This window comes from Mauremys mutica, chromosome 4 (genome assembly GCF_020497125.1).
Source record: "Mauremys mutica isolate MM-2020 ecotype Southern chromosome 4, ASM2049712v1, whole genome shotgun sequence".
Classification (NCBI taxonomy): Eukaryota; Metazoa; Chordata; order Testudines; family Geoemydidae; genus Mauremys; species Mauremys mutica.
Window position 1 is genome coordinate 145,009,506 of NC_059075.1, and position 144,179 is coordinate 145,153,684.

At 49.4% G+C, this 144,179-nt stretch overlaps 1 protein-coding gene across 9 annotated transcripts; it reads right to left on the minus strand.

Annotated features, from left to right (window-relative positions):
• Window positions 1-5,955: 5,955 nt before the first annotated feature.
• SYT6 (synaptotagmin 6) lies at window positions 5,956-92,245 on the minus strand. 9 transcript variants are annotated; one of them, XM_045012125.1, is made up of 10 exons: window positions 91,933-92,245; window positions 90,513-90,704; window positions 69,077-69,129; window positions 61,579-61,654; window positions 52,999-53,329; window positions 47,913-48,471; window positions 17,486-17,606; window positions 14,847-15,018; window positions 13,980-14,130; window positions 5,956-6,529 (listed from the first exon to the last, which is right to left on the minus strand). In XM_045012125.1, the coding sequence occupies exons 2-10, from the start codon at window positions 90,664-90,666 to the stop codon at window positions 6,449-6,451; spliced, it is 1,698 nt and encodes a 565-aa protein (XP_044868060.1). In that variant the 5' UTR covers window positions 90,667-90,704; window positions 91,933-92,245; the 3' UTR covers window positions 5,956-6,448. The 9 variants fall into 9 exon arrangements, 8 of the variants coding, with proteins under 8 accessions (XP_044868060.1, XP_044868061.1, XP_044868064.1 ...); XR_006578631.1 differs by lacking the exon at window positions 91,933-92,245 and adding an exon at window positions 7,026-7,218 and having other exon boundaries at window positions 90,513-90,967; XM_045012126.1 differs by lacking the exon at window positions 91,933-92,245 and having other exon boundaries at window positions 5,956-7,218; window positions 90,513-90,967.
• Between the last annotated feature and the right edge of the window lie 51,934 nt (window positions 92,246-144,179).

A 144,179-nucleotide genomic window follows, 5' to 3' on the forward strand; every position in this document is an offset into this window, starting at 1 on the left:
ATTACTTAGGGATGTTGTGGAATCTCCGTCATTGGGAACCGGTTGGACAAACACCTGTCAGGGATGGTAGATAATACTTAGTCCTGCCTCAGTGCAGGGGACTGGACTAGATGACCTAGCACAGTCCCGTTCCGTCCTGCATGTCTCACACCAGTTAATTTAATGAAGCTCACTAGGGTTACTTCAGAGTTGCAGCCATGTATGAGATCCGGGCCTGATTCTCATTTACCCTGTGGCCCCTTTATACAGCTCTAGCATAGATGCGGGGTCAGGCTTGTAAAACACAGTCTGGAACGACAAGGGATGTTTCTTACTCTGGCTGTTATCTGCTTTTAACCGAGATGAACAAAATCAGCTGTATTCATTTGAAATGTTTCCTTCCACAAAGCACTGGGAAATCGATGCTATAACCCCGGGCCTGTCTACACTGGCACTTTGCAGCGCTGCCACTTTCTTGCTCAGAGTATGAAAAAACAAGCAAGTTTCAGCACTGTAAAGTGGCAGTGTAGACAGTGCACCTGCGCTGGGAGCTGTTCCCGTCGTGGAGGTGGGTTTTTAATAGTGCTGGGAGAACTCTCTGCCGTGACTACACAGGCCATGTTAAAGTGCTGCCCCAGCAGCACTTTAATGTTGCTTGTGAAGACATGCCCCCAGTGAGGGATGCACAGAGATCTTTCTCTCCCACATGTGTCTGAACTCTAAAGTGCCTGTATATGGTGCAAAATAAAGGCAGGGTTGATGGCAGACCATGACGAGCGTGTCATGCAAAAACATATTTGCAGGCCAAGTATTCAGATACACCCAGTGTGTCATAATGTCTTCTAGCCTCATTTCAGACAGTCCCACAGGAGCAGCTGGTAATTACGCTGCACCTCAGGCAATACCACTTCAGCGGTTTTTCTGCCCTTAAGCATGGCTCTGAAAAAACAGGAGCCATGTGAGGCTGTAACAAAGAGAAGAGTGAGGCTGAGGTCAGGCCCAGGGCTTGGGAACGTTTGGCAGAGTTTGGTTAGCTTGTTTCCCTTACACTGAGTAAAATTAACCACTTGTGGCTACTGTTCCAATTTTGCAAAGTTGCCAGTAACTGGTACGGGCCCTATAAAGAGTTACATGTCTCTGTTGTGTGGAGGGTGTACGCAATCAGGGGCTGGAGCCTGAGGGGCTGAAGGGGCAATGCATACTTTGAGGAGTACTTAGGAGAGCCTTGATCCAGCTCCCGTTGGAAAGACTGTCAGTGACTTGGCTGGATCTGGCCCAGGAGCTGACCCACTGATTTTAATGGGCCATTGGCATGAGTCAGTACCAGAGAGTGAAATTCACCCTTGTGCAGCGGGTGACCATTGGCCAATGTAGCACTGACGTCCCGCCTAAGCCCAAGGCTTACGTGGTGCATGGCCCTGGCCTGCTCCTCTGCACGAGGAAAGAAAGAAATGGTTCTGCATTCCACATGTGCTGGCCCAAGCTGCTCTCAGAGCTAAAAGAACAGGGTTTCCATTGGGACGAAGGGAAATAGTTTGTACTTGGACAATCTGTGCATTTGCTCATTAGTGTGGTCAGCTTGTGGCCTAGCTGAGGTCAGGCGCTGAGGAACATACAGGGGGTTCATTATTCCCTCACCAAGCGTCATAGCTCAGCTGCGGCGTTTCCAGTCTAACTGTGGGTTTCGTAGCACGCCGGGCTGGGGGTGTTAGTCAGTGAGAGGGTGGCAGCATTTCAGCAACGCCGCTGACAATCAATAGCGAGAGGAAATTGATTATCTGTGTGAAGCAGGGATTAAAAATAGAAGCTTGATGCCAACCCCACGTCTGTTTTGACTAAGTCCCAGCTAATGAGAAACGTGACGGAAAGGCAGTGATTTGTACAGCAGCACAAAGCCCGAGAGCGAGGCTTAAGGAAGCAAGGGACCGAGTGAGAGAGTGATTAATACATGTTTAGATGACAACATCTTACCATCCAGCTGAAACTGGACATGCAGCTTCCAGGGGGTAAATCTTCCCTGCAACCGTAACTCCCACAATGGGCACCTGAGTCTGAGCCCCGCGTTAGCCTAGGTGGGGTGTGAGCTGCCCTGCTGCAAGGCCCTGTCTGCATTGCTGTGACCTCCCTGGGGCTGCGCTCACTGGGACAGCTGGGAGCACAGACCTGGCTTCTTTGGGCAGTGAGCTGAGCCGCTCCTGATTCCTGCCCAGGGAATTGTGGGAGAACTGCTCTGGGGCTGGAGGTGGGCTAGCGGGAAGCACTGGGGGGCTCGGAGCACTCGCCTGCGTTCTGACTGCAGAGGGAGCAGGTTACCAGCCTGCATGAAAGCAGAACCTGGGCTCCGCCAGTTAACGTGGCCTGGGTCAAAGTCTATAATACTGAGCAGTTTAAAAAACACCAGTAGGCGTCGGTGGGAGCCACGTGGACACAGAGGCGATGGCTGGCTAGCACAGGGTAGACTCACACCCCCAGTGTGCCACAAACAAAGTGGTCTTGCAGCCGCGCTCTTGGGGAACTTGACTAACGTGACTGTCATTCCTGTGCTGGCTGATGAGCAGCTGAGTGTTCGGGGGGAGACTGTAACGGGGCGGGGGCAAGCTGTGCACCTCGCTCAGTCCCCGAAGAGACTGAGGAATGGACCCAGGCCAGCTCTGAAAGGAGTGAGTGGAGCAGGGGTCTGCATTGGATCTAAGTTACAGCACGTTGACGCCGGAGTAATTATACCAGACAGAGCCAGTGACCCTGGTGTACTGGGGAGCAGAATCCGACCATAGGACTCAAGACAATCAGGGAGCGTCTATGCAGCCTTGTGAGCACAGCTCTGCGGGAACCGGCCTGCGGACTCAGCGTTTCCACGCCGGTACTTGCGCATCCCCACTTCATTGTACCCCGGCGTGGCCAATGCTGGCCCTGGGTCTCACAGCTGTGCTGACATGGCCAGACTGTGTCCTGCAGAGCTGCTGATGGGGCTGTGGCTTGAGCTGCAGCCACGCTGCAAACATGCCAGGGCTTGGGTCCGGGGCTCAGTGTGTGTCCAGTGGGGCCACAGCTACACTGCAAAGCAATAGGGCATGAACCTTGGGCTTGACTCAGATTTGGCCCCTCAAGCCCTGTGGGGAGGGGGGGCTAGAACGATCTCTGTGTAGACAGCAGGGGGTTGGGCTTGAACCCTGGACTCACATTGCAATGTAGACCGGGGTGCCGGAACGGAGGGTGTGGGGGGGGTAGGGGCATAGCCCTGCCACTTTTTACCGGCCCTAAAGGCAAGCAGGGGGGGGGGAGAGAGGAGCATGCAGGGACAGAGTCAGGCGGGAAGAGGCAGGCAGGAATGGGGTCTTGGGGGAGGGGGAAGGGCAGGAGCTCAGGGAGAAGGGGGGGTGGCATGGGGCAGGGCCTTAGGGGGAAAGGGTGGCATGGGAGGTGGGCCCACAGTTCAGGTACCAGTGACCTCCCACTTTTAGGAAGCTTTCACCACTCCTGGAGTAGACGCACCCTCAGTGGCCCCAGAAGGCCCAGCAGGAGATAATAGCATGCAGGCATTGCTGAAGATTAATATGATCCTCTGAAAGCAGTGTGAGGCACTTTTTAACTTATGATAGCGACCCTCAACAGCTTAAATTCAGCTCAGATCATGGTTTAGAACATAAGAACGGTCACACTGGGTCAGACCAATGATCCATCTATTCCAGTATCCCGTCTTCCGACAGTGGCTGGTGCCAGATGAGCTAGGAGGAATGAACAGAGCAAGGCAATGTATCAAGTGAGCCATCCCCCATTGTCCCATCCCAGTTTCTGGCAATTGGTGGTTTAGGGACAGTCAGAGCATGGGGTTGTGTCTGTGACCATCTTGGCTAATAGCCATTGATGGACCTGTCCTCCATGAACTTATCTAGTTCTTTTTTAACCCAGATATAGTTTTGGCCTTTACAACATCTCCTGGCAATGAGTTGCATAGGTTGACTGTGTGTTGTGATGTAGGACTTCCTTATGTTTGTTTAAAACCTGCTGTCTCAGCATTTAATTATGTGACCTTTAGTTTTTGTGTGATGTCAGTGGTTCTCAAACTTTTGCACTGGGGACGCCTTTCACTTAGCAAGCCTCTGAGTGTGACGACCCCCCCTTATGAATTAAAAACACATTTTTATATATTTAACACCATTATAAATGCTGGAGGCAAAGCAGGGTCTGGGGTGGAGGCTGACAGCTTGTGACCCCCATGTAATAACTTTGTGACCCCCTGAGGGGTCCCGACCCCCAGTTTGAGAAGCCCTGTATTATGTGACATGGTAAACAACACTCCCCTATTCCCTTTCTCCACCTCATTCATGATTTTATAGACCTCTATTATACTCCCCCCTTAAGTGTCTCTTTTCTAGACTAAGGGCTAGGTCAGTCTTTGTGCTGTTTGCAGGGGTTCGGCTTGCCCTGCCAGTGAGTCAATATTTGAACTATTAAAGCTTTTTCCTACTAGAAGACACAGGACACAGTCGGAAAGGACTACTGCCTGGAAGGTGTTTGCAGGATACCACCTGGGCCGTATAGTCTATAGTACCAACCACCACACGTAATTCTGCACCATTACTGCAGTTTCACTGCTTCTCTTTTTAAAACAAATTGTAAATAGCAGTGGACTGCAAAGTAGTATGTTTTATTGGGTCAAGGTCTGTTGGTGAAAGAGACAAGTTTTCAAGCTCTTCTTTCACCATTAGATGTTGGGCTAATAAAAGATCTGACCTCACCCCCCTTGTCTCTCTCACATCCTGGGACCAACACGGCTACACCACCACTGCCAATATCATTGGATTGTCTCATTTTCAGCAGGGTGTCTCCACTCGAGTTTAATTCACATAGGGGGTCTTTTTGGGTGTGCTCTGATTGGCTGAACATCTGGAAATGGATAGACACTGTCACTGCTTTCCCAAGAGAAACAAGCATTGGGGCCAGTAAAACAGGCATTACAAATCAAATCTTTTATTGAGTTTCTGCTCCTTTAGCATGTGGCACACAGAGAATTAAGATCCAAAGTCTGGTGAGAAGTTAGGTATTTGTGCTTCACTGAACAACGGCTCCCTCTCACCCAGCAAAGACATACACACAAAAGTCTAGAACATTCAGATCAGTCAATCATAATGCACAGTATAAACTAATGCATGGTATAACATTTAGGGAAAATGAGGCTGAGCTGGAAATTGTGATTGCTCGCTCAGGTGCTTGCTAACCTGAGTCACCATCCATGTACATTGGTGATTGGAGAGGAAGGGGATGGCTGCCCAAAATTGTTTAATATCAGTGAAACAAACACTAATGTATTTAGCAATTTAGAGAACAGACGTCCAAGATGAAAAGTCTCAGAAAGTCTATTTGCTGATAAATACCAGTCAAAAACATGGTACTGAGATGTGGTAACATTTTCTAGATCTTGCAGCCAATGGCATTAGCCACCATTCATTATTCACAACATAAACCCAGGTAAAAGTCTGAGATTTTAGACACTTTTCTTATTAAATAGCTGCTTACAACTGACGGAAAATTTAAAGTAGGGCTGTCAATTAGTCAGTTAAATCAAGAGATTAACACAAAACAAATTAACTACATTAAAAAACTTGTAATTAATCGCAGTTTTAATTACACTGTTAAATTGATATCTATTGTTTAAATTTATTATAAATATTTTGGATTTTTTCTACATTTTCAAATATATTGATATCAATTACAACACAGAATACAAAGTGTACAGTGCTCATTTTATATTACATTACTAATATTCGCCATGTAAAATGAAACAACAGTATTTTTCAGTTCACCCCATACAAGTACTGTATTGTAATCTTTTGTGAAAGTGCAACTTACAAATATAGAAATTTATTTTACATAACTGCCTTCAAAAACAAAACAATGTATAACTTCAGAGCCTACAAATCCACCCAGTCCTACTTCTTGTTCAGCCAATTGCTAAAACAAACAAGCTCATTTACATTTACAGGAGAGATTGTAAATAAGAAGCAAGCAGCATTGTCACCAGAAAGTGAGAACAGGGATTCACATGGCACTGTTGTAGGTAACATTGCAAGATATTTACGTGCCCGATATGCTACACATTTGTATACCTGTTTGTGCTTCACCACCATTCCAGAGGACATGCTTCCATACTGAATTTCAATTGGCATTCTAGTATTGTTTAACAGTGCAATTAAAATTGCAGTTATTCACAACTTTTTTTTTAAACTCATGATGAATTGTGATTTTTTTTAAATTGTTTGACAGCCCTAGTTTAAAAGCTTTAAAAAATTTTTTTAACCCCCCCTCCCCCACTTGTTTATATGTTTTGTGCTCCCCTGTATTCTCTCACGCTGTACTACTAGGACTATTTATAAAATAAAGATCTAGTGTTCATGCAAGACTTTCACCTGCTCCTATAACCCATTTCCCACCTCACATCGGAACCCTGCTTGTGTCAATACAGTCCTCTTCACTCCATATCAGACAAGTGATGCCACAGAGGAATGAGCAGCAGGTGCAGACAGGATCGTAACTGTTCATGCAAATAGCCCTAGGGAGAATACAGATACAGAGAATGGATCATTTTCCCTGAGGAATCAACAAATCTTTAATACGTCACAGAAGGAAGTTTGGGGTACACACGGCACAAACTTTGAAAGGCTCATGAACATTTCTACATGAATAAGAAACCTGTAAACATGTGGCTGAATTCAGATTGATCACAATAATAAAGAACTGGTCACATGAAGTCTAATCAAGGCTTCTATTTATACAGTTCCAATCAGAGGCAGAAAATGCAGCCGCATGCTTCTCCCCATGCCTCTTCCCCGGGGCATGTCATCGGTGTTCAGAGAGGCTGAGAAGGTCTCTGCTACTGGTCCAGCATTTTACAGGTTATTTTACAGACCAGCCTTCCAGCTCATGTTTTGTTCCATCTTCTTCCTCTGACAGCAGATCCATAAAATGAAAGCCACAAACATCACCTTGGGAGACGTAACAAACCAAGACAAATTTGACCACAAAGCGTTTCTTCTGCCTTTACCTACATTGGAACAACTAGGCCTGGAGTGCCTCGCTGGTGCCACTCAGCAATAAGTTGTTCAGACTGTGTAGGACAAGTGCAAAAGAACTTTGTTTAGTCCCATTCTAGTCCACGGCTTCGGTGGCTCATGGTGTGGGAGGTGGCTTAGGAGATGGACACGAGCCTTGGCTGTCGAAGCTTGCTGCTCGGCCTTGCCACTGATGGGAGAGAAAAGCAGCACGTTATTCTCCCCACATTCCCTTGTCAAAACCATTGTCCTACTTTCCACAGTCTCATCTGCTGCAGAATTGGGTTTAGCTTATGATTGTCTACTTCCATCATTTGGTCATTAACACCTCATTGGTGGCAGCCATACCTGCCTGACACCACCTATGGGGGGTTGCCAGTGCATTTTATTACTTTTGTAATCCTGAACCCCGGTGCCGAGACTGAGCATCAGATAAATCATGTTCATGCACCTTAGCTGGAGAAAATTTGCCCTCTCCTTGTTTCCCATTTTAGCATGCAACTTTTTTTTTATATTGAACTATAGCAAAGTTAATTCAATCATTGCAGTAAAGAGAGATGATGATACTCCACAGGACCCAGTGCCAGAGCCATTTTTCAAATTGAAAATCACATCAGACTGGGGATGGATGGATAGGTTAGTATGTCGTAAACACTTCATTGTCAGGGACTTCAGACCATAAATTATTAGCAATTTGTCTTGGAGCTATTAGCGTATTTTAAAACCAATATCACTCAAGTTTTTGAGGTCTTGCCAGTCTCTTTCTCTCTCATTTTATTGAATGCAAATGACAAACTACATGCATCTCCCAAAGACTGCAGGGAATATGATATTTCACTTTGCACCTGCTCCTGGCTCCTGTTGCAGCGCTGTCCACCCCAAACCAATTCTCTCCTCTCCTGAGCCAGCAAAAATCTTTGCATGTAAGTATTAGTGCTCAAAGTGCATGAAGTTCACATAACAGACAAAATTCACCAGCTGATTTGCACCAAATCACTGCAAATGAATAAATCCAGGCAAAAGTCACACCACTGACTGGCTTTGCCACAGGGTTTCTCTGTTCCAGTCCAAACAAGCAACATGAATGTTACACTGTTTAGGAGGACCAATGCGCTCGACTATCACCCATGCACGTGAATCACCCTGTGCCATGGAAAGCATGCACAAGACAGGACCCTGGGGAATCAACCTGCCTTGTAGGATCTGAAAGGTGCAGTTACTCACTTAAACTCTCAGAATAATTGTAAGAAGTTCCAGAGGAATTGCTCCCCTGACCCAGTGTAAACCTTGCAAGTGGCTGGGTTTACTGCCACTGAGAAACAAATGTGGTTCAATACCTGGCTGTGGATCTCATGTCCGCATGATGTCATTGCAGCTCTGGCCCCTAACTGGCTAGTAATTCATTCCTTGCCAAGTGTGGGGGAAATGCCATGAGAAGTGTGTATGGGTGGAGAATTCGGATTCAGTTTCATTGAACACCCACTTTGCACAGATATAAATGGTGCTCCGAGGTGCAGAGCCGTGGCCAATCAGGCCTTGCACACATCGCTTGCTACCCTGGAGACACTGTCCCTTCCATGTGCAGTTCTCTCCCGTACTCTGCTATGCCACCAGCTCAGGATGGCAGATCAGAGCTATGGAATCCCTTTGTGTAGGATGGCTGGCTCCAAAGATCCTGTTTAAGACACGCCACCTGAACACACTCGCTGGCCTGCAAGAGTTCATTCATTCTTTCCCTGTTTTTCTCTTCAGAAAATAAATGCTTGCTTCGGCCCAGGCCCATCAGTGAGACGATTGAGTCAGTCTAGAGGAAGGGCATGATGGTGGGAACATGATAGTGACCAATCAGAGAGAGAGAAATGCTCAAAAATCCTGCTTCCATGTAAGGGTCATGAACACTAAAAACCAGAGGGCTGCAAGGGGGACATCAGGGTTGCATAGGCCTTGGGATGGCTCCTTGCATGGGGGGGAATTTCCTAGGACTCCCCATGTGCTTTGCAATGGGCACAGTCCATCTGCCCGAGTGGATCGGATGTGCTAACACACAGCTATGCCTGGCTGGATTGTGAGGTCTCCAGTCAGGGCTGAGCAGGTCACAGGGGAAGGTGTGCTGGCCGTTGCCCATCTTGGCTCAGCTCTGCCTTTTCAGGGTACACTCAACACTCAGATTAATGTAAAGCTAGCATTATGCCAGCAGCAGACGACCTGCTTTCATGACTTATCTGTACAAATACTCATTCTGGGGAGGCAGGGGCAGAATTGGGGGGTTAAGGGTTGGCATTTATTCCTTCTCCTCAAAGAGACCAGACATTTTTCATTTCCAAAGCAACCCACTATACAGCACAGTGGGTATTTAATTAAAAGTCAGCAGAAAGTACTGTGTTAAGAACCAAGAATTGTCTCTCAGACATAGGGTACCTTCAGGTAAAGTCATTCTGCAGTACTGCTGCCAGGCTGTTCACTACAACCTAAAGCTCCAGAGGAACGCATGACGCAGATGTAATCTCAATGGTAGAATTACCTCCAAAAAAGATGGGCCATCAGAAATTACTCCAGAAATAAGCTCTTGGTAGAGTTTAGGATGTGCCATTGCAGCATTTCTCCTGCTTTTTCAATGATAATGTTATCTATTCTTCACAGTGAAGGAAGCTCTAGTGAGACCAGGGTCAAGTGACCTATGCGTCTTGAGAAACCTCAGGATATTTTCCCTTCTCTTAATTAGAGAAGTGAGTCATTCTTTCTGTAACAGCAGACAGGGAAGTGTCAGTTCTTGGAAGGCCAGATGGACTCAAAGGACTAGAGGAGATTGGCTTTGCATATCTTTAAAGATGAGCAGTTGTCCTTCATTATGGACTTGATCCTGCTCCCGGTGAAGTTAAATTATTTCTCCAGAAAAAAAAAAGTTTTAAAACAAATAGATGCCCAAGTGCTGACTGTCAAAACTGCCTTGTAACATTGGAGATGCACTGGAGACAAGATAGAGCTTTCTTCTTTCCTCTGTAACAGAGACAAATCTCCACTTTTCACTGTTCCCTTTAATGTTCATAAAAATACTCTGATTTTTTAAAATCTCTTCCTGTAAACATGGCACCTAAAGATCCTGACTGATGTCAGGAAGTATTTTGAGGGAGACAGCAAGGCATGAGAAAGGAATTGGAATGGCTGAAGCACACCTAGTACTGCAAGGGGAAACTCATCAGATGCTGAACTGTCCTGGCAGAAATGGATCAGCGTGTTGGTTCTTTAGCCATGTGCTGATGATTGTAGGAAGCGTGTGTTAGGTACTGATTAGTGCAAGGCGCTGGAAAGCAAGATTCCTGGGTTCCATGACCAGCTCTGTTGAAGTTGATGTGTGAATGTGGACAAGACCCTTAATCAGTCTGTGCTCATCCAGAGAAAGGGGTATAACACTTCCTTACCCAAAAGGGGCCTGTAATTAATGACTTGAAAGTGCTTTGAGATCCTTCAATTAATGTCACCAGAGATGTGCAAGCTTCTCACTTACTGGCAGCAAAACAAGCGTGAACAGAGCTGTGGCTATTGACAATGGTTCATTGCAGATCATCTCCATGAAAGAGAGAAAGGGAGAGCAAGATCTTGGCTCATGCACACTCAGGCCTGATTCACCATTCTACTACTCCAGTGCAATTCCTGCAGGGAGCCATCTGTGTAAGACTGGTGCAATGGCTGGGGGAACCAGGCCAAACGGCACACAGGTTCCTCTCGTTGAATAGTCAGGAAATACCAACGGAAAGGCAGGAGGTCCCTGGAAGAGGACTCCAGGATTTACACTATACTGCAAGAGTTTCCCTGAGAAGCCATAGAGCAGTTTTGTGTCTGGAACAGACACCAGCAGCTGGAACTGTACAAGGATGGGCAGCAGCAGCCTTTGAGGAGAGGAAACCTGGGGGAGGGACTAATTCATTTCATTAAAGAAAGAGTCCTTCCTGGCAAGGAAAGTCTCTTTTTCTGATTATTTATTTGAGGCCTGTGATCTTATTCTAAGTCCAAAGTGTGACAGGAGCACCTTTTAGACAGATTTCTGCCCCTCCCCCTAAAACAGGCACCAGTTGAGTGCAGATTAGAGAATGTATAACAATTAGCAAGGAATTCTACATTGCCCAGAAGAAAGTGACCTCTTCAGTTTGCACATGTGCAGTCGAATTGGGAAAGGCAGGAGCTTTATCTGAGAGGAGGGGAGGAAAGACATACAGCACGGAATGGTATAAATAACTTCAAATTCACCCCGGCTGACACAATTTTCTGTTTTGCAATTCAGATCACTTTAAAAAAAGAATTCAAATTGGTTTCCTTGCTTTTGACTTAAAATCCAGGTCTGAAATTAGAAAGGAACTGTCACATGACAGATTGTTCCATTTCTTTCTAAAGTTGTTGATATTCCTCGTCATTAGAGGGAACACACCTGGGGGACGGAGAGAAGAGAATCCAGAACTTGCATATTCTAATGGAAGCTTCCTAATAGTGACATTTCCCCGAATAGCCTGGTCATTACTGTTCCCCACAATAATGCAAAGTAAGCTCACCCAACGAGGGCAGGAAGGGGAAGACAGCAGCTGCTTTATTGTCACAATTTACACTGCCTAGGTGTTTTCACCAAAGGATCTTATGACACAGGTGACGCGTATCAAGTTCACTGCATAGTGACATCTCAAACAAGTGCCTCCATCTTGAGAAGTGTGGCCAGAGATCTGAGTCATCAGCTTTGCTAAGACTGTACATTATGAGAACCGAGTCGATTAGCTCCCTTGTTGGAAAGCTCAGCTGCCCACGCAAGATCTGAAAAGGCACACTTGCTGGCAAGCTCTGGGAACAGGGTACCCGCCAGTTATAGGAAAAACCTTTCATTTGCCACCCACCTCGTTTTCTGTGAATTGACGTATGCGAACATGACAGTGGGTGATGCCCAACACCACACAACAGCCCATTAAGGAGTGGGAGGAGGGGGATGTGCAGGGATGAAGCAGCTAAGGATAACAACTTCCCACCAAAATTCATCAAGGCATTTTCTAGAGTTTAATACCCTTACCCCTGTGTTTTACGCAAGGATCGTGTCCTGACCTCCCGAGAATCCTCGGTAGGAAAGTGATTGGTGGATCCAGCACGGGGGCAGCAGAGCTATTTTTATGCTCAGAGGGAGATTAAATCAAAGACACCTTGACCCTAAACTCTCTTACAAGACTGTCTATATTTACTGTAATAGAAAAACCATTTCCCCAGTAACTGTGGCTTGGGACTCTGGTGGGTTTTTCGTTGTGTTTTGTTATTTGGTTTTTAGACGCGCTCCTGTACAAAAGAGTTGCACACAGGCGAGCTAAAAAATAGGCCAATAAAAGGGACCATTTGCTTGCTGGCTGTGTGCAGTGGGTTGTGGCAAGAATACAGGACTCAATGATGCTGGGCTTTTGTAATTGAACCCCTGATCTGCCCAGCATTAGGGTGAAATGATGCATTTGATTTTTGTTTTCAACATTTGGGTGGCCCAGCAGTGGATTTTGATTTCCATTTTAAGTGGGTTTCATATTGTGCCTGTTTCTTTGACTTTCCCTGTAAATAACTGAATTTTTCCTTGTTTGTTACCAGAAATGTTATAGGAACTGAGCCTTGAAACTGCAACCCGGCCGGGTCTTAAATATAATGGAATAAAATCATGCAAACTACCAAATGGAGAAATGATTCTATCCTCCTGCGTCAGACATGACAGCTGGAACCAGGTGCTGTGCGGCTGCTACTGAGACTGCAGAGGTTAAGCTTCCTGGCTAATGGATCACTGAATACTGCATATTTATCCTGAAACTTAGTAGCCACTAAATCCCAGCCCAGACGACAGGAATAACTCCTATGTTCCTGCCAGAGGGGCTGCGAGACATACTGCAGTTTTCGTCTGAGTGGTATATTTCACAGCACAGCTCACCACCCAAAGTCACTGCTATTGTCAAAAAAATTCCATATCAGAGATGACTCTGGGTATGATTCTAGTCTGACTTGCACCAGTTTTACACTACTGACTTCATAGAGGTCACTCCTGATTTACGGGATTCTAAAGCGTCTTGGTGATAGGAGATCAGGTTTCAATGGACACACACTAGTTCAGGCCACTGCTGTGATCTATGGGGCCCAGCATCTGGCCTCCAGCAGAGCTTAATCCCTGACACTTCAGAGGACAACAAAATACTCCTTATACCACACCTAGCCATTGGGCAATGCTGCATAGGAGGGGAATGCTATCCTGGCCCGGCCAGGGATATTATCGTCTTTATTGTTTTAGATGGCATAGCTATGGATGGTGGCTTTGTCTATCATCACTAAAGTGCCACTGATGTGCCTGGCACTGTGCAGGTGGGCAACTGCACCTCTGCCCCCAGGGATTTACTATCCAAATTAGACATATAGCAAAGGAGACCAGGAGGCTGCATGAGAAAGGGGAGGAAATGGAGAACAACAGAAAGGGAAACCTTGTGGATGGTCAGGAAGTTGTCCAACCTTTTAAAGTCCAGTCACCATACTGAGTGATACAAAGATGCAATGAAATGCTCTCTGAATATGTTTACTGGAAAAGCTTGAGGATGAGTCAACAAAAATCTTTTAGGGGCACAAATGAAGAGTAGAAACATGGTATGCCTGGGCTATTTATTCTGGATCCCAGCAGTGTTCCTTTTCCTGTCTGTTCTCTCTCAGATATAAAAAGAAAACCATAAAAGAAAGCCAAGCTGATCTGTAAATTCCATCTCTTTCCACTCCTGCTTGCCAGCCCAAGGAACTATTTCAAGCCAGAAAAGAGATGCTAGTTCTCTGGGGTCCACCTCCAGCGAAAAGCTCCACTCAGCCCATCTCAGAAACTCCCCCAGTGAGAGTAGAAGCTTTTTGCAATCCTTGCACCAGCTCAGCCATGCGTGGCACACACAGTCAAAGGAAGTAAGTGACTTCACGCACCTCTTTGAAGGATTTCTTCACCTCCACTAATGGGTGCCAGTGTGCGATTGGTTTGCGAGGGTATGCCAACATCTCGTTCCAGTGGTCTCGGCCCAGTCCCTCGGCATTGATCCCCACACGGCAACCTCCAATGATCTCATTATGACCAACTCTGAAAGGCAATGGGAAAGTGGTGTCATTATCTTGACTAGAAAGGGCACGTGCACATTGCCTATACAGCCACACTGCCTACAAGTACTGGAAATTTCCTATGGACTGCCAAGACAATATCTTATTGTCTCTTGCAACATGTGTGCGGCTCCCAGCACAATGGGGCCCTGGCTGCAGCTGGGCCTCTGGGAGCTACCAAAATATAAATAAGAGTCATGCTGATGGTTTTATCCAAGCACAGGCCTTTTGGGATTCAGTATGTGGGCTGACCTCCAGACTAGGTCAATAGACAGGATCACAATGGACACGTGTTCTGATAACTGAGGCATGAGAATAGGTGCTTGGGACTCACTAATAAACGGATCCCTCAGACACTGACCACTCCACTTTGGGGGAAGCGGTTTGCCTTCTAACAGGGATGATGGCTCAGATGAAATGCACTCAACACTCTGCAGCTACGGGGCATATTGTACTCATTCAAGAAGAAAATGACTTAAAAGCTAAGGATCAGGTTTATTGTACTCATGTTTCTAGCAACATAATTACCCAGAGCATTAAATATACATGACAGTTTGCAATGCATCGTTATGGGACGCATATTGACACAAACCGGTTGTGTAATCCAGGGAGCAATACCAAGGCGATTTGGAATGGAGCAGGAAAACCAGGCCATATGGGATTTTCCCTTCTTTCTGCTCTCCAGAAACTCCCACCTACCTATCATAATCCATGACGGAGATAAGAAGGCTAACTTGATCCATGTTCTCTGGGGGAATGTCGAAGATTATCGCCTCATTGTAGGTAGGATTAAGAGTGTTTTTCTTAATGGTGGTTTTCTTCTTTTTCAGCCTCCGCCCATCACAAAGCAGAGACACCTTGACATATGGATCTGAGGAAGAGTGGAAGGGAAAAACCTACTGATTATGGAGGATCATTCTGTCCTATAGGAGGTAAATACAATGCATAACACCACCTCTGTGGGATGTTTATAAGAGGCCATTCCATTCAGCTAATTTATTTTAAAAACTCCACCCTCTCCTTCTACCTGCAAATATTCCAATTCCTGTCCCACAGCACTAGCTCAGGGCTCAGTAACATGAGTGAGCAGCAAACTGAGATTAAACAAGGGAGGTTATTTTTTCCTGGAAAAAGAAAATGTATTTAAACCCATGTTCTATACAATGCAGGAATGGCATGAACAAGAACCCCACTCGAATTTCCCTTACAGCAATGATTATTAGACATTTGACCTGACAGAAATCTATCCACTGTGACCAAGGGCCCCAAAAGAACTACTCTCTTCACCAATTCACTACTGGGAAATGAATGTGTAATAACTCAGCTCACATAGGTCATCAGCAGGGTTTGAAACTAGGATCTTCAGCACCAAAGTAAAGCCTTCTACCCCTTTAACTAAAACAGTAACTCCATGAAGCTGGTAGAAGTAGTAGACTATTATCCTGTAGTGGACCAACTAATAGAATGGGACCCAACATACATTTTGCCAATAAGCAGCAATGACTCATTTCTCTGCAACAATAAGATAGTTCAACTACCGTCTATATCAGTTCAGAATAACTCTGTCTCTTAAGGAGAATTTTTCAGGGAACAGAATCTTTCCTTGTACTTTTCCCCCCATTAGGTTTCATCATTGATACATCAGTGTCCAAGTTACCTCAGGAAGATGCCATGTGCCTACCATAGAATCCTTGCTGTATTTCAAAGTGGAAGGAATGTTCCACAGAACAAGCCTGCCGTGTGCCAGTTTTCACCTTCATCCCACTGCTTTCAATCCCTGTTTACTTTTTGTCATTTTACTTTGTCAGCTCTTTGGTGAAACAACCTGGTCTTCCTATGAGTTTGTACAGCTCCTAGTACAATGGAGCTGAACTGAATCTGCAAATGCATCTGACAATACAGCAACCCCAAAACATTTCCTGAAGCAAAACGACAACTTCAGCACTTGTAGAACAGAGTAAAAATGTAACACAGCCACCTTGAAGAGCAAAATATGGAGTGGAACTTAACTTACAGAGATATTTTGCTGTCATAGCTATGAGTGCCAATATGATGGGGGGGGGGAGTGAGAGAGACAGGGACAGAGAGACACCCAGGTACTCAGCATACAGTAATTAGATAAAGCAAAATGCCTTTGTATCTTAGCCAAAAATGTCCTATTTCTAGGACCATCCTCTAGGAAAGTTTCCATAATTTGCACATACAAGTTTATTGTCTAAGTGACATGTTTGCATGTTGAGGAAATAACTGGCCATCACATCAGGGGCCTGATAGCAAGAAGCGGCCTTTAAAAGCCCTTTTTCTCGGTGCGAAACGTCAGGGGGAGGAAAGAGGAGGTAGGGCAGCTGTACCTCACTTGCTTCACCAGTGGCTGGTTTTGGCAGAGTAAGTTATGAGCACAGCTTGGTTGCTATGTAGACTGCTGGGGAAATCTCAATGCATTTTGAAGTTGCAGTAAACAAACAGCATGTTATTGCAGAGCTACAAAGCCGCCTTCCCTCTGAAACTGGGATTCTCAGACATTTCACACTGCAGCAGGTTCCATCTGAGCAGATCTGAGTCTGGTCAGAGATCTCTTCAGTTAGCATTACTGTTTCTTAAAAGGTTTGTCAGAAGAATTCAGGTTCTTCTGTAGACCTCCAGGTAAGAAACTTGGCTGGCTTTCATGTTAAACACTAGTGTTTGTGCATGGTGAGTTCCCAGGCAAGATTTTGGTTTTTGGAACTAGGAACGCACAAAAACCTTGCTAGGTGATTAAACTCTCTCACACTGGAGCACTAGGGCAGTGCGTGTAGTGGAATTCCCAGTCACATGCCTGTACTCATCACAGGTCAGATTATTCAGGCAAAACGGCTAGATTCTGGCAGCAAGTGGCTAGCAGAAATTTCCCTTCGTGGGGGGGAATGCCCTTGCAGGAGCCAGTGCCTGCATCATTCCCCAGCCCCCAGTGTCCAGGAGTGCAGAGAGAAGCTGGAGGGACGTGTCCGAGCTCCAATCTGCCAGTACCGCACTGTTGTAACTGGTGATGCAGCATGGCACGCCCAGCAGAGAATTAGGAACCGTAACTGCCTCCTCACTTCCCCGGGCCAAGTGGAGCGTGGCTCCGGAGAGGGTCGTGCACCCCTGTCGCTCTCCTGGGGCTGGCTTTCCAAGTTAGTTTCATTGTTTAAAGTTTTGTGAGTACAGCTCCATATCTCTGTGCGCACACAAACACCTCACACCCTTTGTCAGGGCACCTCAGCAACACCACAGACTAGCACAGCATCAAAGCCAGCAAGCTGCCGGGTGGGGGAAGTAAAAGGGAATGACACTAACTCTTTGAGCAAATGCACACGTACCTGAGTAGCCAGTAATATCCATAGCTTTAAGATTCCTGCATTTAATTACTGTTAAGGTGAGGCGACCTGCAGTTGGCAAATAACAAAGGGAAAACATGATCTCTCCCAGGTCCACGCTTTCCTTTAATAAAAGAGAAGACAGAGCATTAGATGTCTGTAAGAACCAGCCAAGCACCAAGGTCCGTCCTTTGCATTTTCTGACTCTTTTATCCTTCTTTCCTTTTTCACTCTTCAGAACTGCTTCACTTCTCTCTCACCCCAGAAACCCACTTCTGGGGAATGCGTTTTGAATGCTAGTGGTGCACCTGAATTAGATACCATGGACTAAAAAGCCTCCTGTTTTCCTGAGTTAATATCTGTTGGGGAAGTCAGCTCTGTTTAAAAATCCTAGTTTTGCAAATATTCTCTGATCAACTGAGGTTTCTTGTGAAAAAGAAACCAGTCAGCTTCCTGCTCAAATTGCAACATATCCCAAGTTTCTCTATCTCACCAATATGTGAGGGGCAAGGCAGATACCATGATGTCCAACAATGCTTCAGGACACAGGCCTCTTTGGCTAGTGGGCAGAGACTTCATGAACAGTGAGGCTGAGCTGATAGTTGAGCCTTTGCCCAGGATTCAGACTTTCTTCATCTGAACCAGCTTGCCTCCCTCGTTCTGTTTTACTAACTGATACAAAGGGCTCAACATTCCCCCCACCCCCCTACCACCGCTGCTCAGACCCATACACTGGTTTTATTTTTAGTTTCTCAACAATGAGTCAACTCATCTTATTGTGATAAATGCTTTTCCACAGCCATTTGAACGAGGTTCACTAGACGTCCTCTAGGTGGCGATGGAACCCCTCCCTTTCTTCAGGCACATCCTTACACATCTGCCCTGCCAACTTAATTAAATCGTTTATGGAGTGTAATGAGCCAGGACCCCCACGTTTGGGAGGGGCGGTGGATGTACAGAGGTAACACTATTAGCTCAGCCTCACTGTTCATGAATCCTTGCAAATTGGATTGTATTTAAGTCAGCGGCTCCGAAATCTCATTTTAAACAGATGCTATATCTTTTCTGACTCCAACCGTTGTACAAAACCCCACGCTAAGCACCCGACATAAAGGGGCAGCCATTATACAGCCATTAAAAATCTCAGGCCAGGCCAAGCACAGCTTTAGTCGGCTAAAAAACCCTGTATTCTAACTGAGCTGAGATGCTGCCTGGGACCCTAGGCCGCAGCCTCGGACCCTATCCATACGCTGCATTACAGCGCCACCTGGAGGGCCCAGCCAAGATTAGAGCCCCATTGTGCTGGGCACTGCCCATGAATCTAGTCAGAACGGCACTTTCCCCACAGTTTTCAGTCTAAACAAACAAGATGGACACAGACTGGGAGGGGAAACTGAGGCCCGGGAAAAGGAAGTGATTTGCCCAAGGTCACCCAGCAGCTCGGTGGCAAAGCTGAGAACAAAACCCAGGTCTTCTGATGCCTCATCCAGTACCCTGTCCACACAGATGGGGAGATGCCTGTCACCATGACAGCGACCCTTGACACTACTTTTCTTGGGCAGGACTGCTGCACATTATGCTATTTGTCAATCTCATTAACTGATGTGACGCTGCATTGTGGACAGCCTGGAACAAAGCACAGACTACAGGCCATTATGAACATGCTTCACATACCACCCTCTGGATGTGATGCAAGGTGATTTTCATTTGCCTTCCTGATTCGGTTTCACTGGCCTGGTATATCATCTTGCCCTAGTGCTGTATCATTTGGAGAACTTCTTTGGGGTGTCATGAGCAAACTTGCTATTAGCTGGGAGATTGTTCCTCACAGAGCCACGGAACTGCCCCCATATCACTGTGGTGGTGGTTCCCACAGAACACCACTACTCCTCCTTGCTCAGCAAGGTGCCATCAGTTGCACATCACAGCATTACACTTAGCTTGGGTTTGATCTGAATGAGTGTATTAGTCTGCCTAATGCACAGTATTTCTACAATGGAGCCCAATTCCCAGCAGAGGGTTTTACCAGAATAGTTCGTCCTAATCAACTCTTGCAATCATGCTGCATTATTCATGGCTGCTAGTGGAAAGCCTATCCATTTGCAGATAGTGCTTCTAAAGGGCCTCAGGGAAGGGCTGCCAATGTGACAATCATCATTCAATCACAGATCTTCCCAGGCTTCTCTTCCATTTACTGGACTCTGCTCATTCCCTACGTCTAAACACCAAGACACCCAAATCTTGCTACCTGTATGCTCATGAAACAGGATGTGAACAGGTCCACAGACTACTTCTAGCTAACCCTCACCTGCACAGACAGACAGCTCATTAGTTGCTATAGGTATGGATGGGGTAAATGGGGTTTCTCAGCAAATACAAGGGATGGGGACTAAGAACTGAGCAAAGAGCCTGACAAGCCCTCATCTCTGAGTATTTAGCTTTTTAGAACTTTGCCTTTAAATTCCAACCTAATCTTCCTCTGCTGAGGAAATTGCCAGGCAGTAAATCTGCCAGTCGGCTCACCTTGTCTATCTGTAGAAGCAGCAAAGAGTCCTGTGGCACCTTATAGACTAACAGACGTTTTGCAGCATGAGCTTTCGTGGGTGAATACCCACTTCTTCAGATGCAAGTCTATCTGGTCTTTTGTAAAGGGCCACCATACGTTTTAGCCTCTTTTTTATCCCAACTAGAGAGGCTTTATGTGATTGGAGAGTAGTCGCCCTGGCAACTCCAGACAGCATGGCAATGTGTACTTCTGAAGAAGATTTGGGGAGAGGGGGAGAGAGAGATGTCCATATGTTGGGCATGAAGAGGAGCATGCACTTGATCAACAGCCTAATGCTTCTAATTTAATTTCTGAAGAGCATTGTGTTTGGAACTTCCAGATTGTAATTCGCTTTTCAAAGGCTCTTGCTCCTTAGTAATGATGATGGGGGAGCTGGCTCAGAATAGAGGCAGAAGGAAGCCTGCTGTCTTGGCTCCTTTCAGGAGAAGCACTGACTTGTTGGTAGAGTTGAAAAGAGCTCAGTTATCTTGAGAGGAGCAGTATAGAACTGGCAGAATGGCAACATCTCCCCTCTAGTGGCTGGGCCACTAGAAGGCAACAGTTTACTACTGCTACAACTTAAACACACCTTACAGGGTTAGACTCCAGGAGCTCAATCTATTTAGCTTAACAAAGAGGAGGTTAATGGCTGCCTTGATTATGGTCTATAAGTATCTACATGGGGAACAAATATTTAATAATGGGCTCTTCAATCTCGCAGACAGAGTCAGACTGGAAGTAAGGCGTGTGTTTCCCACAGTGCGGGTAATTATGCATGGAACAATTTACCAAGGGTTGTGGTGGATTCTCCATCACAGGCAATTTTAAAATCCAGAGTGGGCGTTTTTCTGAGAGCTCTGCTCTCAGAAGGATTGTGGGGCAGGTCTCTGGCCTGTGCGATACGGGGAGGTCAGACAGATGGTCAATGGTCCATGCTGGCCTTGGACTCTGAATGGAGCTGCTTCTCTAGCTGAAGCAGTGAGAAGTCTGGTACAGCTCTGAAGTTCCTGGTTTCCAGCCCTGCTGACAATCCATGCCAGGGGAGGAAGGCAATATGATACAAAGAGGATTCTGGTGGCTGAAAAACAGAGTTGCAACAATGACATGTGTTGTGTCCTATAGAGAATCAGAGACATCTCTGGATCCACTACATCCTTATTGTACAGTAATGTGTGAAACTGGAGCATACTAAATAACTCACAACTGAGGAGATGCTTTGCAAATTAAGACACCCAGGGAGCTGATGCAGACCTCCAAACATTGTTCTTTCCAGCCCGGCTTGCACTGCCAAAAGCATGCATTCTTTCCTCAGCATTGCTGGGTTTGCTGATGGGCCACCTGCCCCTATGTATCAAGCTAAGTGTCAGCAGTGCGGAAGCTGGCTACAAACAGAGCTACTGGGATGTGTTCATCAGACACTCAGACTCATTTGTAACCTCACCTAACCAAGCTTCTTTCGAGAAGAGACTTGAGCCAGCAGAGCTAAACAAAGCAGAAGAACACGTACCAGAGCCATTGCCTCCTATGACACCAGTATCCCCAAGACTTGGAGCCTGGCATTCAGAGGAGGCAGAGGCTGCAAGTCCGCATCCAAACCATAAATCAATATAGTATAAGTAAATCACCAAATCTGCAGGGGCTAGTTTAAAAGCGGGTGTGGACCCAACAGCCAGCCTCACATATTGGTAGTTCCTAGATGTAATTGAGACAGCGAGCACATCTGCTTCCCCATTAGTACAATAGGGACCCATCTCCCAGGGATGCTGAGGCTTAATAAAGTTATTGTCTGCAAAGTGCTGGGAAACCATGGTGTGAGGGGTGCGCAATAAAGGAAATCGCTGTTCTGAGTGTTTCCTTTGGCTTTTGGGATGCTGCTCTGGGCCAATGAACCTGGAAAGCTTTTCCTCGGGCTGACCTTCCCCTAGGCTGTGAGCTCCTTGAAGCAGGGACCATGTCTGGAGTGTTTGGAAAGTGTCTGGCACTCCATGCTTGGATTCTAAAAACAGTCTATAAATTACTGCCGATGTCCCCTCTCAACAGCACTGCATGCTGCACAGCTCACACTACATCCTGTGAGCAACAGGATTTCACCGCTTTATGTGAATGTTTAGGGTTAATAAATGCCTACAGAATGTGAATTTACCGCCTCCGTTACATTGTTTCTTTGCAGTACTTGTGGAAACACCTGATGCAAGACAGGGTATTTTCTGGAAGAGACGTGAAAATGGAAGGCCCTTTATTTTTGGCATTTGTTGGCACATGAATTCCTAGTTTACAGGGTTTGCTTCAGAGAACACAAACTGTCCAATATATGGCATCTGTTAAGACTCCCCAAAAAGCCCATTTCCTTCTTCCAGGGGGGAATGGGGGTGTTGACTGCAGGCCAGAACAGCATGCAAAGGATGAACAGAATGAGAGGAGGGTTTTTCTGAACACCTGGAGGCCTTCCTTGGAAGAGTCACTTTGATTTAGCATTTGAGATTGCACCAAACCCCCAATCCTCACAGAGGGCAAAATTCACCCTGTGCCAAGGGCCAGCACCAGGCTTCCGCACTGCTTCTTAGGTGGTTAGTCAGCATTTGGCCGTCCCTCAATGCCAGCAAACATTTCACCCTGGAGAAAGTGCCCTGCACAACCAGCTTCTCTTCTTCTTGCACAGTTTCTGTAACACCATCTTTCTCCATGTCCTGATTTGGATCTTCATAAGGAAGAGATGAGATTTTCTGCATCTGGATAGAAGGTAACCTGCAACCTTTCTTCTCAATCATGTAGAATGAGTTGTTGGAAGGATAGCATTTACGCAGCCTCACTTGGATAGCTCACATTAACCAGCGCAACTCACTTTAACTTACCTAATTCAATGTGCTAACAGCAAGTTGCAATTAAAGCTGACTTAATACTGTGCTTTTTCAGACAATAATCAGACACATTAATGTGCGCCTTCACATTAACACCTTTCATATCACTGGAAAAGCTGGCACTGTTTGTGGTAAGAGTCTAAATGAGACAAATTGATAGCGTCATATTGAATTGCAAATTGTGAAAGCATCAGTTTCTCGTTCACTCAGAATTCGGTGCTAGGATGCTGGCCTTGATGGCTCACTGCCCCTATTGATACCTGTTCAATGAGACCTAACACCCTGGGGGGGGGGGGGGGGCTTGGAAAGAATTATCAGGTCTGATGATCTTATTTCTGAAGAAGCAAAACAAAACCAAAGAGGAATTATTTCTGTTTCCATACAGACAGACAGATACACTTTCCTTAGGATGCTGAAAATCTTCTCCTTTGTTGTAGAAAGGCCCATCCCTACCTCTCACTTTCCCTGTAAGAAAAATATGGTTACTTATCATCTCGTAACTGTTGTTCTTCGAGATGTATTGCTCATGTCTATTCCAACAGGTGTGCGCACACCACATGCATAATCATCAGAAGGTTTTACCCTAGCGGCATAGGTGCCGACTCCATGGGTGGTCTGGGGCAGGAGCACCCCCAGAGAAAAATTAGTGGGTGGCAGCCAAGTTCCCCTCACCCCACATCCTCCTCCTCCCCCCCGACCGCGCCGCATCCCCACTCCTCCATCTACCTCCCAGCGCTTCCCCTGACCACCACCAAACAGCTGTTTGGTGGCATGCTGGGAGAGGGGGAGGAGGTGGGGCCAGGGATTTGGGGAAGGGGTTGGAATGGGGGCGTGGCAGGGGTGGGGCCACATAGATGCCTTCATGGCAGTGTATATAGGACACTGCTGACCCGCCCCCTGCTCAGTTCTTTCTTGCCAGAATACTCTGACAGAGGGGAGGTGGGCAGGATTTGGAATGGATATGAGCAACACATCTCGAACAACAGTTACAAGATGGTAACCAACCATTTTTTCTTTGAGTGTTTGCTCATGTCCATTCCAATAGGTGACTCCCAAGCAGTTTCCATGGAGGAGGGGTCGGAGTTCACTGATTGCAGGACTGCCCTGCCAAAGACTGCATCGTCCCTCGCCTGTTGGGTGATGGCATAGCGCGACGTGAAGGTGTGGATGGAAGACCATGTTGCTGCCTTGCATATATCCTGAATAGAGACTTGTGCGAGGAATGCAGCGGCTTGTGGAGTGTGCCGTCAATGCTGGGGCTGGAATCTTAGCACGTTCTGATGCAGGACGCGATCCACGATGAGATGCAGTGGGACAAGATGGGAAGCCCTTTCATCCTTTCGGTGATTGCAGTAAAGAGCTGTGGTGACTTACGAAATGGCTTTGTGGGTTCAATGTAGAAGGCTAGGGCACACCTGAACTCCAGAGAATGGGTCACTCACTCTCTGTTGCTGGCATGAGGTTTAGGAAAGAATACCGGTAGAAATATGTCCTGGTTTACATGAAAGTGTGAGACTACCTTGGGTAGGAATGCTGGGTGAGGGTGGAGCTGCACCTTGTGTTTATAAAAAAACATGTAGGGGGGCTCGGAAGTCAACGCTGTGAGTTCAGAGACCCTTCTGGCCGAGGTTATGGCCACGAGAAAAACCACCTTCCAGGACAGGTAGGATAGATGGCAGGTCGCCATAGGCTCAAAGGGGGCCCCCCATAAGTCTAAAGAGAACCAGGTTGAGATCCCACTGGGGAACAGGCTGCCGCACCTGCAGATAAAGCCTATCCAAGGCCTTGAGAAACCAACCAAAAATGTGATGTCCAAAGACCAAACTAACCACCATGCTTGGATGAAAGGCTGAGATGGCAGCCAGGTGCACTTTAACAGATGATCTCACTCACCAACCCCTGTTGTTTCAGGTACAGAAGGTAGTCTAGCACAAGAGGAATAGGGGCTTGCTGTGGGGAGGTACCTTTCTGTAGGGACCAAATGGAGAAACGCTTCCACTTCACCAGGTACGTTGTGCGAGTGGAGGGCTTCCTGCTCCCCAACAGAACTTCCCTAACAGAGTCTGAGCCAGGGGCAGCTCTAGGAATCCCACCGCCCCAAGCAGGGCAGCGCGCCGCGGGAGGCGCTCTGGCGGTCGCCAGTCCCGCGGCTCCGGGGGACCTCTTGCAGACGTGCCTGCGGAGGTTCCGCTGGTCCTGTGGCTCCGGTGGAGCATCCGCTGGCACGCCTGCGGGAGGTCCACCCGAGCCGCAGGACCAGCGAACCCTCCGCAGTCATGCCTGCGGGAGGTCCACTGGTCCCGTGGCTCCGGTGGACCTCCCGCAGGCATGACTGCGGAAGGTCCGCCAGAGCCGCCTGCCGCCCTGCCAGCAAAATGCCGCCCCAAGAGCGCGCTTGGCGTGCTGGGGTCTGGAGCCGGCCCTGGTCTGAGCACTGCAGTTCAAACGGGTTCAGCTAGGGAGTTTCTACACCAGGAGGTGGAGGGACTCCAGGTTGGGGTGCTGTAGTTGATCGTGGTCCGGCGCGATGAGGTCTGGGAGCACAGGAAGGACTACTGGCCTGTCCACTGATACTGTACGTTCAGCAATGTGGTGAACCAGTGCACCAGCATGGCCCTGCGAGCTATGAGGGACACTGAAGCCCTGTCCTGCTGGACCCTTGAGGAGGACCTCGTGTAGGAGAGGGAAGGGCGGGAATGCCTAGAACAGGTTACCCATCCTCAGGAGGTGAAAGGCGTCTCCTATGGAGCCGTGGCTGTGGTTCTGAAAAGAGCAGAACAGCTGGCACGTTCTGTTGCTCCGCATGGCAAACAGGTCCAGGTGGGGATAGCCCCACCTTTGGGGCATGGAAAGGGCATTCCCCGTGTTCAATCACTTGGGGTGGAGAACGTGAGTGGATGTTACCAGGCACCAACAGAACTTCATCCACCCTCCAAGTGGCTGTTCTTTGGCCCATTTTTATCCATTGTCATTTTAATTATGCCCCCGATGATCACAATGGGCCATCAAGTTTCCAGTTGGTTGTTGCACTGTAAGGATCCTAAGCAGGTCCAGCTGGAGCTGCCTTAGAGAAGATGCTGCTCTGGGGGGCTTGGTTTCTTATTTTAAAAATAAATGCTAACAGGGTGAAGGAGCTTCTTTAAAATTCCCAAAGGCAGGGAATGCAGAGACCAGAGCCTCATCTCTTCCCCAAACCCTCCCACACATGTACATGGGAGGATTTGGGGATTTAAAGAGTGGTCGTGGGGTAACCTGGCAAACAGGAGCTCAAACATGAAGCACTTTAGCCCTTAGTTCTCAATTTTATGGATTTCAAGGCCACAAGCCAGACTGATAAGTCTGGTAATTTTCCTCGTGTAGGCTCTAGGCTCCTTGCCTTTATGTTGCACCATATTGTAGATTCATCACCAGGAATTGACCTTATATAACACTGCACCAGACCTTCCCAGAAGGCAGAACTAGCTACTGGAATGGGGCTTGTGTCAGTCTAACAAAAGAGAAGAAATAGATCCAGATGCCACTCCAGGTAAGAGAATTGATGGAACATACCTAGACTTGCATTAGTACAAGACATTTTGAGTAAAACTAAAATACAAAAATCGACATGGCACACATTAAATGGATTAAAAACTGAACAGACATATAAATACATTTTGAGACCTATGGGGAATCATTATTACATGGGTGTGTTTTAGCAGGATCCCTCAGGGATTGGATCTCGGCCCTACACTATTTAACATTGATAACAATGACCTGGAAGAAAACACAAACACTCTCTGAAAGTTTGCAGATGGCAAAGACTGAGGATGTTGGAAATAACAAAAAGGTGAAGTCACTGATACAGAATGATCCGCATTGCTTGGGAAACTGACCAAAAGCAAACTATATGCATTTCAGTACAGCCGAATGTAAAGCTATACCTCACAGAACAAAGAATGCAGACCATACTTACAGGATGGATGACTATCCTGGGAAACAGGGACTCAAAGAGACTTGGGTTCATGGTGAATAATCAGCTGAACATGAGCTTCCGGTGCAATACTGTGGCTGAAAGGTCTAAGGTTATCCTTGGGATGTATAAATAGGGGAATAGTGAGTAGGAAAAGGGAGGCTATATTCTCTTGTATTTGGCACTGGTGCGACCATTACTGGAATGCGGTGTTCAGCTGTGATAGCCACAATTCAAGACAGATGTTGAAAAATTGCAGAGTTCAAGAGAGCCTACAAGACTACAGTAGAGTTGGAAAGCATGCCTGATAGTGAAAGGAGCTCACCAGGTTAAGGGTGACTGGAACACTGTCTACAGGTATCTACCTGGATAGCAGACATTTGAGAATAGAGGGTTCCTTAATGTAGCAGATGAAGGTATCACAAGATCCAGTGGATGGAGGTTGCAGTTAAACAAATTCAGACTGGAAATATGGTGCAAATGTTTACCAGTGAGGGTAATTAACCATTGGAACAATGTACCAAGGGTTGTGGTGGATTCACTATCACTGGAAGTCTGTATACCAAGATGAGATGGTTTTCTAACAGATCTGCTCCCATCAGGGAAGTCCTCTGGCCTGTGTTATACAAGTGGACACATTCGGTATCACATTGGCCCCTTTGAGTGAGGGCTCAGAACAGACAGTGAGAAGAACCCAGTCGAAGGGAGAGAAGGCACACAATCCCCCCCAACAGAGTGATGGGCAGGATTCACTCCAATGCAAGCCCACTGCAGCATGGGGGAAACGCTGATCTGTGACATGGGCCCAGAGCACTCAGAAGCCACTTGTTGTTGAATGTGAATTAATTCATTAACAGAATGAAGAGCTGAATTCAGAATGGACATTACCCTGGAAGGCTCTTTCAAAACAATTTGGTTTTGGCGCAATGATGGGGGTGGCAGAACTCCAGGCAAAGTCTCCAAGCAAAGAATTTTGCCTTGGTTTAGAAAGTACTCAAGAGTCTGCAGTATGTGTAGGAGTCAGACAAACCTTGTGACCTGACAGCCTGGCATTCTAACAATCTGCATCCAGCCAGCCATTTGCCTGGAACAAAAACAAACCTTTTTTTGTAATAAAGCTAATTTCTAAACTCAAATATTTTTGTTCCAGGATCAAGGTCTGAAGTGAGGGACACAGCTCTAATTGGTGTATGTTAAATGTTTTATTCTGGAAGAAAAGATAACATTGAAGGAGAAATTAGTTGATCATTAACCTGGCAGAATTTGGTTGAATGAATGATAAAAACTGATACACCCAGGAGTTTCACTAAGCTAGCCTATTATTCCCCCCACCTCTATAATTTTGCAGTGAAATGGCACTATATTATTATGGCTGGCATAATGGAATGTGTATCAGAGTGCCCCAGCCATGTATTTCCCCTTTCTAAAGCTGAATATTTTGAACAGACATAAAAAGTAGCCTGACTCCTATCCTACAGCTCCGAGCCACAGCTCAGGTTAACCCCTCTCTGCCTCCCAAGCAATATGTGAGTCCCTTCACAGTGCAACACTTCTCTTCGTTACAACCAATGCACTTGTCCTTTCCTTTGTTGCTGCTTATGCAGAAATGAAGTGACATGTAATGCCCAATGAAGACCATTAGGAAAATTATATGCTGTACAGTCAAGCTACGCCAGCTACTACTATATCTTCCCTTGCCAAGCATGTGACATTTGTTTCCTCTGCTCCAGGAATATAGAGCAGAGACAGGAAAAGACAATACAGAATGTGAGCACTTCAACTTAGGGAGCTGACTGCATCCCAGAAGTTTGGATTTGTGGCTGTCTAATGTGATAAACGAGGCAGAGCTCCTACTTAATTGTTCCACTCCATTGGCGCAGCCAGTAGGGTGACTGGACAGCAAGTGTAAAAAATTGGGATGGGGGTGGGGGTAATGGTAGCTTATATAAGAAAAAGACCCAAAAATCGGGACTGTCCCTATAAAATCAGGACATCTGGTCACCCTAGTAGCCAGAGCAAAACCCAGGCTGCCCTCAGGTAAGAGATGACTTTGGAGGGTGCAGCCGGGCAAAACTTTCAGTCAAAAAACACAGATTCAGGTCGACCAAAACAATTTGCGAATTTGGGTCTATTTTAGGAAACTGTTTTGGAAGTAAATTAAAAAAAACAAAAACGAGAATGTCAAAAAAGGTTCATTTTGGCATTTCCAAACCAAAAAACTTCTTGAATTTTCATTTTGGAACGATGTTTTGTTTTGAAATTTCCTCAATTTTATTTAAAAAACATTTTAACACATTATAAAAAGCTTGAAATCTAAATGAAGAATTTCATTTTGGGCTCAACCAAAACGTTCCCATCAATACGACAAACCTTTTTTCCAACATTTCTGTTCACTGAACACTTTGAAAAAATGTCCACTTTGAAACGTTTCCCCCCTGCCCCCAGTGTTTCGGACCCCACCCAAACCAAATACTCAATTAACCGCACAACCTTGCTGGAGGGTTTCTTAGTGGGTCACATTTATGGCCGGGGTTTTGTGAGGATAAATAGGTTAGTGATGATGATTGTTCTAAGATCTACTGATGAAAAGCGCTCTAAGAGCTAGGTATTGTTATAGAAAGGCCCCCCCAAAAAAAAACAACCCAAAAAATGTTGCCAAAAGACTGTGGCAGAAAATGCTTTAGGAGTTTTTTGTTACCGATTTTCACCTCATTAGTCTGGGCTTCTCCACTCTGGATTTTCCTCCTCTGCTCTCTGTACAGTCACCCTAGATGCTGTGGTTCACCTGCATGTACCATACCTACCGACTGCCCTCTATTATGCTATAGGCACTGGTGAGGTGTGAGATCTTGTAGGCTGGACTAGGTCCCATGCCATAGTCTGCCATTTGCCTGCACAGGACAATGCACCTCTGATGCGACAGAAAGAGAGACATCAAGGCAGCGGCGTATTATTGCCTAGGCCAACAAGGCCTAGGCCTAGGGCAGCAAATTTGCAGGGGTGGCAAATTTGCTCACCCCCCCTCCCCAACTCTGCCCCTTCCCCAAATCCCCAGCCCGCCTCCTCCCCCAGGCCCGCCGCACTTCCCTCCTTCCACCTCTCTCCTAGGCTTGCCGCGTGAAAGCACTGGGAGGGAGGGAGGAGAAGCGAGTAGCAGCAGACTCTGGGGATAGCAGAGGTGAGCTGGGGCCGGCAGGCGCGGGGAGTAACTCTTGGGGGTGGGGGGCAGGGAACTGCTCCCTGCCCCAGCTCACCTCCGCTCCACCACCGCCATCCCCCGAGCGTGCCACAACTCCCCTTCTCTCCCCTTCCTCCCAGGCTTGCCGCGAGGAAGTGGAGGTGAGCTGGCGCGCGGGGGAGTGGCAATTTTTTGAGGGTCTAGGGGCGACAGATTTGTTAATCCGCCACTGCATCAAGGTGACTGGGGTAGTAATTCATTCCCAGCGTCTTTCACTCCTAGGAAATACAGACTGACTTTGGCTCAACCCACATTGTTATACTGTGTTTTGGCTCTTTAATGTCACAAAGATTCCTGATTCCAGGCCAGTTGGGAAGGAAACAAACGCTCGTGTTTCAAAAACGCTGAGACTGTCAAGCTCTTGGGTTGCCATCATGCATGCTGGCAGACATTCAATAAACCACTCAGTCCTTCTTATGCTGTGGAATTGAAATCTAACCTAAAACTCCAGAAACTTTAATCCAGCTTTCTTTGGACCTACCTGAATATTAGCCTTCCAATCGGTTTTCTTTGGTCTCACCTACAGATGCCAGACAAACAATAATACTCAATGCAATGTACCGTGCCTGCAGGAAGGACTTCCCCTTCCTGTAAAATGCTTCTTCCTTGGGAGGAGACAAAGAGCAAAGTCTAGAAACAGCTCCTAAGTATTTAAAACAGCCAAGCCAACTGAAAGATTTGGAATTAGGGTTGCCAACCCTTCAAGGTTGTCCTGTAGTCCCCCGGAATTAAATTAAAGATTATGTCATGTGATGAAACCTCCAGGAATATGTCCAACTACAACTGGCAACTATTTGTAATGCATGGAACAATCTTGTTATTTTGCCTAATCGAAGCGAACATTCATCCTGAATATAAAGGTGAAGGAACGAGAGCTGTTACCAATGCACGACAAACGTATCATACAAACCATTTTAAAATGTCTCTAGTACACAGGCCGTTTGCGCCACGTTCTATTCCTCCCTTGGTCAGAGCAAATGCTTCTGCTCTGCATAGGGATGCTTAGAGCCCAGAGGAGAAAACCCTTGTAGACAAATGACAAAGTCAATAGGCAAAGCTTTTAATAGAAGCCGAAGGTTTTGTTTATCCAAGAATATTAAGCACCCAGATTCCCCTCAGGTTACAGCACACAAGTCAGTAAACTTTTAAGTTCTTCATACAGTTGAGTGGGGAGGAGAGGGAATGACAGAAACCTTCATATAGCATAACTGGCTCAGCTACTAGACGAACATGACAGCCTTGGCCTTGTGCTGCTGCTCAGAGAGGCTGTAGCTATGCTGAGCTTGACAGGGCCTGCAGGAGGGCCTGCCTCTGAGGGGCAGCAGGGCAGTAGCGTTGCTATGGAGTTCTGGGACCATTACATGCTTCCAACCCGACCTCTGCATAGGCCAGACACAAGCCCAGGGCTGCCCAGAGGGGGGGCAAGTGGGACAATTTGCCCCAGGCCCCCACAAGAATATAGTATTACAACTTTTTTTTATGGAAGGGGCCCCTGAAATTGCTTTGCCCCAGGCCCCCTGAATCCTCTGGGTGGCCCTACACAAGCTGCTTGGTGTTGACTTTGTACTGAACTTGTTACAGTGACTATTCAGGCTGTGGGCTGAGTGCCCTGCTGAAGGCAGTGTGGGCCAATGGGGCAGCCACAGAACTGGCAGTCAGGAGCTCTGGGTTCTAGTTCTCATGCTGCCCTTGGCCTGTTGTGTCACCCTGAGCAAATCACTCCCACTTTACACTTGGGAGGCTGTGTGACCTAGTGGATAAAGCACAGGACTGGGATTCAGGAGACCTAGGTTCTATTCTGTGTTTGCTGTAATGCTTTTCTCTTAAGGGAAAAAATGTGCTTGTTAGAAGGAGCTGTGTGGGGACTTGTAACTGCTGGCAACACACAGTTTGCAGCCCGTGGACATAAAGCAGAGCTCAGGTGCTGTCCTTTACACAGACTGGCTTGCTGGGGCTATCACCAGGGGCGGCTCTAGGAATTCCGCCGCCCCAAGCAGGGCGGCGCGCCGCAGGGGGCGCTTTGGCGGTCGCTGGTCCCGCGGCTCCGGGGGACCTCTTGCAGACGTGCCTGCGGAGGGTCCGCTGGTCCCGCGGCTCTGGTGGACCTCCCGCAGGCATGCCTGCGGATGCTCCACCGGAGCCGCGGGACCAGCGGACCCTCCGCAGGCATTTCTGCAGGAGGTCCACCGGAGCTGCAGGACCAGCGGACCCTCCACAGTCATGCCTGCGGGAGGTCCACCGGAGCCGCCTGCCACCCTCCCGGCAAAATGCCGCCCCAAGCGCGCGCTTGGCGTGCTGGGGTCTGGAGCCGGCCCTGGCTATCACAGTGTAAGGCAGGAAGCTGTGCAGCCTTGCAACCCCTCAGTCAGAAGAGAGAGGGGCAGGTGTCCCTGCCCAGTGCCCGGGCAGAGGATGGTTGGAGATCTGAGACTGCTTGGGAACTCGTGCAGTGAGCCATGGACGGGGGAATACAGGGGCAGTTACCCTGAAGTAGTGATAGAAAGGAGACTTAAGTTGCCACAGTACATTCAATTTTTAGTCTCTCCTCTGAGGCTGCCAGTAAGGAGGCCATTAGTGCCAGCTGTGCTTGTGGGTTTGTGAGGTTTAGTAAAATCTGGAGTGAGGCCCCCCAGACCAGAATCAAATGTAATCCTAGGGTTCTGCATCTGTTCCCTATCCCATCCCCAGGGCCCAAGGCATACTCTCAAAGGCACTTCCCCCTACAGATCTTGTGCATGTCTGAATGGAAAAGCCCTGCCCTTCATCTAATATTCCACACTCTGCTTTTTATCCTCAGCAAAAATAAAGTGCTACATAAATATTAACTGAATCTCACACAATCTTTGAGAGATAGGTAGGGGATATATCAACCACTACAAAATGCAGCCACTTCTGGGGCGGCACAGAGCAGCAGTTAAACAGAACACTACAAGACACATGCAAAACAAGAATCACTGTGGAAGCACGCTGCATTATTTTCAATTTTGTGTGCATGCTAGCTAGGAGGGGACCAAATTGTGCAGCTGCTAATATAACAAAAAAAATGTTCTTAGAGCAATGTGCTGCAAGTCATAGATAGGAGCTTGTCCATATGACATTGGGGACAGTTATTCATGTTTATTTCCCATTTCCACACAGTTTTATCCCATCAACAAAAGCATACTGGCTGTGTCCTGGAGCATCCTCAGCTTTGCCTTTTGCTTCAGGAAGTCAGCACGTACGCAAAGGGATTACATGCTGTCCTGCTGCATGCAAAAGCCCCAAGCCAGGGAACTTCTCTCCCTCTGAATCTTTATGATGTGAATTACCTTTGCCCAGCCCCCACTTTTATAAGCTCAGTGAGCACAGATTCATTAGCAACTCAGGTTCTCTCAGACCAGACCCATTTGCGGTAGAAGTTTTAAGTATAGAAACGGCTAGTAGCATGAGCACAATTACACCGCATGAGATTGCTGAACTAGTCGCAGAACCGGAACTTGTATGACCGTGTACACTGACCCGACGCACACACACTAGAGTAAATGGGGCTAGAGTAAATGGTAGGCACAGGAGGAGAAGAAAGTAACTAGCTGTAGTGGGACCAGTAGTTAACTGCGCAATTAGTAGCTACATTTTTGCATCAAATAATTAGTGAAAGCTACTTAAGGGCTGAAGCAAACTCTGGAGCTCCTCTGCCACCCCAGCTCCAAGGGAGCCAAACAGCTAGTCCCTGGAGGAAGCGGTCACTGTTTTGATAAATTACAGCCTCTCTCCCCCTGGTTTCCTCTGCCACCCAGTCATCTCTTATCTGCTTCAGCTCGGTCAGGAGTGGATTAATGGCTCACTGGCCCCTTGGTACTTGGTAAACAGAGAGAAGAATCACAACTAATTATTGTGTCATCTTGCTACTTCCTTCCCCGATATTCTACACCAACATTCCAGGGTACCCTGGAAATGCACATTGTGTGTCCTCCCGCCTTGCCAGATCAGCAGGGGTTGTAATTGTAAAGCCAAATGCTCAGGTGTCTCTGGGGCTAGCCCATAATCCCCTCTCCAGCCCTATTGCCTACGCTACCTTCTATATAAGAAGAGTTCTAGAAGCAGGGCACTCAAGCCAACAGAAGAGGCATGCGTGGCGACCAAACGCTCTGGAAAGAGCAGGCAAAGGAGACACATCCCAGATGGTGGTTTGCCATGACTGCCATTGCAGTGTGTTGACATTTCACAGTCACTGGACAAGACTAAAGGGGGCCAGAGACAGGTTAGCAAAGGAGAAAGCGTTCAGGAGGCATAACCCAAAGCATTATCATGAACAGGAATGTTACAGCTCCATAACGCGTAGTCAAGTGACGTTCAGAAAATCTAAGTGAACTGCGAATCAGGCCCAGCGTGTATTACCACAGCCCTGTTACACTGCTAGAGAGGTGTAAGTGAGACTCAGGAATAGGGCAGATGGAGAGCTGAAAGCTGTAGTAGCAACCTACCATCAGAGGGCCAGTCTGCTCCATCCCAGCATCGGGCAGCCAGGCCTCCACTTTTCCTCTGACTCTCCACTGACCTGCATGCAGCCTACTCACATTTCCTCCCCCCCTTAATTAGGACATAACACAAGGCTAATGTAATCAGTTTGCTCAGCCATGCCAGGTGCAAACTCTTCCTTTCCCAGCACAAATAATCCACTTTATTGCACTGAGGTTGCAGTCACAGGCTCCTCTCCCCCCACTCCTGACACTGCTTGGCTCTCCCTAAGCCAAACACAGTCCTCACTGCCAGAGAGCCACCCTCCAAACCTCTGCTGCTGTGGCAAAGGCTGCCTTTTATAATGGCTCTACCTTCAGGCTGCTGTCACATGACCCAGTCACCTCATCTAGCTGCCAGCTGCACTGGGGGTTTAATCCCTTGTTGTGAGTGCTCTATAAATGAGTGGAGCAAGTGTGAAAGTGTGAAAAATTGGGAGTGGGGGAATAATAGCATCCTATACAGGGGCGGCTCGAGGCCTCAGCACGCCAAGCACGTGCTTGGGGCGGCATGCCGTGGGGGGCGCTCTGCCGGTCGCCGGGAGGGTGGCAGGCAGGTTGCCTTCGGCGGCATGCCTGCGGAGGGTCCTCTGGTCCTGCAGCTCCGGTGGACCTCCCGCAGGCGTGCCTGCGGAGGGTCCTCTGGTCCTGCGGCTCCACCGAAGCCATGGGACCAGAGGACCCTCCGCAGGCACGCCTGCGGGAGGTCCACCGGAGCCGCGGGATCGGCGAGCGGCAGAGCGCCCCCGCGGCATGATGCCGTGCTTGGGGCGGCGAAATGTCTAGAGCCGCCCCTGATCCTATATAAGACAAAGCCCCTAATATTGGGCTGTCTGGTCACTCTATGATGGCTATATATGTAAATAGCTAGTTAACCGATACGGTGCCAGATATCTGGTGGGAAGATAGCTGGTGCTCAGGAACACGTAGCATAGCTCCTGGGGTTTCGAGGACCAATAATACATGTTGTTGTGCACAGCAAATGGATTCCTGTGTGCAGCTCTTTACACACAGCTCTTAACACCCTTTGCAGGCCCAGCCCACCCTGTGACACCTTCTAATAGCATAGCCTGGTGTGTATCGCTGTCTTGCTCATGGGAATTTAAAAAAAAAGTGAAGCCAAACTGAGTTTATAAACAGATTGGTATTGCTCAGGCTGCGGAAAAACATTATACTCTGAGCTAAGAAGAAATATCCCCAAATGTATACAGAGCATGGTTACAAGTTTGCTTATTTCATGCATAGGGCATACAATCCATTTGCCATTGCAGAAGGGGTATTTGGTTCCTTCCATTGTGATAAAATTATCTCTTGAAATTGCAGCTGTTAGTATCCAAGTGACAGAACTAGCAAGAGAAGTACCTGCACTGGGGAATGGTAAAATGCCCATGTGTTAGAGGACGAGGTCTTGTTGATGCATGTGATTTATGCCAAATGATTTCCCACTCTTTCTCTGGCAAAAGATTAGATATTTTTTCCACTTAGCGGTGCAGAATACTAATGAGCGATGTAGTAAAGTATTGGTTCTTGACACTAGACTTCTCCTGACTAGCAAATAAATCCCAAATCTTTTCAAACACGAAGAGAATGAAAGAAGCAGTGACAGCTAAATGCTTTCTGGATAGAGGGGATGTATGACTAGACTTGTAAGAATCTAAAGACACATTGTCACAAAAGATGCAAGTTGCTTGTAAAATGTTTGATATACCAGTCCAGTCAGAGCTCCCTCTAGAGTCTCTCTCCTCTTAAAATACCAACTCTCCTAAAGACCATTCCCTTCAAAATGACAAACACAGCTTAGTCTAATGGCATGACAAAAACATCGTAGTCCCAATCTCACTGTCAATGAGATACAACCCGGTAACTGTGTTTTCACCTATTATATTGCCCTGTCCTTAGCACCTACTGACAAGTCCACTGGGAGTTGAATTTCTAGCTTCCCAGAATATTAACAAGGGGCCTCATTAAAGCATCAGAGTTCCCTGCATATCATCTGCAGCTTTTAGAATCTCTGTGGCTTCAGGGTCTTGACTGCAGTCCAACTACTCCCAGCCAGAGAGATGAGGCAGGCAGATAGCTTGAAAATAATAGCTGCTTCTGAGCGAGGGTGCTGAGCTCAGAGAGAGAATACGAATGAACAATGCTGCCTAAGTGCTTAGACACTTGCAGAAATGTTGCTAGTTTCTATTCCCGTTATCCTGTGCGATATCATCTGCATTCAGTGAAGACTGAGGCTGTCCTGCTAGCAGCTTTACTCTCTCTCTCTCTGCAATGTAATGGTTTGGCTCTTAATTCCATTAGCTATGCTAATCATTGTTACAGTTGTATTAGTCATTAGTTCTTGGGAAGAGTCATTCTCTGCTTTAATGTTCCCAAGCTCACTAAGAGTTACATCTGATAATCTACTCCTCTTTTGTTTCCTTTTTCTTTTTTAATGAGGTGAGGAGACACAGGGTGGCTACACCATATGGTCTGTGGCTCTTCATCACAACAGTAAATCTATGGGGTGGAGTTTTTTTATTTTTTTCCACAGAGAGGCTATGAAATGATGTATTCAAGTACGGTGGGATTAAAATGAATGTCTTGAGGAGTTGCTCAGCTGTGTGATTTAGAGCAGATTCCCGCAAGTGGGTTTGAGGGGAAGGGACACTTCCAGAAAGAGGAGAAGAAAGGACAATAGTGTGTCTCTGTTATATTACAGAATGCAGTCAAGGTAATCCTACAAACATAAAACATGGCATTCTAAGCTAATGTAGAGCGTTTCTGTATTGCATCTCCAACTTGACAGGAATGAGAGCAGTATCAGGGCTGTGTATTCAGGTTCAGATATACATGCCTGCCCATCCGCAGTCTGCATACTGTGCTTCACATCGCCTTCTGCACTGAACATCCCTGGCTCCTGCAAACTATATAGCTCTTCAGTGTACCCTCAGATGGGATGTTTGGAACAGGATTCTGGTTAAAGTGTCAGTATTTCCTAGTCCACACATCCACTGAGTTCTTAGGACTGTATGATTAAGAGGGAGAACTGCTTAAGTCTGCTTTCACTTGTGGAAAACTTTCCTCGGTTTAATAAAAATTAAGTATTTTTGTTGAGGAACCCCAGTGGAGTTATGTGATTCTTTGATACTCAGCAAACCTCCCACTGAAGACTATGATTTTAATTATAGTCTCTGAGGCTAAGATACTTTCTAACCTGTAACAAGAGTGTCCAGCAAACTACCTCCACCGCTCTGCCCGCTCCTTGGCAGAGTCACTGATCCTGTGCTCCCTGAGGGATGTTCTATTAAGAATGTTATTCTGTTTTCCCCATTTAAACCAGGCAGTGTCATTTATTTCCCCTCTCACCCTGCACAGTCTGTTTGCTTCACTTGCTGCGTCCCACCCCCAGCTGCAGGGTAAGCTCCACAGGGTGTGTAGGGTTTATATGACTGCAAAGCTCATTGCACAGACTTTGGCCACTGCATGAATATAACAAAAGAGCATGTGCTGATGAACACATGCAAAGAGAAAGGCACAGGAGAAGGGCACTCATCAATACCATTGCTTTATAAGACCTACTCGCCACATATGTCCCCCTTAAGCACCCAGACATGTGCTGGCCCTCTGCCCAGGGATAACGTTTCATTCGTGTTAGCCCCAGTATTGTGCAAACAGTGGTCAGGCTGGGCAAGTATAAGGGTGTCTGCCTGCCCCTCCATCCAGCACCAGCCACGCCACAGGCAAGAGACTTTGCCTTCATTCATTGGCATTTTTATTAAACATCTGGTCCCTAGACCAGAAGCCAGTGGGCTCAGAGAGTAATACACAGCTGGGCACCCATAAACCCTGCTGCCCCAATACCGCCAGGGGCACGTCCCACCACCTCCCCATGACTAACGCACTGCAGCTGAGGTGCTACAGGCTGGGGACAGACAACATGGCCATGGGGTGTCTGAACCCTCTGGGGTGGCCCCTGCTAGAAGGGACCAGCCTTGGACAGGGAAGCGCCTGGGCACCTGCAAGGAGCTGGAGCTGCCCCAAGGTTGTGAGGGACAGAGGGCAAGAGGCCCTGGGAGAGACCCAGTGGGCGCTGCAATGGAACCATTGGCCCCTGCGCAGTGGGGGGAGGGGACATGGTCCCCTGGGGATTTCGCCACAGGATTTTCTATCTCTGGGCCCAGAGCTTCCTCTTGTCATTCATTCTCGCAATGCAGCAGGCTAACTCGGTGCTTCAGTTAGAATATTGTGCTAAGACGTCATTGAATGGAAGCTTCCCCACCCCTCCCTGCCGGGACAGTGGAACGCCCCAGCAGCTTCCCTCCGCACAGTGGGTGCTAGCGGGAGAGTTGTGCCTGCTCTGCTCTCGGGCTTTGCCCCGTGGCTTCCGTGTACCCAGCCCCAGGCGAGAGCTCAGGGGGCCCCATGCAGCTCCACGGCTCCTCTCTACTGGTTTATTTCAATCTGCGCCCGCGGAGCTTGGTGTAACGAGAGTAAGGAGCATGGATTGGAGAATGTCTAACTCAGCACATGGCACCGCTAGGAGTCGGACAGCTACGCAGACCCGTTCTTCCTGGGCACCGGTGGGCACAGGCCCAGCTGCTCCTTGCTGACAGCAAAGAGCTAGCCACACATTAAAGAGGTGCCCACTCAGGCTCTGACCCACCATGCAGCCGAGATGTGGGGGTGGGGGGGAATGGCTAGGAGCCAACCCAGCGAGTACAGGACAAAACATGAGCAAGGCTTTAAACCGTCCTCCTCCCAGGTAGTTCGGACAGGCTTTAGAGCTTGTGAATTTTAATGCACTGCACCAGCTCTGCTCCTGAAAGTGCTGAACTCCTCCTCAGAGAGCCCCGCTCGGCTCTACATCACAGCCTGGTGTCACTGCCATCGATTTTACCCCAAGGGATCTGGTGGAGTTGACTGACGGGATATTGCGCTGCCATCAGAAGTGTCAGATCAGATAGTATATTCCTGCACCAGATGTGGTGCCAGGAACCCCCAGCTGCACAAAGCAGCCCCCACGCATGTCGGGATTGCCAGGATAAATGTGGACTGTAATTGATAAATGTACTTGTAGAAGAGAACATGGAAAGGGCAGCTCGGTAATACCCGACCTGCAGCAGCACCCCCTAATTGTGCTGAGGAACGGGTCTATGACAGCAGCACCCATTCGATACATCACTTACATCCCTCAGAAACCCCTCACTGGGTCCCGGCTCCCTACACAGAGCTTAGCAATCGCGGCTTGTACTGATCCTCTGGCTCTGTGGCTCAAGTTAGCTCCCAAGCCCTCTTTCTGCATAGGTGTCAAAGCATTTGCTCTTGTCTATACAGATTAGTGAGACATTTGGCTGGAAGAATTCAACGGGGATGAGTTTTTTCTGTTATTGTTTTCCAAGGTAGAATTTCACACCCTTCTGAGAGCCAGTAGCTGCAGATGAAGGTTCTTACAGACTGCAGCTGAAGGCACCTATCAGAGACCACAGAACCCCACTGACACATCCAGGCATTACAAGACTTAGCAGGGCCTGCTTTCTGGGCAAATGGAGCTCTTGAAAGGGAAATTGCCAATTTGATTCCTGTAAAAGGACAACACTGTGTATTACTCCAGCTGCAGAGTCTGGATCCAGCTGTGATCCCAAGCTATGCCAAATGTCAGGGTGTGCTCTGGGGGAGGGAGAGGGGAGCATGCTCTGGCTCTGGTTTAGCCCCATCTCGCCTGCCGAGTCCAAGGAGTTTTCAGAATAAAATCTGGGCAAGAGTTCTGTGAAGATAGAGAGGAATGTTACTCAAAGACCAGCCCAGTCCTTCCCATGTGTGGCTGGGAATCAGCCCAGTCCATATGCTTTATGGTGCCCTATAACTAATTAATACTAACAAAGCTTCCCCAGGGCTCCTTGTAAGATCTGCCAAAGTGGTCATTGAGCAAGATTGTCACCTGCAACTGGTAATTATAATTCCTTAGCTTTGGGGGAGGCAGTGTGAGACCCTGAGGCAGGTGAAAATCAGGTTCCCTGAAGATGTCTCAAGCTGAGCTGCAAAAAAGTGAGATTCAGGAAATTATCCCGCCCTGTACCTTACAGATGCCAAAGAGCTCAGAAAAAGCCCTACTGCAGGAAAGTGCTCTGCACCACGTCCCTGGAACAGCCTCGCAAGCACTGACTGCGTCAGCCACTGCAGCTCCATCCATGCAGCGCACACCCGACCCCAGCAGGAGGTGGCAGGGGTTAGCAAAGAGTTTACACACGAATACTGGGGAACAGCCATTCTGGCTCGGACCATTTGTTATCATGCCCAAGCAGACAAATAATAAGTGGGAAAGCGTCTGTGCTTGGTTCTGGTTCTGTGCGCCTGACTGGGCTGTGCAGCACACCAGTGACTGCTCATTTGGGCAGGGCACAGTGCTGGCCTTGATTCATTCCATGCATTAGTCAGAGGGCTCACTTGGGAGCAGCCCTAGCAGGAGGCCATGAACACAGATGCTAGAAGAGATCTCCTTTAGACTGAGAGAGCATCCAAAAGGCACCTTCTTCTCCTCTCCTTGCCCTGCGAGAAGCTGCTCAGGGCACCGACCTGGCCCTACCAGCACTGACTGGGAGCATGGTCTGGAGGGTTTTACTCTGTTACCACAAATGAGATGAGTGAGAAGGGCCCTATTGGATGGGTGAGTTGCCTGCACATTTGAGACACTGGGCCATTTCCTAACTTCACGTCAGCAGCTCGGCGGAGTTAGCGGAAAGTCTGGATCAATAAGCTTTGCAAACACTGAGACCAGAATGGCTCACAGGTTCGTAAGCTACAGTTCATTCATTCAATAGCTGCTCAGCAGTGGCACTCTTTGAATGGCTGTACATCCTCCTTTGGGCACATTCTGCTTTTCCACCTACATGAACAAACTAACACATTCTTCACTGCTCAAGCCTTTGCTGGTACTATAGGATGAGAACCACATTTATCTTCCCACTTTCTGCTAAAACAGAAGTGTACCTGGGTAGTTACAACTGGCTACGGCAGACCAGTGCCTGCAGCACTCCCATGGAAATGAATGGGACCATGTATGTGATAGGGAGAGGATGGCAGGACAGAGCCAAGCAATTGTCCCATACTGTCCTGGGGGAGTTCTGTGAGGCTTGCTAGATGCTACTGTCTGTACATAGCCTGCTCTGCTCACCCCACAGCCAATATGACCCCTTCGCAGCCCGTCCTTTAATAATCCCTCTGTTTGGGATTCTCTGCTTGTTCGGTACCTGCCATTAGCTAACCCCATTCTCTCTCCCCTGAGAAAGCCCTTACCACTTCCTACACACCCAACCTTGAACTCTGCTCCAGAGTCAAATACAAACTACACACCTGGCATTGTCACAGACCCTCTCCACTGACGATGCCGTCCTTTCACTCCCCTCTGACACTTTTACAATAAAAAGGAAACTTGTTTTCCTCATTCTGGAGAAAAGGAAAGAAAAATACCTTTTCCCTCTGGGCTTTGATGTTCTTTAACTGTGTTGTATTTTTCAGATTTCACGCTGGAAGGCGCTATAAAAACCCCATATCATCTGCCTCAGCTCTGAAGTGCTGACCAGTGTGCTAGTGGATGCCTGTCCCAACTGGGGCTGGCTTTATTACCAAAGAAATGAACAACAGAGTTAGGTTTAAGCCTTCCTCCTCAACTGGGCTGCTCCTCAGCTTCCTAGCCCAGAATTGCTCAGCCCACACTCTATATCCTCTCACTCCAGGGAGCCACTCCCTAGTCCATTATGTCCAGGTCGGGTAAGGAGCCACCTGCCTCTGGTAGTCACAGCAGAGCCCTGTTAAATAACTTGCGCCTAGAACTGCAAGTGATCTATGGTACAGAAAGGTCTGTGAGCAACAACAGCCCAGCGCGACAGCCACTGAATATGCTTTTGGGAAAAGCTCTCTCAAGCAGTCTATACATATTACCTCTCTCTTCTAGGTGTCAGGAATGGCTTAAACATGGGTGCCATATTAACAGAAGCTAAGCCTGGCCTTGTTGTTTGCATCACAAAATGAGAATATTAAGAACTTCATTAAGGCCAAATGCTAGCATCCCCGGGGCTACTGCTGCCTGAGACCTGGTGCATATTTGTTATCCGGTTATGGCTACTATTCCTTACAATAAGCCAGCCTCAGTAAATTAGTAATGTGAGCTGTGGATTTTTAGCAATAACTACAGTGTTATGGAGATGTTTGCAACATGCACGACAGCTCTACCATTATAATGATAAATGTGGAGTTTCACACAGAAATAATGAGTCTTTGCTCCAGGGCTGTAGGAACTGCTATGGTCTTATCCAGTGCAAGTACAATAGGAAGGATTTCAAGGATGAAAGATAAAGCCTGCATGTGATGATCCTTAAAGATAACAGACACCCTTCCAAAGCAGCCCAGTACACAAAGGACTTCAGTCTCAAACAAGACAGTTAATCTGGCAAATTTCTTAACTATGTATTTCAGTGGTTTTGTTTAACTCCCTCTTATAAGGAACATTTCATAAGGAAGAGCCTTTCAAAGCCATTCGAAAATTAAATTCAATCCAGCCTCAAGCCAGCTTGCCCAGCCTGTGGGAAGTAAGGGCAGACTCTGGCTATGAAATGACCTAATCAACTCTTTTCATCCGGTAGGTAAAGATTAGCTAGAGAACCCCAGCTGAGGCCACAGAGAAATCGAAGCATGTTCTCACAGTGGGAAAAGCAAGCAATTTCATAGCAATGTCTGGAGTGCAAAGCTGGTATTAGGATTTCAAAGCAGGGAACTATTCCCTAGAAGTAATTTGAAGTTAGAAACATTAAATCAGCAAAAGAACTCTTCTGTGTCTTAAGTCTCCAACACACTAGTCATGTCAAATAACTGATGAGCAAGGGAGGTTTAGACTGCACACCCTGGGACCAGGAAATTCACCACAGAATCTACGCAAAACTGTATAGGCCTGAGCCAGGAGACTCTCAAACTGAACAAACTCTGGAGCAAGTCACTGGAGTAGCACTAAGAAGGGGGTTATGGGCAGGGGCGGCTCCAGGCACCAGCATGCCAAGCGTGTGCCTGGGGCGGCAAGCCATGGGGGGCGCTCTGCCGGTCACCGTGAGGGCGGCAGGCAGGTTGCCTTTGGCGGCATGCCTGCGGAGGGTCCGCTGGTCCCGCGGCTTCGGCGGACCTCCCACAGGTGTGCCGCTGAATCCGTGGGACCGGGGACCTCCCGCAGGCAAGCCGCCGAAGGCAGCCTGCCTGCCGTGCTTGGGGTGGCAAAATACCTAGAGCCGCCCCTGGTTATGGGGCAGTACTGCGAGTGTTGGGGGGCGGGAGTACTGAGTAAGTGCCGAAATCGAAGGACGATGGATGAAGATAAACAAAAAAGGGCTGGTGTTTTGGGTGGGCTGGGGAGCATCTGGCTCGACTGTTGCCTGTTGTTCATAGGATCAGATCCTCAACTGCTCAACAAAATATTCTTGTCAGAGAAACAGCCACCATAGGCATTGTTCTGAAAACGCCCCTGTTCGGAACCAAGTAGCAGGCAGCCCATTGACAGCTGTCAGTTATGAGCAACCACATCACCCCTGGAACAGTGAACAGAATCAGTGCGCTGCAATGCGCACACATGGACTCCACGCACAACACGCGCACACACACCAGGTTCCAAGTCCACGCTGAGGGTATGTCTGCACTACAGCTGCCACAAGCAGCACAGTCATGGTGCTGCAGCGGCGCAGATGTTGTGCTGTCGTGTAGATGCCTCCATCGACGTAGGTATCCACCTCTCCGAGAGGCTGGAGCTAGGTTACAGAAAAATCCTTCTGCCCACCTGGCCACATCCCCACCAGGGATTAGGTCGACCTAACTATGGCCGTCCAGATGGGACATTCTGCACAGCCCTGAGTGACATAGCGAGGCTGACCTCAGTTTTAGGTGAAGCCCAGGCCGCGGGACCGTTCAGGATTAGCACCAGCAGGGCAGTGCAGAAGGACCTGGTCCTGGATTCCTCTGAAACAGGCTGAACTGAAATCCAAGAGAAAGTGAGAACGAAGAGGATCCTGAAGAGCTCTGCCTAGTGAGTGTCCCAGCTGCAAACAGCAAGTGCAGAGGCCACCTGGGTGCACATACACCCAATCTCCACACAGACAATGTTGCTGGAGGCAGCCAGAGCATCAGGGTCTCCCAGTGGGGAGGCACTAGTGTAGGACTTGGAGATCTGGAGTCTCTGTTCTACCACAGACTCCTCGTGTGACCTTGGGCAAGTCACTCAGCCACTCTGTGCCTCAGCTCCCTCCCCGCACGTGAGCTGGTGTGAAGATAAACACACTACAGATTACCAGATGCTGCATCAGTACCTGAGACCCACAGCCCCACACTGGGAGTGCACATCAGTACCTGAGACCCACAGCCACACACCGGTTTGGTACGGCTACAGGCAGCCCTGGCTCCCAAGGGCTCTGTCTTTGGGAATCCAGACAAACAAGTCTGATGGAGTCCAGAGTCAAACAGGAACTGGAACGTCTCATCTATCCCTGGTCTCAGAAACACTTCAGGGGACTGACTGCTCAGTTCAGCTCACTCCATCCTTTCCTACACAGAACAGCCAAACTCCAGCTCTGGACACATGCTGGGCTGTCCGGCAATTGCATTAGCAACGTGCAGCTCTCTCCCTTCCCTCAGCACAGCACCTCCCCAGGCAGGGCACAGCTAGGGGAGGTCTCACCAGCCCTTGGTATCTGTGGCCAGCAGAAGGGCGGCACTTGTAGGTCAAGGAGAGCCCTAGCTTGAGGGGAATGCAAGGAAAGGTCAGAACTCAGTGCAATGATGGAGTGATATTGTTGGTACAAATGGAGTGGCAAGATGGGGGTGTGGCCAGCGAGTGAGAGCAATACTGCTAGAGGTCCTGGAGCAGTGCCAACAGGTGGCCTTTAATATTGCTGGCCCCTGTGGAATAACTATTGCTATGCAAGAGCTCAGTCCCCGGCAGAAAGCAAGAGAGCTGAGAGACCAAATAACCCTGCGGGATTACACACAGCATTCACTCCGTTTGCCAGACAGGTGAATATGCTCATCGCCAGGCAGGGTTGGCAGGGCCTTTGCTTTGGGCCACAGGAAATCCCATATACTGCAGCCTCAGAAATAAGGCTGTGACATGAGACAGAAAAAGAGCAAGTCACTTCCAGGCCTACAAAGCAGATTGGTTTGTTGTTAGCCCTCAGGACTAACTATCTCCAAACAGGCACTCCTGGAGGTGATATGGGAAGAGCAGAAATACAGCGATTTATGTGCACACTACTGAACTGAGCAGCTAGTGTGGGCAGGTGGCGCCCCCCGCTGGCCATAACCACAGTCTGACCAGTCACAATGGGTCAGAACTACCCTCCTTCATTCACTAAAGAAATTCAAAACACCCACCAAAACTCCAGTCTCCAGCCTCCGCTGCTCCTAAGGATCCTCCCTCCGGCCTGCTCAGCTCACACACTAGATCTTCTCTGCAGAGAACCACCTCTATGTCCTCTCATCCCCGAGGGGTAATAAGCAGGGCCGGCTCTAGACCCCAGCGCGCCAAGCAGGCGCGTGGGGCGGCCCTTTCCCTGGGGGGCGGCATTTGGCTCCGGCTGAGCTCCCGCAGGCGTGCCTGCGGCAGGTCAACTGGAGCCCGGGAGGAGCTGACCTGCCGCAGGCATGACTGCGGCGGGTCCCCTCTTCCCGCGGCTCCGGCTGAGCTCCCGCAGGCATGCCTGCGGCAGGTCCGCTGGTCCCGGGCTCCGGTTGACCTGCCGCAGGCATGCCTGCGGGAGCTCAACAGGTGCCGCGGGAAGAGGGGACCCGCCGCGGGACCGGGGAAGGGGCGGCGCTGCGCACGGCTGCTTGGGGCAGCCTATTTTCTAGAGCCGCCCCTGGTAATAAGCGTCCTTTTCAGTGAGCCAGCACAATAGGCTTTATTTCCCAGCAGGATCATCACCTGCTGACAGGGTGTGGGGCTAACACCGCAGCCTCTTACAGGCCATTGTTCATAATGTGCTGCCCTGTCTCACCATCACCGTGATTGCAGGTATTGTCCCCCGTGCAGCACAAGGGAGGGAGCTACTGCAACTGCTCCACTGCCAAAGAGCGAATGAGGGTAGCACTGCGTGAGTCATTGGTTAGCATCACCCACACTCCCAAAGCTCATGTGGCCAGCCCAGGCCCACCAATAGCCAGGGGGCAGTGAGGAGTGACACTGCCAGGCAGAGCTGATGGGCTACTGTCCCATCAGACAATCACAGCCCAACAAGACCCCGACTGTGCACTCGGGGCTAAGGGCAGTGTCTGAATGAGGAAGCTGCCACTATTTGTACATTTTATCCCCAGATTCACAGATTTTACAGCCATGAGGGATCATTACGATGCTCTAGTCTGTCCTGCACAACTCACGGAATAGAATTTTACCTAGTGATTAATCCCACAACTTCTGGCTGAACTTTAAAAGAGGTGAAATGATGATGCAACCCTCTAAACGAAAAGCAAACAAAAGTTATGCTTCCAGCTGATCCCTCTGGGCATAAATTTCTGAGGGGGTTCTGAAAAAGCCAGATTAATACTGAACAATAATAATGGCTTGAGCGTCTCTGTTTGAATTTTCCATGCAGGATCAGCTTGGAGGTTGGAGTTGTTTGCTAATTTGTTTTGTTTAGAGGACTTGAAAATGTTACTTTTCAAAAAGATAAAAAGAAAAACTCCAGGAAACCTAGCAATTCCTACATGCTTCCAAAATGATGTTTTCTGATACTGTGGAAACAGGTCACCCAGTAAATAAAGACAGTGTAACTTCTCAAAATGGAGGTAAGTGATCTGATGGACCAGGATGTTCCTCCAGAGTAATTTATTAATGTCCATCCTATGTACATGGTAGACATTGAGAGCTTTCAAGCTACCATGAACTGAGTACATGACTCACTACATGTAGGGCACAACACACAGTACTGAACAGGGAGATAACAGCAAGATGGGGCAGATGGAGCTAGAACGGGGTCTGCAATAAATGAGGACCCTGGTAGAGCTGACAGGCCTGTGCACGCAACAGCCTCCCTCCTCACTATGCTTGGGTCATCATCGGTGGAGTTTAAACCGTGGGTCTTCAGTGCTAAAAGTACGAGTGCTCTAACTTGTGCTAATGGAGAAACTCCATTAGCTGGCTACTCTAATTGACTCTTATTACTGGTGTGGAGCAGGCAGGGGGAGGAGAGGACAAAGACACACTCTCCTGGTGTGGATGGCTAGACATACTATCCAGTTTAATGTGCACAGGCAGTGCATACAACATTGATGCACAATATCTGCATAAATCTCAACCCATCTGAAAGCCAACTTGGCTCCTCTGCAGCAGATACTCACAGTTGTCGCGTACTGAATGTCCTTCCAGATGGAGGTTTCCCGGGAAATGTCCGAGGCCTCAAACAGGTTCTCCAAGATAACCTCCCCTATCATGTCATGCCTGGAGAACCTGTCGAAGTCGAAGACACTCAGGTGAAGTTTCCTGCTAGTCAGCTCCTCATAGGGCACAGGGAAGTGGAAGGACTCATCAAAGGTGGGGTTCAGAGTCTTCCTGTGGACTCGTGTCTGGAACTTGCGCTTCCTGTCGGGCAGGAGGTAGATCTTGACGTAGGGGTCTGAGCTGCCGCAGAAATCCTTGGCCGGCAGGTCAAAGGCCTTGAGGATCCGCACAATCAGCATCTCGTTCTCATAGTCATATTTGAGGGTGAAGTTTATTTTCCCACAGGTTTTTGCCGCCTCCTTCTTCGGGTCCTCAGAGTCCACAGACTTTTGCTTATAAAGCTCTGGTTTAATCCTGCCGATGCTGGTTGGCTGCTCAGCCTCAGGGGGTGGGTCTGTGCCATAGTCCATGCTGGACACGTGCATCTGCCGAGGCAGGTGCCTCTTGAAGGAAATGTGCCTGCAAGGGGAGAGGACAGTTGTACACTTTCCCTGGCACATTCCCACTGCTCCCTCCCTAGATGAGCCCAAGCAGAGCTGGGGATGGGAGAAGGAGGGGAACGAGTGCTTGTGCTGTCTGTGGGGAACCTCTGAGCTGGTTATGAGCTTGGGGCATTAGGCTCTCTTCCTGGATCTGCAATGGAAACATCCCAGCCTAGCTTGCAGAGGTGCCGCCTCCCCCCTCACACACAGAGCCGTGCCTGAACTGAGGAGCCCAGATAACAAGCAGAAGCCCAGGGTTCTTCCAGTTCTCATTTGTTCTCCTTCCATGCCCCTGTGACACAAATGAGAGCAAATACACTGTGTCCAAGCCAGAGCCCACAGGCCAGGGAGACTCTCCAGCTCTCTTGCCCTTTTCCATTGCCAGACGCTGGCACTAAACTTCCTTCCCCTCAGAATTCACAGGACTGTGAAAGCCAGGCAAGCGGAGGCAGGACTAGCTAAGATGTCTGCCTCCGGGCCCTGCTGCACCCAGACCTCCCCCAACAGATGCCAGCCGGGCAGTGGCACATGCAGACCTGGCAGGCTGTGTCCCCATCTCCCATGGAAGCAGCTCCAGTCCCAGGGGACCTCAGCATTAAAAGCATTTCATGCTACTTCAGATGCATTTTTCATGTTTCACTCTGAAGGGGAGGGGCTCAGAGAGGCCCTGCTGATTTCCCAGTACAGGTTCTCTGGGTTCTAGTGGGATCCTGCTGTTGTTATTCACTTTAATTGTCTCTGCAGGGCAGCAGAATCTGCCCCTGCGTGAGCTGGGTGACGCCCCTCAGTTCTTCCTTTTGCTCTGTAGCTAAAAACTGAGAACTCAAGGAGCCCCCACTCCCTGCCTGATCACCCATAACCTGCCTCACTCCCAAAGCTGGGCCTGCACGACAGAACGCTGAGCCTACCAGTTGCCTGGTGGGGTGTGAGAGGCCGTGTGACAGCACGGCAGGATCCCCTGGGGCAGCAGGCTAGGTACTGCCGAATCACTGGAGCTCATTAGACATTCCCCGAATACAAGGGGAGGGGGCAGCACCCCTCTGGCAGAGGACTTTAGGGCCTGGGGACCGTGGAGCACCCAAGACAGGGGAGAAGGCTGACACTGGGGGTCATGTAGTTTGGCTTTGGAATGACCCTTCGTTAATATAGCAGGCTCCAAGGAAGATGAACTCATACTGGAAGCGATACCGAGAAGGGCTACTAAGATGACAAGGAGAAGGGAGAGCTTGGCGGGTTTAGCCTAGCAACACAACGCTGACAGGGATGTGACTGCTGCCTGTAAGCACATCGGGGTAAACGCCAGGAAGGGAGAAGTGCTGTTTAAGTGAAGGACAGTGTGGGCACAAGAACCAATGGCAATGAACTGGCCATGAATAAATTTAGACTGGAAATGAGAAGATGGTTCCTAACCATCAAAGGAGAGAGGCTCTGGAACAGCCTCCAAATAGGAGCAGTGGGGCTAACCAGCTTTACGATAGCTCTCAGTGATACATTTATGAATAGGGTTATGTGGAGGGCTGCCTGTGACAGCAGGGGACTGGACTCAGGAGGGCCCTTCAGGTTGCTAGGGGGAGTTTTGACTCAGCAGTGAGTATGTCGTGGTTGTGTGGAGCCGGATGGAGATCCCACCAGGCCCCAGGAGGGCACAGAATGAAAAGGTGTGTGCCTGGCACAGGAAGGAGCGATTTGGAAATAAATCCAAGAACAATCCCTGCTCCAGCACTTGTCTCTACCCTACCTGCAGCCTCAGCACCCACAGCAGCTTGATCTGCAACAGAGACGGCTCATGTACCTGATTTGATCATTCACATGCATTTGTTAGGGATTCAAGAGGATACCCAGCTACGCAATACTCAGTACAGGAGGCAGCCACAGGGCAGCGAATCAAACAAAGGAGGGCAGGCTAGCAGCTTGATCTCTGGTTTTGATGTGGCACTCAGGGGCCAGAAATGATGTGACAGGATGATGATTAAAGTGCACAAAAGAAACAGGGCTGCTACCCAGGTGGCCTTCTCCACTACGCAAACCTTGGAGCCCGGGTGAGTTTTGAGTGTGTTACCAGAAAGGCCAACACGCTGCATTTCTTTCTTGGAGGTTTGTACATGATTTTTTCCATGCAGTTTTCTACCTCCGTACATCTGAGAAAGGTGCAAGAGGGAGATGAGTGACAGTAACACATCGGCACCATTATCCCAAACACCCCTCTGTAACTCAGGGTGCAGCGAGACGGTTGCCAGTGGAGTCTGACACAAATTCCTGTTTAATTTTTTTCTCTGTTACATCTTGGGGGGTGAATTAATGATGCAAATGACTATGAAAAACGAGCAGGGCTGGCATACTGTGAGCAGGCCCTGGCAAGCTGTCCCCACACATGCTCAGCTTGACCGAGCTTTTACCCTCTCTTGTGCATGAACAGTTCTGGAGAAGCAGAACATGCGTGTGTTTGTGTGTGCACAAAGCGGGGGTTCTGGGCATGTGTGCAGTATTGGTGTGTGAGCGTGCGCACATGCTGCATGTGTGTCATGTGTCCATGTGACTGAGCTGCCCGAAAAGCAATGCAATTCAGTCACAGACAATGCCTGGCATAATTCCAGCAGTCACAAGATGAGTTTTAGCTCCCCTTCAAACAGGAGACTGAGGTGTGTGTCTTGTATGCTGGGCGCTGGTACAAGCAGCGTTCTGAGCAACAGCTGCCTGCGCAGCGGTGCTGCCCACCTCACTGGGGCTGTGGCCAGCACTGCAGCCGGAAAGCAAGGACTCAGCTTCCTGCCCTAGTTTCACAGACTCTGGATTCTCCCCCAGACTAGCCCTCCAAGGCCCGTGCACCTCACCTCTAATGTTGATGACTCATGCACAGGCCTGTAGGCTGCGGCTGGGGCAGCAATGAGGCATTGATCGGGGCACTGGCATGCAGCTACTCCTATGCCTGGCCAGCAAGTGACACGTCAATTCTGTTTATCCAACGAGTCCTGCTGTGAGCCAGAGAAGCAAGAAGAGAGCAAAGGGGTCTAATTCTATCTGACAATATACCATGTCACCAATCCTTCCCTCGCCCTGTTGTGCTGTCACAAAATTAAAGTGGCCACAAGCATACTGACAGCTTGACACAATAAGGCCAAGTTACAGTAACACGGTTTGAATCCTTTACTTTTAATCAAGGGCCCACCTTAAGTTTGACTTAATACATCAGCTGGTTCAAAACCAAGCAAATCTTTGGCAAACACTCCAGCATGGGGATGGGTGTGTTTCCTTCAGCCCCACTGGGTCCATCTCCCCTCAGGCTCAATGACATAGTTCTTACATATCGAACAACAAATAATTATTAAGAACACACCCAAGGCAAGCCAGTTGCTGGAGACTAGAGATACGTGTTATCACACATTCTCGATAATCAAACAGTACTGAGCCCAGGGTATAACTACCCTGTTGGGTGTAAGTTAGAAACGTACACATATCTAGGGTCGTTAGTGTACAGTGATATAATATCTGATTCCTTGTGAGTTAGTAAATAGCCGTTTTGGAAAGTCTGACTTCCCATTGCTGAGCTCCAGGACGGATCAGATGGAATGAATCATCCAGGCTAAACTTGAACATGGAGAACACCCCTGTTACACAGCATGGGGATTCTTTCAGGGACCCATGGAGCCCCCCCGGTTTAGGCACAGGAGCCAAGAAGCTGCGGGCTGTGCTTAGTTTGCTGTTTTTAGGGCTTCTCTCTAGAGCCAGGCAGACACTAGAAACAATGGTTCACTTTTGCTGGCAGCTCAGTGCTGCTTACTACTGAACTTCCAGAGACAGCGTTTCTCCCCTACGGAAAGGCGCCATCTGGTAAATGTAGTCGAAGCTATTCCCAAGGAGTAGTGCAGTGGGACTGGTCTTGGGGGAACATGGGCTGGGACATACATGAGGGATAGATAATGTAACAGCCTCTGCCCACAGGCCATGTCAATGGATACCTACAGCATCTCTAATCCTCTCTTGGTTTGCTGGCCAGGCTCCACTCTTCTCCAGCCTGTGCTCAGGATTACTGTACCTTCTGTAAATTCAGGGCATGACATCACAGAATGGGCACTTACCCCACTTCTCCCTGAGAAACCCAACCTCCCCCCAACAGCTGCTAACTCCATCCTTGACCACCTACTGGGCAAACAGCCTTTGACCAATGGCCAACAACACAGGTCCACCTCCAGCCACCAGGAGATGTCATATTAACAAGGAGACCTACAGCTCTCCTATGTGTGGGGCAAAACTGTCCCTTCTTGAGGGCTCATGCTAGGAAGAATCCATCCCAAGCCTGAACTTACGCTTCTTGCTTTAAGTGCCAGCAATCTCCAAGGTACGGGGCATCTGGGAAGGCCTGCAGATCAGCCCAGGCACTGCGCAGCTTCTTAAATGGAAGGCTCTCAGAATTTAAATGGAAAAGCCATTTCAGCCACGTGCATGGTGCCGATCTGCACAGACCCACGCTGTCTCCATGCTGCACAGAGCACGGCGCAGCACTCACCTGGTGGACGATGCCGGCTCTGTCGTTTGCCTCTGTAGCCGTGCGTGCCGCATGATATGGTCTTTCATGGACATCTGGACCTCGGCTGGGATATCCGGCGAGGTGTGGCTGATCTTCACAGCTGCCTCCAGGAAGCCAAGTGCGCCGGTGTCCTTTAGCTTGTCTGCCATGGTCTCCTGGTTGCAGGCCGCCTCGCTCTGGGAGACGTTAGAAGAAATGGCCTTGTTCCTCCAGGGCACCCAGCACAGCTTCCAAAAGAGAAAGAGAAAAACTGCCACCAAGGCGAGGCCACACACAATAACTATCACTGCAAGGAGGCTGATGGAGAGCTCTAAGGGCAGGAGAGGGGACAGGGACACACAGGGAGCAGGAAGGGCAGGGAGGGAGAAGAGAAAAGAAAAGAAAAGATGGTTGTGAGAAAGCTGTAAGGTAAAATGAAAAGATGGTCCAAGCTGGCTTGTCTCGTCTCTACCCCGGGCCCCTGCGGTTCTGCGAATGATGGGTGAACACGCACAGTTCCCCTGCCAAGTGCTGGACTCAGACAAACTGCCTCAGCAGGAGAGGCAGGGATCAGAACGGGGTGTGTGTGTGGGGGGGGCTAACTGGCACGGTCAGAAATTGAGTTCGCACTTGGGTTTGTGTACCTAGCAGGCCGCTTTAGCCGCAAGCCTGAGTGCAGAACTGCTGTGGGACCGAGCTTTAATAAACTGCCCTGGAGATGCACCTTTCTGCTGGTATGGCAGAACTTGCCTTCCACTGCAAAACACGGGCTTTCCGATGTGCTGTTAAAAACCCACTGCCATGACTCTGAAAGGCAGGCTGGTTATTGGCCTATTAAAGTGCACCTTCCGTCCAGCTGTGCTCATGGAGAATACAAAACCACAGGCTGCTGACACAGTGAAATCAAATAGAGAGGGAGGTTTTATAGCAGGCATTACATGTTCTCCCCTGCATTAAATAAAACAGACAAACCCAAAGTGAAAGCTGACACTGTCCTCTGGGTGTTTGGTCACTTGCCCTTATATGTGGTGGGTTTCAGGTTTTAAATCTCTTCTCTGGAGAGGGAAGAGGGTTTATAGCAATGGTGGAAGAATCATGGAATAAATAAAGAGCATGCACATGACATAGGGTTTAATATGATCCACAATATCTCAGAACGGGATAGGACAGTTCATTTTTACATCACTTTTTGCAGCATATTAATGAACAAATCGCTGATATAACATTGTAGGAAGATTCCTCCCCATAGCCTAGATTCTGGCACTGTGGCATATACGAAGAAGAGACGGCCCACTCAGCATTGACGTGTGTCCTGGGACTTTGGAAGCTGAGGTAGGTCTGTGCACGGAGTTGCAAATAACAGTTTTGGTAGTTTTGGACACGAGTACACAACTGCAAATTTGTTCCCTTGCCTAGATGCGCAGCTTGTATTAGTGACGATTAAAGCTATATTCCAGGATCTAGCCAAGACTCTTGGGTGCAAAATGGGTAACAGGAAAACAGGCAAAAAGGGAAACATCTCAACGGTCCAAAATGTAGTCTGAAGTGAAACGTGCCCCCTGTTGTCCCGTGTCCATGCAGACACTCGGGCTGTGGGTTGACATGCAGAAAACAAAGCTCACGCTGACAGTACCCAAAGCTCTCAAGAACCCGGGCTACCACAGTATTGTTGAGGTATTTACAGAGCTAAAATTAATGCTCACTGAATACCACAAGCCCAACCATGCCATTGAGATACTCGAAGGAATATACCAGAAGCATCTGCTGGAAGTTCAAACCACCTGGTGTGAAGTGGAACTAACCAGCTCCCCTGGGTACCTGCCTATTTTCCCCACACTGCACTGCAGGGCGGGCTCTGAGCTCCTTGTCCAGTTCTCTCAAACCATACCTGTGTGAGGAGCACCAGGGCTCTGCTCTGCCGAAGAGGCCAGCATAGTGCAGATCAACCAGCTCCAGGAAGCAAAAAGACAGGGGCTTTCACTGGTCAGAACAGCCCTTGAGAGAGCAACCGTAACTGGCCGTCCCTGGGCAGGACTCTCCTGCTCTCCTAGGCCAGGTGTTGAGGGAAGAGCCGGAATGATGGAAAGAGGGAGAGACGGAGGGGGACGGGCAATGACAAGAACAGGTAAAGAGACGCCTAGGAGGAGGGAGGGTGGGTACAACGGCTCAGGGAAGGAGCAGAGTATACAAAGGTTGTGACAATAAACAGGAGAGTGGCACAGAATTAAGAGACGTGAGGACAGGACACAGAGAACAGCTGGAGGGGAGAGCTAGGGCTGATCAGAACCCTGCCTACAGCCCCAGTTTGGGGTGTTATTTTCTGCTACTGCTGGGCTTGTCACACAAAACGGAGAATCCGGAGAGTGTGCTGTTTCCGAACCAGCCTTTGCAATTCAAAGAGCTAATCCCACCAGGCCCACCACATCTCCCTGAAGTCAGAGAACGCACTGCTAACGAGGGGCACCCTGCCGAGTGGTGCTAAAGGGACAATGGATTTGCGGGACAAATCTTGGGCCCCATTCAGGACAGCATTGAAGTACGTGCTTGCTTTTAGGTCCATGCTGAAATCCCATTGATTTACAGTTCATCTTGGGTTTAGGTGTCACCCTGCCTTCGATGCTGGGGGTCTGCACAGTGGCCAGAAAGCAGATAGGAGTCCCCAGCTGCTCAATAGGCTGCTATGCCCCGCTGAAGGCCCTGGCATAGGAGGCAGACTAGGTGCGTGACTGGGCTCCACAGCCAATTGGCACAGGTCACAGCAACGCAAATCTGCACTGGAGCCAGAGCTGGCTCCTCACTCTGCAGTCCCTGGGGATCTCCGCAGCAAGCGGCCGAGGCTGACGGTCACTAGTGTGTGTAAATCCCATTAATAGCAACTGGAATTAGGACCCACGCTCACGGCCTGATTCACTCCCCTCGAAGTTAATGGAAGCCTCTCCATGGAGCTCAGCGGAAGTTTGGATCAGGCCCGTGTGAAGGAGAATGCACACCTCTTTGCCTTCTGCCCTCACTCCTGGCTTTTTGACTGCTTGAGTTAATCACAGGATTAGGACATGTAAAGAAACAGATGGTCTCTGTGCTGAAGGAAGCACATAGAAAAATGGTACCTTTGATAAAGAAGCCTGTTTATCGCTGGTTGAGATTGAAGTGCATTGGCAGAAATGTATTTATTTGCTATTTTTTATGATCGGCAGAAATGTGTATGAGTTTACAATACCTGTTTGCACTATGCCTGAATCTAATCACTTCTCACTTTCATGAGCTCTAAAAGGTTCTTAATTCACCCCAAAACTGCAGTTTAAAAATAAATCACTCAAAATCTGTTATTAGGCAGCTGAGCCTTTAATCAGACAATCCAGGCAGCTCGCATCTTTTCTTCATTGCAGCTGTTACAGAAATAAGCCTTGAAATATGTCTCACCATAAAATACAAGGTCTTTTCATGAGTTCTATTCCTTTGATTCTATGTTTTACTTTAGATCTAGCCATAATTAGATCTTTGATGTCAAAGCCTGGAAAAAAACCTATGAAACATAAAGGGGATTTAAATTTTCATCTTGACAAAACACCTGAATCTAAAAATGAAATAAAGAAAATCACTTTGTTGGCGTAATGAGGAAACCTGTTCATATTGTTAGCTGTCGCTGGCTTGCTGTTTGGGAACGCAACTGCTTTTGGAGCTATAGGATTTTTTAACATCAATTGAAATAAACAAACAACTCTCAAACAAGTGTCATATATACACAATGTGACGTCTGGATAGCAATAAGTTAGCGCCACTGAGATAAAGAAACCTCTTCAGGAGACACAGGTTTTTGTGGTTCCCAGTGTTCCGTGTATCTTAATTGTATTAACAGCTAGGAGCTGCATCCCAATGGTATTAACTATCTAGGTTGGCAGGGGAAAGCTTCTTAGCTGCCCACAGGTTAATTGCCTTGACGGAGGCATGTAAAAGCTGCCAGTGAGTGAAGGAGCAGGGCCTGGAGAGAATAAGCACCCACCTCACACCTCTGAATACTGGAAACCTCCTGCACTCAGCTGCTTTCCTTCAGCAGCCCCATGAACAGGCCGTGGCTGAGTCAGACTGTACAGTTTATCTTATTCAAGCCATTGCAACCAGAGCCTTGAGAGAAAGGGGGTGTCATGGGCTGGTGAATGAATGGGTTTAGTCTCATTTAATAATAGATAGAATTGCAAGACAGATGGCGGAGCTTCCTAGGAGACTTGGCTAATCGTGTTCTCAACATCGCAGGGTTCCGAGACACCTCTCTACTGTATTTTGAGCTAAGTCCTAGAATTCTTCTCAGGGTTCTCAGTGTCAAACACAGTTCTGTGCGAAAACATAAGGAGTTGGGTTGTTTGAAAATGTGTCTCTGTTGCTCCTTTTCTGGCACTTTCCTTTGCAAATGGTTTTTGAAATGAAGAAATGTTTTCCACTACAGTTCCTTCAAATCCTTGTCAGCAGTCTCTAGCCCTAAGCCTGGAGATATAAATATGAACCCACGGCATATTAGCATCAACGACAAGGAGTTACCATGTGGTGCATCCCCCGAAAGCATCTTTATCCTTATTATTATTCCTATAATTAGCAACAAAAATAAGGTTTGAAGGATAAATAATACAGGACATTTGTTGCTGGCCCTGAGCTAAACCCCTGGGGCTGAATCAGGAGTATCCATATCACCCTGCAAGGGGACAGCAGAAACGAGAGAGCAAATCCTCAGACAGCTTAGCTGTCAGACTTGATTTGTGAATATAGTGACAGGAAGTTTAAAAAGTAAAAGAGAGTTACAAAATCCAACAGCTCAGCCTGGCTGAATTCAGGACTGCTACTTTTTGGGTTTACCATCAGGAAACCCAAAATAATCATCATAATTCCTCCCCTTAATGTGCATTCCTCCTTTTGATTATTTAAACTACCTACAGAGCAGGATGCTATAAGGGAATAAGCAGAGCTGCAATGCAGAAGACATCACTGAGGAAGTGGCTGTGTTGCAGGAAACGTCTCCTAAGACATTTCTTTCATGCCATGGAATTATGTAGGACTCACAAATCTGCTAACACACCATAGCTGTTAATGAAAAGCTTCAGAAATAATGAATCATCAACCCTGAAAACTTGTTGCCTATTTGAGAGGGCTCCACATGTCTCCTTGCTGAGCTGGCATTCACAAGATATTGACAGGATTTAGGGATGCTTTTATGCATGAGCTCCAAAATCCTTCCTCTAGCAGTTCACCTAAAACAAAGGAGGATGGAACCAGGAGTTTACAGATGGTATTAAAAAAAGAGCCAGCCTCAGAAAAACATTGGCTTGTTTGAAGATGACATTGGATTATCTGAGAATAGATTTATCAAACAAATATTAATTTGATGGAGTTGGACCATAACTGAGTCCATGAGTCTTAAAACTGGGGCTGTGAAAAGTTCAGGTACTCTAAAAATGTTATTGGACCAACTTCTGCTGGTGAAAGAGAGAAGCTTCTGAGCTTACCCAGAGCTCCTCTTCCAATCACCTGAAGCAGGAGGAGCACTAGATGAAGAAGAGCTCTGGGTAAGCTCAAAAGCTTGTCTCTCTCACCAACAGAAGTTGTTCCAGTAAAAGGTATTATCTCCCCCACCTTGTCTCTCTAATAGCCTGAGATCAGCACGGCTACAACAACACTGCAAGTTACTTAAAAGACATTTAGTGTTCAACAAGGTATGTCTTCGATGTCCTTTCATTTACAATGAAAAATCAGAAATTCACCTTTTCCCATTAGAAATGACAGTGAATTATTAAATATATGGAGATATACCTGTCTCATAGAACTGGAAGGAACCCCAAAAGGTCATTAAGTCCAGCCCCCTGCCTTCACTAGCAGGACCAACTACTGATTTTTCCCCAGATCCCTAAGTGGCCCCCTCAATGACTGAACTCACAACCCTGGGTTTAGCAGCCCCATGCTCAAACCACTGAGCTGTCCCTCCCCCTTAATTATGAACTAAGGCAAACTACTTATCTGCCGTATTAACACTTCATTACTGGGGAAGCAGGATGTACAATTCCAGAGCAGCTTCAGCAATGTATCACGAGGCTCTTGTGACCCTGTGGTGGGACGGTTGTCATAATCAGGCCTACAGATGTATACAATGTCCCAGTAACCAATCACAACAGATGTTGATGGGGAAAAGTGCATAAGAGAGACGGACTGGATCACTCCAAAGCAGAAGGCCTCCTGTTCGCAGGGCCTTACCCCACTGGAACACGGAGAGCTCTCTTGGAGGTAGTGCAGGCTCGTTAGGGTCACATTTCCTTACTGTTTAGGAACCCTGCAGAGGGTTCCTAAACTGCAGCTGGGGCCTCAGTATTGGTTGGGTCTTCCCCCTCCCCAGCTCCCGTTTCAGGGGGAGCGGTTCTTCCTGGACACATCCCCCTCAGGATCGGCAGCAGTCGCTGTTGGCCAGGTCACCAGACATTCTGGCTTCCCTCTCCTCGTGCTTACACCTTGACCCTTGGAAGATTTCTGGGGTTGGCTCCACCCTTATATAAATAAACTGCTGCTGTGTCCTACAGTGGGGACCCAAAGGTGAGTGTCTACAGCGGCATCGCTGGAGCTGTGATGACTGAGCACTAGGAGAGAACCCTGGACCTGCAGCTCTGAGCACAGGCTGCTACCACCTGAGCTAAAGCAGTAACCCCAGAGTAGGGCTTTAGGATAAGCCACTAGATGGCGCTATAGCACACTGTGCACTGGGGCAGCTGGCAGCAGCTTGGCACCACGATAGTAAGATCCTGGTGCTGACGATTACAGAGCACAAAGCCCCCCATGTTAAATGGCACAAGAGGAGTGAAAATTGGCTAACTGGAAATGTTGTTTGCCTCAGCTGTTTGCTGGGAGCACAAGGAAAGTCTCACTCACACTCTCGCTCTGCACCATGTGCTTTGGTTTTGAGAAGGGGGTGAGGGGATGTTCACTGGCTGGAGGAGGGCAGGTGCTGCTAAATGAGTTTTTATCACTGTTTATGCAGTAGGAGGAACAGTTAAAACATCAAAGAAATTGAGTCAATTTTGTTTCTGATCTCCCACACCTGCATCCTGACACTAAGGAAAACAATGAATCAGATGAGTCCTCTGAGCCAACAAAGAGCTGTCTGGATCAGCTCATCACCGAAACACCACTGTGCACTCTTGTTTTCCTGCAGAAGTAGCTGTCACTTTAACTTGAGCAGCGTGGGAGAGAGCGGCCAGAGGGGTGCAGCTCAGGAGTGGTGCACGTCGTGGGAGGGCAGCTGGAGCCACCCTAGGAAGCTCTGGGTCCCTTTTGCTCCCTCTGTCCAATGGACACAGCACACTCAGAACCCTGCTGGGACTGGTGCACAGAGCTCCCTGTAAGCTTCTTGCAGGCAGGGTCGCTGCAGGAGCTGCCTCTCTTTCTGCCCGGTTTCTGTACAGGTGCTAAGAAGCTCTAGCTGCGCTGCAGACCGTCACCGTCAGGCTACCAGACGCCCCCAGGGGCTGCCTGCACTGGCGACTGATCTCAGAGGGCACGGTCCATCTCCCCTAAGTCAGACCCAAACCACACCAGCATCATGAACCAGGCATTGCTCTTTGCAGAAACTGGCGTAGATCCCCGGGGTCTGCTGCTGAGGAGGCAGCCCAAGTGAAGCAGCTCACAGGATTGCCCCACAGTGTCAGTGGGCTGGCGCCCCGATACAAAAGTCAGTGCAAACTGCTCCTCCAATGCCCTGGCAGGTGGCCTGTCATGTCACCTACCTGCTCCCATGTGCAGCTCTGGGAAGTACATATGGCAGGCTGGCCCCCCTTACAAGCAATGTCCCTGGCTCCTGATCCAGAGCTGCTCATGGTTGCTGAGAAGGCGTCACATCCACATGCCACCCCCCCGGCCAAAGGCTGACACTGGGGCCAGGCCTGACCTTGGTTGTGGCACGCAGTCCTGGAATGGGAACGCTGGTTTGGAGACCTTGGCAGAGACAGAGCTTAGCCATTCTGGTGGCTGATGCCAATAAAGAGCGAGGAGGCTGAGATGACCTCCAAAAAGCCAAGGAAACAGCAGCAAGTCCAGAGCCCCAGAGCATTCTCTCCTTCCTGAGAAACGGAGCACGTGGTCAGCTGCTGCCTCAGCACGCCCTGCACAACAACATGGCACCTGGCACAGTCAGAAGCAGGGGTGACTGGGAGAGCCATGCAAGGGCCATGTCATGGGATCACCCTACAGCCAGGGAGCAGAAACCTGGCTTAGAAGCTGTGCATCAGAGAGCAGGCCACCCCCAACCGTAACCTCCAGCCTCAGTGACACTGGGATAATGTTTGGTTGGAGACTCACACACTGAAATGTCCTATAAAGAAATCCCTTTGTCATGGAAACAGCCTATAGAATTTAACGAGTTTAAACCAATAGAGCCCTAGAGGAATGTAACAGGGTTCTAGAGAAATGGTGCTAGAATCGTTCAAACTGAAACGAGAATGATCTCTCTTTTCTAGTTATCTGTAGCCATCCTAGAGAATTACATTCCTGCGATTGATTTCTCTAGTAAACCCGACAGGATTTACTCAAAAGAAAGAAAACCAACCAACCAACCTGTGGGAAGGTTTCCATTCTCTATTCCATCTTGTGGGTCTTTTCCAGGAGGGGTGCCCAGGAGATGGGATGAACCCTGCGGGCAGATAGGACAGTTTGGAGATTTCCACCTTCAATCAAAAAGCAAGTCTGTGCTATTTGCAGAGGCAAAGGCAGGGCCTTTGTTGGGTTTGTCAAAACCCTTCCCTGCCCCCTCCCATCCCCCGTCTCCCCCAGGCCCAATGCCTTCTGAAGCTCCTGAAAGCTTCAATAAAATACTCTGTTTTGTTTCACCTTGGATGGAAACACGTTAGGAGAATATGGTGTGATTAAAATGCAGTTTTTGTGTCCCTGATGATTTTATGCTCCCCAGGCTTGAGTTACCAATGGAGATAATTAGCAGAGTCCAAACAGAAAATGAATTAACGCTCTGGACAAAGCCCCAGTTACACCAGTCTATTCACCGCAAGACAATGCTGGGCTAATTATGGCAACACTGACTTTTATTACTTTGAAGTACCTTTCACCATCATTAAGATTCACAGATGATTCTTAGTCTGATGTGAAGAGTTCTCCTGACTATATCACCAGCTATAATTTAGCTTTTCACCCACCCCTCCCTGAGAGAGAAAAGATAATAAATTTGGTAGCTCACACAACATTGTAGCATCTCTGGGTCACTCTAGCCATGTGGAAAACTGTCACTGCGTACTGTGGAATGCCTGCATGCCTCCCAAGGAATTGTGGGATGCCTACCAACTGTGCAACACGCTTTTGCCAATACAACTGGACTCTGTTTGGACACAGCGCGCTGAGTGTGATGCACGCTGCAGAAATAGTTTTGTTGGTGGCACTACACTGACCGAGCTTATGCCAGTACAACTTTCTAGTTGGCCTGCATCTGTGTGTTGAGAGAGAGAGAGCGAGAGAGAGCGCGCATCTCTCTTGGGAATGCTTCTCACCTCGTAACCTTGCAAATGGCCTAGTGAGAGATTAAAAGTCTTGGCACCAGGAGAAGGTGTGGCTGGCACATTCCCAGCTAAGATTTTCTTTCAGATGAAGAACTGGCTCGGAGCTATGCCACCTGCTGAGGAACACCAAAATCCACTGTTTCATAAGGGGAGAGTAGGAAGAGTGAGAATATCTCAGGTGGTTCCTTTTAAGAAATAACCTCAGAGCCCTTTGTCTTGATGTGATTCCAAAGCATTTGGATGCTTTCAAGTCAATGAGACTGATCAATAAAAGTAGTTAGGATAAGACAGCACCTTTTAGCCTCCCAGCTCTGCAAAGACGTTAACTAATTACTCTTCACAAAAACCTGTCAAGTGACCTTGGACAGCACAAGTCATTACAAAAACCTTACAAAGCAAAGCAGAATCTCGGCTGCACTGTCCATGGGCAAGGATGCCAGTACAGCAAGCCAGCCACCACCACTACCGACATGGCAGGGCCTGGCAGAGTCATGTGAGGGCCTCTCTGTCGCAATAGCAGCTATGAAGATGTTTGGGTCTATCGCCAGAGCTTTTGGCAATCAGCCTGTGGGTTTGTGTCAGATTACTATGAGAGTATATGGCTAGGGGAGAGGCAAAGATGCTCTGCTCCTATGGCAGCCCACGTGGGACATACACCGACAGGCGATTTAATTCTTTTTCCACCAAGAAGCACCAGCACTACACATCTGAAAACCTGGACTTTGTAATCTGCGCACAAGGAACTGCTGGGAGTCTCAGGCACAGATGGGCTAACGGAAGAGAAGCGCTCACCTTGCGTGTATCTGGGAAGTGAAACATTAGCGTCTTCCATTAAATCTCAGCTATACACAAACATTGGCCATCGGAGCTCTCTGCCTTGTGACCTGTGCAGAGACACCCAAGGAAGCGGGGGAAATATGGGACAGAAGCATAATTTTAACAAGAGGGACAGAAGAGCACCCCAAGGAACAGCAATCCCAGAACACCTGGGAAATAGGGAGTGGGCCCTTCGGAAGCAGGAACCCAGCTTGGACTAAGCTCTGGAAGGCTTGGGGTGGGGAGGGGAGGGAGGGATGAAAGCAATGCGAAATGAAGAGCTTTTTTTACCAGGGCATTTAAGAAGAAAATCTGGTCACCTTTGGCCCCGTTATGAATGCAGAGTCCCAGCTTCAGGCCCGCATAGGGCCCAATCATCCCCCACCTGCCCTCTAATGGCAGCTGTTTGTTGGCACTAGAGTCAGGTGCCAGTCAGCCAGCTGATAGTTGTGGCTGTGTCTTTGGGCTACTTGTTTCCATTTGGGTGGTGTCCTATGCTTCAATAACGCTTCTAATTCTAATTAACTGGCCATGTTCTCTTGGTGTCTGTAAGCTAAGGAAATATCTCCTGAAACATTCTTCAACTAGAAAGGTCATTTGCATCTGTTGCTTCCAAGTCTAACTCCAGCTGATTTGCTTTTCACAAGCTATCGAACAGGCTGGATGCCTGATGTGAATGTGTTGTTAAGCACCAAAACTGTGCTCCTGGAGAAACAAGCCCCCATCAGATAGAGGCGAGAGTCACAAGCAATGGAGAGATATTTCATTAAGTTCTTGACAGCAAAACAGGTTAGAAAACAATTAGGAACCGGACAGAGTTTTATCCTCCTTCAGACATTCTCTCATCTTTTGTGCTGTAATAAGGAATGCAAAGCAGCCTCTCTCTGAAAGGAGCCTCCGTGTAGCAGCCACTCAGCCAGCAAAGGGCATTCAATGCAAACTGAGATACAGCCCCACGGGTCCCCAGGTGAGCCGGGTGCACTTGGTTTTCAGAACAGCTTCTGTTCACACCAGTAACTTGAATGACAAGAGCAAATGTCACCAGTCATTGTATCTTTCCCACAGTAGCAACTGGAACTAATACAGGTTTATAACTCCAGGCAAGGTGAGATACTTCACAGCCCAGCCACCTGAGAGACTTGCCAAAGAGCAAGTGTTTCCATTCCCAGAACGGACAACAGGGCAGACCGTAGTAAAAGGCAGCTGGGACCCTCCAGTTACCAAGTTCTTGGCCCCTGTGACCAGGCAAAGAAAACAAATCAGTGATTTTCTTTCCCCAGGAATGTATCAGATACTTCACTGCCCAGCGCAGGGCAGCGTTAGCAGTAGCCACAGAGATACCAAAAAGTGCCAGGGATGAATGCTGGGCTTGTTGGGGACAGCAGCCCAGGAACCCAGGGGGGCTGCTTCAGATGCACCGTGCATGGTCTCAAAGGAGCAGGGCACATTTCCAAACTGTCACAGCCTGAAGGGGAGTCTTCTTCCCATCACAGAATGTGGGCTGAATCCCGTTCTCAGTTACGCTTGGGGTCAATCCAGAGTATCTCCATAGGAGTCAATGCAGTCCATCTGGGTTGATACCAGTGTAAATGAAAGCAGAATTTGATCCAGATAGCTTTATATGCAGCATTCTTGCAAGGTTTAGCTGTGTGCATATCTTCTAATGGCTGGCGCTCCCTTCCCAAGAGGTGGGGTAGAAATTTCCACAAGGAAAACTTGACTGATATCCTGCTCGGAGAGGCTCAAGGGCCCCTTCCAAGCACTACAGATCTGAGATCCATGCAGCAAGGAACCTGCCTGGAGCCATGAGCCACTGTGCACGGACCCCACCCCTCCTTCCTGGAAGCCTGGCTCCCTGTGGCTGATTCTAACTCCCACCCAGATTCTCACTTGGAAATCCAGGGACTCTGCAGTACCATGAAGAGTGGCTCCAGCCATGCAGGGCCCCAGTGGAAGGGCATTGGCACAGGAATGCAGAGCCACACACACACACACACACACACACACACACACACACACACCACCCTTTGTCCCTACTAAAGAGTGTTCCACATCACTATGGAGACACCAGGCCCTGGAGTCAGCTACACCAAAGTTTCAATTACATAGACATGACTTCTGAAAAGTTTAATGTACCACTACAAGATGCTCTTTCAATGAGAGAGCTTATTGGAATGCAAAGCGCTGACTTCAAAGACTGGGATGAATCAGAGGATATTTTGAGAGTAATTATATAAGATTATAAACATCAAAACCACCTAATTATTGCCGGCTAAGTGTGGAGACAACCTGCTTGCTACAGAGAGCTTGGAGGGAGCTAGTGGCTGGATCTAAAAAATTATGTTTGGCTGCCCAGAGCGTACGAGGCAACCTCACATTTTCAGTCCAAACCACCCTTGTTCCATAGGCAGCTGCAGTTTTTCTCACCCTCTGTAATTCTTTTTTGGGGTGTTTTTACAGACTCCAGTGCCCGAATGCCACTGACTCAGGGATGTGGCTTTGAGATCCTTTCCATGAGTTCTAGAGCTGGTAGAATAATTGGAAAAGTGGCTCATTAACAACTTTGTGAAAAGTGTTCTGAGTTCTAGATCGGTTACTCAGAGGGTGAGATTATTCCTTCTTCATTCGTCTGGACACTGGTTTATTAAGTTTAATGAATTTCAACTTGAATTATGATTAATCCAATTGCATAATTCATTATTTGTAACTATTTTGCTTCAGAAGTTTCATTCAGCAAACAGACATCATACCATGTGCCTAGATAACCAGTTACAAACCACATAAAATTATTAGCAGACAATGATAGTTTAGATATTCTGTCAATCACACTTTGGATACAATTGCAGAACTCATTTCTTCCACACCGCTCTGTTCCTGGGTTGGAGCACAGTGCTGTACAATTGACATCTCTTGGACCCTGGTTTGGAGTCAGGCGTATATGATGCATTGGTTAATAGGGTCCCAATTAATGAGTGATTTTTCCACAATGAGTGTATTACCGCCGAGGGTTTGCTGTCACTATGACCGGAGTAAATGAGATATTTCTTCTTTTGCTTGCAGCACTTCTCATCCACACCTATCAATCTAATCTCACTGATGCCCTGGATTCCAGACTTGGGACCTAGCCACATGAGCATGGTGATGGGCAACTGTAATGCTAAAGTAGGCTGTGACAACCAAGACATAGAAAGAGCAATGGGGACGCATCAGCTGGGGACCATCAACCAAAATGGGGAGAGACTCAGTGAGCTGCACTTGGTTCTGACCTCATTCCTGCAAGTAACCTGTTCCCACACAAAGAACCATGGAATTCACCAGATGGCAAAATGAACACTCAGATTGAGCACATCTGCATTAGCTTGAGCATCAGGTCACCTGTCCCAGAATGAGGTCCTATCACGCTGTAGATATTCCGCAGTGACTGCAACCTTTCTACTGCTAAACTGAAATTAAAATTGAGACAATCAGCTTTAAACAGAAGGTGGTAGAGAACATTAAGAGTATAAAACTGAAAACAAAAGAGTACTGTGAGAAATCCCAACGGGAACTAAGGGGCAGATCTGAGACACTGCCAGAGGCAGAAGAAAGTGAGATACAGCTTGGTTCTGAGGGAGAATGGGCAGTGCTCAGAGACAGTGTGATTCAAGCTGCAGCCGTCACAACTGGATATCAAAATAGACAAAGGAAGACGTGGATAAACCAAGAAATCTGGCCTCTCATAGAGAAAAGGAAGTACTGAGCAGAAAACTCCAGAATGCTAAGACCAAAGAACTACTGGAAAAGGCAAAGGAGGCATATAAGAAAGCAGACAAAAGCTGTGAAAAGCAACACAAGGAAGATGAATGGATATATGCTGGAGACCTAGCAGCTGAAACTGAAGCTGCTGCTTTGATAGAAGACCACAGAGCTGTTTACCTAGTGACCTGGGTAGAAATTTCAAAACAGGACATGGGCCAATAAAAAGCAAAGATGGAAAAATGCTTACACCCGAGGTAGAACGGAAAAAGAGATAGGCAGAGCTGTCCAAAGTCCTCAATGGATCCCTCCCACGTCTGCACCAGATTTTAATGCAACATGTGAACTTGATCGACTTGACCCCGATCCCCTCCTTTGCTTAGGATATTTAAATCTGGTTTCCACCTCTTTGGTGAGCTGCCAACCCTTTCTGCTCACGTTTGTGACTCAGCCCCCCTGGCCATTAGCAGAAAATTAAGCAAGTACTACAATTCTGCTCGACCATATGGTGCTATTCCCCAAGCCCACAGAGGCACTAAACCAGTCCATTATTTATTTTTAATTACAAAGCAAGAACCAAAACACATATTTGTACAATTAAGGGGCTAATGCAAAACAGGTTCAGTTCCTGCAGTGTATTTACATATAGCAACAAAGTGTATCAACATCATCCACCATGCCAGAAAGATCTAAATCTGGGAACAGCTATGGATATCAAAACTCAAGTACCTTCTTCTTCACATCAAAGCAGATTGAATACACAGATAATCTAACCATGTAGCTCCAAGGAAGTTCTCCCATATCATTAATGCCAAGCCGGTATAGGGTCTTTCCATGAGAAGATTGGATCTTTGCAAGCAAAAAGAAAAGGAAAGCTACTATGCTTAGGTGTTGGTGGCAGCTGTTCAGAGTGGGCAGTGCCTTTATTTAGGAAGCCAGGCCATGTGTTTGGCTGGGCAGACCAGTGGGCTAGTCATCCAGGCTCAGGGTCCTGTTCCCAACTGACACTGATTCACTTCCTGACACTGAGCAAGTTAACTTCTTTCTGCTTCAGTTTCTCTGTCTGCAAGCTTGAGATAATACCAACCTCACAGGAGCATGCTGAGGCTCAACTCAACCTTGTAAAGGGTGCTGAGATCCTCAGATGAAAGGCTGTATGATAAACACAGCACAGACAGAATATACACATACATGAGTGCATTATTAGCAGGGTTCTCCGTACTGTATTCCAATGTGTAGCTGGAGGTTCATTTTGAAGAGGAAGGGCTAACACTAGCATAGTCAGAAAATGGGAGAAAGCTGAGCTTCGGAAGGCCTCCCGCTGTCTCTACATGTTATAGGCCCCAGTCCAGCAAAGCACTTAAGTATGTGCATAGATTCAATGGGATTACTGATGTGCTTAAAGTTATGCATGAGTTTAAGTGCTTTGCTTTCACTTGATAATTGCCCTGTTCTGTTCATCCCCTCTGGAGCACCTGGTACCAGCCACTGTTGGAAGACAGGAAACAGGGCTAGATGGACCATTGGTCTGACCAGTCTGGCCGTTGTTACGTTGGTACGTTGCTGGAAGGGGGCCTTGGTGAACCCGTCTCTGTGGTATTTAGGAGCTATGAAATGCATTAGTTCCCACAGTCACAGAGGACAAGGGATGGAGGTTGCATAAACTCCATTCAGGCCCTGGTCTCTTGCCTCTGGGGTTCCCCATCAGCAGGGATGCTGAACAGTCACTACCAAGGTAAGCCCACTGGTTTGAACTTACCTGTAATGGAGAACGCTCCCTGCCTTTACTGATATCGAGGTTTAAGACAGTGGCAATGCACAGTGCACCCACTGCTGCGAGGATAAGGTAATGGGGAGTTACACACATCAATGGACGGGGAGACTGTGTGTGTGGCTATCTCCTCTCCTAAGGAGTCTGAAGAGGAGCGCATGGCAGAGCAGAGAATGCAACTCCTCTAATGTTCATCAATAGAGGACAATATTAGCAATAAACAAACCTGTCCTTCAGCACAGCCTGGGAGCCCGGAGTGCTCATTAGCTTGGTGTCTTTCTGTGGAGGTGAAATACATAGCACCACTTACTGAGACGAAATTCACTAGGAGCAAACATTTACTAAAGATATGGCAGGAGAACCTGTGCTGATGGGCCCCATACTGCTTGCCTTGCTGACACACACAGTGCTGGCTGCTTTGCCTCTCCTCTGCTGCTTACGGGCAGTGCCTGTACCATGGGTATTCCTCCTGGGACTTTTCAGAGCAGTGGGCAAAGGAAAGGGGAGCATCACATGTACGCCACTCCTGGGCAGTTCTGTAACAGCCCCTTGTGGCTCAGGGTGGCTCTGTGGCACCTGTCTCAGTTTCCCCTCTTTCCGGGCTTTCTCGAACAAATTCCCAAACAAACTCTTCTCTGGTTCCCCTCCGTGGGGCTGGATGTAGTAAAACAACAAAAACATTCCCACAGGAAATTCTCAGATTCTCACCAAGTTCAGACTCCCACTTTTCCTGCTGGGAGTCTGCCAGGCCTCCCCTGCCTGGAGCCTTTTCCCTGACACCTCAGTATTCCCTGCTGGAGCCTATTCGCCCCACAGTCTCTGGAGTCTCTCTATCCCTACGTGACACTCACTGTTCCCTGCTGGAATCTCATCACTCCCTGCCTTGGCAGGCCTCTGCTCGTCCCTCCCTGAGCATCTCCCCTTCTCGGGAGCTTCCTGCTGCTCTTATAGGGGAATCAGTTGATCCCTGCTCAGGTGGGCCTCCTTAGTAGTAACCAGGGTTGGCTGGCCCCTGCCTCCAGCTCTGCCAGGGAAGCTATCCCATTACAAGTACATTAGAGACATGAGGTTTTCCCATGGGTTCCAGCGGAGGTTTCCTTCAGCAAAAACACCTGCTATCACGTCAAGGAGGCAAGCTGCTGTCTGAGACGGACATACCATCCTGAACTTGCTTGGCTGCATCTCAGTTTGTCTCGGCTGCTTGAATGCTAACAGCAGGGTGCCCTATTTCCTGCACTTTCCAGGGCGGAGACGCGATTGAGGTCGTATTGGCCACATTTTCTGGACAAGCCTGGATTTGCAGAGATTATTAACTCTAAGCAAGACTTTGTTCTGAACTTAGCCTGAGGGCTGGGCCAAGAATTAAATATTTTTTGCCAGTCAGAGCAAGGACATAAGTTTGGAGCTTTTCAAAGGACAAAAAGCGACAGGCCCTGGCCACGTTCTGCCAATGTCCAGCGCTACAGAAGGGAATTCACATGGAAGCCAAGGAGCCTCTGCTTCCAAGCACATGTAAGAGTGAAGAACATGGGCTCTTCATAAGCAGCTGGAACAGACCTGCTGAAGCATTGGTCCTCACTTCAGTTAAGCACCTCTCAGCAGCAGCAGAGACTTCCAACAAAATCCATCCCAGAACAACAGGAAAGTCTGGATAGCTTTGGAGCTACAGTACACTGGGGAAATGAGCAAACACTTGGAGGACACTTACAGCCCAGCCATATGGAGACTATCACAGTGACTACGTCAGCGTCAGTCCCCACCTATCTCAATGAGAACACCGTCCACCTGGCCGGACTGCAGGCCACCTCCTAGAGCACCTCGGCACTGGCAGCTCTGCCCAGCAAATGGCAAAGAAACTAAACGGAATGCAGCCCAACCAGCTGAATGAGGTTTCTCTTCCTGTGCCACTGGACGGCGACATGCCCCCCCCATGTCCTCAGGCTCTGGGGGGAGGGAGGCTGATGACAGCTGCAGCTTTGCTATGTGTCTGAAACTGTATATTGCCATTTTATTGTAACTGAGTCTATGGGGGGGATGCACTAAAGTGATTTCTCAAGTGCTGAAGGCTTTTAGCAGCACTGTAGCCTGGCTGTCCGGCAGAGTCACCCCCCTTTTATCTCACATGCTTTCTATTGCCGTGAGCTCATGTGGGATTTTGGGAAAATGAGCTGTTCCTCTGGGTTCCTCCCCCAGCCGGAGCTGTTCTCCCTCGCCTGTGGAAGGGGAATTCCAGTTACGGGGCTTGGGGACCAACAGACCCAATGGCAGGTTCTTGCTGTGGGCTCCTCTGGATAGCACCGCTCTGGCTGGCAGCAGCTCTCCCACCTAGGCAGCGACTGTAGAGCCGGATCAAAAGGTCTGACAGGCCAGAGAATCAGGTTTCAGAGATCAACACCCAACCCAGGCATTCGAGCCCTTTGCCCACATGGGAGCAAACCCCACCCAGCGCTATTTGATCCCTTGTGTCCCATTCAGGCTGAGCCAGAATGCTGCCTGGGGATTAAAGCATCGCTCCTGCATGTTAGCGAGGGGATGCTGGAGGAGAGAAAGATGAATGAGGCAGGTGCAAGGGGGACAAGCTGTGTTTCCAGCTAGAGTCATGGTGACGCAGAGGAACATAGGCAGGCACAGAAATGTAAGGAAAGATTCCGCGTGGCATTCTCTTCAGAAGCCCGACAGAAGAGGGGGCCCCACCACTATCCTGGCAGGATTAGCCCCAGGTGGGCCGGAGCTTGGGGCCCAGGTGCCAGGATTTAAATCTTGGGAAATTGCTCATGACATCTCCGAACTTGCACGGTCATAACCACCCCAGTACTATGAATTCTCTCATCCCTGCTAAGGACCTGTTCTGTGAACACAACTGTCAGTGGGACAGAAGGTGAACTTTTCCCTGAGTCCATTACTCCACCTTCAGAGCTCGATTCTAGCACAGGGGAACGGCTTAGCTTAAGGCAGCAAAGCCAAAGTACAGGGTTACGGAGCGAGGCATCATCAGAGCCACCAGAACACCTCGGGAGCTGCTGCTCAGACAATGTCCCCTCTCAGTTCTGACTGGAAACGAAAGTGCCAGACTCTGCCACAGGAGAGGAGAGACCTGGCCGCCTGCTTCCAGGAGTGATGTTTATTTTGGGTTGGCTGGCCATTTGCTTGCTTTGCTGTCATTTATAACGTGCTGGGAGCAGGGACGCTCAGAGAATGTGAGCTAGTGGCATTCCAAAAGGCCTCTGAGCACAGCCGTGGGTGAAAGGATGAACCTGGTTGTAAATACAACCCTTTGCACCAGCAAAGCTTACCAGCCTGGATGCTCAAACCAAGGGACACTTCCTGAGCTGCTCAGCAATGGACCTGTACACACCATGCTCTGTCTCCGGCAGATGCCATCGCTTCCCTCTCGCCTGTCTCACCCCCGACTCTCTGCTGAGGAAAGAAGGCTCAGATCCTGGACCAGCAGCCACAGCTCACCATCTTTGGATGCTGCTGAGATCAGGGGTTTTCATCTCCGCCTTCAGGCTGCAGATCGAGGCCTCGCTTGGTGCTGAGCTCCTGGTTCAGAGCAAATTGTACCAGAGGCTGTACAGGGGGAGGGGCTGCAGGTCCCTTTGCCATCTTAGCTGGCTATTACACGCGCACTTCTTCTCTAGCACAGAGTAGCTACCACGTGACACCTGGCCTCGAAATGGCCTCTTCTGCTTCCCAGTCTCAGGTCTGTCAGCAGGAGCCTGCGTTCTTTGGGTTTGTCTACACTGGCACTTTGTCGGCACCTCCCTCCCCTAAACGACAAAAGTTTTACCGATGAAAAGCGCCCGTGTGAACAGAAGCGCTCTCCTGCCGACAAAGCCAGAGCCGCTCATGGGGGGTGGAAGGAGAGCTCTCTCCTGCCAACAAACAGCAGCTACACGGCACGGCTTTTAGCGGCACGGCTGTAGCAGCACAGTAATGTTGCTAAAAGCCTCGAAGTAGTGTAGCCATAGTCTTTGTCTTTTAATGGTGTGTTTTAGAGAAACAAATTAACCCCAGAACTGGGAGAAAGGCTGATGTTCCCCCCATACCCAGCGCCTTTCAGCATGTGGCTTGATGCTTTTAGAACAGGGCAGCGAGCCCGCTAATCTCCCTGACAAGTGCTATTCAGGCACAGCTAGCAAACCAGCTCAGAGGGGGTGGCCAGCTGGCTCCCTGTGCTGTGGCTTTAAAAACCAAACCAAACCCCAGAGGCAGTAATTCCCAGGCCAGGGAAATACCCAGGGGGGTTCAAATGCAGAGGCAGCTTAATTTATAATGGGAACTGACTCAAGTCTCCAGTCTGGCTCTTGGGCCCCTCCCAGTGGAGTGAGGCAGGGAAGGATTTAATTGCCCAGCAAAGAGCAAAGGATCCTAAATGACTGATGAGCACAAGGAATCTGTGTGCCTGCTCCATGTATGAAAAGCCTCCGTCTTCTCAGGCTCCAGCCAGGCAAAGTGAATCCTGGCTCTCTCTGAGGGCTTGGCTACACTTACACTTCAAAGCGCTGCCGCGGTAGCGCTTTGAAGCGCTAAGTGTAGTCAAAGCGCCAGTGCTGGGAGAAAGCTCTCCCAGCGCTGTCCGTACTCCACCTCCCTGTGGGGAATAACGGACAGCGCTGGGAGCGCGGCTCCCAGCGCTGGGGCTTTGACTACACTGGCGCTTTGTAGCGCCGCAATTTGCAGCGCTGCAGAGGGTGTGTTTTCACACCCTGCTGCAGTGCTGCAAATTTGTAAGTGTAGCCAAGGCCTTAGACATCTCTACTAAGCAGTAATACCACACATAAGCGACAGAGCTTCTGTGGGGGGGGACAGTGAATGTTCAAGAGGAGATATAGTTAGTTTTTGCTCCTCTGGATTGTTGCAAGTACAGTGCCTCACCTAGCAGGATGGGGGGAATTGAATCAAAGGCATAAAATCAGTTTGCCTTTAGACATCTTTAATTTGCAGGATTCTACCTGTGTCTGGTGTGATTGGAATACACCAGCCCACAGTGGGTAAATGCTTTGTATTTTTGTCCATATGGGGTGGCTCTGGGGTCTGCCCCTCAGAAACTCTGCAGCCATCCCTGACTCATTGCTGTGCATCACCACTGATCATAGCTTCCCTTTATAGTTATACACACACACAAAGTACAATTTACAGCTTTTGAGACAGACAGGCCCAAGATGCAGAGCTTAGCTCCAATTGCAAACTTCCCCAATATTCCGGGGTATCTGGAGCCAGGCCCACCTGTCTCCCAAAGGCATGGGGAATTGGCTTCCAGCTTAGGCAGAGTGTCTGTTATAAAGCAGCAACTTCCCTTCTTCTCGTCTCCACTAGATGCACACTGAAGCACAGAAAGGTTACATAACCCTGATGTGTTTATATGGCCTGAATCAGATCATGGCTGACAAGCCAAAGATTAGCAATAGAAAGAAATCTGCAATCTGTTCTAGTGGGAAGCTTCAGGCCACAAAGAAGAAAATGGAAAGTTCAAGACTGAGGACGGAGTGAAATGTGTCATTTCTTGATTTGGCAGCAAGGGCTATAGAAAAGTCACAAACCGAGTAATAAGCAAACGGTCACACTTGCTGTACAATGAAATTCCTTTAAAATCTGGAGCTGTTCTTAGCATATGGGCTCCAAGTGTAGCAGATCTCTGCAAATTCCTCTTTCCACCCTGTGTGACATCCCAGGCTGCACCGCGGGGAGGGCAGGTGGAGTTGTACTTGAGGCAGCTGCCCCATCTCTGCTCACAGCTACCCCACTCTGCTTGAGCCGCTAGCTCGGATGAGAGCTAGTGCAAGTGTGTCTACATGAGCTGGGACTCACTCCCCACTCGTCGCTTAGCCATGGCCTTAATCTGCCCTGTGCTTCAGTTCCCATCTGTGAAGTGGGGATGAGACCTTCCCTATCACACAGCGGTGTCGCAAGGAAAAATCCCTGAATCATTGCGAGGCAGCAGGACCTAGAGAACCAAGCAGCCATTTCAATGGGCAGCAACGCTCGCAAAAAGGCAAGGCCCCTACACGGATGATACAAGGCATGTGAGAATCAAGGAGTCACGGTTCAATGCATGGAACACAAGGTTACTGCCCCGGTAAGAAGCCTGCCTCTGGAATCCTCGTCCCTGCATGTGCGTGGCTTGCCGTTTGGTGGGCAAGCAGAAGAATAGCTTTCAGCTACAAGATGCAAATAACAAAACAAGATCTCCCCGTGCCCCCAAAGCCCCCACAAACCCAAACAAGAACCAACCAAACCCTGCCCCGAAAAGCACACCCTACCAAACCAAGCCACTCTGAGCACACACTTCTCCCCTGCGGAGAGGATGAAGAGACAAACCACACATGACAGGTGTGAGGGATGTTGTGTAATTCACTCCTGGGAGGTGCTCAGCTACTACAGTGAGGAGCGCAGTAGAAGCACCTCTAGTTAAGAGAAGCTCCAAAATATATTTTCCAATCTAAAAGATGAAAGGTAAAAAACACTTCTTCCCACATCCAGGGAGAACACAATTCCTCAGTGATTTAGGGTGTTTTGTCTTAATCAGCTACTCTCCAGAGGGTTATAAATGTAGTAGTAACAGTTGTTAATGCTTTATGCCTAACAGATGCCAATCTAATAAGCTATAACAAGCCATGCTGAGTATAATTATAGTACGGGGCTGTGTGCTAACCCCATGACATTTTATCATAATGTGCTGTAGCAACGTCTGTAAATGATTCAGTAATACTGAATACACAGGACTGCTGCTCTGTCCCTGGCTCATGTTAAATAGCTGCAACTGAACCTCACAACCTTCCTCCCACAAAATGCCCCATGTATGTTAGCAGGCTCACTCCCTTGGGAAGGCCAGAGGCCCTTTGGTCTTTGAACTCTGCTGGGATAAAGAGGAGACAGACACAGTGGTGTCCCCTGAGTGAAGGCTAAATTATCCATGCACACTATGTCTCTTTGCCCAGGCCGCTGGGACCCGAGTAGAGGTGGCCAGAGAACAATTCTGCTTCACATGAACTTGTGAGGTTTTGAAATCTCTTTCCATTCCAGTGTGGAACAAAAGCAAAACCTTTTGAGCATTTTTGCAGAATGGGCACTTTTGGATCTAGATAGATAGATAGATAGATCTGACCGTGTGGATCCAAAAGTGCCTGTTCTGCAAAAATCCTCAAAAGGTTTTGCTTTTGTTCCACATTGGAATGGAAAGAGATTTCAAAACCTCACAAGTTTGTGTGAAGCAGAGTTGTTCTCTCCCGCTCTCTCTCTCTCCAGAAGTGACTAGAGCCCAGGACCTCAGAAATCTTCCCATTGAAACGTAGTTCAGAACCGCTGCCGCTCTGCTAAATGCTCTGGCTTGGACAGAACAGCACATTGGGAGAGCAATACATGTCACCTGCACTGTTCTGCCCCGCTGTCGAGCCGAGAGGCAGCCTGCTGAAGCCTCCCCTCCGTGATGGGGCAAGGCTGGAACTATGCGCTGAGGGTGCTCTCTCTTGGCAAAGCTCCAAAGGACAAATGGCTGTTTCTGCTCTCAGTGCCTCCCCTGGCGTGGGGGATCCAGGAGGGGGACAGTTTGGCTCCAGGTGGATTTAGGTCACCCCTGAAGTCCCACTCTCGATTATCAGCCCTGACTCCCTAACGGCACTAGCTGTGGCTGTGTGCTAATGTAACGCCAACAGACCCTGTCATCAGCGGGCGGGACTGAACCAGGGACCTCTGGAGCTTAGTGCGTGAGCCCCTACAGCATGAGCTAAAAGCCAACTGGCTCTTAGCTAAGGCTGTAGAGCAGACTCATTTTCTCTCTCTCTAAGTGGTCTTGGTGCCACTAGATGGGACAGAACACCCCACCCAGGAGGTGTGTGGGTTACACTAAGACTCACCCCAGCACGTGACTGACAAAGCCTCTTTGCAGGCTGCAGGGAAGGATACCCCAGCCAAGCTCTGTGCAAGGGCCAGTGCTTCTCTTGGCCCCAGCTCCCTGCTCTGGACAGCAATTATGGAAACCATCTCTCTTTGGCAGAGAGGCTCAGGAGCTGACTTCAGGCTCAGCTGAGGGATCGAGAACTCTCCGCTCCTGCTTTGCACGGCTGGCTCCTGTTGTTAGATGCTGCTGTTGTTTTTATTAGCTTGTTGCAAAGGCGGAGCTCTTTAACCCCTAGAATGTACTACACAGCAGCAGCTCATGCAGGCAGGACCGTCTGATCCTGGACATTTATAGGCAGATGCCAAGCTTCCTTTGCCTTTTCTAATTAGCTGTGTGGCTCTGTCCCATGCACCGTAACATCCCAGCAAAATAAACCTTTTAACCAGAGACCAGATTCAGCACTTCGGCCAGATGATTCTCGGGCAGATGCTTGCCCACGGCCGACAGACAAACTACACTGCACATAGAAAGGTGCATTCAAGTGGGGTTTGGAGGTGTTGACCTAAGACTGTGTTTCAATAGTAAATACATTTCCTTGCATCAGCTGCAAACATGGATGGAAAGTCAGAACGATGAGATTTACAGTACAGGAGGCATCAGGACACTGGAATTTCTATGCAATTACTACTCAGACAAGACCTGGATTTTCTGTCCTAATGATGTTTCCGGTGGGTATGTAAAGAACTGAGTTCCTGGCAGCCTGCCTGTAGTCTTTGCTGCACAGTTTCCTCAGATGTTGTCAAACACTAGCATACTGTACCATAACAAATTGAACTAAATTTCAAGGTGGCCCTAATTAGCATCCACAGCTTCCAAATGCTTAGCAATCCCCAGAGAGTAACTTCGTCTTTGCATCCCCTGTCTACAATTTCATTCACAACAGCTCCAAATCTCCCCCCTCCTCAGCCCCACTCGGATGCCATTTTGCAATGTGTGAGTCTAATTAAAGACACTGCATGGTGCCGAGAGGATTCGTATCTCCCCCTGAACAACTGCTATTCATTAGTAGTGACTATTAGATTAGTGAGTTCATCAAAGTGAAATGATGACATCTAGTGCAGGCAAGTCTTGTGTTTACACAATTCCCGGGTAGAAAGAGCACCAGTCATTGCCTCTGACAAGAAGGAAGAGGGAAAATATCAAACTGGACAAGGAAAGCTGCCAAAAAAATGTAAGAAGAAAACAAGGGTTTCTCAGGGAAAAGATGAAATTCCACCAAATATGTGAACAGTGAGAAAACGAGCAGGGCTAAAAAAGCAAGCAGGGGTTAAGCTATAAAGTTAAATGAAGAATTGTGGCAGGCAATGAGCTCTACCCCTGGTTTTGTTGATGTTTATGTATCTCTCACTGATACATACACACATGTTGGAATGTGTGCAGAGCCGGCATGAAAGTGCAGCATACGCTACACTGAGACTAGTTTAACAAGCAAAAGATGTCAAGCACAAACAAACATCTGCAAATAGAAAATCACTAGCTTCCCGGTTTCATTTTGCCCAACAATGGAGAAGAGGATAGAAAGGGTTTGCTCTGATTTGAAGTAGTTAAAAGCACATGCTTGGTCTCAACACAATCTAGGCAAAATATCTGAAAGCAAAGGAAAATGTTTCAGAAACAAAACCGCTGAGGCAAACTGTGCTAATGCAGAGGAAGGGTTAGCATTACATTTAGAAAGGCAACCAAAATTAAGAAAGCAACTTTGGAAGTGTGGACTTACCAACCAGGCTTCTGTTCCTGAGCCCAATTCCTAGCCACCTTCCGCAGCCCACTCCACACACACAATTAACACTGGCAGAGATCTGGCTGGCTGTTTCTATGGAGTTTTAGATTCCGATTCCTGACTATGTATGAGGCTACTGCAGCTGCACTGGAATAGGCTCCGAGGTACACAAAAAAGTCTACAAAAATGATCAGCCTCACTGTACGGCTTCAGGAGTGATTCAACCAACAACAATCAGCGAAACCTAAACCCACAACTGTGCTCAGGGATGCTACCAACACACGCACGCCACAAGGCTCTGTGTGTGCATGTTATTTACATGTGCAAACACACTACACAAATATAGCTACATATATAGGTACACACACAAATACAAACATTCACGTGTGAATAGATGATTCAATTATTGTCTCTATCTGCATGTCTCTGGTTTTGTAGGTTTAATATTCTTTTAATATCGTTTGATTAAAGATGTAACCTGCAAATGTTATGCACCCTACATTTGAACCTGGAACCTTCAACATCAAAAGAGAGCCCTCTATTATTTGAACTAAAGGAATAACTCCATCAGCTAGCAGTAGGCTCTTATTCTATATGTGGACCAGCCACTAAAAGGGAATGAAACATACGTTCTTACAAGTGTGTTACACAATGTGTAGATAAAGTAGGTGTCTGTCCCTGTGTCTCCCCTGTCTACTCTTTGCCCCACATGCTCCTCCTCACCTGCGTGGCCACTGGTGGTGGAAGTGTAAGCAAGGAATATCTTTGCTTTGGAGGATTAGGATTCGCATGGCATGGCATGCTACTGTATTAATATCTTTGTTTAAAATACATTTTTAATGATGGTTCAAATTAATCCATTATGCCCACTGCACTAATTTAATTCCCACATCTGCATATTCAGAGCTGCTGCTTGTAGCTGCACAGCATCAGCAAGGAGTGACGTCACAATTCTATGCAGCTTTCCCGTCAGGTCTCCCTGCTACATGCACCATCTCAAGTGGAATTTTTTCCCAACAAATTTCAGAGGCAAATTTTCCCTAGAAAAACCCCAAGCAACGTCTGTGCCCAGCAAAGTCTATGCAATGCGGAGAGCTGTAGTGCATGAAGAGGCACCTGCATGTCTGTATGCAGGGACCAGCCACAGAGCAGAGACATTGACGTGCGGGTGTTTATAATAGTTACTGTTTATGAGTGTTTGTTAAGTGCCAACAGGGTGTTCCCCCCTGTCCAAGACCTGCTGCCTGCCACAGAGCTTGCACAGGGCACCCCCCAGGACTACACACAGGGCTACTGGTAAACAGACAGGTAGACAGACGACATGTGCCAGGAACTGGGAGCTTAGCCTAGGGGCTTCTGTTTTCCTTGTTTTTACACTTTGCCCAGCCCGCCATTTCCTTCCTCCTCTCTCCACATTGGTATCCCGGGGGCGGGGAAGCGTTTTAATGGCAGTGAGTCAGCAAGAGTGGGTGCACGGAAGAAGTGAGTTTTGAGGCAAGTTCCGTGTGCTTTACTGAGACTAGCGCCCAGCACTTGTGGTGGGGACTTAACTGGGAACATCTCAACAGCACCTTGCAATCATTCAGTCCTTAAGCTGCAGTGCTTCCCCAGGAGGAGGGACGCATTTAACATATGGGTAAACTGAGGCAAAAGAGCAGCTAATTGGTTTACACAGGGTCACACCCTGCCTCAGTGCCATGGTTGGGACCAGAGCCCAGAGTCCTGGCTCCCAGCCAGCTTCTCTAACCATTACACCAGATTCCCTCTCCCAGCCTGACACAGAACCCAGGAGTCTCAGCTCTCTAATCACCAGACAATGTTTTTTCCCACAGGAACACCCTCCTGCCAGCCTCTAAGTCACTAGCATAGTACCTATTTCCCATTTTATTCCACTGAGTCTCTGTCCAGTATTGGATCCATTTTATAATTCTCATCCTGTCTTGGACTGAGGCTTTCAATATCTCGCTTGTCTCTCAGACCCTTTCTGACCCACCACATCCATTCAGATTGTCTGCCCATGACTAATTGGTTACCCTGCCTTCCAGTGGACGGCCCTGCTGCCAGAATGCCCCAGGCCTCTGGGCCTTGCTCCCCAGGACATTAGGAGTGAGTCAGTAACTCAGTTCAGCCCCGAAGGGGCAGCCTAATTCTGCAGACCAGCTGATTTCTGTCAGACTCTGAAGGAAACTCGTTGTCTGCGGCCAGCCAGAGGAGCTCATTTTCATGGCACAGAAAAATAACATGTTGTACAGCTGACAATGAGGACTCTGAATCCTGCACTGGTCCCTGGGATGGGTAGGATGGCTGTGACCTAACTATGTCTTTTCCTTCTGATGGACGGTTCAGTTAAATTAACTGAGAACCTGCCACTGCACATTCCTGCTTCTTAAGACCCTACTGACCCCCCCGCCCCATACACACACTCTCTCACACACTGGCTTTTGCCCAGTCTCTCAGATGTCACACAATGCTGCAGTATCTCTAAGCAGTGGCCCAGGGCATTTGTCTTTGGCCACTGCTGGGGGTGTGTGCGTGATCCATCACTGGATTTCACTTTCCACTTTCGACTCTAACTATACTGATTCCTTTGCTCTTCTCCCTCAAGGGCTTCTGCTCATTTTACAGAAGGAATTTTCTGTCTCCAGGCAATAAAGCCAGTGGTACCTCCAGAGCGTCGGCCACCAAGCAAAAAGACCCCAAGTCTGCACCCACCAACCAGGAGCAGCTCTAGGTATTTTGCCGCCCCAAGCCCTGCAGGCAGGCTGCCTTCGGTGGCTTTCCTGCGGGAGGTCCCTGGTCCCGCGGATTCGGCGGCACACCTGCGGGAGGTCCACCGAAGCCGCGGGACCAGCGGACCCTCCACAGGCATGCCGCCGAAGGCAACCTGCCTGCCGCCCTTGCGGCGACCAGCAGAGCGCCCCTGTGGCTTGCTGCCCCAGGCACGCGCTTGGCGTGCTGGTGCCTGGAGCCGCCCCTGCCACCAACTTCACAGACTGGGAAATTTCAAACACATTGGTCAGATAATTAGCTGAATTCCACTCTTCCCTCAGGCCAGACCTGCTGCCTCCAGGCACCGGACAGGAGAGATTCCCTAAAGGAAGGAGTTGGGGTTTCTTTTGGAGAGAGCTCACTGTGCTTCTCCCGTCTGAGTACCGGAGCCCTGGCCCTTGAGAAATGCTGACAGAGAAGTAGAGCTGTTGTTATTATTTGTGTTACTGTGGTGTCCTGGAGCGCAGGCCCCGGTTGTGCTCAGTGCTGTACAAACACCGAACAAAACAATTTAAGTATCAAACAAGCCACAGACTGATGGAGGAGCACAAGGGACACAGTATTAGTCAGCATGATGGGCAGTGGTATCAGTGCGTCACTCCAAAGAGAGTTTTAAGGGGCGCTTTGAAGGAATTCCTTAGTTTTGCAGGTGTTATGGGAGCCCGTGGGGGACAGCATGGGAGAAAACACAAAGGTGCTTACTTGAATGTTATTGAACAAGTGGGTGACGGAGGCTGCCAGCATGGGCTGGTAGGAGGTGGGAGCCCAGGTCTGGAGAGATCAGTAAGGTGGGAGTAGGCAGTGAAAAGCCTCGCAAGGGAAGACAGCAGCGATGTGACAGAAGGAGGAGCCAGTGGACGGATAACAAGAAAGGGGTGATGTGGCCAAAGAGACAGGCTAGGAAAATGGCCTTTGCAGCAGCATTCTGATGGTTAGGAAAGGTGCCAGAGCACATTTGTCAAGGCCAGAGAAGAGGATGTTGCCGTACTTAAGATGCAAGATGACGGACAAGAGTTCTGGCTAGGAGGGTGGATAGGAAAGGCTGTGTCTATGCAGGAAGAATCGGCAAGATTTAGACATAACCTGAAGGTGAGGATCCAGAGAGGTCTGAGTCGAAGATGCTGCCCAGGTTACAGGCCTGAACGCCAGGCAGATTGTCCACAGTGACTGAGAGACAGACAGATATAACAGCCGGGGTTTTACAACCTGAGTCTGTGCCACTAAGGGGCAGCTCCTCAGGGCACTGCAGAGCTCCTGAAAGATGCTGAACACAGGATCAGGCCCACTACCGGTTCATTGTCGCAACTACAGCCTCATGCGATGCGTCTAGGTTGCAAAAAGGGATGTAATAATAAACCATAAATCAATAAACACTTATTGTCAGCACAGAATCTACCTCTCAGTCCAAGAGCAGCTTGCTCAGCTGCTGAGAGCAATGGGAGGGCAAGGGACCCTGACTACCCACAGACCAATTCTGGAGCACTGCTCAGACTGCATTGTGGCAGGGCCATTCCTGCACACACCAACCCCCCCAGGAGGGGCTCGTTAGCTGCCTCGGGGCAGGTACGCAATCTACATTCAGCAGCCGCTATTCTAACCGACCAGTGTCCCCAGGCTGCTGTGGGGGCTGCTGCACCAAATGCATCAGACACCAGCACACAGCTGCTTTTACTGGCAAGCAAGCAGGCGACTGAGCGATCCCAGCTGTCTGGGGTGGGGGAGGGGGGGGGTGGCACTGGCGTGGCACAGGCAGGTCTTTTCCAGCTCTGGTTGTGACACGGTGAAAGGCAAACAGAGGGTGTAGCTTACAGAGAGGGATTTCGATTTAATGTAACAGCACCCAACACTGCCTGCTCTTGACACAAGCCGACACACCCCAAACATGTCATGGGATCAGGCTACACAACGAAGCCGCAGCATCACGAACTACAGGAGCCCTCATGCATGCCCCCGTCCCCAGCAGTGGGGCCCCGGGGGGCTCACAGCATGCCCTCTAGGTAAAAAACCTGGGGCCCAGTCCCAGCTTCATTTCTCCAATCTAATGCCAGCAGAGCGCTGTCACTCCCTGGGGCGAATGGCATGAAAGCAGCATAAAGCTGGAGGGACACAGTGGGGAAGCTGGCCAGCCCCTGGGCTCTGTCACACAAAGCATGGGAGGGTGCGTAAAGGCCAGGCAAACCAGGGGTGCATGTCCCCTGCAGACAAACCCTGGCGGAGCAGTTCCCCAAGGAAGCTTGGGGAGGGAAAGGCAAGTGCCCCCCTGGGTGAAATGTACCCCCAGTCCCACACGTTCATGCCTGGCTGCAGGTCAGCTGGCCATTGACAGGCTTTGTCGAGAGCTACGTGGCCTGCCTGCTGCATGGCATGTCTGCTCTCCTGTGATGAGATTTGCACGTGTGGCGAGCGGCATGTCACACTTCACACCAGCCGTGTCACGGGGATTCTGACTAGAAGCACGTTGGAGCTGCAGATGGGAGCTGCCTGAGTGTGAGATATTGTATTGAAACAGGTGCCCACAGAACAGCCTCCAAACCCGCCTCACCCCAGGGCCATCCTGCTTGTGTGCATGGCCCCCTGCAGGAGGGCACTTCAGGGAGCGATGTCACAGTGGGAGTGAGTGCTGATTGGTCAGCGCTCCCGACACTGCGAGACACCAGCCCAAAGGAAGGCGGGGCATTGTGCTTCTACAGTATAAGGCACACCCGCCCGCAGCAACACGCCCCTAGAACCCTCCCTTTCTCTCGGCTGGACAGTCCATTTCGCTGTGGCACAGAGGAAGCGGGCTAGGAATGAGACACCCTTCCCCATGGAAAGCTGCACTCCATGGCAGGCATGAGGAAGCTTTAGCCTACAGCCACTCACCTGATGAGAAATGCACCCCGGGCTTAGCTCTCCTGCCCTCTCACTGGCAGGGAGCTTCCAGCCAGCTCTGGAGAAGCACGACTCCTAGGCACGACTAATACAAACAAACAATAATAATAAAGGGCACTTCAGGCATCGGTACGGCAGAGCCTTGAGAGTTGCTGTCTTAGCTGGCAGACCTGCTATGGCTTCCCAGATCCCCAGCTCAGTCAGTGTGATGATGGGCAGAAGTAAAACACCGCCACACTGCATTTGCTCCTCTGTTTCTATTAAACCTTGTCACTTCCAGTCTTGTGGAGAGGGCACAATTCTCAGCCCGTATGCTCTTCAGTGTGGAGACTCTCTCACTGCACGCCTGTCCAGCACCTTGCACAACGGGCATCAATCCCAACTCCAGAGCCATACAAACAAACAACAATTGATATTCTGCACTTCTCTGGGGTCTGTTCCCCAGTATCTCAAAGTGCTCTGCTAACTTTGAGCCTCACACTGCCACAGTGAGATAGGTAACCCATCTATCCATCAGCTAAGGTACCTATTACTGCAGTATCCAAGTGTCATGATAAAGATGAACTGATATTTCAGAGTTCACTTCTGCCAGCATTAAATGCAGCTACCCCTGGGGTGGAGCAAAATGAGCTGTTTAACAGCTCACAGCACCACTGCACAACAGCTTCAGACTTGAAGGGAAGCGGGATTTCCAGATGGAGCTGCAGGGGGGATTTGAAGCAAGCAAAGCAAAGTGATGCTCTCCCTTGCTAAATTCCCATTCAGATCTCTGATTTTTCTAGCTGACTTAATGATCTGTTTGCAGTATTAACCAGCAGCAGCCTGCAGCATGCCTTTGCTGTGTAAACAACGCTGCAGAATAGACTAGGAACACGCTGCAGCTGCATTTACCTGTGCACTTTGAGTAGGGGAGAAATAGCTGATATATAACCCTAAGTGCATACAATGGAACAGCACCTGCTTTTATATACTGTAGCACCTTTTGTACACCCCCCAAAGCACTTTAGCAAAGGATCCCTGCATAAAAACCTGCTCAGCTTATCCTCGATTTTATTCCAGCTCTTGAGCTGTTTGGCAAAGGTTTATCCCTTCACAGTTTTAGACACTGACCAGGGCAACCAGCAGCCGTTGAACAGGGTTAGTATAGGCTGGCCATTTGCTGTGTAACTGCAGTTTTGCCCAGCACACACTGCTCTCCATTGGCTTATGAAAGCCCATACCAAAATCCACTCTTTCCTACAGGTCTGGTGACAAACAGGAGCAGCCATGCAGAACAGCCATGGCTCCTAGCCTTGTAGCATTAGTTCAGTTTTCTTTCTCGGGTCTACGCAAAAGATGCAGTCTGCACTTAAACATCGGTGATGGGCACTCAGCAAAGCAAAGTCTGATAGATAAACAGATCCAGAAACTGCACACACTGCTTGATTTATTCCTTGGTTAACAGATTGACCCAAACTATCAAACTCTGATAGAGAAATGGCTCCAGAGATGATGTGATTAGAGAAAGAGTCAGTCTTGCCTCGGTGGCAACAGGTAATGCAAAAGAAAAGTCCTGCTGCTGCTGCCTTCCCTTTACTGCACCAACCGTTATAATTATACGCAAGGCTTTATCGTCTTTACCATACAATCTTCAGGCTTTTGCTTGGGGCTTGGATCTGACTCTTCACACAAGATTGTCTGGCTCAGTCTGTTCTGTGCTGGATTGATATATGACCCTATGCGGTGCTAGGGTGACCAGACATCCCGATTTTATCGGGACTGTCCCGATATTTGCTTGTTTGTCCTGTGTCCCGACCGATGTTCGGTCAGGACACGGGACAAACAAGCAATTTTGCCCTCCGCTCCGGCGCACAGGTGGAGCCCGGAGGGGCTCGCGCCCCCCCGCCCGTGCCCCGACTCTGCCCCCTCCTTTCCCCATTGGATCCCTCCCCAAATCTCTGCCCTGGCCCTGCCCCATCGCCACCCCCTCACTGCCCCATTGGATCCCTCCTCAAATCCCTGCCCTGGCCCCACCTCTTCCCCAAGCACACCACATTCCTCTCCCTCCCAGGCTTGCGCTGATCAGCTGTATGGCGGCGCAAGCGCTGGAAGGAGGGGGCGGGAGGGGATTTGGAGAGGACAAAATTGCTTGTTTGTCCAGTGTCCCAAGCTGCATGAAGGTGGGAGAGGCCGCGGGGCGCCTGGCCGGGCCGCCAGTGCCACGCCCAGACCCCACGCCTGAGGGGCAGAGCTGCCGCCCACCGGACCCCTCCCCTGGGACGGCTGGCGGCCCCCATTCCTTGAGGGCTCCCGTGTCCCCCGGCCCCTTTGTCCAGCTGTTGCGCATACCATGTGCCTTGCCCCGAACCCCCTGGGGCCGCAACGCAGGGACGGGCTGCGGGCGGCTCGGCGCTACAGGCCGTTCTTGTACCTGGGGACAGACTCGCCCCACGCACAGGGCAACTCGGTGGGGTCAGAGCGGCCGCAGGCTGAGCACGCCCCAGCCACTCACTTCCTAATCCTGGGGTGCTCTGTGCTGCAGGGCAGAGCTGCTGCCTTCCTGAAATGCTGCTGTCTGAGTGGGCAGGATTGCACCAGCTGGGCACCTTCCCCTAGAGGGGGAGGGGGAGACGAGGCGAGCTGGTGCAAGGGGGGGCCCTCTGGCAGCTTTTTTTTTTTGCTCCCCCCGCATCCTGATATTTCACCTTTGTCATCTGGTCATCCGATGTGGTGCAGAATAAGCAGAACTACCATTCCCCAAGTCAGTGATGGGCTAAATACCTAAGTTCATTGGATGTACACCGGAGAGGGGCTGTGTGTTCCAAGTGCAACATGTAAACAAGAGCATCTAGAACCCAGAAGTCCAACCGGGCATCCGGTTAGCTGAGTATCCTCCCTCCAACAGCAGCCAGCACCACTAATGGAATAGCCCATTATGTGGCAGCGGGTCCCTAACCCCCCCATCAGTTAGCGACTGGTTTATGCCTCGAATCAGGAAGGTTAATATCCCCTATAAACATTTGATCCTCTCTAATGGAACTGGATTTTCCCATTATCCATATAAATGTCTAATCCATTTTTAATCTTCCCAAGCCCCTGGCTTCAGTGACACCTTGCAGTGGGGAGTTCCACGGGAGAATGTTAAACATTGTGTAAAAACATACGTCGTTCCATCAAATGTTATCTTTTCATTGGGTGTTCCTTGTCCTTGCATACTGAGAGAGAGTTAACAGAAGGGCCCAGTTTACCTGCTCTACCCCCATTCCTTAGTGTAAACACCTCACTAATGGCCCCCCATTCATCTTCCTTCTGACCTGCACAATCTCTTCCTTCAGCCTCTCCTCATACAGCACTCTCCCTGCACACAGCAATTTCGTTGCCCACCTCTGGACCCTTTTGCCTTGTGCTCCATCCTCATGCAGGAGACGTGACCAGATCTGAGCCAATATTCCAGGTGGCTGCCAACAGATTTACTTAGCATAGGTCTCTAACGCAAAATGTGTAGCAGGCAGCTATGACAGTTCAGAGAGGCACTGAGGCACACCACAGATAATAAATAATAGTAGTTGGGAGAAGTTTCTTATCAAAGTGAAGGCCCCAGACAGATTGCAGCTGCTTGTACTCAGTTCAATATGCAAATATGCTCGTTTGCTGGGCTGGAGAAGTTCTGCAGTCAGACATTCTAGAATTAGCACTACCAGCTGAGCTGGGCACTGATCAGTGTGCTGAGTGCTCTGTAGGCATACACGTGGCCCTGGCTTGCCCCACACAGGGACCAGCAAGCAGAGCAGTGGAAGCAGCTATTAACATGCCCTCTGCTCATGTTTCAATCTGCTCAGCATGATCTTCTCCCATAGCCCAGGTTCACATACAGGATGTAGCTCCACTCTTAGCTGGGAACACTGGAGTGATTATCAGACAGAGTTCTGAATCCTCAAAGGGGTACAATGCTGCGAACGGTTAAAATGGGACAGGCCACTGCAAGGAAAAACTGCCTGCAGTTCTCCCTGTGTGTGTGTGTACCAATGGGGTTTTAAATGGCTGATGGATAAACACCAGGTTGCTATGTGCCACTGTAACATTAGTGACTAGAACTAACATACAGGTACGTAGCCCAAAACAACAGTAGGTCGACTGACAGATAGACAGACACACACACATAATGGATAGAGACTCCAGTGCAGCACGGCTGCCTTGCTTAAAATGCGCAGATAGGATCAGCCCAGTGCAGGGCACAGAGCCAGCACAAACTCTGCTCCTATGCACATGGGGAGTGTGCTGGCTGCAGTGGGAAGTGGAGCAGGAGCAGCTGAGTGGAAGGTGGTGGCACCATCCTCCTGCAGCCTCTGCAGGGTTCCCCTCTTCTGTACACACCCACCCCAGCATCTCCTTCTGTTGAGAGCAAAGTCCGAGAGCCCTAAGCCCACTCATTGCACTGCCCTGGGGACACAGATGTGTTACCTTGCCTCGGGCAGAAGGATCCATTAGCTCTATGCTGCCCTGCTCCAGCAGGGGGATACAGGCTCTCTCTCGGCAGAGACCAGTACCAGTCCTCAGAGTCTGCAGCTCAAATTGAGAAAATTAATGCTGGGCTAATCTCAAAGGGTCCCAAGTGCCAGGTGGAGTTAGAGAACTGTCCGCACGCTAACAGGCTCTGAACCAGGGCTCCTGGGTGTGGAAATGCTTGTGGGAATAGCATTCTCTAGGACTTCCCAGTGCCGCTCCGCTTGGAGACACCACAAGTGTCACGGGCTGGGTGAGACTCCAGTAATTCCACTTATGGCCAAAACCAGGGAAATGTTCCCCTGTCCACCTCCTAACAGACTCACTTCACCCCTTCAGTGCAGGTTTAGCCTTGGGCTTGTTTTAAGCCAACAATCCCTAATACTATGCTCTACAAATATGCAGAAACTCCAGTAAGGAGCAGTGAAATAGAGACATCAGTTCTGACTGGCATGCTAACAGTGTAGTGCTGTGGGCAGCAGAAAGATGTAGACAGACATGATATCTGGCAGAGCTATTACACATGGCATGCACTGTGCACACACGCAAAGCGGGAGACAGGCGATAGCACGCAACTCTCCACTGCCATGTACGCTGGTGCCTTGCCCGGGTTGTGTTGAACACAAAAGGCCCCGTTACAAAGGCTACAATGACTGCCCTGCCAACCTGTTCTGAGCACAGCACCAGGACCAACCTGCAAGGCTGGCAGGATTTTAGATGCTCTGGGACGCAATGGGGACCCAGGCACCACCACCATGTAATTGTTAAATAATAACAATAGTGATGCTTTTAAATAAGATGAATTGTTTAAAAGAACAAGAAACAATGTAGCAAAATACTTACCCTTCCCAGGGATCACGCCACTGGACTGAATGAATCTGGCCCAAGAAGTCTGTGAGAGCTGCCTAATACAATCTGCGCAGGCTGAGTACTGGTGATGGCAGAACGTTCTCTTTAAAGATGTTAAAAGACTCTCAGCAGCTGACAGATATTGCTGAATACGGATTCTGCACTTTGTGGGCAACCTGCCGCATTCCAAAAAAGGATAGTGCTAAAATACGGCGTTATAACCTCAAAAGAGGTTGCCTGGTTGATCTCCCCCAACTGTGGAGGTGGGGTGCAAGGATTCATTTAATCTAGAAGCCCCTGGAATAACCATCTGATAGGCAGAGAGATGCAGGAAATTAACCTCACTTAAAGGGTGAAATACCCCTTTGCTGCTGCAGCGCCCAAGCTCAGTTAGTCTCTGAAATGCCCGTGTGTCCCTCTAGTGTTAGCCGGCTGGCAAGGAAGAACTGGGGACAGATGTGAAACTACAACTGCATTTGCTTTTGCTAGCAAACAGATACAGAAAAGTCTATTAAACGCCTCACTAGTTAAACAAATCGATTCAAGCCCTTCCTGTCCTTAAATGGAGATATGGACAAACACTTCAGGCTACTCCGGTCATTGAAACCACTGCTGTGTTTACTACAGGTATCTAACTTGTCAGTACAACATGGGACTTTCACAGAAACTTTAACAGACAAGACTTCTCTGCAGCAGGATTGTCCCTCTGTTATTTGCATTGGTAACATCCCCTCCCTCTCAAGTCCCACTCTAGCTGTCCTTGCAGCCACTAGCTCCAGAACTTCCAACTTGCAACAGGTTACTTGGAATTTCCAGACAAAACATGACAGCAGAACTATGGGATGGGGTTCAATGGCAACACATACACAGAGATGGAGATAAATTCTGGACAGAGACCCAGCCCCTCAGCTCCTGGCAAGGGGATTATCAGTGCTGCTAGCTACACATCTGTGCCAACTCCAGTCCCTTTAGAGAAGTCACCTCCTATGCCAGTCTGCCTTGGCTCTTGGTGTGCATTAGCTCTCTTACCTACGGGAAGAGCTCAGCCCTGCAGAGCAGGGATTACTGTACCTGGCTCCGAGATACTCAGGCTCTGGTCTGAAGGCAGGAGGAGGAACCCCCTGCAGGTGTCCAAATCCAGGCTGGGCAGGCTTTTCTTCCGGCACAGGTCGGTGACAATCCGAACTGCCTTCTGACACCGGCTGTCCTCCTTGGTGGCACTCATCTCCAAAACTGCATCCTTCACTCCCCCTAGCTGACTGTCTAGGAAAACCAAACTAGGGAAAGAATGTATTTATCTCCAGGAACACACCACCACCCACTCTGCCCCCTGGTGCTCCTGTGCTGTGCCTGGCTGCACACTGCCCCTGAGACGTCAGGGATCTGAGCCCTTCTCAGAGTTAGGACTTGACTGCCGGAGGGCAGCTTCCTGCAATCCAGCCAGTGTCTGATTGTCTGATTGCCTCTGAGATCAGATAGCTCTGTGCTGCCAAGGCGTGTGCCAGACAAGGAACCTCCTACCAAATTCAGTTTGATGCCTTCCATGTTACATTTTAAAGCTGCAGCCCAGAGCATTTTTTTAACCTCTTACTTGCTGCACCTTCTCTCTCAGCATGTGAGGAGACATTTCCCCTGCCCAGGTGCATAGCTCAAATCCAAGCCTAAGAGCCTCTGTGCAGAAAAATGAGCGTTGGAATCCTCCAGCCAGGAACAGCTTGTCACCAAAAATAGCGGAAAGCAGGGAGTGTGCTACACACTGCTTCCAATTGCAGAGAGCAATACACAGAAAGAAACAGATTTTATTTACTGGCTTGTGCCAGTGCTAACGTACCAGGCTATGGACAGCGATAGGGAGTGCAGCCGTTGTTATGTTGTGTAATTAGATGATTTTTTTAATGTATGATGGTGTCACTTTTGGATGCCTATTGCAATTTAACAGATAGGTCATGCAGCATGACAGAGCTACTCTGTTTAATAGAAAACACATTTGTTAGGCATGAGCAAAGAAGCAGATCACATAATGGGGTAATTACAATTATCCTCAGTGGAATCATTTCTTGCTGCTTCTGGAGAGGAGCAGCTAGTGCAAATATAAATGAAGGTGCTGGAGAGAAAAGCAGAGTTAAGCTGGCTACTGTGCTAAGCGTCCATCTCACGGTGGAATAGGAAGTGTGTCGGGATCCATGCCACTGCACTTGTCCTGTCCAATAATCACTTGCTGCAGCTCTCTGAGCAACACCACAATGTAAGCCTCAGCTCAGGGCTCCGCAAATGCCCACACAAAGCGTCAGGCACCTTTGCAGCTGTGTTTCCTCACACAGAGCAAACTAAAAGACACGCTGTAGCCAACTATCCGGACCTTCAACGCCCACTCCTGGGGGCACAGAATAACCTGGCACTGTTCTGCCAAATGGCACTGCAGATGGACCTACATGGGTTGCCTGGCATAGCTAGGGTGGAATAATTCTTAAATACTTAAACTGAAATATACCTGGTTTAATCTGAAATAAGAGTGTCCACACTGGTTTGCTTCGGATTAACTAAAATCAGTTAAAAATCACACCGTTAGTTAAAACAAGGCAGCTTGTTGTGTAGCCAAGGCCTCAAGATCCTGTAACACGTGCAACAGCCCTAGATAATATTTTAAACTGGCCTTCATGCTCTCATCTCCCTGATCAGTAACAGTGACACTGACCGGGAGTTTAGGCTGCCCTGATGGTGAGATCTAGACTGTAGAATGGTCAGTCCCTAGGGCAGTAGTTCTCACTCTTTTCCATACAGTAACCTGGGAACTACTCCCCTGCATCTAGCCAGAAGCCCCCACCCAGCAGTGAGGGGAGGGCAGGGTGGTCACAATCCTCTGACCTTCTTTGTGATGCTGCTGGAGGTCATGACCCCAGGTTGAGGGGCGCCCCTACTCTGAGGGAAGCTCTGTCACTTGGAATATTTATTGTATTTTTTCTCTGGGCTGAATAGAACACTGGATGTGGCCATTTCTTTCTCTAACTTCTCTCACCTTCTGTCTCAGGGACATGGATGGTGAATTCAGAGACAACTGCTACCAGAGCTATTTGCCATGGGCCCCCAATAGAAAAAGGCAGGAAGAGTCCAGCGCTCTGTCAGGCCCATGGTCTGTGCCTTCCCAGGCCTAGAAAAATCCTTGCTTATCACAGAAAAGGTGGTACACCTCTACCCTGCTATAACGCGGTCGTGAGGAGCCAAAAATCCCTACTGCCTTATAACTGAAACCTTGTTATAGCGGGGTAGCGGCGGCACGGCTCCAGTGGTGATTTAAAGGGCCCGGGGCGCCCCGCAGCAGCCGGAGCCCCGGACCCTTTAAATTGCTGCCGGAGCCCCGCTGCTACCACGCTATATGCGAACCCATGTTATATCGGGTCATGTTATAGCGGGGTAGAGGTGTATTTGCAAACCCCTGGAAGAGGTTCCAAATATTTAGTTATGTATAAAAATAACCTATTACTTCCCAATTCAAGAGCCGCTTTTGGGAGGGATGCCCAACTATTTCATACATCAGAAATGCCATCAGGGAGTTAACGAGATACCCAGAGTGAAAGGACACATAAAAATCAGTCAGACAGCCACAGAGCATAACCAAGTCCATTAAAATGCACAATAAATCCCCGGAATGGCAGGTTAACGACTCCCTCCAAGACATGCCGTGCGGGTTCTGTAACGGCAGTGAGTGACAACCGCCCCAGACTGAGGTGCATGTGCCAATCGAGTGCTGTCAGTGACACTGGCTCTGAGGTTCACATCCTGTGCTCAGGATTGTCACAGGCGCATTGTTCCTTGCGACACATCTAAAACAGGCGACGCTGTGTGTACAATTCTAACCGTGCGAGAGTTACCGTTTCACCATGGCAACGTGATACAGTGTTCCAACCATCCTGCCTGTGCGCAGGCTCCCATGACAGTGCGGTATGGAGCTCAGCAGCTAGTGAACCGCATGGAGCAAGACACCAAGCACTTCTCAGGTCAAAATTCCAGTTGCCATGACAACGTGATTGAATCTGTTTATTGAGAGGCAGTGTCCTGTGGCTAGCCACACACAGACACTTCTAATGAGTTCCCCTACCCCGGCCGGCAGAGCCAGGAATATGCGCAGGATCAGAGGCATTTCAGGAATAGGTTGCCATACATAAGGGTAAGATAGAACATTATCAGCACCAGCAACCTGCTAGGGTCTCGTATAGAGCGCACAGGACTCTGCAAACCATGCAGGGAGCCCAAACTTTGCAACACTGGAAGCCGCACTGGCAATTTCCCAGGAGCATAAGACTCATGTGTAATTTGCATTAAAGTTTACATAACAGCCTCACTCAACCCCGTCTTTATTTGCATGTTGAAAACTGCAAATTATCCACAGAGCTCGTCCATGTAACCAAGCCACCGCCTGCGCCCGCTGCCCAAGTGCCCCTCCCCATTGTTTGCATCCCGACGTTAGTTAGACTAACCTCTCGTTTTGTTAGGCGAGTTGTACAGCCCAAAGCACGGGGGGGCCTGACCCTGATTAGGGGCTGTAGGCTCCCCACAATACCAGGACATTAATAATAAAGTTCTCTCCCAGCGGGGCTGCCCACTGGGCACGGGATGCTCTCAACGCTGCACGGGCGGGGGTGGGGGGGGCGGGTATTGCTGCCTCCCATAGGAGAAGGCATATTCCTGTGTTTACACTGGTGTAAGTGAAGAGGGTCAGGAAAGTGACACTAAATACACTGTGTCAGGAAAGGTTGAGAACAACTGCAACCCGCTTTCTGTTCTCCTGGTCTGTGACTGAGCAAAATGCAGGGTGGGACAGGCGCTTGGAAGGAGGTTCTCCACTGCAACCAGCCAGGGGCTCGCTGGCCTTCAAAGCCTCCACAAGACACACACGCACATCGCAGGGGGATGTATGCAAGTCTGTGGCTCAGAGCTGTCTCCCCTCAATGCACAGCTATGCCCCCAGGGCATGCCAGACTCAGCCCTCCCGGTTTTAAAAAAACACAAGCTTGGTTTTCTTTACTGGCTGTGCCATCAGCTGGGCTGCAGTGGACAGAGTGTAGCTGTGTGACCACAGAGCTGGCTGTAAAAGAAGGAAACAAGAGACGGTATATACTGGTAAAAACTGCACTCAGTACTTGATCCCTTTCCATTAGCGCCTCTTGTCTCTCTCTTCTGAGTCAACAGCTTCTTCTATACACTTGATCTCTTTCCATTAGTGGGCTGGCACCTTCTACTCTCAGTGCTCCAGAGCACGCGGGTCTGTGGCCTTTGCGTCAGTTATTAGTGCTAGCAACTCCAGAATCAGGAGCATCATGCAGACAAGTAATTAGGTCAAGGGTTGGGGAACATCCTCCTGGGCTTCCAGGAGAACAACACACTCTCCAGGCTGATTAGATCTAAACACGTAATATCCTGGAGCTGCTCGGCGGGGCAGAGATGGAACATGTGCAACTGTTGGCCTTGTCAGCAATGATCCAGATCTAGGGGTTTTAGGCCTAGGGCTAGATTCTTCTCTGCAGATGGAGGGTTTAAGACATTTTAAACAAGAGCTGCAGGATCCAGCCTTAAGTTACGTCTTCTGCAATTCATGAACTCCTGTGCAGTTGAGGAGCGGGGAAGAGAGGCAGACTATGCCTTAGTCAAAGGTCTGGGAAATGCACACAGAGCGGCAGACTCTGTCCAAACAATCAGGTATATATAATCTCCTCTTGTGTAGAGCGAAAAACAGCCCAAGCCAATTGGGGCCCTTCCTACTGAAAGGCATGAGGGTCACACTCGTCCTTTTCTCAGTTTGTTTCTGGGAAAGGAGAGGTTGTGCCCATGTGGGCAAGTGAGAATCAGCTGCTTGGTGAAAACACTGGAAGATCCTGCCTTCTTCTTCCAAACCTCTGCGTCCCTAGCTCACCTCTGCATCTATCCCAGCTCTTTCCTTGCTGCCTCCAGGATCCAGTCTGCCTCCGGCTGTGTGCAAGGGCTGAAGGCAGCAAGAACACCAAAACTCCTCTCTGAAAGAGACATCCAGACTTTCCTTTGAGCACCAGGAAGAGCGTCTAGAGACGCCGTCTATGCTCGCAAACTCCCGCAGGCCCTTACTGTCACTACAGCAGAACCCAGACGTGCTCCCCACAGCCAAACTTCCATTCCTCGAGGTGACCAGTGAAGGCGCCTGGTGCCTCCATCTCCCCCAGGCAGGAACCACGATGCGATCTCAGACTCCTTCCCTGATCCGACCTATATGCCCAGCAGATGTCTGCCCTTGCCCTGCAGCGCTCCCAGCTCTGGCAAGCATCTCCGCGCAGATATGCTCACAGCGTTTGGGGGAGCACAGCACCTCTTTCTCACCCCTTTATTGCCAAGTGGCTCAATGTTATGTTTAGGGATCATTAAACAGAAGTGTCCGCGCTCGCACTGCATCTCCAGCTAGTCCAGCTGAGCTCAGACTTGAGGATTTAACAAGTCTCTAAAACGTAAGGTGAAAACTGCCTAGTAGACCTGGGTAACCTAGAGAAATGCTTTGTATGCAACAATGCAGATCTTCAGATCGTTTGTAAATAATCCCTTCAGACAGGACCGAAAGGTGAACTAATGAACAGAAAGCTCTGGATGTAATTTGCATTGGATATAGGGCTGCACACAATCCCCAGCAACCAAGATTAAAGACACCCATATTCATAATGCTGTCAGAGAGAACAGGCTCACAGAAGGACTGGAGTTTTTCTTCCTTAAAGTAATACATGAAAACCAAAGCACAAATCATTATAATGAACGTTTGAAAGAGTATACGGGCAACAGAAAATCAGCGACCGTACATTGTGGCAGTCGAAGCCAGTTCGTGTACCTTGAGCTCATTGACTTCTATATCTTGCAATCTACGTCTCTATAAACAGTTGAGGAAAAACAGAGCACTAGATACAAAATCCATCAGAAACAATTGGCACAGTTGTTCTCCCTCACCCCAACCAGTGAGTCTTTATGTTTTGAATATTAATGAATGAGCAATTTTAACAAGCATGCTGCTGGCAGCTGGCACTCTCAGTTGACTGGGGATCATCTCCTCTTACCCAGAAAGCTGCATGTGGCACCACCACTGACTCAGCCCCCGGTGCTGTCTCTTGAGGCTCTGAGCTCCCTTGCAATGCTTGATTGTATGTAACAGGCCTTTGACCAAACAGGTCCGGAGTACAAAGTGACAGGACAAAGCATGACTCATGCATCAGAGCAAAGACCCAAAGGGCTAGGGGGACTGGGAAAAGACGCCTGGGGCACACCAATGAGTCAGAGATAACCTTAGCAAATGGGTAAGCAACGTCCTTCTCTGAGATGCTCTAGGACATCACACTGGCACCACTGCCCATCCCAAGTGTCACAGGGTCACAGTTCTCCAGGTTCCAGAGAGTACAAACATGGGGAATGGCAGGGAGTTTCTTTCCTGTGTGTATTTCACTCTTATGAGTCCCATCACCATTCAATACATTTCCAATCGATCTAATGCCATGATATGTTGTTTACAGGACACAATGGCGCAAGCTGCGTTCGGTATGAGTCAGTACACTTTATGTGTAAGGGGTCTGGTCACCAACGTGGGAAAGGAATTGTGTCCTACATGGGAAGCCATTCAGGATGTACGCTTGTCCACCTCGGCGCTTAGCTTCTTCAGGAAAACATCACATTTTGTTTGCCTTTGAATTATGATTTCTTTGAAACTGAATTTCTAAACTAACGGAGTCTGGAGAGGGTATAGCAGGATTTGCTTATGCCAGTTCTCACTAGTATTGTAATATTGTTTATTCTCTCAATTTATATGATATTGGAAATGGCTCCAAAATGATTCATAGCTTCTGACAGTGAAAAACTACTCTGATCTGGGTCCTTTGGCAACATCAATGTGCCATCTGGGTATAAACGGAACATGTATTTCTGTGCACCAACAGATACCACTTGGCTATGCAGATGTGCTGAGATCACCCCTGTCTGACTCAAAACAGAGGTGAAACCAACATCCTCACTTAATCCCAGCACTCAGCAAGGGGGAGGAAATTATTGCATTTGTCACACTAGCCCCAGAGCTTGAAGCCAGGAAAGCGTCTCGATCCAGTAGATGCAGTGGAAGTTGGAGTCCAAGCTAGCATGGTAAAACAGAGTGTTTAAATCAGCGTCCCTGTTCTCTGCTCCAGGCTGGGGTTGCAGTGGAGATCAGACGGAGAGTGATGTTTCTCTGATTCCCATGGCACAGCAGGCCGGAATGGAATGTAAGTCTCTGGTGCGTATTCCCTGGGAACAATGGAATGGAATTAAACACCTCTTGTCATGGAAGCACTGCTCACGGTTGAGTTTTGCACTTCAAGCCAAGATTCACCCTCTTCACTGGGTACATACACAAGGGGCTCGCCTTTTCCCACTGAGCACAGGTGGAAAAGTCCAAGACCTGCCTGTGCAGGAGCCTTTTATAGAAGGAAGGATCTCCTGGAGCTGGGTCCCTTGTGCTGGCAGCTTACAAAAGCCTTATGAAGGCTCCACTTACTACACAAAACAATGCTAAACACACAAAGGAAATGACATGCCCCCAACCGCCATGCTGGGGAACGTTCTCGCCTGGTCACCCACTGTCTGCCCTCTCCATATTGATTTCAGTGAGAGCTGTTCTCTTTCTATTCCAGCGTCTCCTCTGCTTGGACACTGTGGCTTGTGGCAACGTAAAAACCGACAGGGGAAAAAAGATGCTCAATATACTCCTAACAGCTGTAGCCCAAAGTGACAGCATCTGGATTGTGCTGTGAGCAACTGGTTAGATGTGCTGTTTGCAGATAAACATCTCATTTATTTCCTCTGCACAGCAGGCGTGGAACTGCTGCAGCTGGAAAGGCCAGAGCGGTGAGGGAGGCCCCTCTGCCCAGCTCCACTCCCTAGTATGGGGAGAGGAGGCTATTCAGCCCTTAGTGCTTTGGCTCAATGAGTGCACACAGAATTCAGGTCGGTGCCCTGAAAAAAGTATTACCCAAAAGGTACTTTGGCTCCCACCCCCACATCCCAGAGGCAGAGGGACACTTGAAGGATCGACTGGCCAGAATCATTTGGGGATGAGAGTTTTGGCAGACTGTGGCAGCAGGTCAGTTACCCAGCCCCAGGGCTGCTTCCTGGAGAACAGGGAAAGTGGGTTAGTTCCGAGCAATTTCAATTCTTTAACTGAACTAATCAAATCAGCCTGGGCTGGGCCTCTTCTGGGTCTCAACCCTGCTTCCATGAGGCTGTAAAAGGCCCAGAGGTTGATGTGCGGCCCTCAGAAGGACCAAGCCAGCTTTACATAAATATTAATGCAACACTCTAATGGTTCCCTTGTTCTGAAAACATATTGCCAAGCTGCTTCTTTTATGGTCTCATTTCATCTGCCTCTCTCGCAGCCAGCAGACATTACCAGTATTGCAGCATAATTTGTTTTACCAAGGTACCACTTTTCTCTACAGCCAATAAAACATGGCTGTCAGAACATGGAAGATAGATTATTACTTTATTACTAAATACAAATTGTAAACCTTGGTTTGTGAGTCTCCCTCAGCCATTATAACTCAGGAGGAGCAGAGTGTGGCAAGTCCTCTGACTTTCTCCAGTGGCAGTAAATGTGTCCAGAGCAGCACGAGGTTTTAGCCAATGATTCCATCGATGTCTTAGGTGTTAACTCCACCATTAAACTCACGCCCGCACACAGCTCCACTAACATGTGAGGCGAGGTAATCAGCAGTTCTGCTTCGGCCCTGCATTGCCTGGTTCAAGGCCACATTTCAGTGAAAACCTCTGCTCAAAGTGCAGCAATAGTCACATGAGCAAAGAGAATATTTGCTGCCTGAAGAATGGGATACAATAATATGGGCATTAGAATGCCAGTATATCTGAGTGGATGGGATGCCCTCACCTCTGCTGCTGTGTTCAGTTCTGTCTTTAAGAAGATACAGCAGAAATAGAAGGGATTCAAAGATGCGTGATGAAAATGATTATGGGCCTGGAGAGACTTCCAGAGAAAGATCAACTGAAAAGATTTGGGATATTTTGGGATAGTTCAGTGAGGAGGGGAGAAAATGGCATGTGATGGAGGCATACCAAACAGTGAGTGGGAGAGAGATGGTGAGCCAGGCTGGAGTGGGGAGGTTACCACGCTCCTGCCCTGGAGAGCTTAAAACAGCCCTGGGAGAGGGCTGTGGCAGGGAAAGCAGCTACTAGGCTAATTGGGGAAGCAGCCGCAGCTGGGCCACGCCCCAATCAGGCCTCAGCTGGCCCTATATAAGAGGCTGGGAGCCAGGAGCTCAACAGTCTCTCTTTGCGTTCAGAGAGAGAAGGGCCTGGCTGCAAGGAGGTTAACCAGGTATCTGGACTGGAGCAGGGCTGGGGAAAGGCCAAGGGAGCCGGGAGCTCGGGCCTAGGAAAGCTCCAGGCCTGGTAAGGCCTATTAGGTACTGGGTTGCAGGAGCAGCCCACGGGTAGCCAGAGGCAGCAGGTCCAAACCCCTTTGCCTGTGATAAGTGGCTTATACTGCAGTCTGCCCCAGTGAACAGGGGCTAGATGGAGACTGGGCAGTAGCCAAGACTGAGGTGAAGTGGGAATAGTGGGTGGGGGTTCCCCTGGGAGGGGGAGACCCAGACTGTGGGGGTACTGCCAGAGAGCAGCACCCAGTTAAAGGGGCACCGGGGTCCTGGGAGGGACACGGGGGCCAGCAGTGGTGGCAAGACACCAGCCTGCAGAGGGCATTCTGGAGGCCAGATAAGCTAATTCCCTGAGACAACCAGCAGGAGGCGCTGCAGCAGTGAGTCCCGCACATTTACACAGGCACTGCTGCTTGCCACTCTCACAGCACAAGGAGAAGGGGGTTAGAGATGAAAGAGAAAGGCAGCTAACTTAAAACTCATTGAAGGAAATTCTTTTGCGCGCGAAGGACAAATAACCTGTGGAACTCATTGCCACTAGATAAACCTACGGCCAAGAGGTGAGTAGGATTCAGAAAAAGATTAGACATCTCTATGGCTAATCAAAATATCCAGAGTTACGTGAGACCTTATACAAGTGTACAAGGGCTATAAACCCTCCCTGCTTCAGGGCATATGCGAGCCACAAATGGTCGGAGGTAGGCCGAAAGGTGGCCCATGGGCAAGTTATTCCACAATTATCTAATTGAGGATTCTTGCCCCTTCCTGTTTGTCAGCTGCTCCAGAGAAGGTGAGCTGGATAACACCCTGGCTAGCCGGGCAATGCCTGTGCCTCTATGTTACTTGTAAGTAAGATTAGGGAGGGTTTTCCTCAAAGACAGCTAAGAAAACTGACAAGGGCCAAAGTGTTCAGACTCGGGCCTGACCCTCCACCCTGTTGCCCCAATGGGTAGTTTGTTGTCACTGTTCTCTCCCCGCTCTGCTGGGTTTGAGACTTCCCAGCTTTCCTGCCTGCCTTGGGCTTTGTCCATGGTGCTGAACGACCAGCCGTAGCGCCACGCAGCAAACCTGGGCCCTTGCTCAGGCACAGGTGTCTCTTCACATTGTTGGGTAGCCAGGCAGATCTGGTCCATCTGCACCTCCCATATTTCATCCAGCAGATATGGGTAATAGCACCAGGTAGGGCACACAGGAGGACAGAGCTGACGCACCCCAGAGAGGAGCATTTGGACCTCACACTACAAAATTTTCAGCACGGCAGAGAAAACCAGCAGGTGGGGGTGGGGGGGGGTGAGAGATTGAGAATCCATCTCCAGCTAGCTGGTCTCTAGCATTTAGCATGGCCCCATGTGTGAAGAGCTCTCCTATGAGCACAAAGCAACATTCAAAATAATTCTCTCACTCAAATGTAATCATCTCACTTAGTGATCGCCTCACCAGGGTCACTATAGGCAGGAGAGCTCACCTGAAAGGCAGGTACCTCGGGAATTCCAGCTTCCATGCAGGCCCCCCTCTATTCTGCTCCCCTGCCTAACCCGCATATCCCAGCACAAATAGCTGCTCCACAGGACAGCAGCCTCACTGTCACCATAGTGTTTAATGCTCCCTGCACCCCAGCATCCATTCCCTCTAGGGCCCTATGTTCCCTGTGGGGTCCCCCACCCATCCTGGGGGCCCATGGGGAGAGCAGCACCCGAGCAGATAGGAACATGTCAGATTCCAAGCAAAAGGCATTTTCTGGGCTCACACCCTGCCTCTGTCCATCCCTCCCATAAAGGGAGGATTTATGATAAACTCTATGTTCAGTTGCATGATATTCTTCAAAAAGAACTGGGCTCTGGCTTTGTGCCAGTTCAGTTGAGATGCCTGTGTGTTACTAATATACAGAGAATCATAGAATATCAGGGTTGGAAGGGACCTCAGGAGGTCATCTAGTCCAACCCCCTGCTCAAAGCAGGATCAATCCCCAACTAAATCATCCCAGCCAGGGCTTTGTCAAGCCTGACCTTAAAAACCTCTAAGGAAGGAGATTCCACCACCTAATCAAGAGTCATCTTCATTTCCCCTTGAAGAAAAGGTCACACCTAAGTAAATCTGGCATCACTTTATTTAAGGTGACTTCTCCTTGGAAGCACCTAGGACAGATTTACCATCAGATCCTCTGCCCCCACCTGCCGCTGCGGGAGATGGAAAGACAAGCTTCAGTATATATGAAAAGTTTATGGCTGAGAATATTCCTCGGGTGACCATTCACCAGCATTTAGTGGCATGCACATCTGTATTCTTGGCAGGTTGGTGGCCACATAACAATATTGTCATGGAGAGATCTGAATTCAGATCATGAACTCCTTGACTTGACATGACTAGAAGAGCTGGGAAGGCAGCAACTCCACCCCTTGCTGTTCACCCCCCAGAACATACATCCAGAGTAAACTCTTTGGAAGCCTCACTGCCAACTTTCAAAGGAACGGGAACATTTTCAAACTCTCTCTAATGGAAGTTCGCCAGAGCAGCTTTCAGGAGTTGCATTTGCAAGAAGTGATGAAGCCAGAGCCTCTGATCCGAGCACTGCATCACGCTGGGAGCAATTTCCAGACATAACAATTCCTTTGGGAAGCCTGGAGCTGTATTGCATGTCCCCATTGCCCAGCCCCAGCAAGCCCTGGTGAGCCCTAGGAAAGATTTCAAACCCCGTCAGCCACGCGCTCGGGTCTGGGGTTTATTTCCATCCCAGGGTTAGGAATGTAGAAACTGTCAGGCCAGACTGCACCCCTAGTCCATCTAGCCCAATCTCCTGTCTCTGACAGTGGCCAGAAGCAGTCGGAGCAGAACGCCCCCAGCCCGGCAAGCAGGGCGAGGGATTGACAATGTCCGCACTAGCCTGACCAGACCTTATGGAATTAAGATAAACGTTATTGAATTGAGGTTCCTACCTTTGGGGTCCATTGTATTAACTATGCAGTAGTGTACCTGTTCTCGTGGCATTGTACGTGCCTTCTTTAGAGGGAGAGAGGATTCTGCCACTGTCTGGCTAACCTGGGGCAAGTCACTCAGCTTCTCTGTGCTTCATTTCCCCTCTCTCTGATGGGGACACTGATACGTCCTATCCTTGCAAAGTGCTGGGAAAACTCGGAATAGACCCACTGTCTGCAGTATTGTTGTCACACCGTCAGCATTATCATGATCCCATGACTATGGCTGAGTGTACCTGGGCGTTATTTCTGCGAAAAAAAATGAGTTTTAAAAAAATACCTAATGTGGCAACTGCCACTTTGGTCGCATATCTGTTGCGCCCTTCCCCGCGTCCTTTGTGTGTATGGCTATTAGACTGTGAACTCTTTGAGGCAGGGTCTTGCACTTTCCTTTCTGCTTGGAAAGTGCGTAGCCCACTGCGAGTGATACCAGAACCAAATACATCATGAATAGTCCTAGCACACAGTGGTGGGCCAAATTTTGGGCCTAGTGTAAGCAAGTGAAAATGAATCAATACCAGCAAAGATGCACCCAGACTAGGAGTTATTACTCCTCCAGGATGTCCACATATGATGGGGGGGGAGAGAGAGAGGCCAGACCTGATTCTGACTGTGTAAATCAGGAGTAGCCACACTGAAGTCAATGGAGTTTGTGTAAGACCCGTGCATGTGAGATCAGAATCAAGCTGAGTGAAGGAATGGCACTTGAAGCCACCACCAATGCTATGCGTCACTTAGCTATAGTCAGTTGTACAATCCAGCGCAGCCATATTTCATTCACTGACTTTAGCCAAGATGGAAAAGGAATTTCTCTAAAAATCTGCACATGCGAAGGTGCCAGTCCGTAGGCCGAGCTCTCCATCCATCCACAAAACACCACGAATGCCTGTTCCATAGAGCAGCTTGGGCACCAGCATAGACCCCACATGACAACACTTCATTCTGCCAGATCGCAGCCTTTCGACTGCCAACCACGAGTGTTGTGTATTTGGTTGTCATGGTTTTGTTGCTATGGCAACTGAGTTAGATTATTATGGGTTAGCTCAACCGGTTTCAACCGGCTGAGGAGCTCTCTGTATATATGTAAATAAAATGGAGGTTTTGGTTAGCTGCCTGCTCTCTGGCCTCAAGTGATTGCTTCCTACACCGGCTGCCCCAAGGATATAACACTGGCGACGAGGATGGGATTCCGGTGCTGCTCCAGTAACAGAAGGAAGTAGAAGTTAAGGTAAAGAACAAACAAACAAAAAAGCTGCTTGTTGCACTGACTGTGAAAGTGAAACTAAAAATCATGGCTACTCTGACCAGGCCCCTGGAGCCTTTTGATGAGAATACAGAGCAGTGGCATGTGTATACTGAGCGTTTTGAGCTTTTTGGTATTGCAAATGACATTACAGAAGCGAAGAAGGTGCCAATATTCTTAACTGTTGTAGGGGCTAAAACCTACTCTCTGCTACGCAGCTTACTACACCCTGTTAAGCCTGAGACTAAATCTTACAGTGACATTGTGGAAATCCTGGGGTCTCATTTCTCCCCAAAACCACTGGTAATTGCTGAAAGATATAGGTTCCACAAAAGAGACCAAAAGGAAGATGAAACAGTTGTACAATTTGTAGCCATTTTAAAAAAGCTAGCAGAACACTGTGAATTTAAAGAAATGTTACATGATGCCCTGCGTGACAGGTTAGTGTGTGGCCTGTACAGTGAAGCTATACGGAAGCGCCTACTGACAGAGGCTCAGCTTACCTTACAGAAGGCTGTTGATATTGCTGTCTCCATGGAACTGGCTACAAGGGAGGCACAATACATCGGTGCACCCCCTAGGGTGCAAAAAGTGTCACAAGAACCGACCCACAAAACTGTGCAGAGTCAAGAATGTTACCGCTGTGGTAAGCCGGGTCACCAGGCATCAGAATGCTGGTGTAAGGACCTGGTGTGTCGACACTGTGGCAAAAAGGGACACATTGAGTGTGCCTGTAAACAAAAGAAAAAGAGGCCTGTGGTCTGGCCGACAAAAAGAGGAACCCTGCATACCCTAGAGCAGACCCAGGATGATCAAGGTGACACCTCATCGCAAGAGGAAGTGCCACTGCATGTTTTGTCTTTGGCAATGGGCTCACATGAATACTGGGTAACCCCGTTATTGGATGGCAAACGTATACGCATGGAACTGGACACCGGTGCAGCCGTCTCACTGATCTCCGAGACTGTGTATAAAGAAAAGCTACAGCATCTTCCGCTTAAGGCAACAAAAACTGTTCTGAAGACGTATACGGGAGAAGCTGTGCCTATGCTGGGCACTATTGATGTTAAGGTGGAGCTCAATGGACAGGTGGCTAAATTGCCACTGTTTGTGGTGAGAGGTAACTACCCAGCCTTAATGGGTAGGTCTTGGCTTGGGAAGATTCAACTGAACTGGGCAGAAGTGCACCGGATGACTAAAGAAGAAACCAGTCTAACCCCTATACTAAGGAAACATGCTGCTGTTTTTGGAGATGATTTGGGAAGTATGAAGGGAATCACTGTGACATTGAACATTAAACCTGGCAGTCCACCAAAATATCTGAAAGCCCGAACTGTGCCATATGCCATCAGGCCAAAAGTTGAAGCAGACCTGGAGCGCCTGGTCACCAATGGAGTCCTAATACCAGTTACCCATAGCTCATGGGCCACTCCTATCGTTCCAATCGTGAAGAAAGATGGCTCTCTCCGGATTTGCGGTGATTTTAAAGTCACTGTCAACCCAGTGTTGTGTGCAGAGCAATACCCGCTTCCCCGCATCGATGACCTCTTCGCAGGCCTGGCTGGGGGACAAAAGTTCAGTAAGATTGATCTGAGTCAAGCATATTTACAGATGCACGTCGATGAAAAGTCCCAAGAGCTGTTGACTATTGTGACTCATAAGGGGCTTTATCGATACTGTCGTCTACCCTTCGGAATAACATCTGCTCCCGCCCTGTTCCAGAGGGCTATGGACCAGATCTTGTGTGGCTTGTCAGGAGTTCAGTGCTATCTGGATGATATCCTGGTCACTGGAAGAAATGAAGAGGATCACTAAAAGAATTTAGAGGCTACCCTACAAAGACTGGAAGAGTATGGCCTACGAGTTCGCAAAGACAAGTGTGAATTCTTCAAGCCCTCTGTTGAATATTTGGGACACATCATTGATTCTGCAGGTCTTCATAAGGCCCCTGCAAAAGTTAAAGCTATTGTGGAGGCTCCCCCACCTCGAAATGTAAGCCAGCTGCGCTCGTTTCTAGGACTCCTGAACTATTATGGAAAGTTCATCTCACAGTTAGCCACACTGCTAAAACCACTTCATGAGCTCCTTGGGCAGAACAAGGCCTGGAAGTGGACTGAAGCCTGTGATGTTGCGTTTAACAAAGCTAAGGATGCACTGCTAAATTCTGAAGTTCTAACGCACTTTGATCCATCCTTACCACTGCAATTGGCCTGCGATGCCTCCCCTTATGGAGTGGGAGCAGTCGTGTCACATATTATGCCTTCAGGAGAAGAGAGACCTATTGCTTTTGCTTCACGCACTCTAAGCAAAGCAGAAACTAACTACGCCCAAATCGAACGTGAGGCATTAGGAATTGTTTTTGGAATTCGGAAGTTTCATCAGTACCTGTTTGGGCGAAAATTTACTCTTCTCACAGACCATCGACCTCTGACATCAATTTTTGGACCTTACACAGGCATTCCCCCATTAGCTGCTAGTCGTATGCAACGTTGGGCATTGTTACTTTCAGCACACACATATGAAATCAAATATCGGAAATCCACTCTACACGGCAATGCAGATGGCCTCTCAAGGTTGCCTTTGCCGGTCAAACACCAAGATAGTGCCCACAAGGAAATCTTCTACTTTGAACAGGTAGAGAATACACCCATCACTGCTACTCAGATAAAGAAGGCAACTCGCGTTGACCCAGTATTGTCCCACGTTATGGACCTGGTGATGCATGGAACATCTCGACAAACCTCTCCGGTCTCATCCGACCTTGTTCCCTACATGTCCAAGCGGACGGAGTTATCGGTCCAATCTGGTTGTTTGTTGTGGGGGAGACGTGTCATTATTCCACCACCACTGAGATCACAGATGTTAGAACAGCTACATTCCGGTCACTGTGGAATAGTGCGCATGAAGGAAATTGCACGAAGCTATTTTTGGTGGCCTGGACTGGACAGCGCTATTGAAGAGAAGGCAAAAGCTTGTATGTCATGTCAGGGTGTGAGGAATGCACCCCAGTGGGCACCCCTACACCCATGGGACTGGCCTGAAAACCCGTGGCAACGTATTCACATTGACTTTGCTGGCCCCCTTGAAGGAAGCATGTTCTTGGTGGCAATAGATGCCCATTCTAAATGGCCAGAAGTCTCTATAATGCAGTCCACTTCTGCAGAGAGTACTATCCAAAAACTACGAGGACTCTTTAGTCGTTTTGGTCTGCCAGAACAACTTGTGAGCGACAACGGACCGCAGTTCGTTTCTCAGGAGTTTCAAAATTTTATGAAAGCAAATGGGATACACCACATCACGTCAGCACCATATCATCCGTCCACCAACGGATTAGCTGAAAGATTTGTGCAGACAATGAAAAACGCTTTGAAATCAGCAAGGGGACAACACTCCATTCAAAAGCGTCTGGATACCTTTTTACTTTCCTACAGAAACACACCTCATGCTACGACCCACGCATCTCCGGCCTTTCTAATGATGGGACAACAGCTGCGCACTTGCTTTGATCTGCTGAAACCTTCTGAACCCCGACAAATTGTGCAACATCAGCAGCAATATCAAGTCATCAGACGGGCACCCAGAGCAAAAGACCGAACCTTTAGCCCGGGACAGCCAGTTTTGGCTCGGAATTATACTTCCAGAGCTAAATGGGTTCCAGCCACAGTCATCACTCAAACAGGACCTGTTTCCTACACAGTCCGGACTGCAGAGAATCTTACCTGGCGGCGACATGTAGATCAGCTGTTGCCAGGTCATGCCAGTCCTCAGGACCCATCTGCAGTTGAGGGGTCTGACTTCACCTCTTCTGGTGAGGGATTGAATCACGAGTCACCTGTTTCTGACTGTTCTCCTCCATTACTGCCGGCGGCTGAGATACCCCTTTGCCCAGCACGAGCTGATACCACCTCCTCACCTGTTTGTGCTGCGGACCCTGAGCCCCTAGTGCTTTCGGGTGCAATAACACCAGTAGTTCGCCGTAATCCACCTAGAGACAGAAGGCCTCCTCATCGGCTGGATCTTTAGCTAGGGCGAACCCACGGTTATGAGGCAAAATAATCCCCAGGGTTTAGCCGGGAATGGAGGCAGTCTACCCTCCTTCTCTAGTCTAGTGTGTGTTTTATTTAGGGGATGTTCTTATTAGGGGGGGAGGAATATGTTGTGTATTTGGTTGTCATGGTTTTGTTGCTATGGCAACTGAGTTAGATTATTATGGGTTAGCTCAACCGGTTTCAACCGGCTGAGGAGCTCTCTGTATATATGTAAATAAAATGGAGGTTTTGGTTAGCTGCCTGCTCTCTGGCCTCAAGTGATTGCTTCCTACACCGGCTGCCCCAAGGATATAACAACGAGGAAACGCGAAAGAGATTTCACGCACCTGGGCATGGCTTGCAGGCCCCACAGACACAGCACAGTCTGGCAATTTGCCAGCTTCCACCCACTAATCCAGCCACCCACCGAATCTTTGGGCAGATGCAGGAGTTACAGCTACTCACATTTCTACCTTTGTTGCCTGCAACCCTTGTAGGCTCGGTTTGCGGGATGCAAATTCCTGTTTCCATGGAAATGGCGGTAGTGTAGGATTGACCAAAACCAGGACCAGTCTTGGAAAAGCTCCCTGTGTAAAAATGTTTCTTACCATCTTTCTGCCAGTCTGACACTCTGCACCATGGAGACTGGCAGCTGGCCCGCTGTTAACTTCAGCTTCAGGCTGAGCACTGGAAGGGCGCATTCAAGCAGGCAGCCTATGGATCACAGGGGCCAAAGAGCTGAGAAAAATGTCATGTGTTCATTTCAGCACCTTTGATGTCCCAGAGTCTTCAGCAGCCTGGCATGAGCTTAACCCAGTGGTTCTCAAACTTTTGTACTGGCAGCCCCTTTCACACAGCAAGCTGCTGAGTGCGACCCCCCCCCCTATAAATTAAAAACACTTTTTTTTTTACATTTAACATTATTATAAATGCTGGATGCAAAGCGGTGTTGGGGGGGGAAGCTGACAGCTCACAACCCTCCCCATAATAACCTCATGACCCCCTGAGGGGTCATGACCTCCAGTTTGAGAACCCCTGGCTTAACCTGAGCTGGGGGAGGTACCACTAGCAGAGTGGGGGAAAGGATCTTCTTGTTGATTGGGTTTTGGTCTGCTACCCATCACCACGGCAGTTCAGTGCCAGGGAACTGCCCCAATATCAAACCATTTAATTAAGGAGAGAAAAGTTGGTGCAAGGAGGGAAGCAGAGGGGGCAATTGCTGGCACATAGTTATCAAGGAGGAGATGGACTCAGGAACTGGCCAAACAGAAGTGCCTTATCCTCTGCCCCGTCACCCCAGCCAACCAGAGGATAGTCTCTGTCACTGCACGGGCATTCTCATCAGGCACTGCCAACTATGTGGGTAACCTCCCCATGGAGAACACTGTGCTGCCCACCTCAGGTCTGCGCCACCAAACCCATCCCTATCAGAAACACACTGCAGCAAAAAGGACTTTTACTGAACTCCGAGAATACATAACAATAGGTTTGGTTTCAACAGAGCAGGACGATCATTTCTCAAGGAAGCAGCAGCTCATTCAATAACCGATCAAGGGGTAGACCTTCAGCAGGTGTCAATCCAAGTACGTTGTTCCACTGCCTACAATGGGGCTCTGCCGAATCATTGTCTCAGACAGATACAAGGCGATATTCCTCCATGGGAGGCCAGTCACTGTGTTCCTCACACAGGCAGGGTAAGATCGGGACGGCTTACTGCAGGGGCACTGAGTGACCACATCTCCAGCTCCAGCAGTAACATTATTGAATTCTTCTCCACAGACCCTAGTTTCCAATAGCCAGCAGCAAATAAGGCGGCCTGACACATCCAGGCTCTGCTCAAACATTAAAAGGATGCCAGCTCTGCATGTATCTGGAGGAGGATTAGATTGGCTGTAACTGGACGGAGGAGTAAATTAATTTGACATGTCCATGGCCAGCAGGCAGCATGGTGAATATTATATGCTTTGATGCAGAATGGGGCTGGCAGATCCTGGGTCAACATAGAAATCTTTCCACTGCTCAGGGCACCAGTCTGGGGGAGAAAACACTTTCCAAGGAAAGGTGCTGGGGACACATTCTGATGAACCATGTGTTCAGCAGAGGAGAAAGGAGCCCCACCCAGGCTATTAATCAGGGATACTCAGCAATGGCTGCCGAAAGCACAGGCTTCCAAGAGGACTTCTAGGGCTCCAGTTAACCAGCAAAGGAATAACTGAAACGCCTTGACCTCATTGACTCAGTCACCCGCTGTCCAGGATGCTGTCCTTCCAAAAGGGAATTCAGCACCATTCATTTATTTAGGCTAGAAATCCCCCTTCTTCTCTATTTCAGAATTTCTGCTGGTGCCCCGGGGAGCTGATAGTGGCAAAACTCCAGCCTTCCTCAGTGATTAGCAGCATTTATTGTCTGTGTGATAGAAGTGCTGAGGGCTCCAAGCAGGCTGGGGCCCACGGAGCTAGACTCTGTCCTTGGACAGGAAGGTGACTGGGAAGATAGAGAAAAAGAGGGAGATTCTAAAAGGCACCCAGGGCCATTAAGTGCCTCATTAGCTTCCCATGGGCCTGGGCACTCGTGGCACATGACAGTTTGAAAGTCAAGGGGCATGGGGAACCTTTGTGCCCTGGAAAGTCACCTCCAAGGAGACTAAATAAAGATATTGGGCAATAATCAATGGAGGAACAACATGCACCCGCTTTCTGCACAGGGGTGGGACCAAGATCCAGGGCTAAATCAGCAACACATTCAAGCCTCACTCTAAAAGGCTGGGAGTAAAAAGGGATTCAGTAACATGACTTAGCTCTTGTCTCCAGATGTTTCACAGACATGAACGAGTTTGTTCTCCTGGCTCCCAGGAGGTAGGGCACAGATGACCCAGTTCTCACTGTACAGCTGGAAATCTGTGGCAGAGGCAAGGGTCTGACTCTGACCACAGCTGGAGTAGTGGGTACTCAGCACTTCTGGCACGCAGGTCCTCCTGTGACCAGTCCAAGAACCAGTGTCAGCCACACATTAGCTCCCGAGGGTTCCTGTCTCCCAGGCCCATGCTCAGGCCTCGCCGCTCTCAGCATCACAGTACGTGACTGTTCTCTCTCTAGCGGCTTGGCTATGTCAAGCTCTGGCTGCTCTGCTGCAAAGGTAAGCTGCTCAAATGCCAACGTTCATTCAAATGACAGCGCTGAAGAAGCCCTGTCCAAGCACTGAAGTCTTAATCTCTGATCTGTGTAGAATTAAAGCAGCAAAACTTCAGCAAACATAGCGTGCAATGCAGCTGCCTAGCACGCATACTGAATGCACGCGGGGGACTCGGGTTCAAGTGGGAAGGAGCTTGATCACCATGCAGGTCATCACCGAATATCTGAGGGGCATTTCAACCTCCCTGCACTGGTCTCAGGCACAGCAGACAGAGTGTAAGGAGGCAGCAGCATCCCAGCCCCCATACCCGCTGAGAGCCCAAGCACTGTGCTGCACCAGATCCAGAAATGCAGCCCTGCGCACTTGTCTGAAAGCACTTTGCAGCCGGGGCTCTCCAGGTGCTTTACAAAGAGGGGGATTAGCATTCTCTCTATTGGACAGATGGGGAAACTGAGTCATGGGGCGGTGATGTGACTTGCCCCAGCTCACTTAGCAGGCCTGCCACAGAGCTGGGGATAGAGCCTTGGTCCCCTGAGCCCCAGCTACAGGCTGTGCCATTCTCTAGACCACAGACTGGAGGGGGACTGTTGAACCCAAAACGACCCCTCGATTGTGCCGTCTTGCCCATGGGGGATGTAAGTGCCCAGATGGCAGGTCAAGCTGCGGCTGCTGGGACTGTCGACACCACAGCATCCCTGGGGGCCAGGCATGTCCCTGTCCAGCAGAAAGGTTCTGCCTGCCCTGCCTGATAAGAACCCAGTGGGGGCAGGAGGCCCAGGGCTCACAGACACACAACCAGGGCACTACTCAGGGGGCTGCAGGTCTGTGTGTTCGGGCTTGTTGCTGCTACGCTGGGATTTTTCTGTCCCTTCCAGCATGGTCACCCCCACCTCTCCCAGGCTCTGCACAAATCACCTGCCTCCAAATTCCTCCAGCTGCTGGGGTGCCAGGGAGCAGCGCTGCTGTGCAGGATGAACTGGGGGTCACCCTCAAGTGATGGTGTGGCACTCCGGCCCCTTGTGCGACTCTGCCCCAGCAGGTTTGCACTGGAACCCCGTTGGCATGCAGAGCCCTGGGAACCAGAGCTCCAGGAGCAAAGGGAGCTGGCTGCATCCCCAGGGCAGGGCCTTTAGAAAGGGGACAAAGATTCTGCTTCGTCCCTCCCTGGAGTCTAGCTCTGCCCCTACTCGCTTTGGGCAGCTTCGCTTCCACTCTCTTAGCTCAGAGGCCCAGCACCGGCACTGACATGTGCACGCTCTCTCACGAGTCCCCACAGCGCTGCTTTGTATTCAGAGCAACTCCCCAACCCTAAACCAGGCCCAGAGCAAAGAAAGGACAAAGCTTCCCCAAGCCCCTTCCGAGTGGCTGGCTCTGGGTCTGCCCTGCCCTGAGCAGTGACTGCTCGGCGCGCGGGGTCCCAGCTTGTGCAGAGTCGGGGAGCACAACAGGGCAGGCTGAATGAGCATGAGTGGGTAGCTGGGACTCAAGCCCAGAAAGGCAAGTGCAGGAGAGCCCGAGCGCTAGAGCAGCATGGGAGTGGGGGATGGGACACACAGCACCTAGGGGTCAGGGGGTTCAGTGCCCATGGGTTGCTCACACATGAACCCAGAATGTGAGCTCAGCACCTCGCACTCTGCACAGACTGTCTGGCCTTGCGTGAGCAGCACAGGAAGATCCAAATCCCCCATTCCCACAGACAACCCGCAGCCCCAGAGCCGCCAGCCAGTCTGGACAGGGGGTCCTCCAGCCAGCGCTGGGGGAGGGAGAGAGAGCTGGAGTCACAGAGACTCTTCAGCTCACGGCTCATCCCAATACCAACTCCAGCCTCAAATCCACGCGGCTGAGGAGCAGAGCCCCCCGTCCCGTCTCCAGCGGTAATTAGCAACACAAGTGCTGGCCAGTGAGATTCCAGCCTCACAAACAAGTTGATTGTTAATTTATGTTGCTGCGAATACTCAGTGTGCCTGGAACGGACCCAGTACAAGCTTCTGTAGGAGTCTTGCTTGGATTGCTGGTGCCCAAAGGCCCAGTTTGCAAGTCTTGGGGGCCACAGGTCTGCTCCTGTGGAAATATGTGGGTTTTTGGGGGGGTGTAGGGAGCCAGGGTGGCTTCCCTCTGAGCCTGAGGGTAAACAGCCACTCTCTCAACCTGAGTGGGCGGGGCCAGGCCAAGCTTGTTCCGCCCCCCGGAAGGAGAGGGGTGGAACAGGAAGTATAAAGGGCGGGGCCCTTAGCTCAGTGAGGGCAGCACCAGGGAGGGAGGCAGAGGCAGACTGCACGCTGCTCCCCTCGGACCTCGCTGCCACCCCAGGGGAGGCCCTGGACCAGGGAAAACCTGAGCTGGAGGAAGGACGGGGCTCACCAGGACTGCCTGCCGCCGAGTACCCCGAGAAACTGGAAGAGCCTGAGCCGGGGGGAGAGCTTGAGCTGCCAGCAGCGGTCTACCCGGGTGAACTGGAGGAACTGGGTCCCGACAGCGCTACAGGCTCCTGCCGGCGTTCCCCCGCCTGAGGGGCGCGCTACAGGCTCCTGCCGGCGCTCCCCCGCCTGAGGGGCGCGCTACAGGCTCCTGCCGGCGCTCCCCCGCCTGAGGGGCGCGCTACAGGCTCCTGCCGGCGCTCCCCCGCCTGAGGGGCGCGCTACAGGCTCCTGCCGGCGCTCCCCCGCCTGAGGGGCGCGCTACAGGCTCCTGCCGGCGCTCCCCCGCCTGAGGGGTGCGCCGCAGACGTTCGCCGGCGTCCCCCCTGCCACTGATTCTCCGAGACTGGGCGGGGCTCAAGCCGGCCAGGGAAAGACTAGCTCACCATTGCCCCTAGCGGGGGTAAGCCAGGCGACGCAACTTACAGGGGGCCTGGCACATTAGAGGGGTCACTCTCAAGGGACTAGTTACAGGCTGGAGCATAGACCAGACCCTGTGGATCCATGACAAACCCAGAACTAACAACACCACAGCATGTCTTCCTAAGACAGAGCATTTGCTCACATACTATGAAAGGGAACTTTGAAAACTGTGCAACAGGACCACCACCACTTGCCATAACAATATATTTTTAAACATACAAATCATTTTTCTTCTAAGAAAATTATAAATAAATAAATTACCCAGTTTGGAGCATGGTCTACATTTCGTATCTGCATGCAAACAGGACAAGCTGTTGTCTAAAAAAGATTTATTCTCCTCTGAATGTTCCTAATAGAGATACTGCAGTTCTCAGAGTTACCTGCACTTTGCCTGCTGTATTGAGCTGATTAAACATCAAATTGTGAGACAATCTGTCTTCATTTAGCAGCTGATATATGACCATTTAGAGAGGGGGAAAGCAGAGTGAATTGTTAGGTATTTGGAGGTTTTGTGACCTGCCACATGTTCGCAGTTTGCTGTCTACTGGAGTTGCCAGGGGACCTGGCTCTCACTGGCCATTTAGAGACCCCTAGGAATGTCGCTCTTCTCTGCAGCAACATGTACTCCCTAGGAAACTGTGAAGCTCAAAGCACGAGCCAAAATGCAAAGGAAATCAGACTCAGGGTCCCTCGGTGCCATAGGAGAGAAGGAAAGGGAGGGAATTAGGGGTCATTAGAGACAAACTACACTAAGGCACTTGCATTTAGGAAGCACCACTGTATCTTTTGCTTGGCAAAAAGTTAGTATATGAAGTAAATAGTCCAGACCTACAAAGAGCTTTTTCAGAGACACCAGTAAAAGAGCCGAGAGACAGCTGCAATCGCTCATCCGGGCTCCTGTCAATCTGCTTCTCGGCCTGGAAAACACTTGGTGCAGCGCACTGTCTCGGTCCGTGTCCTCACAGGAGGGGCACGGGCAGCGCACAAGCCACTTATTTCATGGCATTTAGCCCAAGAGCCCTGTCTGGAACCGCTTCTCTCTTGTTTGTTGGCTGAACTTCTCAGGCCTTGCTCAGCACTACGACTTCATGGCTAGCCTCTAGGACTGTCAGAGCACCTCCTGCTGCCCTCCACAGCTGGCCACATCCCTCAACCTGCCTCCAGAACATCAACCACCAAGTCTGGGTTAATGGGGGGAGGGGCTGCAGGGCCGCAGCCTGGGACCCCCAGCTGCAGAGGAATCATGGATCATCACATCCTGGCATTTTGGGACCCCTAAATCTCAATGGCCTGGAATCCGAAGCTGTCAAATCCTTGTCTAATGCCCTGGGGCTCCTCTCCCCACCAGAGAGATGCCCAGTTCTGGGCACATGCTCAGCCTGAAGCACGAACTTAATCCCCACAGACTTCAAGTACAAATGCGCTCCTGAATGGGAATGCTTTCCGGAATCAGAGCAGCGTTCGTCCATTGCTCATTCACCACGAAAGAGTTCAAGGAGTGCTGTCCCACAGCGAGGCTCTCGCTCACTGAGCGCCCAGGCCCTAGCTACTGTAAGTATTACTTCACTGTACATGATTGTGTCACAACAATACTTTATCTTCATTCCCAAATTTTCATAATTCCTGGAATGCAGTGTAGCAAAAATGTCTGATTTAACAGGCTAGGTGATAAAACTACCCAGAGAGAGACTTGTACATTTTGCATTGCTACATAAAAATGATGTATAATTATGCGAATGCATAAGAAGAAAGAATATTAAAATTAAAACTCTCCATAAATAGGAAGTTGTTTGCAGTGACTGTGATAAAGGTGGCACTGCAGCTTGCATGGATAGCACAAGTGAAGAGCAAGCGATAAGTAATATGGGTTGAAGAGGGGGAAGCTTAATGGAAATAAATAATCATAACTTTAAACAGGCATAGGGCAGGAAACAGTCACCTACTCATTTAAAAGATGAAATGACAAAACTGCAAATCCAGCAGTGTCTCGTTAGACCCCCTCTCCTTGCACCTGGGAAGTCTGCTTTGGGGACTACAAATCAATTTTCTTCTAAGTAATTGTGAATTTCCCTGAAGCACTCATTAAAGCAACAGACTGGATTCTTACAATGCGCACTTAATGGGTACTGTCTGTGTTGCGTGACTGTTATAAACTTACAGCTCCTATGGCTCCTTCCTTTGCAAACACACTAAGCAAAGAAGAAATTGTCTACTTTTGAGGCCTGCTCAGAGGGGGTTAATCCCCTTCTCGGGAGAGAAGCACGCACACAAGACCTTGCTTATCACTTAGCACAGACTCTCAGTCCAGGCAGTGAATTCTGTTTTCAAAAGCCAGAATAGCTCCTCCTGCTATGTACTTCTCCAGGCCCTCTTTTCAGGCCTCAGTCTCAGGCTAGGGCTGCTGCTGGGTTTAACCAGATTACAGCTCGTCATTTTCCAGTCTTATCCTGCTGCCACTGAAGTCAACAATGGGAACGTCTATTGACTCCCAGGTTGCAGGAGCTGGAGCTGCATGCAGGAGAATGACTGCAGAATTTTGCCTAATTCTTCCCCAACATGGGACTTTACTGTCAGTTGCTGTAGCAGGGTGTTGATTCAGGAGGCTGCTGATAGCTTTGAGTTTATTTAAATGACCACGGAACAGGCCACCCAAATACCCTGGTAGAACCTGCTTTAACACAGGGGGGGGGGGGCGGGGGGACACAGACTGCACACCCCTAGTTATCACTTATCATCCCACACTTACTGTACAGGGATAATGAAACAATTATAACCCATTCTCTATGGGGACCACATCCTGAAAGAAATCTTTCCTGAACCCCCTCTTTTGGCCTTCAAACAGCCCTCCAACTTCACCATGCTCATCACCAGAAGCAAGCTCCCCACAGACCAGACCCACCAACTCAAAGCGGCACCAGACCCTGCCAGAACAGATCCAGACTGCTAGACCCTGCCTGAACAACAGATCCAAAAGCTGCAGACATATCTCCACTGCTACGGTGATCAGTACCCCCATAACACACCTTCCAAGATCCATGAGTCCTACATGGCGGAAGGTACAAGCATTCAAGCTTCACAGAGCTCCATGGGTCCTACATATGCCAATCACAACATATGGTATACCACATCCAGTGCATCAAACAACTCTGTGGGTGAAACCACACAGTCTCAAATGAACTCTCACAGAAAAATAATAAAAGACAAAAACACCCTATCACCTGAACATTTTTCACAAAGTGATCACTCTATAGCTGATCTCTCAGTCCTCATCCTCAAAGGAATCTGACACAATCTTAAAGTCTGAATCTGAGTAATACTAAAAGCAAGCCTGGAAACTTAAATTCATAACTCTTCTAGACACTAAAAAACATGAACTCAACAGAGCCTCTGGTTTTATGGTTCATTACAATAATTTGTAACACACACCACTGCTTGCTAACTCTTAATTATCCGCTTGTCCTACAGCATGTGTAAATCTCTTCTGTTTACCAATCCAACTCTCAATTGTCCACCTCATTTTAAGTGGTCTCCTACAACGTGTTTGCCCTTATGCTTAACAATCTGCCCAACCTGTATGTGCTCAGGCACTGTGGTTTCCTTTCCCAGACCTAAGGAAGAGCTCTGTGAAGCTTGAAAGCTTGTACCTTCCATCAACAGAAGTTAGTTCAATAAATGATATTCCCTCACATACCTCGTCTCTTTGAAATTAGTATATTTTATTAGTGTGTAAGGCAATAGGCACCTAGTACTTTAGGGTTTTGGGTGTCAAACGCATGTCTTTGGCACTGTCTGATAATGGAAACCTGGACCAAGAACATCACAACAACAATGTTTTTGTCCGCATTGACAAAATCATGTGTTTTTCCTCACTTCAGCAGGATGGCAAACTTGCCCCATCATTTTTCTTCCAGGTCATATCGGAACAATCTGCAAGTAATGAAACATGCAGTAATATTTCCATATAACCAGGAACTCCATTTCCCGGCACAGCACCAATAATGGCTACAATAATATCAGAACTAACACTTCCCCAGTAATAGATTCAATCTTTCTTTCTTTAATCTTTTCCGCATAGTGAGTCAGAACTGGCCAAGCTCACATCTCCTGGTTTAGCAGGCATATTACAGCACATATGCCAGCACTTAGAGTTTTTGTGACAGTATTATGTTAATTTAGCTGGTGTAAGTGACACACAGTGAATTTTATGCTGTAGTCTCTGTTAAATCAGAAGCAGTATGTCTCACATATGCAGCAATACATTTCCATCAACCCATTTCACTTGTAATTTATCAGGGAATTTGATGTTCCCATATATCTCATATGTTCTACAATACATGCTAAATGCTTTGGTGATATTTAGAGAAATAAGAAGTTTCTAAGCCCATGCATTCTTTTATTGTGTGATGGTTTAAGGCTCTTGAATGAACAAGGCTTCTAATTGTAAAACATCAAAATAAAGGGAAGTCCAAAAGTTTAATTTTTTTCTCCTATGGCATAAAGACAGATCCCTTCACAAGCTGACCTAGGTTAGTTTAGTCAATCGTCTGCTGCTCACATAAAGGGATAGATGTACCTCCCATCACTAGGAACCCTGCCTGAGTAGAGGCGATAGATCCAGCCCTATGTCAATGTTACAGGCTTGTCTTAAACATCTGGCACAATAAGACAGTCAGGCTGTTGGTTTTGCTGGTAAAACAAAATTCCATCTCTTTCCCTAGACAGCTAGGAAGCTTATGGCACCAATTATGCCACAGATCCAAAACAAAACATGATTCTGGCTTTAAAAAGACCCAACCCTACAATGTACACCCCAGGAACTGAGGGCGCTTGACACCCCATGGGATTGGCCCTGCAGCTTGTTGACCTTTGGCCCTGATCTATTTTGCCCTTTACAATCTAGAGTGTAACTTTTTTTTAAAAGATCATAAATCGTCTGGAACAAATTGATCTTAAATCTTTAGCCAATGGCCGTATAGTTGGCAGTATGCATAGAGCACCAGAAACCCTAGCTCTGCAGCTCAGCTAAAGAGCATGCAGTCTTGGAGCTGCCCTCCGTGTCCAGTATAAAACCAGCAGATCTTAACTTGGCACAATTTTCCAAAATGCCAGTGCAGGAGGAGGAGGGGAAGAGCAAGAGAGACAGAGAGACCCTGACAGCTTCCCACCTTCCCAGGGAACCACCATCCCCAATCTGCTGCTTTAGCTCAATGCCTGTCACCTCACGGCTGGTGCAATGTCTTCTCCTAAAAAGCTCAGAACAAAAGACCCTTGTGCGGCTTTAGGAACTCACCGAGATTCCTTGTTTAGTTCAGGGACAAGCAGTTTTAGTAGCTTTTAAGGAAGTTGTCATAGGTCTCACCCTCACTTAGAGCTGTTGGGTTCCAATGTGGGGACCTGCCTTGGTTTCCCTCTAAACTAAAATCCTAGTTTAGATCTAGTAAAAGCTGCCACCACCCAATCAGGAAACGTGGATTGGGACACAGTCCTTCCCCAAAATCCTAGGGGATCCCAAGAGCCCCAAATCCATGGAGTTCTTATACCCAGGAGAAATAAACCATTCCCCCCTGCTTCCTCCCCCCTCTCTTTTCCTAGGAGAGACACCGGGATTTAACTATAGAGGGATACCTCCCCCTCCCCTTTCCCTGAGAATCCACCCAAGGAAAGACCAACCAAGTCCTTAATAGAAAAGAATTTATTAAAGAATAAAAAAGAAAAGTCACTGTCTCTGTAACCATGATAGAACCATACAGGGTCTAAACTTATCAATCTCTGGAGAGAATCCCCCCTCCCCCTTTCTTTCTCAGTGAAAGCAAAGTAACAGCAAACAGGAATAAAGAATTTCCTTCAGCAAAACACACAATTGCAAACATAGAAATCAAATTATAAGACTAATTCACCTTTCTAATTAATACTCACTATTAAATAGTAGAAACTACTCCAGGAGAACTTGGAGACATGACTGACCTCTCTTAGATCCAAAGAGAGCTCTGAGCAAACAAGGAACACAGACAAAGGCTTCCCTCCACAGAGATTTGAAAATAATCTTGTCCCTCATTGGTCCTCTGGTCAGGTGTCCACAGGTACTGCTTGTTAACCCTTTACAGGTAGACAAAAACCTTAACCCTTAACTAACTGTTTATGACACGCCCCCCAAATCGCCAACAGTGGGAACTACTGGTGGTGATTTCCTCCTAGAACTGTAAAATAAACAGATTACTAAAACACATGCAGTATTACATATACTACTATGTATGTAAACAACAAGATATTTGACATTCAAGAACACTTTTTATGCATTTGACCGGACATACTTGGCAACGTTCTTGCCCATCCCCTCCCAGTGGAAGGACTTCCCCAACCTGTCCTTGGTTCTGTTCACCCCAGAATGACCACTGGGATGTCATGGCCCAAGCTTAAGAGCTTGTCCCGGTACTTAGTTGGAACTACCAACTGTTTTTGAGGATTCTGGCCTTTCTGGTGTCCACCAGAAAGAATCTTGTTATATAAAAGTCCTTGTTTTACAACAAACTGGAATTGGGTAGAAGAGCTGAGAGGCGGTGGGTTGCTCCGTGCTGCCGCCCAAGCTTTTTTAAGGCTGTCATCGGCTTCCTGCTCAGTCTGGAACTGTTCCCTTGAGGCTGGAGACACTAGTTCCTCCTTAGACTGTGGACTTGGGCTTGGTCCCTCTGGAAGCGATGTAGGTGATGAGGTTGTTTCCATTGACTGTGGACCGCTCTCCGCTGGTGCACAAGGTGATATTTCAGGCTCTGGCTGAGCCTCTTGGGTAGAGTTGTCTGCTGCTTCTGCCAGTTCAGGCCCGTTGGCGCCCTCTGGCGGTGGAGTTGCAAGCGCTGGCGTCAGTGCTGGCGCTGGTTCTGCCGCTGGTTGCTTTTCCAGTTCCGGTCCTGGGACTGGATGTACTATGGCTGCTGTAGTTGTTGGCATGGGATCCGGTTCCACCACCTTGGTCTGGATCTCTGGTAACACAGACGGGGTCCTGGTGGATGGCTCAGGAACAGGGATGGGAGTGCCTGCTTGTTTGGCCTGACTGCGGGTGACCACTCCCCCCCTCTTGGCCAGCTGCACATGGTTGGCCAAGTCTTCCCCTAGTAGCATGGGGATAGAATAATTGTCATAGACAGCAAAAGTCCACTTTCCTGACTAGTCCTTGTACTGGTCTTCAGGGATGCTGTACCCATGGCAGGTCCTTTTAAAATTTTTCAAGAAGGCCTGAGTGTCCTCACCTGCCATGTAGGTGGGAAATTTCTTGGGATGGGGAACAGTGCCTTCTGGTGCTGGCCACACCCCTCTGCCTTCAGTGAACTGTATTGCTTGGTTCACTTTTCCTACCCTTTCTATTCACAACTGAATAAAAAGAAACAAAACCTTTCCATTTGCAAATGTGTAGCTGCTGTTTGCTGATATACTGAGAAGACCAAAAAAAAAAACTGGTTTGTCCTGTTTCTAGCACTTAAGTACCTCACAGTGGGGGTTCTTCTAACAAGCCTCCTAGAAAACTTACACCTCTTTCCTAGCTGTTTTTTCAGCTAAACCCAGCTGAAAATCTGTTTCCAAAAAAAAAAAATCTCCCCCTCCTGGCTTCCAAGAAGGTAGAAAACCCTGTTTTGCAACTGTGTCTTGCAAATTGCTAAGTACCCTCTCAGCAGGGTGTTCCTTGTAACAAAAGCCTGGTTAGAAAAACTAATTCCCTCCAGCAAGATAGCTCTTTTCAGCTTAGCCCAGCTGAAAAAAAAACAACTGCCTCTAACAATACCAGTTAGAAAATGAATACTTGTAAACCCCTTCTTCTCTCAGGTTGCTTTCCTGCTCTAGAAGAAGAGAATAGCTCTTTTGAGCTTAGCCCAGCTGAAAAAAAACCTGCCTCTAACAATACCAGTTAGAAAACCTGTGTCTGTTTGCCTTCGGGGTATCTCTCCCTCCTAACCTGCAGTCCTGCTTTAGGAGAAGAGAATAGCAATGGCTGTCTGGTTCAGAAAAATCCCTCACCGCTGCCCACCATGTCATAGGTCTCACCCCCACTTAGAGCTGTTGGGTTCCAATGTGGGGACCTGCCTTGGTTTCCCTCTAAACTAAAATCCTAGTTTAGATCTAGTAAAAGCTGCCACCACCCAATCAGGAAATGTGGATTGGGACACAGTCCTTCCCCAAAATCCTAGGTGATCCCAAGAGCCCCAAATCCATGGAGTTCTTATACCCAGGAGAAATAAACCATTCCCCCCTGCTTCCTCCCCCCTCTCTTTTCCTAGGAGAGACACCGGGATTTAACTATAGAGGGATACCTCCCCCTCCCCTTTCCCTGAGAATCCACCCAAGGAAAGACCAACCAAGTCCTTAATAGAAAAGAATTTATTAAAGAATAAAAAAGAAAAGTCACTGTCTCTGTAACCACGATAGAACCATACAGGGTCTAAACTTATCAATCTCTGGAGAGAATCCCCCCTTCCCCTTTCTTTCTCAGTGAAAGCAAAGTAACAGCAAACAGGAATAAAGAATTTCCTTTAGCAAAACACACAATTGCAAATATAGAAATCAAATTATAAGACTAATTCGCCTTTCTAATTAATACTCACTATTAAATAGTAGAAACTACTCCAGGAGAACTTGGAGACATGACTGACCTCTCTTAGATCCAAAGAGAGCTCTGAGCAAACAAGGAACACAGACAAAGGCTTCCCTCCACAGAGATTTGAAAATAATCTTGTCCCTCATTGGTCCTCTGGTCAGGTGTCCACAGGTACTGCTTGTTAACCCTTTACAGGTAGACAAAAACCTTAACCCTTAACTAACTGTTTATGACAGAAGCACCTTGCCACTCTCCAGGGTGATGGTGGGTGCCAGTGCTGGCGACACAATCCGAGAGCACTCAACATCTCAGGCGATGAGGATTGTTTGCACTGTGGTAGCAACTGGAAGCACTGGGCCACACTGTGCTGGGCACTGTCCAGCCAAGGATGGCCCCCGGAGCTTGCAGCCTAAAGAGACATTGCAGACAGGCCAGGAGAACACAATGCAGAGAGCAGCACTTTGCCAGCATCACGAGAGTTCTTATGACATCTCATCTCACCTCAGCGTCTCCCTGCCATCGTGGGACTTTGGTGCTCTTGATTCGGAAACCTCCTAGAGAGTCTTGTTACCTGTTCTCCCCAGGACTGCACAGTCTTGTCCCTTCCTGGAAGAGACACCCTGCCTCTTGGAGGTAGCAGATATCCCTAGCCATCTACTCCTGTCACATGCCCCATCTCTGAGAACTCAGGGCCAGTCCATGTCCTCCCTGGGAAACATCATGTCACAAGCATCAACCAACCATGGGGGAAATATTCAGTGTCCATATTTATCTGCCATGCACATTTCCCTTATATGTACAACTGGCTCTGCCCATATGACTGACAGGGAGAATCTGCAGAGCCAGTTCTCCATAAGTCAACCCAGAACAGCAACAGCTTGCTGTGCAAAGCTTTTTTGGTTAATTGAGCTCCTGTAGGACACACATGGGATTTTACTCCTCCCTGGTGCCCATTTACTCTGAGCTCATGGATAATCCTATTTAAAGTGTTCAGTACCCTTTGCATGGTAAGGAAGTTTGCTGTAGCTGTGAGTCTACGTTCTATTGTCCTTTGGAAAAGTGAAATTAGAGCCACTTTCCAGCTCCTTCCAGTATTATATGCCGTGGGCGCGGGAAAAAGCAGATTTACTCCACAGTTGGAAACATTTGGGGGTCTCTGCTCTCACTAGCCAGTGCCACAATGGGAAAGCCTGGGGGACTGCAGATGCTTCTGCCTGAATGATAATCTCCTCATGTTATGTTTGCTAAGCACAAACAACATGCATGGGGCTGTACAAGCCACAGAACAAAGCAGGACCATGCCCCAAGGAGACTACAGGGCAAGAGAGAGACTTGAAGGCAGGACGCATGTACTCTGGAAGTCGGTTGAGGAATCACTAAGCCTCTTCCTCACGGATTTCTTTGCCCAAGTGACTCACTTTATTTCAACACCCCCTACAGGATCACGGGGAGCAGGGGGAACCCCCAGGCACTGTAGCAGGGACACCTGCTTCGAGCTCTGCCTCCAGGTGAGAACGTGCGTCCTGGCCAATGGCAAGGCTGTAGTGGTGCAGCAGGTCCTTATACAACTCCATGGCCCCTTCTGCTCACTTCTCTCCCCTGATGCTGAGGGCCTTGCTTGGGTAAGTGTTAGGGAGCACTGAGATGGGGACAACGTCTGTTGTAACGTCATTCCAGTAGAACAGGGGACATTTATCCAAGAGGAAGGTCTTGCAGCAGGACCGGAATGCCCAGGCTCTGCAGTGGCTGCAGCAGTCAATCCACCTTTCTGGTCCCAGGAACTAAATGTCTCACTCTGTAGAGAGACCATGCCAGAGAGGGCTGGTGTCACTGCCAGCTCTGCCTGAGGCCCAGCCACCTCCTGCCTTGGCACCTGCCCTGGAGAAGAAGCACAGCGCCTGGCTCAGCGGTGACTTTCCTTAGGCCATGGAAGGCCTTCGGCCTTGTGCTTGATGCCCCACAGCACGCCGGAGCCATAAAATAGCAGCCTAGAAACATGGATCCCACCTGCATCACACCCCAAGGAAAGCCAGCTCCTCTTCCTGCACCCCAGCTTGGGTCCTATGACTCCGCCACAGCCTGGCTCATCGCTTTCATGCCCCCAGGAACATACCCCAGAGATGGCATTGACAAGCCCTGCTAGGCAAAGGGGTCGCATGCCACAGACAGCCACCATTTGGCCCCCACACCCAGGCCAACTCCCCGTCGTCAGGCAGCTCTTCAGCTGAGCAGACGTTCCGCAGTGCAGTAGCGAGAGTGACAGAAGAGAAATATTCTCCCTTCCCTGTTTGGCCCCCAGCTCTTCTCGAGTGGGGTCCCAGGACCCTGCTGATGTTCTGCATCGCTCTGATTTCCCCAACGATGTTCTTTGCAGAAAGTCAGCCCCGAGAACTGCGGGAGCGTGAAAACGCTTCCCTTAAACTGGGGAGACCCAACTGTTGTGCTGGAGGAATTCCTTTGAGCAGCCTGTCATGAATTATGAATCCCTGACCTTTCCCAGCTTAATTAACACTGCAGGGCAAGGAGGGTTGTGGCTCCAGCACAGCTGGGTGCACCAGGCTCTGGAGGAGTCTGAGAGTTCCCTGCCGCTGGGGACATTTGGAGCCTGGAGCTTCCACTTTCATCTGTGCTCCATGGCAGGGAAGGGGATTTGGAGAGCCCAGCTGCACTGGGAAATTGCCCATTGTTATTCAGGTCACACACAGGGCATTGGCAACAGGTGCCTGGCTGCCTGACCTTTGGGAGAAGAGACACTGCTGACTCCCAACCCACCTCTGCTGTCTCGACCTGGCTCGCTCCCAGGGAAGCGGCGGTTACAGTCAGAATAACTTTCTGCACTTTGAGCTTGGTAAACGCAAGTTCCTCCAGGAGCTGCAGCAGCACCATTCTCTCCAGCCGGAGCTAATGACAGTGGGAGGAGCAGAGCCACCTCCAGCATCTCAGGGCACATCTCCTTCAAAGAGCAGGTGCCTCCTTCCACGTGGGGGCCCTTTGTCACATCCATTCGCTCTCACTACACCACATGCATTAAGCTGAGAGAGGCAGGACACTGGACAAGCCTGGCTTCTGTTCCCAGCTGGGTGAACTTGGCCTGTCACATCCCCACTCCGGGCCTCTCTTTTCCCTCCCACCCTGTCTGTCTTGTATCCCTAAGGCCTGACAAGGTGTTTGTACAGCACTGAGCACAGCTACTGGATGGGCTATGTAGACTACAAAGGCCCTGAACGGGCTAACCTGGCTGCTGGCCACGGGGTCCCTGGGTTGCAACCTGGTATAGTGAAAGGGCCACCAGCCCCTGGCAAGGTGGCATGAGTCTGGAGGAGGGGACAAGGACATTGGAAAGCCCTGAGGCAAAGGCGTGAGAACCAGGGGCCCAGAATTGGGGGTCAAAGACCCTCTTGTGAGGACAATGGACTGTTTTATGCTGGACTTTTTGTTACCCCAGCAGGGCTGGACTACATCACAACCTAGCCGGAGAGCTGAGTTATGGGAAGAGAGACCACAGTGACGGAGCGACCATCAGTCGGGGCAGCCATATGCTGGGGGAGCCGTTACAGCCTGCAAGGCCACGAGGAGGCGCTCCTGCGGTGAGCAAGGCCCCTTCACCTGCTGTAATACGGCAAATCCCAGCAATGCGCAGTTACCATCCTCTTTGGCAGGTGGCTGTTTGAGCCAAAGCTGCAATAGCAGAGGGGAGATGACAGAGTTGGGCACACTGCAAGCAGGTAGGTAGCTTAGGTTATTCTACCAGAAACAAAAGGCAGGAACCCTGGTACTACTGACACACCAGTCAAGTCAATATCTTCCATGCACAGAGACACACACACACTTACTATCATGGATCTGCATTTACTGCCATGGCTGGTTGCTATCTAAACTAATGTCCCTTCTGGATCAACTGTGGTTGCAAACTTCCCTCCTTTGTCAATTGGCACAACCCTACTGGCTCGCAGAGCATGGCATGGCATGGCATGGTTACTGCTGCAGATGAAAGCCACGCTGCAATTAGTATGCACACCGCAGACCCTAAGGCCACTGTGCTGCATGGCTTAGAAAAAGGTGGTTTTCTTCTCCTTCTGCATGTAAATGGTGAAACCGTACCCACGGCGTTAGCAGACTTCTCTGCACAGTGTGCTTTGATCTGGGATGCTGAGGCTCCTTGCTGGCCTGCATTTGAGTTTAACGTGGACATCTTCCCAGTGCCAGCAGTTCTCATGTCTCACTCACATACCCTGCCGCAGAGACGAATAGCCCAGAGAACCCTGCTTGGTGAAGCCCAGGCCGGCAGTTGTGCGGGTGGATTCCTTGTCAAGGAAGTCAGACAGCTGTTGCTTGTCATGACATTCCTGGCCCTGTGCACCTCTCAGAGAAGGATGCTGATTAGCAGCACTGTTGACAGATGCAGACCCCCAGCATCTACAGCAGAGGCTGGAACTTCTCCAAACCTGTTCCACCTTCCACCACTCCCTGCTGGGAAAGGTGTGAGGATCAGTGGGAAGCTAGACCCCCTTCCCTGCCTGTAACATCCCTCAACAAGGAAGCTTTCAGGACAGATATGTGCCACATCCCCTCTTCATGAGCAGGCATCTGTGGAATCTGGGAATCAGAAGAGGAGAAAACTAGCTCCCAGGAGAGAAGGTGTGACACTTTAGGATATTATGAATACCAATATTGTAAAATTGCAATGAGTTATGCCAGATATGCCGTGAAAGGTATCTGCAAAAATGTTATAATTTGCCAGGTATGATAATCTCATTTCATAACCAAACTAGAGGAATGTGGTCTAAATTAAATTTCTGTAAGGTGGGTGCACAATGGTTGAAAGACTATATTCCAAGAGTAGTTATATGGTTCACTGTCCTGCAGGGGTCAGTCCTCGGTCCAGTACTATTCCATATTTTCATTAAGTACTTGGATAATGGCGTACACATCTCAAATCTGCAAATGACATCAAGCTGGGAGGGGTTGAAAGCACTTTCGAGGGCAGGATTAAATTTCAAAACAACCTTGACAAATTGTAGAATTATTCTAAATTCAACAAACTGAAATTCGATAAAGACAAGGGTGAAGTACTTCACTGAGGAAGGAAGAATCAAATGCACAACTATACAACAGGGAATAACTGGCTAGGTGTTAGTACTGCTGAATAGGCTCTGGGGGTTAGAGTGGATCACAAATTGAATATGAGTCAGCAAGGTGATGCACATGTGAGAAAGGCTAATATCATTCCGGGGTATATTAACAGGAGTGTTGTCTGCAAGACACGGGAGGTCATTGTCCCACTCCACTTGGCACAGGAGAGGCCGCAGCTGGAGTTCTGTGTCCAGTTCTGGGTGTCATGCTTTAGGAAGATGTGGACAAATCAGAGAGAGTCCAGAGGAAAGCAACAAAGAGGATGAAAGGTTTAGAAAACCTGACCAATAAGGAAAGGTTAAAAACCTGGGTATGTTTAGTCCTGAGAAAAGAAGGCTGAGGGGAGACCTGCTAACAGTCTTCAGCTCTGTTAAGGGCTGTTAGAAAGAGAACGGTGATCAGTTGTTCTCCATGTCACTGAAGGCAGGACAAGTAATGGACTTAATCTGCAGAAAGGGAGATTTTGGTTAGAGATTAGGAAAAACTTTCTAACCACAAGGGTAGTTAAGCTCTGGAACAGGCTTCCAAGGGAGGCTGTGGAATCCCCATCACTGGAGATTTTGAAGAACAGGTTGGACAAACACCTGTCAGGGACAGTCCAAGTTTACTTGGTCCTGCCTCAGCACAGGGAGCTGGACTTGCTAACAGCTGAGATCCCTTCCAGCCTGACATTCCTAGGATTCCTATGTTCTGGCTGCAGGAGAAAGTCTCAGAAGGGTTTCCCCCTCACACTTGCCCCTGACTCTGCTCCCACCTAGGATGTTTTCATGCTGCTTCACAGCTGAACATTCAAACCACATTGTAAGTGTAGAAAAAAAGTGCCAGGGTGCAATCAGAGATGGCCCACATGGAGCATCTGGGAGCCTCACTCCATCTTGTATTCACAACTCCTCATCAGCCCAGTATCTTTATTTGCACAGAAAGGCTCAGAATTTATCTCAAATGGGAGAAAAATTCTTCCCATTAATTCCAGGCTCTGGTGACTCAGACAACTGAGTCTCCAGGAGCTGCTGCCTGGGATGTGCAAACAAAACAGAGAATACTGGAGACAGAAATTATAGCCCATCTTGTTATCTGTTTCATATTTCAGCAGAACACATTGCAACACATTATCCAGCAGCCTTTCAGCGCAGTGATAGCCTCGTGGCGGGGAGTTTGTGAGCTGTTCAATTTAAAGCAGGAGATGAAATGAAGCAAGAGGCTGTAATAGGCCGGGCAACTTTCAGAGAGTGAGTTTAATCAAATGCAAAGGACAGGGAAGAGCAGCCTGCTGTGTTTGGGACAGAACAGGCTGGTCAGCGAGGAACGAAATTCAGAGTGAAGGTGCGTTCAATCCTCATGTTCTGCGTTCAGGTCCCTAGGAACAGCTCTACAGATTGTGCTGTGATCCTCACATGCATCCTCCAAAATGCCGCCTACACCAGATTAGACAAGGGCAACTAAGGACAGAGCAAAACCATGATGCTCAGGAGCACAGGGGGAGGGAACTGTGCTGCCAGGGGCTCTTCTGGACCAACACTGACTTTCCTCTGAGCCTAAGAGAGTAGGCTGAGGTCAGTTTGGTTCCTCCTCTTCTGCTTCCTGGTCTAACCTGGCTCCCTCCATGTTGGAGAGCTGTCCTAACCCTTGAGCTGCCTTGTGAGAGCCTCCTCACAAGCGATCTCCCTGTCCCTCAGCCAGGCTTGGATCCATGCTCACAGAGGAGACAGTGGCTCCCCTGTGACACCATTGCTACCGAACTCACATTTATCCTCTGCATTTGCCAAGACCCTCCATGATTTAAGTGGGTGCCAAACCCCTGGAAAGGGGCGGGAGCCACTTCCCTGCCTCCTTCAGGCAGTGTCCCCAGCCCAGACCCCTGCTGCTCTTGTGCTCGGGGGGTGTCAAGAGCTTCTGGTGAACGTTAAACTAAGCCCAGGAGCAATATTATGCCATGGGCAGCCTATTATTAACTGACGAAGCGGGGGAGGGAACATCTTTAACTGGACTAGCTTCTGTTGGGGAGAGAGACAAGCTTTCAGGCCACCCAGCGCACTTCCTCAGGGCTGGGAAAGGTGAGCAGAGTGTCCCAGCTAAATACAAGCTGTGACAGATTGGTTAGCATAAGTAGTTGGCACATAACGTTTCCCCAGTGTCTGTTAAGACACGTATGTTGGCGGGATTTCCTGTCTTCCAGAGAAAATTTCCCATGCAGCATCTACAAGTATCACTGCACCACAGGACTGCAGCTGCTGCTCTCCCCAGCTTCCCTGGTGGCTGGGCGGAGACCACACAGTGATGGGAAGTGTGTGCAGTGAGCAGGTAGCAGCAAACATCTCCGGGAGCCAGTGCTGTGCTCTGGAAAGGAGATTTATAGGGGACAGCACAAAAGAAACACATGGATTGGGTTCCTGGTGCTGTTAACACATGAATCATGTCCTTCTTCATGCCATGGTTAGGCTTCAGGAATAGGGATGATTGTTAAGTATTTGAAATTCCAGGGGAATGAGATGCAAAGACTGTTTCTAGGGAGCCCAGTGAAGTGGGACTGTTGCAGGTCTCACAGATGAGGCTAAGGCAATTTGTCCAGCTGGGCTTAGAAGCCAATGGAGCCAATAACCATTTGAGCCTGAAAATCTGAAGGAAGCTGCAGTTACCCCAGCATGCACCACATGGGCAGCAAAGACCAAAGCAAACCCATCCCCCCGGGCTCTGTGCCCTGCGCTGGCTCCCCCCAAAGTGCCTGGCTGCAGACTTTTAAAGCCCTCGCTGGACTGGAGACCAGCTCTCTTGGACCCACCTTTCTCTCAGCCGGGGCAGCACTCCCAGAGGCAGCGTGAGAGGTGTCTTTGGGCAGGTATCCGCTACTGCACCCCTCCCGGCAACACAGCAAGGACATGGCGTGTCAGACAGCAGCAAAGGCAACGGCGAAGAACAACATATGGCCACCACAAAGGGAACTGGCACGGTTCTTCGTGCAGTCGGCCCATCATTATACCATCTAAGGTCAATACACATAGATCAGAGAGAATATTCCAGTGATGTGAGATTGCAGCAAGGGGCTTTCACTGCACCATCGGAAGGATGCTGGTGTCACTGCTCCCTTGGGAATAGAACTGAATGAGTCACAGGAAATGCGCTGAACTCATCATGTCAGGAAACAAAGATGTTTGCTGAGAGGTGACCTTGTGGTTAGTGGGGTGCCAAACCATGCTGGTGAGGTCATAACAGACAATATGAGGGACTCTGACTGAGGCTGAGTAGCAGGAACCATCTGTTCCTTTGATGAAAATGAGCTACTGTAACTGAAACAAAACAGCAAACAAGCGAATTCCAGCATTAACATCAAATGCTTGAGAAATTTAAAAATATTCATTTGATGAAAAAAGAAATAGGCAATAAACTACAAGCATCTGCTAATGTGCTCTCAGTGAACAGCACATTCGCATCACTTGGATCCACGCTTCATGGGAATCACTCATCGATAACAGCCTGATAAAACCATTACAGACCTGCAGTTCATTCCTCTCCAGGTGCTGGTCGTTCTACAGGGCCTCTGATGACATTCATGCGGCATGAATGGAGAAATTAGCTTCTGCGCTGAGCATAATAACTGGTGAATGTTCTCATATCAAAACATCCCAAAATATGGGGTAGAGGGTTATTTTAGTGAAGACCCAACCTCAGGGGAGCTGGGGGATTGGGCGAGTCCCAGCACCTCTCTGACTCACCTTCCCCATATGTATAGTTGGGCTGGTGAGATGCACCCACCTGTGCCCCAGGGGGGAATGAGGACGAGTTAGCTCACGCCTGGGCAGTGGTCTGAACACAGAAGATGCTCAGGGCAGTTATCACGCACTTGTCCTCAGCTGGACAGAACCTTTATTTGTACTGCAGCAGCACTGACAGGCCCCAGGTCACAGACACCTAGCGAGACAGTCCCTGCCCCAAACAGCTTCCAGGCCATGTGGACAGATGGACAAAGGGTGGGAGGGAGGGAGGATTTAATCTTCTCTGTACAGATGGGGGATTGAGACCCAGAGAGATTAAGTGACTTGCCTAGGGTCACACAGGGCATTTGTGGCAGAGCCAGGAATGGGCCCCAGGGAGATACGTAGGAGAGAGCTCAGAGTCACGCAGCTGGAGAAAGAGATCTCAAGCAGAGACACAGCTTTCACTGCCCACTCCCCACCGCCATCTCAGTAGGAGACACCCTGCGTATCCCCTCCCGTCTATCTCAACACCTATCTCAGCAAGGACCAGCACCAAACCTTTCAGTGTGAGTAGGGCAGCAGCCGTGGTTCCACGCACGGTGCCTGGTGTTCGAGGGTACCACAGATAGGTGGCTGCTGCAGTGTCAGTATTGCTGACCCCCCATCTGCCTGTGGCTAGCCTGCAGGGGAAGCAAAGCATGCTAGGGCCAGCCAGGGCTGCCAGGGTCCCAGTATGCTCGGTCCTGTACGAACAACACAAAATGCTGGTCCCTGCCCAAAAGAGCTCCCAGCTGCTCCAGTGCTGGCTGCAGGGGGCTGCTGGGCTCAGGTGAGCGTAGAGAGCTCGAGCGAACACTGCAGTGCTGAGCCTTAGTCCTAAGTCACTTATGAACGTGTGACTTACAGGTGGTGTCCCCGTGCTGAGACCAGACTCTGCTTCCTGCTCTCACAGGCTGCTCCCCTCCTTACACATCGCAGATCAGACCTGTGGCCAGCAGAAGAGGTGCTGAGCCAGGTGGAAGGCTGCATTACAGTATCGCTGTTTGTGCCAGTAATTGCCTCTGGCCCATGCACGCATGCCTAAAGCTCATATACCATTATGTCTCAACAGCCCGTTCCTAATAGACAAAATCACTTCAGTCTTAGGGTCAAGTGACACAGAGAAAATCGTTGTGAATGATCAGGGGCAATTATTCGGAACACAGCATCTCTTTGTACCAGGTGCTACAGAGCCAGAAGGGAAACGCACGCGTTCTGAATCCTGTTCAGCAGTCCAGGCTGTGATGAAACGCAGTCATTGATTTGGATGTCAGAGCATTGATTAGCAGGTTCCATGTTCTGTGTGAGGGTTTGTATTACAGTATCACCTAGAGGCCACTACAGAGATCAGGGCCCCGTTTGTCCTGGGTGCTGCACACACATGGCAAGTCAGTCCCTGCCCTAAGCAAAAGCTGGGAGGGAGAGAGTGTTACCACACCAATCTGACAGATGGGGAAACCGAGGCACAGAGAGACTGTCACTTCTCCAGGGTCACACATGGAGCCGCTGGCAGGGCTTGGGGCTGAACCCAGATCTCCTGCATCTCAGTTCAGCACCCACAGGACCAGACGGGCCCCTCTGAATCTGTGTGTGACTGCACTCTCTGCACTAACCAGGTTTCCCTGGCTCCTCTCAAAAGACATTCCCTGGTCAAGCAGTGCAAAGGCTTTGAGAAGCAGAGACTGTCCAGAGCATTAGCCTTGGCTCTCCCTCATGGCCTACCCCTCACATGTACTGGGTACTCCTGGGGGGGACTCTGTGCTACTGCATGTGCATAATTAATGAGCCGTGCATAGTTTTAATTTTTGTGCAGAAAAAGCTTCTGCCAAAATGTTGCTGCAGTTCTGCCTTTTGCCCAACAGAAGGCGCTGCGGTGGTGGAACAAAGCAGCAGCTCCCCACCAGTGAGGGAAGAGAAAGAGGCCTGGCTTCTTTGCAGGCCAGGTCAGGAGACAGGGGCTATGGGAGACAGACAGCGTGGGGTGCTGCTGGGGAGGTCAGACAGGGGCTCATAAGGGCTAGTGGGGGAGGACAGACTGGGGCAGGGGCTGAATGGGAGTGGAGGCACAGAGCCACGGGTGGAGGGAGGTACAGGGCCACATGGTTATGGGGGGGTACAGAGCTACATAGGGACAGGAGGTGGCTGGGTGGGGGCACAGAGACACATGGAGATAGGGAGGGGGTACAGAGCCACATAGGGAGGGGGTGAGGGGGTGCAGGGCCATATAGGGGTGCAGGAATACATGGAGACAGGGGCAGATGTGCCTGACTGAATGGGAGAGGCTAGGGGTCAGCCAGGGTCTGCATGGGCAAAGCTCCCTAACAACCCCTCCCTGCCTAAGTTCCCTCTAAGCTGTAGCTGCCTATTAAGCCCCGCGCAGGGGCTCAGGACTATGGCAGGGAGAGATGTCTCTCCCCCAGCATGGACCTCCTGCGGTGGGGAGCGGCACCTCTCCCCGCTGGCCCCAGCACAGACCTGCCGTGGCAGGGAGAGGAACCCCTCCCCAGGGGCCCCAGTACGAACCTGCCCCAGACTTGTCATGGCCGGGGGAGAGGAGCCCCTCCCTCGGCCCAGCCCAGCCCCGCCAGAGCTGCTGCAGCCAGGAAGAGGTACTTCTCCCCTGGCCCCGAGCTGCTGCGGTGAGAGAGGGCTGAGGGGAGTCCTTTCTCCTCACCACAACCCTGGGGCAGCCTGCACCCCAAACCCCTTATCCCTGGCCCCACCCCAGAGCCTGCACCCCCAGCACCCCAACCCTCTGCCTCAGCCTTGAGCCCCCCTCCTGCATCCTGAACCCCTCATTCCCAGCCCCACCCCCGAGCCCACACCCCCAGCCAGAGCCCTTATCCCCCACACCCTAACCCTCTGCTCCAGAGTCACGACCCCTCCCACTCCAAACCCCTCAACCCCACCCCCACCACATGAATTTTGTCATGTGCACCAATATGAAGGTGATGTGTCGCATATCACCTCCATATAGGTGTACATAACAAGATTAATTCCACACATGGACATAAAAAATTAGAGGAAACACTGCTCCCTGCCCCCCAAAACATCTGTTTCATATTTTTCCCACCCAGACCCAACAACCCTCCGAGTTCACACCCAGGCTTCTTCCCAGCAATTTACGTCCCTCTCCCTCAGCTCTTCCTTTACCCCTGATTCCCCCAAGCCGTTGCACTGCTTCTGAGGGGTGCGGGAAACACGGTTCTGTATTGTAGCTTAAATGAATTATTACTCAGAGTTCTGTATTAATATGTCTAGTAAGGAATCTATTTGTCAAAAAACATTTCCTGAATCTTCTTTGTTTTCTGTATTGTTAATTGAAACGGGTGTGATTATAGTGTTATTTTGACAAATAAAATATGCAGAATTTTGCAGAATTTTAAAATATTGTGTGCAGAATTTTTCATTTTTTTGGCACAGAATTCCCCCAGGAGTAACTGGGGGACATGATTCAATATGCAATTGTTTTAGGATGAGATTTTTAAATGGCTCAGCATTGACCCAACTCTGCCCCATCTCGCTTCAGCCAAGCGCTTTGGGAACCCCCACAACATCAATTGCCTTGTAGGCTCTGAAGTGGACTCTCTCCATCAGGAGCGTGTAGCTCTTCCCCTGGCTGGCTGGGATTTTTATGGGCCTGGAGGCCACGTGGCAGAGCTAGAATCCCTTACTCCTCGCTGCAGCACGAGCCTCACAGGAACATCAAATCCAAAGCACAAGTCAAGTTGTGAGATGCAGGACATGGGCCTCAGAGAAAAGTCACTGGCTCCTCTCTAGGGAGACCCTGAGATACAGGAGGAGCCTCAGGGAATCAGCTCTTATGTCCTAGGGACACTGCAGTTCCCGGAGGGATTGTCCTCAGGGCTGTTCCATCGATCCTACCAAGGCCTTTGCAAGTTGGGTCTGGGGTCCAGGGCATGTGCCTTGATCCTGACGTGCTGTTCATGGATCAGGGGTCAGAGCAAATAGACCAGCCCCAAGCCTGACCATTGTCCCAGCCTGGAGAGACAAGGAGCTTGTGCCCAGCAAGGCGTGGGCAGTGTCATGAACCCCCTTTTCAAGCTCTGCGACCAGGGCTCGGCTACTCCACCCTGAGCACAAAGTCTCAGCCCCTTGGGGAGGGGGAGAGGCTGGTTTGTAGAGCATGTACGCCTGCCCGCTGACCCTCCCCTGCCTCCTTCTCCCGCAGCACATCCACCTCTCTCTCCTGTCAAAAAACACCCAGGAGAGAGCCAGGGCCGTACAGACCAGCGCGGCCCTGCTCCAGTTTGCCACCTCCCTGCAGGGGCGGCTCTAGGAATTTGGCCGCCCCAAGCACGGCGGCATGCCGCAGGGGGCACGCTGCCGGTCCCGCGGCTCCGGGGGACCTCTTGCAGACGTGCCTGCGGAGGTGCGCTGGGAGGGCGGCAGGCGGCTCCGGCAGACCTTCCGCAGTCATGCCTGCGGGAAGTCCACTGGAGCCGCGGGATCAGCGAACCCTCCGCAGTCATGCCTGCGGGAGGTCCACCGGAGCCGCGGGACCAGCGAACCCTCCGCAGTCATGCCTGCGGGAGGTCCACTGGTCCCGCGGCTCCGGTGGACCTCCCGCAGGAATGACTGCGGAAGGTCTGCCGGAGCCGCCTGCCACCCTGCCGGCAAAATGCCACCCCAAGCGCGCGCTTGGCGCGCTGGGGTCTGGAGCCGGCCCTGCCTCCCTGCCTGGATTTGACGTAAGTGACTCTGACCCCAGCGTCCTGCAGAGTCAAGTTCCTCATCCCCTGGCTAATTGGTCCCCCCGGGTCCGTAAGGGACTGCGTTCCATAGGCCGCTGGCTGGCAGGGTCGTGCCTGGCCTCAGGGCCCTTGTTATTCTGGAGCAGCGAGGCAGCGAGTGCTCAGCGAGGGCCCTTGCCCTGCTCCCTTTGCTCCAAGCTCCCTTGGGGGCAGAGAGGAAGAGGGCTGTCGCTCCTCTCCCCCAGTGCCTCCTACAGAGGGGTGGGAGCAGAGCTCAGGTCCAGGGGCGCTGGGGAGCTGAAGGGAGAATGTTGATGGATTCCCCTCTCCTCCTCCTTCCACCAGACCTCCTCCACCTTCTCCAAGGCAGGCGAATTCGTGCTGCAGCTGGGTCTCTGGATATCCCACCCAGCCAGTGACATCAGTCGGCATGCCAGGGGTGGGATATATTGGCTTTACTGGCTCCTGCTTCAGAAGAGGGGTAAGAAACCCAGCTGGGCAATGGGACCCCGTGGAAACGAGCCTCTGGGAGACTAGCTCCAGCTGGCCATTGGGACGCCTCTAGAACTAAGGCATCTCTGCTTAGACCCACTGTAGCAGGGAAGAGGAACCCCAATAGAAACAAGGCCCCTCCTTTGAGACTCCCTCTGCTGGGCAATGGGACCCTACAGAAAGAAGCCCCCTCCTCTGAGACCGACCCCAGCTTAGATGGTGACTCTTTCTCGCCCCCTCTCTCTGAATTAGGGAGATGAGTGTGAAAGTGCCAGGGAAATCGGCTGCTTTATCTCAGAGCCCGGCTCTGTCCCCCAGCCCAGGGAAATCAGCCCACCCCCGTACGAGGCAGCCAGCTTGTGAGGGGACAGGAACGGAGCTATTGAGACACATGCAGGGAAAGAGCCCATCCTGAGGGCAGGGGCAGGAGCAGGCACCACAGGGGATGGACACAAAGCTTGTAGGGTGTCACCAGTTGGGTAGCCAGGGCCAGATCCTGACTTCAGTGGGTGTGGAGGGTTCTCAGTATTAGACACCCCCATGAACAAGCACCCACTCCCAGAGCACAATGACCGTAAGGATCACATGATTACTGTGATGGCTGAAACAAATCCCCCTTCTGGTACTAACCCGCCTGGCATGGACCCTGCGATTCCATTGGGCCGCGGATGCCACGAGGAGCCTGGCCAGTGTGCACCCAGAAGGAAACAGGCACTGAAAGCGGAAGGCCAAACCTCCCCAATGGGTGTGTCTTTCTCTCCCAGGGCTCAACACCAGAGAGGCACCAGACCTGTGGTGCTGGGATGGGCTCCATGGCCCCGAGCGCCTGCGGTATAGAAACCTGGCCAGGGTGGGAGAGGTAAGGACTCTCCGCCGGTGCATTGTTGCAGCTCAGGTGTGGAGCTGTCTCCCGCTGGAGTGAGTGTGTAATGGATACAGGGCGAGAGCCTGCTCCTTATTTCCAGCAGAGTATGAGAGGCTCCTGGGAATGTCCGTGGGGTGAGGTGTGGGAATGATCCAGATCTAAAAGACCCCAAAACCTCTAGCGGGTGAGCTGCAGGAGCTATCGCTGCTGGGAGCAGTAGGGGTCCTGAGTTGTCTGTGTGAGCTGGGTTCCAGAGCACGCAGACACATTCCCAGCATCTCATGGCACCTGTGGTGAATCCTGTTCCAGAAAGAGCTTTTTGAGGCCTCAGTGCCTGCAGCCTCCTACTGACGGGGGTTCCTGGTCCATGGGACCCCAAAGGTTGGCTGCCCCAGGACTCTTCTCCACCTTGTGAGACACTCGAGGGATTTGGAGCCTGGTTCTGGGCCATTGTAAGGGCTCTGGTTCTTTTGGTTTTAGGTCTTTGGCGAGCTCTTCACAGAGGAGCAGAAAAGATCTTTCCTCCAGGCGGGGCTGCTGGCCATCCACGACCCCCTACTCCATGTCAGCCAGGCTGGCCTGGTGCTGACGTACTCCATCTTGGGGGAAGCCGGCCAGCTGCTAGAGGACGAGGTAACCAAAGAGGGGTCAACTGGGGAGGGAACCCCAGTTCCTCAGCACCACTGCCACAGCAAACCCTGAGAAAACGCCCACATTCACAAACCCGGAACCTGCGCTCGAGGGGCTCTGAACGTGCGCAGAACCACACATATTCACAAACCCAGAGCATGTGCTCGAGGGGCTCTGAACGTGCGCAGAACCACACACAATCACAAACCCGGAGCATGCGCTCGAGAGGCTCTGAACGTGCGCAAAACCACACACAGTCACAAACCCGGAGCATGTGCTCGAGGGGCTCTGAACGTGCGCAGAACCACACACATTCACAAACCCGGAACCTGCGCTCAAGGGGCTCTGAACGTGCGCAAAACCACACACATTCACAAACCCGGAGCATGCGCTCGAGGGGCTCTGAACGTGCGCAGAACCACACACATTCACAAACCCAGAGCATGCGCTCGAGGGGCTAGAGACTGCTTTGAGCAGGGGGGTTGGACTAGATACCTCTTGAGGTCTGTTCCAGCCCTAGTCTTCTATGATGCTAGGAATTGGGATCCATTCAAACATATTGACTTGCTGGTTTTGCAGGATACATACAAACAAAAAGGTTGACTGAACCATTTGTTTTCATTTCAAACAAACTGAGGTAAAGAAGTATCTCTAGTTCGTGCACTGAACTGATTGTTCCTGCTCATAACGTCCTTCCAGATTTTAGAAGTAGTAGCTCACACCTCCTCCTCTCTAGCCTTTATTCATATATTACAAGAGGAAAAGAAGCCTTCATCCTTTTTCAACTCCCAATCAGTTTCTTACATTTGATTGAAGTAGTTGCATCAACTGGAATGAAGAAAATATTCTTTCTGCACCCGCAGAAGAGCCTAGTGCTGCCAAAATCTGGCTGAGTGTTTCAATAACTTCTGGACCCCCAGGTGCTTAGGCAATGACTTCCAACAGTTCAGTGCTTTGACTTCCTCTGACACTTGGCAGCAAACATGGACTTCTTCATATAGGTATTTATTTAAATTACTTTAATAGGCTGGAGCAACTAGAGGCCTTAACATCACTTGTCATCATTTCAAATTTTATACTTGATAGGTTTTAAAAAACAAAACAACATAACTACCCAGAATACACATTAATGATGATTCCACCCACATGATAAGTAATCGCTGAAATTTTATTCAAATCCCGCATGGCATGTTTAGAAACAAGGGTTCCAAAAAAGGAGAGACCTCGTTAAACAGAAAATGTTGATGCTCTGGTGCATTTGTGGTTGTGTTAAAATTGAATACTGTGACTTTAAATGTTGGGCAGGGTTCCTGGGCGTGCTTGCATGCTGGGGAGCTTGGTAGGGCAGCACACAATCGGGGCGTAGCAGCAGCCAGTCAGCAGGTACCCAGTGAGTTGTGCCTCTCTGTTATAGGCAGTAGCCTGCGTTCTCTCCCTCTGATTTTTGGGTTCTTACATGTTGTTGTTCTGGCTCCTAAGAAACAAATTAGCGAGACTTTGCGAACTTCCAGCAAGAGTATTTTATATTTTCTCTAACTTGTCTGCTTGTGTGCCACAAACCATGAAAGGCACAATCTCATCCAAAATAAAATAAACTTATGAAGCCAAATGTCCTTTTGAAACAAAAAAATGGAACCATTTCATTCTGGTCAGGTTGATCTTACTGAAGCACTTCACGTTTCCTTTCCCATTCACAGGGAGGAGCCTAAATTAGGTTTCCCTAAATCCATGATTGGAATAGTGATGCAAAGCCTCACTAGAAGCCAAGCAGCTCGGAAAGAATGGGATGATCACAATACAGTAGAACCCTGTTTATCTGACCCTCCAGTATCCGGTTCTCCGTATTAACCCAACAACCAGCGCACACAGGTCCAGAAGTGGGCAATCTCTCCTATGGTCACTAGATGGCGATGCAGCCTGGCACGTTCCCATTCATCCGATTATCCGACGTTTTGGTTAACCAATCTGGCCCTGGTCCCAATTCAATGGGATAAAGGGGGTTCTGCTCTCCTTGTGAGCGATCATTTGATGCAGGGGATCTGCTGCTGGTGTTATTCCTTGTGGAAAAGTACAAATTGCAAAACTGATGGGAGGGGCCTTCTGAGGTGGTAGGGAGGGGTCACGCTGTTACCTGCAACGTACACAAGCCCCACAGCAGGGACACACCTCGGACTGTGCATATAAACAGGTTAAAAGTGCATCACAACAGTAAAGCCATTGTCAAGATGCTATTCTGTGCAGAGGATTGTAAGACAGCCCCTGTTCCTGATCTGAGGCCTGAATGCCATAGGGATATCCCCCTCGAGAGCATTGAGGTGTGTGAAGAGGTTATCGTAACTGAAAAGACAGTGGTCATGGCTGTGCCGCAAAGTCACTGGCAGGTATTATCAAGCAGGCCAGGCCTGACTCACAAAAGTTGCCTAAGATGAACACTGTGGGATCACAACCTGCACCCAGCAAAGCATCCCACAGAACTGGTACATTGCGGCAGCAAGTTCATAAGGAGATGGCAAGCCTGCTGGACAGGGAATAATTAAAGATTCAAACAGTCCCTGGGTGGAGGAGGTCGTTTTGCTGATGTTTACAGGGAGCTCCTCCCGAGTGTCGGTGGCAGAATGGGAGAAAACACGAAGGGGCTTGTTTGAAGATTTAACCAGGGAGTGATGGAGGCGAGCATCATGGGCCATGTAACTGCGAACACTGTGAGCCCTTAGCCCAGGGGTGGGCAAACTGCCCTGTCTGCAGGCGCCGCCCCTGCAGCTCCCATTGGCCGTGGTTCCCAGCTAATGGGAGCTGCAGGGGCGGTGCTTGGGGCACGGGCAGCGTGTGGAGCCTCCTTGCTTTCCCTATGAATAGAAGGCAGATTGGGGATGTGCTGCTGCTTCTGCGAGCTACACAAAGACATGGCACTCGTGTTTTTGTCGCTCTTATCTGGACTCTCCGCAATTGGTCCACATCTTTCCTGAAAAGTGGTGCCCAGAACTGGACACAATACTCCAGTTGAGGCCTAATCAGTGCGGAGTAGGACAGAAGAATCACTTCTTGTCTCTTGCTTACAACACTCCTTCTCTTACCTCCATATTACAAGTGACAAACTGAGGCAAAGTGAGTCTAAACCCAGGTTTTTTTAAAGGTATTTAGGCCACATAAATCCCATTGATTTCAATGGGAATTAGGAACTGAAATCCCTTTAAAATATCTGTCCCTAAATGATGTGCTCAAGGTCGCAAAGGAAGTCTGCAGTGGAGGCGGAATTTAAACTCAGACCCCTCAAGTCTTAGGCAAGTGCGATAACCTCTGGACCATCCTTCCTTTCTCCTGTGTCTGTCTAATGACGTGTTTCTGTCTATTTAACCCCAGACATAACAATGTCTCTGTCTATCTAGCCCCATAGAAAAACATCCATCTGTCTTGTGTCTACCTGTCTACCTACTTTTCCATAACTAAGCCAGGAGCTATGCTATTTATAATAAGTCAAATCTGAGCAAGAAAGATTGATTCTCATGAAATCTTATAGCTGGCAGATGACAGAACAAGGAGCAATTCTCTCAAGTTGCAGTGTGGAAGGCTCGGATATCAGGAAAGAAAGGCATGTTGCAGTTATCACCCAGGCGGGCATGTGTCCCGAAGTGGAGCTGCTGGGTAATAACCTGTATGTAAGCAGGGCACGCAGGGGCAGTGATCCTATTGGGTTCTACGACTTCCCTGCGCCAATCTAGCTAAAGAGGCCTGTGGGAAGAACACACAGCAAGCAGCACAATGGCTTCCCAGATGAGAACATGGAAAACAATGGGGTCCAGCTGCTGGCTTCAAAGATCCTGTCTCCAACTAGGGTGACCAGACAGCAAATGTGAAAAATCAGGACAGAGGGTGGGGGCTAATAGGAGCCTATATAAGAAAAAGACCCAGAAATTGGGACTGTCCCTATAAAATCAGGACATCTGTTCACCCTATCTCCAACCCTCTGTAAACCACATTTTGCCAGAGCCGGGGGCTCTCCAGATCAAAGGCCTACAAACAATTTAAAAAAAAAGTGTCCTGATCAGTGAGGTCAGTTGTGAGAAGCTGACCGGGTGGGCAGGTCTCCGGAGGAGACTGACGGAGTGGGCATTCCCAGAGCCAGGGAAGGCAAGCCGCAGGAAGATGGTTAGCAGCCAGGTGTCCAGACTGGCTTACTGTTTTAAGATGTTTTCTCTGAACTGTTTTTGTTCTAAACAAACACTGCTTTGCTGGAAGGAGGCTGTTTGGTCACTGTTAACCGAACCCCTGTCACTGTCTGCTGGGTCTGGAAACAGGTCGGGCCTGCTGAGGCCATCATAGCTCGTACCCAGGGGCTGCAACCCAGGACCCAGTCAGAGAATGGGGAGACTCCACTCAGAGCTGCTGACAAGACCTGGAGTGAGCGTACTGAGACACACAAGAGGGGTGAGAGGTGCAGCCCCCAGTAACCATGACAGCAAGTCTCTGAACTCCTGGTTTTGTTGAATTCTGTTTCTGTTCTCCATGCAGGGATCCTGCAGTACGAACTCCTACAACCCACACGGGGTTACACAAGGCAGCCCAACAAACTGCAGCCACGGGCGCCACCTGGCGTGTGCTGCGGAGAACACACTTGCTGTTCTGCTTGGCATTTCAGTTCAGCAAGGCAAGTGACTACCCAGGAGTAACCTGGGCACTTCTAAGCCACCAGCTCATACAAACTAACTAGCGAGGAGTCTGCAGATAGAGGGAAACAAACAGCTGAAGTGAAGAGAGTGAGAAACAGCAGCAACTGAGCCCACCCCAGAAGCTGCAAGGGAGACTGGCCGCTACACAGAGATCATCACTGCACCATCATTTTCCTCCCTAGCTCCCCAGGTGTTATTTCCACCCTCTGTTCTCCTCTCATCCTTCACCTCTTTCCTGGTTCCACTGTGTCTTGGGAAAAGACAACTCAGAGGCAGGTTTCAGGATCAGTTTTTTGGCCATGAAATTGGGGGTCACTCCGAGTTCCCAGGAGTGCTGCCTCCCAGGCCTCTGTGCTCCACATGAACAGGGATGCAGGAACCCAGACTGGGATGGACTGATTGCTACTTGCGGTAGAGAATTGGCTGAAATCTGTCTCTCTTCCCCAAATACAGGTAATGATCTCCAAACATTTCCGGTTGTCAGACTCCAAGCTCACTTTTTCATGCGCTGAAGAGGTTTGTGCTGCAAACGTCGGTTGTACAATTCATTTCTGCCACATTCGCCCCCTGGAAAGTTCAGCACAATATAAAACTCCAGCACGGAATTTCTAGGCACCAAGTGGCCCAGGTGCTCAGGAGCAGCCGCCAGGCCTGGAAATAACTAGCTCTGCAGTATGGCCTCAGGGTGCAGCAAGCCAGGAGGTGCAGCCCCAGCGCAGCTCACAGGCCCTGCCCTTTGCACCTCAGAACCAGGTCAGTGTCTAGGAGATCACGTGACTCAAGTGTTCGCACGTGGCAGATCTAGGGAAGCAAATGGAGAGTTGGAAGGAATTTAATGCCAAACTCCCAGCTCTAGTCGCTGTTCTTGCTCATTTCAGAAAGCGAATAGACACATTCCTCCCCGTCCATTCACGGCGTCCCTAATGAGGCCGAATGGTCGTGCTGTTGCTTTGCTATTGTGCACATTCACTAAATTGATCCTGCTGCTAGGTGAGTTTTCAGTGACAGAAAAAAACAACCCCTGGGAGCTCATGTCACTTTATTAGAATGTCCCACTCGGGGAGGGAGGGAGGAAATTGCCATGTGCCCTCCCAGCACATAGGTGCTGCATTCACTCGGGCTGGCCCAGCAGGGAGCACTGGAGAGAAGCCCTGGATCATTCCCAGCCTGCCTGGCAGCTCACTGCATAGCTCAGCCTCTGCTGCACCTTTGGCATCCTTGCTCAGCTGACTTCCTCTCACAGCCCCAATGGAAACAGCCCCACAGTCTCTCTGAGCCAGCCTGGGCTGCA

Coding starts and splice junctions, on each gene's coding strand:
- SYT6 (XM_045012125.1), bottom strand. CDS start 90,666: ATGAGTGCCACCAAGGAGGACAGCCGGTGTCAGAAGGCAGTTCGGATT. Junction 61,655..69,076: donor CAGGCTGTGCTGAAGGACAG/GTTTGTTTATTG, acceptor ATCTGCCCGCAG/GGTTCATCCCATCTCCTGGG. Junction 6,530..13,979: donor TGAAGAAATCCTTCAAAGAG/GTGCGTGAAGTC, acceptor TATTCTCCCTAG/GGCTATTTGCATGAACAGTT.